Source organism: Alnus glutinosa, chromosome 5 (assembly GCF_958979055.1).
Source record: "Alnus glutinosa chromosome 5, dhAlnGlut1.1, whole genome shotgun sequence".
In the NCBI taxonomy this organism is placed as follows: Eukaryota; Viridiplantae; Streptophyta; class Magnoliopsida; order Fagales; family Betulaceae; genus Alnus; species Alnus glutinosa.
The window spans coordinates 28,314,481-28,457,937 of record NC_084890.1 but is presented as its reverse complement, the minus strand read 5'-3'; the positions used below and the strand labels follow the sequence as shown (position 1 = coordinate 28,457,937).

Genomic DNA, 143,457 nt, shown 5'->3' with positions numbered 1-143,457 from the left:
GAAGAAAGTATTGCAAAAGCCCGACCTCTCGGGTAGGTTGGTAAATTGGGCCGTGGAACTCAGAGAATTTGACCTAGAATTCTATCCGAGAACCACCATCAAGGCTCAAGTTCTGGCAGACTTTATTGCGAAATTCAGCAATCTCCCCGAAAGTCAAGAAACGCCTGAAAAAGAAGCGTGGATAGCGTATGTCGATGGGTCATCCATGAAGTCCTGGAGCGGAGCCAGGGTAGCCTTGATAACACCGGATAAGGAAGAAATTGTAGTGGCATTGAAGTTAGACTTTCCGACCACAAACAATGAGGCAAAGTACGAAGCAGTAATAGCAGGTCTCAGCCTAGCAAAACATCTCGGGGCAAAAAACCTCAAAGTCCGGAGCGACTCACAGGTGGTTGTCGGCCACATCCAGGGTGGATCTGAGGCCAAATGAGAAAAAATGATAAAATACCTTGCCAAGGTTTTGGGTTTCTAGGTCCGATTCAAATGAGTGGTGGTCACACAGATCCCAAGAACCGAAAACGAATGAGCCGATGCACTAGCTCGGCTAGGGTCGGCAACGGATGAAAAGATTTCGGCCTCAAAACACCGGGTAATCATTCTGGACAAGCCTTCTGTGGATGACCCTGGATCGGTGATGCAGATCGATGATGCCTACGAAATTCCCGAATGGGCAAGGAATGTGGTTGAATATTTGAAGAACGGGCAACTGTTGAATGATAAAAAGAAGCTCGAAAAATCCAGATGCAGTCAGCACAGTATACTCTCGTTGGTGAAATTCTATATCGTCGAGGCTATACACCCACTCCTGAAATGCCTCTCAACGACGGAGGCCGAGTATGTATTGAAGGAAATTCATGAGGGAGTCTACAGCTGTCACTCGGGAGGTAGAATGTTAGCACACAAGGCTGTACGAGCTGGCTACTATTGGCCAATAATGAATCAAGAATCAATGGAGATGGTCCGAAGATGTGACAAGTGCCAAAGGTTTGCAAAGTTACAAACAAACCCCCGAGTAGAACTCAGCTCGGTTTCTTCACCATGGCCGTTTGCCCAATAGGGGGTTGACATTGTAGGGTCCATGCCCAAAGGAAAAGGGAATTGTAGATTTCTAGTGGTCGCAGTAGATTACTTCACCAAATAGGCAGAAGCGGGGCCTTTAATGACTATCACGACCGGGGCAATCAAAAATTTCCTCTGGAAGGCGATCATATGTAGATTCGGGATACCTTACGCCTTAGTAACTGACAATGAGGGGATTCAAACCATTCCAGGAGTGGTGCGCCAAGCTCAAAAACCGACATTTTTTCTCGTCGGTATATCACCCTCAGTCAAATGGGCAGGTCGAAGCAAAAAACAAAACTCTAGTGAAGATATTAAAGAAAAAACTCCCAAAGCGTAAGGGAGGATGGGTAGAATATCTACCGGAAGTCATGTGGTCGTACCAAACAACAACCAGCTCGGCAACTTCCGAAACTCCCTACTCACTAACATTCAGAGTTGAAGCAGTGATACCAGTTGAAATAGGTTCCCCAAGTTTTCGCATTCAGCATTATAATCCCGGATTCAACAGCGAAGGATTAAAGCTACACCTTGATCTTCTGGAAGAAAAACGAGAAGAAGCGAGAGTTAGAACTTCTGCTTATAAAGAAAAAGCAACTCGGTATTACAACAAAGGAATAAAGCCCCGATCGTTCAATACTGATGATTAGGTGCTTTGGAGGATAACTTCGGCAGCTAAAGACCCCACAGAAGGGAAACTGGGGCCAGTCTGGGAAGGACCATTCCGAGTTATTAGAAGCAACCCAAAAAGAGCATACCATCTTGAAGATACAAACGGGAAGAAGCTGCAAAGACCATGGAATGCCGAGCATCTCCGGAAATATTATATGTAATTTGCTTGTTTTTAAACTTTATTGTTTATCAATAAATGCAGATTCAGACAGCATATTAAATTCCAAGACAACATTCGCAAATTATATGACTCGAATCACGTTCGAATCATGCCAAAGGGATTCGAGCTAAGACTTGAATCACGTTGAGGGTATTCAGGTCAGAAAAAATTATGTGACTCGAATCACATTGAGGGCATTCAAGTCGGAAAAAATTATATGACTCGAATCACTTTGAGGGGATTCGAGCCGAGACTTGAATCACGTTGAGGGGATTCAAGTCGGAAAAAATTATGACTCGAATCACACCGAGGGGATTCGACTCGGAAAATGTTATACACTTAGCCAATTTCAGCAAAGTATAAAATTTGGCTAAGAGTAAAAACTGGGCGGTACTACTACCATAACAAAGCATCAAAAATACAAACACAAGATACCTTTTTTAAACAAAATTCTTTCCATAAAGACACCGAGCGTTATCGCAAAAGTTTACATAAAACTACGGATGTCAATACAGAGGTTTGCAAAAGCACCGAAACTAAAGGCATGCCAAAGCTAAAAAAAAAAAATCTAAGGCTTCTTGGTATTCGGTTCTCCAGAATCTTGATCTGCAGAAGCCTGAACATCAACAACCTCGGTCGGAGCGCTTCACTCTGCCGGTTGAGTAACCCCATCAACAGCTCAGCATATTCATCAACCCAATCTGGGACGTCAAGAATCAAATCTCGACCTATTCCCCTTAACTATAAAATAGCTTGTTCAGGAACATCCATAAAGTCGGTATAGTTCAACTCGGCAAAATTTGGGAAAGGCGTCGAAAGGTTAAGTGCAAATTCCTAGAGTGAATTAAAACCCCAGCTAAATCTATTAACCCAAGTTTGATCCCGAACCTTGGTAAATGCCAGGATCTGAATATGAAATCGATCGGCCTTCGCTTTGTAGTGAGCAGCCTTCGATTTATAGTGCTTGGATTTCTTCCGAAGCTCATGGAACTCGGACTTAGCTTTTTGTAAATCGGCCTGAGATGCTTGTAAGCCCAATTCAACTTCCTACAACTTCTCCTCCGCAGCTTACTGAGCTTCCTCGGCAACTCGCCGAGCTTCTTCGGTGACTCTCTTTTGTGCTGTTGTTGCACTCAGATCAGCCCGCAACACGGTATTGCTGCATGATGTAGCCGAATACCTTGCCTCGACACTATCAGTGTGAGTCTTAAGCGCAAACATCTCGCGGGTTCTCACATCTAGCTCAATAGCTAATCCTCAGCTGGTTTCCTTGGCCGCGTCTCGCCTAAGCTCAGCATCAGCAATCGACTCATCGTATTTGGCCAATTCTAACTCTCGCTCGGCGAGAAGCTTATTCAGTCTGGCCACCTCCAATTCCAGGGACTGTCAGCGAGCCAACTCGAGCTCAAGCTCAGAAACCCGCTGTTGAAGTCTAGCCACAACCGGAACCTGGTCTCGGTGGAAATCCCTGTGCTGGTCGAACAAAGCAAGGGTCCACCAATTGCTATCGAGCAAAAACAAGACTTTTTTTAAAAAAAATAAAAAGATATCAAAAGAAACTCACCATTGTCTACAGTCGGACCAAGGAAGCGATCATGTCCTCGATTGGAATGCAACCGGCGGAACTTCGCCCTAAGTAGTCGGCCAGGGTCAGGGCCCGAACCGCGTCCATGATTGGCCCGGTCAAACGCTCTTCCAGTAAGGCCTCGTCATATTCGTACTGCTCGGTCCTAAACCCAATAGAATCATAAGTAGATCCTAAAGTCGGCTTGGTCCCTTCGATCCTAAGTTCGACAGAGGGCTTGCTGCAACTCGACTCCACCTCCTGTGCCGCAGGGCAAACTGAGGGCCAGTTGCTCGGCCCGACAGCCGCACTATCTGCCTCGACTTAGAGGGATGCCACATCATCACCAACCTCAGCGGTCACTTCTGGCAGTGCTATTTGCTGGGTCCCGACCCCAGCATCAACTCGTGTCGTCGGTGACTCGAGTAGGTCCAAATTAGTTGTTAGGGGAGTAGTCTGAACAACTTTGTCCCTGACCACGGGCGAAAGAGTCCCGTCCTAGCCCGCGGCTCGCATACCGAGCACATCTTCGTCGCGAAGCACTGGAACTCCGCCTGATGCCGAGTGTGGAGGCGTTGCCCTCTTCTCAGCATTCTGAAGGGAATTCTCGCCGGAAAACTCAAAGGTTTTTTACAAAACAGTGAATGGTGAAAAGTAAAAATGAGGAATGGGGGTTTATATAGTCCTTCATCAGGAAGCTGAAAAGAAGTTCATTGAATGCGCCGAGTTAAAAAGTTTTGTAACCGTCGAGTGTACAACTGGCCTTGAAAGACAAGCCAAACGCCCGTCTCAGCGCGTGAACAGCTTCCACGACCAAAAGGCTAACAAGCGTGACTACGCTCGACATAAAAACCCGAATCAACCTAGTAATGTCCCGCCGCACAAGAATACGAACCGACCTGAAAACAAATTCCGAATCTCATCATGGCCAAAGTCATTATTTCAGACGCTTCCGTTTCCAAAGGGCGCTTAAATTCAAAAAAAAAAAAAATTGAATTTCAAAATTTCCCGGTGTTTTCTAGAAAAGCAAGCCAGCATGTTTCACATTCAAACCCGGCAGAATCGCGCAAGGAAATTCCTTTCACCGAAACTAATTCATGCAAAAGGAATTGGGGGGTAACTGTTGGGAAATAATCCTAATTCTGCCTAATGGGCCAGAATCTCGGCCCATTAGGACCAATGGCAAATTGCCGAAACTATCATGCCCAGAGTCGGTATTTTGCCGACTCTACGTATAAATCAAGGACGGTTAAAAACCGATCTTATGGCGACCATGAAGGAAATCCGACGATCCACACAATAGCTATTATTACAGAAGGTGCCCCCACGATCTAGAGACAGTTGAGAACCGACTCCGCAATGATCATAGAGCACGAACCACGACTCCACGATTTTAAGCCAGTTAAAGACCGGCTGGGCAATGATCGTGGAGCACATACCTCAATCCCACGATCCGAGTAGTCGACAAGAGCTCCGGATCTGACACGTGGTCCAATGGAAAAGCTGGACCGCTCTCAACATTCCATATATAAATACCTCACAACTAGACAGGTATTTTTTAGATTGTTCATTGTGAACAAGAGTGATATACACTTGAGATAGTACTAACAAAAGCATCGGAGTGGGATTGTCGGGCTCCCCCGACGCAGCTCTTTCTTTTGCAGGATAGTGGAGACGCTGTCTTTCAGTTCAGCAACTATCATACCAAAATCTGTTCTAACAATTTTCTCCTAAGTTTTCTAGGAAAACTGGGTTTTGGTGGAAAACTGGGGGAATCTAATCTCCCAACCCTAATTTTCAGATGACCTAATGATGTCTAATGGGCCAACTCCATTTATTTATAGGGTGAGAGTACATGGCTTCCTTAAGTGCTTACATAATTGGTCCAGCCCAGTATGGACCCAAAAAAAAAAAGGGACTATGCTAGTCGACCCAACAAGAGTAAATACAACAACTATAGCACAGTTGGGACTAAACCGGTAGGCTTAAGCTTCTGGATTGTGTAGTGTCTCTGTAACACCCTGATCCCATATTGGGAAGAGATAAATAACTCACATAGAGTGAGTGATTTATAAGAGATAGATGAGTGTTAAGTCTCACATTGCCTAGTTACTAGCTGAAACTGAGCTTTATAAGTGATTCTAGGAAAAGCTCCAAATTGACTAGTCCTTTTGGGGTGATAGCGCAGATCTGGTTAGCGCTTTTCCTTGGGTCGTTACAAATGGTATAAGCGCCACTTAGTAACGCCAGGTCATGTGGTACTGGAGCACTGCATGACGTGATCTTGACGGGGACGTCAAGAGTTTAAGGGAGGGAGTTTGTAACACCCCGATCCCATATTGGCAAGAGATAAATAACTCACATAGAGTGAGTGATTTATAAGAAATAGATGAGTGCTAAGTCCCACATTGCCTAGTTACTAGGTAAAACTGGGCTTTATAAGTGATTCTAGGGAAAACTCCAAATTGACTAGACCTTTTGGGGTGATAGTGCAGATGTAGCTAGTGCTTTTCCTTGGGTCGTTACAGTCTCTATATCCTATGTTATGGGATCACAAAAGGACCTCCCAAAGGTATCAGTCTCCCTAATACCTCGTATCCAAAGACAGAAAGAAGTTAACGAATGGTTAATTTGCTAGCTTTTGAAAGTGTGTGAGGATCGATTGTCACATTTTATTTTACACAAACAATCCAAGCCATTTTGTTTTGCCGTCACAATTTTAGAGATAAAATAAATAATCGCATCCTCAACATTTAATTTGGTTAAGTATGGTTTAATTGGTATAATTGACTATGGTGATTGGTACAAGTATTTACATGTACAGTTTTTGAACTTTTCAAATTTTCGGTGAAGGCTACACGTTCAAGTGAGACATCGAATGCTCGATGACGAATGTTTGAATGGGATGTCAGACGTTCGAGTGGGATATCGAATGCTCGATAACGAATGCTCGAGTTGGATCTCGAAGGATTGAATGGGACGTCAAACATTCGAGTGGTATGCAAAACGTTCGACTGTTGGATCCAAAATGTTCAATGAGTGTTTGAAAGTTTTTCTAAAAGACCTTGGATAACTCAACCCTATTGCACGACCATGATTCCTCACAATGAAGTTCTGCATGCATGTAACAAACCCAATGAAGAAATGTAATAATAACATAAATATCCCTGATATTGTCGAAATCTCTAAGCAAGTAGGACCCAAAGGGATGCCAATTTCTTATGTAGAGTGATATGTGTCGTCATCTTATTATTGTTGACGTGACACTTAACGGAATCCGTCAAATGTTTTAACGGAATTTTACTTCATTGACTAAATTGTGTTTTTGGAATAACCCATCGACCTTTGAGTTCACTTCGATACGAGAGGGAGCGGTTTGTGATTTTGGCCAACCACAAGGATTTATTTTGCATTTATCCTTTTGTTTTATATTGGCGAAATTCTTCTTTCCTTGTGCAAGTTGGAAAAAAAAAGTCTTAAAAATTTGTAAGTTTTTATCGCGAAAAGAGAGAAAAATAACTTTTAAAATATACTACGTACATAAATTAAAATAAATATTATTTAATTAATATTTAAGTACAATACAAATGTATTACTTACATTTTTTGCCTTAAGTCGGCCATGTTCTTAACAATAGTCATTCATTTTTTTTAATGGAATAGTCATTTCACATACCAATTCATGGTGCTCGATGCATGTGTGTGTGAGATAGGGGATTGCAGATGCTAGTGGATTAATTGAGACAAAGCTCAAAGGACAGAAATTGCTTTCAAACTTCCTCCAACCCAATCTCTAAATATATCATGTGTGTCTTAGCATTTCAAACACGATTTTTTTTTTTTTTTTAACTAGAGGCAATTTTCAGCGTTTATTTTTCCCCAACAAAAATTTCTAGAGAATTTTTCGCTCATGCACCATAAACATAAAAGCTCATTTGGAATATAAACACTTCTTGCAAATTAGTCAGATTATTAATTTGTATGGAAAATTTGGTTTATGAAATATATATAACAAGTATAGAAACAATAGAAACAAAGCTTAATTAATTAGCGACTAGATTACTATAAAAAATGGTGTACACAAGTACAAAGTACATCATACAATTGATGTATAGCAAAAATAAAATTACATAAAAACATCTAGCTTCTTCTATGTTTGTCTCACAACAAACATGTTGCAATAGTTTTATTATTAATTATTACAATTAATTTGAGGAAATTTGTTGACTGAGAGTTTATTGAGAGAGGGTTCTCAAGAGTTATGTGGAGACACAGGAGGGGCCCCTGTTGGCGTAATCCTACCGTTGTGTTGAGGAGGCGGAGGACCGGAACCACCACCGCTTCGCAACCCATGATACACATCCGATTCCTCTTGTTTTACGTTGAGATCAAGCTTCTGGTTGAAGGAAACTTCTTCTTTCCCATGTGTAGGAAAAGCAACAGCAACTACCATAATTACCACAAGCCCTACCAAAACCAAATTTTTACGCATTATGTAATCCATCTTATTATTCAATTTTCTATCTAATTTTCTCATTTCATGATGATGACCCTTTAAATGGAAACCAGATATCCCTATTTGAGGAATGATTTGAATTTCATTGGCTCTCATGCTCCTTCGACATTGTCAACTAACTATCTACTCTCCTTCATTTCAGGAATCACTTGACTTTCCTTTTTTCCCTTTTTTTTTAAAAAAAAAAATAATAATTATAATTATATTTTAAAGGTGGAGTCATGAATCCCTAGGTCAATTTTTTGAGGTCTGCTTTTCGAATGATTTTTTTTTTTTTTAAAGGTCATAGTAAGGGTATTTTAAAAATATTTTGGTCAAATTTGGTTTTTCCATTCTTTCTAACGCCCAACCCTAACAGAATGGCTTTTAGTCACAAAACGGTATTTTAGGTATCCAAGTATCATACCTAAGTTTTTTTTTTTTTTAAAAAAAATAATTTAAAAAAAAAAACGAAGTTCTGGTGGCTTAAGTGTATTTAACTCATATATATATAAAACAAATTGACAAAAAAGTCGTCGTGTTGAACCTTTGGTATATATATAGGGTTTAGTTTAGGATTTTTTTAAAAAATTATTTTTAAGTTGGCATATAGAATAAACATATAGAATTCATCGAAAACACTAGGGCTTTGAAAATCTAAATTAGGCCTAATAAATTTTATGAATCTTTTAAAATTAGGCCTAATAGCGGCCAAAACACTAAAATATGACCATTACCTGATATGCCGATAGCAGTTAATAACTGCAATAGCCGTGTGGATAGCGGTTAGTAATCGCATGATTCTGATACAGTTACCTAAAAGTGATAACTGGATCTGCATGCACATGTACAACCCTAATGTAATTCCCCAACATTTAATTTGCGTTAAGTATGCTTTAATGGGTATAATTGAGTATGATGATTGTTACAAGTAAATACATGTAGAGTTTTTGAAATTGATTTTCTGTGAAGGACAAACAACATTCGAGTGAGACATCGAATGCATGATATGACGAATGTTTGAATGGGATGTCAAAAGTTCGAGTGTGATGCAAAGCGTTCGACTGGGACTTCTTCACATGATTATGAATTTTGAAAGCCTCAATAGGCACTAAATTCTATATTTATTAAGATCGACACGAGTCATCATATTATTGGCACTGATGTAGCACTTAACGGAATCAGTCAAATGTTTTAAATGGAATTTTATTTCATGAGCTAAATTGTTTTTTTGCCATACCCAATGGACCTCTTAGTTCACTTCAAATGGAGAGGGAGCAGTTTGTGATTTATGCCAACCACAATGATTGATTTTTCATTTATCCCTTGATTTTATATAGGTGAAATCTTTCTTTCCTTACGCAAGTTTGAAAGAAGAAAAAAAAATGATTATAAAGATTTAATAATTAGTAAATTTTCATCCCAAAAAGAGAGAAAAATAACTTTTAAATAAAAAAATATACTACATAAATTAAAATAAATATTATTTAATTAATATTCAAATATAATAAAAATGTATCACTTACATCACTTCCCTTAACTCGGCCATGTTCTTAACAATAGTTATTCATTTACTTAATGAAATAGCTATTTCGCATATCAATTCATAGTGCCGGATGCGTGCAAAATGTGAGATAGGGGATTGCATGTCCTAGCGGATTAATTAAGACAAAGCTCAACGGACAGAAATTTCTTCCAAACTTCCTCCAATCCAGTATCTAAAAATATCATCTGCACCTTAGCATGTCTCACTTGCTTTTTAAATATCATTAATAAAAAAAAAAAAAAAATGTGGTACTCACATACATAAAGAACACGTAACACTTTTAAAAACTAGGTTAAATTAGAGGAACTTTTGTCCAACCTCAGCACATTCCTCTTATTTTTTCTCAAATAATTTCAGCTTCGTACACGAAACTCGTGTGGTCAAAGTGATTCATCTCTGGATGTGAGTCCAGAAATTACGCATGGGTGTGGAATTAGTAGGTGTGAAACTCAAAAAACTTTGGCCATAAAAATAATAAAATAAAAACCTCACGTTGACTATACACCTACCAGTGTAAATGAATTGAGTTGGACATTGAAAAGACGTAAGCAACATGAGTAGTTAATATAGCACAGTTGGGTCTAAACCCATAGTATTAAGCTTCTGGGTTGTGTAGTGTCTCTATATCCTATATTATGGGATCACAAAAAAAACCTCCCAAAGTTATCAGTCTCCCTAATCCCTCATATCCAAAGACAGAAAAAATTTAACGAATGGCTAATTGCTAGCTTTTGAAAGTATGTGAGGATCGATCATCACGTTTTATTTCACACAAACAATCTAAGCCATTTTGTTTCACCGTTACAATTTTAGAGATAAAATAAATAACCGCATCCGCAACATTTAATTTGGTTAAGTATGGTTTAATTGGTATAATTTAGTATGATGATTGTTACAAGTATTTACAGGTACAGTTTTTGAACTTTTCATATTTTCGGTGAAGGTTGAATGTTTGAATGCTCGATGATGAATGTTTAATTGGGATATCAAACGTTTGTGTGGGACATCGAATGCTCGATAACAAACGTTCGAGTTGGATCTCGAATGATTGAATAGGACGTTAAACGTTCGAGTGGTATGCGAAACGTTCGACGTTTGATCCAAAATGTTCAATGAGTGTCTGGATGTGTTTCTAAAAGACCCTGGACAACTCACCCAATCACCCCTATTGCACGACCATGATTCCTCACAATGAAGTTCTACATGTAACAAACCCAATGACAAAATATAATCATAACAAATATGCCCGAAATTGTCGAAATCTCTAAGGAAATCAAACCCAAAGAGATGGCTACCCAAGCGGCAACCACCCATTTCATTTTCTTCTACGGAAATCAACCGCCAAAGAGATGGCTACCCAACCAGATATCCCTATTTAAGGAATGATTTGAATTTCATTGGTTCTCATGCTCCTTCGATATTGTCAAGTAACTAGCTACTCTCCTTCCTTTCAGGAATCACTTGACTTTCCTTTTTTTTATATTTTTAAGAATAAGTCTATTTTTAATGGTGGGGCCATGAACATCTAAGACGATTTCGTAAGGTAATTAGCTTTTCGAATGATTTTTTCTTTTTTAAGGTCAAAGTGAGGGTATTTTAGAAATATTTTAGTCCAATTTGATTTTTTCACCCATTCTAAAGGCAACCCTAATAGTGTGGCTTTTTTTTTACACAAAATGATATTTTATGCATCCAAGTGTCACACCTGTCATATTTTGTTGTTGTTGTTGTTGTTTTTTTTTTTTTTTTTTTGAATCAAATCAAACTATAGATTTCATCTAAAACACTAGGGCTTAAAAAATACTAAATTAGGCCCAAAAAATTTTCAGAGTCATTTAAAATTGGGCCTAATAGATGCCAAAAAACTAAAATAGGCCCATCACTTGATATCAATTCGTAGTGCTCGATGCATGTATGTGTGAGATAGGGGATTGCACATCTTAGTGGATTAATTGAGACAAAGCTCAAAAGACATAAATATCTTCGAAACTTCTTCCAATCCAATATCTAAAAATATCATGTGTACCTTAGCATGTCTCACATGCTTTTTAAATATCATTACTAAAAAAAAAAATGTGGTACTCACATATATAAAGAACACATAACACTTTTAAAAACTAGGTAAAATTATAGGAATTTTTGTCCGAGCTAAGGACCTTCCTCTTATTTTTTTTCCTAAATAATTTCAGCCTCCACTACAAAAAACTTGTTTTTTAATCACATGCAGTTAGCCACGTGCATAAGGGTCATCCACGTGGCTAACTGCTAGCCACGTGCAATTAGCTACGTAGGTTCCACGTGGTTAATCCGGTTGTTGCTAAATGTACATTTAGCAACGTGGCCTTTTATATATGTGACTATTTAGCCACGTGACTTTTAGCCACGTACCATCCTCAAGTGGCTAAATGTATTTTTATTTTTATTTTTATTTTTTAAAAAAAAAAAAAAAAAAAAAGTGGAAAATTATATATTTTTAGCCACCTATTCCTAACCCACGTCGCCAAAATCAGTATTTTTTTTTCTTTCTAATATTGTATACGATATTCGGAGAAAGGGCCGGTGTATCCGGCGAGATCTGGAGAAAGGGCCGGTGTATCCGATGAGATCCGCGCCAGATCTTCGTCCAACTCGTCGTCGACAACGTCGTCGAGATCCGGCGAGAATACCCATGCCACCGATCAACGAAAATACCCACTCCAAAAATACCTATTTGGCCGAGAATGAGCAAAAAACACCAAAACAAACCAACTACTCCGGCGACTAACAAAAAGGACCAAAAAAAAGTAACAAAAAGACCAAAAATCACCATCAAAAGGACCTATAAACCACTGGCCTCTTCTCCATCACCAACGACGAAAACGAGCTTCTCCGGGTGTTGGCTATCGAGTCGTGCTTTTAGGTGGGGGTGAGTCATCGTCTGTTGAGAAAAAAAAATACAAAGTGAGAAATTTTTTTGATGAAAAATGGGGAGAGACAAAAGAGTTGGAAAAAAGAAGAAAATGGCGAGAGACAAGAGAGTTGAAAAAAATAAGAAAAAAAGAAGAAAATGAGGAGAGACGAGAGATAGAGAGATTTCTAAAAAAAATTTAAGAAGCCAGATCTGTCGCCAAAAAAAGGCAACAGATCTGGCTTTTAAAAAGAAATGAAAAAAAAAAATTAAAAATTTGAAATCAAAGACAAATTTAAAACAAACAAGAGGCGCGGGACCCTTCCCCTCAAAACATGCAAATGGCGACGTGGTCATAAAGCACATTGCTAAAATTTTAAATTTTAAAAATATTTTTTTAAAAAAATTATTTCTTGAAAAAAATTAAAAAAAAAAAGAGAGAATATTTTAGCCATGTAGTTTATGTGACACGTGTCAAGCAATCCCGAGAAGAAAGAAAAAACCCGAAAGGAGGAAAAACGGACCGAGACGAAAAAAGCAACGGAGCCTACGAAGTATTACCAATTTTCTATAGATGAGTGGACTCCTTTGAACTCTCCCAATAACGAAGTATTGATGGAAATCAAGAGGGACCCGCAGTACGAGAAGCCTTATCCCCTTCACAATAAATATGTGAAAGAAGAAAATAGAAACAAATTCTGCGCGTTTCATGATGCTTGAGGCCATGTCACCGAGGAGTGCAGAAATCTCAGAATCCTGATCGAGAAGTTCATCAAAAACGGAAAACTACTCTGTTTCATAGAAGACAACCAGGGCCAGCCTCTGCAGAATCAAGAGTCTTGGGGGCATCATGACCAAGAGCCGAGACACAGAGACCGCTCCCCTCAGAAGCACCAAGAAGATCGTCGAGACAGAAGAAGGGAGGAACCCAGTCGGGAGGAACCTCGACAAAACAGAAGCAGAAGCAAAATCAAAAGGGCATGAGGTCATGACCCACGGAATGAATCGGTCATCACCGACATCCGAACCATATTCGGAGGCTTTGGCAGAGGAGGAGAAACGAGCGAGGATAGGAAGGCCTACGCTCTGTACCAGAAGCATCAGGAGATTATGACCATCGAAAGACCCCGCAAATCCCACCGGAGGGAGTCCATGGTGGTGGGGTTTTCAGATGAAGACTATGCGAGAGTCTCACTTCCTCATACCGACACAATCGTGGTCACGCTGCAGGTAGCTAACCACCGAATCCACCAAATGTTCGTCGATAACGGAAGCTTGGCTGATATCCAATATTGGTCGGCCTTTCAAAACATAGAGATTAACCCGGAAAAGGTGATCCCGGCTACCTACCCTTTGGTGGGGTTTGCCGGGGAGCAAGTCGAGCTGGTCGAGTCTATTGAACTCCTTGTAACTACCGGGGATTATCCAACCACAAAAACTATCATGGTTAAGTTTTTGTTGATCGTTTGACCCTCGGCCTACAATGCGATCCTTGGAAGAATAGCCCCCAACGATCTGAAGGCGATCACTTCCACTTCACATTTGAAGATCAAATTCCTGACCGAGAGAGGGGTTGGGGAAGTAAGGGGAGAACAGGGCGTGGCACCCCAGTGCTACAACATAACGATGAAAGGAGCCCCTTCACGGGGTAATTGCAGGGAGAAAGGCGAGCAATAGCAATTACAGTCGAGAGAACCAACCGAGGAGACGGAAGAATTTGAAGTAAGGGGTAAAGAGAGAAGAGTTAGGGTCGGATCTCTGTTATCTCCGGAGATCAAAGAATCCTTGGTAGCTTTCCTTCGAAGTAATACTAACGTGTTTGCTTGGTGTCATGACGATATGCAAGGAATTGATCCTTCTGTAATTTCGCACAGGCTAAATGTCGACCTAAACTACCGACCCCTCAAGCAAAAAAGAAGAAACTTTGCTCCAGAAAGAAACCAAGCCATACACGAAGAAGTGGAAAGACTATTGAAAGCCGATTTTATCCGAGAGGTGGACTACCCTCAATGGCTGGCCAATGTTGTCTTGGTGAAAGTCAAGCGGGAAATGGAGAATGTGCGTGAATTTCACCGACCTCAACAGGGCATGCCCAAAAGATAGTTTCCCTTTCCCCCGGATGGATGTCCTAATAAACTCCACCTCGGGGCATGAGCTCCTAAATTTTATGGATGCCTTCTCGGTAGGGGTGGGTAAAATCAGTCCGTACTCGCAAAACCAACCCGGTCCGCACCGACCCGCCCCACGAGAAACGGATATAAGCCACACTTTCTAAAATCACGGATCCTGATTCATGGAATTCATTATTTTTGGGGTGGGTTGCGGTATTAATATTTTGCCCACCCGCAGACCCGCCCCGCCCCGCGTCCCTCTTCACTCTTACCGTATGATTTTGAGATTTCCCCCAAAAATACCCTAACTCCCTAAAGCGTCCAGCTGCGTCCTTTGCGTCAAGCGTGATTCTTTCCAATTCTGACCTCTAAGAAGAAACCCTCATCACATCAGACGGTCTTCAGAGTGGCGCATCCCATGATTTAGGGTGAATCACTGATTCTTTCCAATTCTAGCCATATAATTTAGGGTTTGAAATCAAATGGGTTCTTCAACTTCTTCACTCTTTAAAACTGGGACCGTCGGCCATGCCCATCACTCATCTTCCACACAAATTGTGCATCGACTCCTCTACGCTAAAGAAATATTCACTCTTCAACTTCCACTGCCGATCGTTGGTAATATAGGTACTTCAATCTCTCTCTCTCTCTCTCAAAAACGTTGTTTGTGATATTTAGATGCTTGTTGTATATTTGGAGAAATACTAAAGCAAGCTGAAGGATTATTGATGATTTTGAATTTCTGAAAATAATTCTTTTATATTTTCAGTTGATTTCGCGCCAATTCAACCTCGATCTTTCAGTCTCAGAGGCTCAAGTTCAATGGGTAACAGAATCTGATCTTGAATTCTTGATGTGCTTTTTTATTTTAATCCGTGTATATTTTGTTTCAATTAAGGTTCAAACTGTCTTCAATAGCAAATTAGCAATAAGTTCATCAACTAGATTGTTTTAGTGTGAAAACCATGGTTATCAAAGGATTTTAAGTACTGGGTCCATCCATAACCAAAATTATAGCCATCGAGATGATGTGGGTGAAAAAGGAGTATGTTTATTAACACCCAATAGGCCAATAGAGAGAATTAACACGCTCAGTAATTACTCCACAACTTTTAGAGTTTAACCCCCCTTTATCATCGTAAATTGCTGAAGGAGTATGTTTATGATAAACCCAGAATTTTCTGTTTGTGGGTGTTTTCTCTGCTATGTGCTCTCTCAGCTGCTAATCTGCTATTATATTTACATTCAAGGAATTTAGAGTATTTCTTTTGGTGACTGGTCTTATGCAATGATTTTAACTTTTAGAGTTTAACTCCCCCTCTATCATCGTAAATTGTATAAGAAGAGCCCCAGCATAAGCTAAAGAACCAATTTAGGATTCACAGAACAATAGCTAACAGAGGATGGCAAAAGTCAGGTTGGCAGGTTGCAGTAACCATTAATCAACCTAGCTTGGGAAATGAATGCAGGACAAATGGCAATAGTAGAGAATTGTTTTCTTTTCTTGAAAAGTAAGCTTCTAATTTCCCCAGTAATAGCAACAACAGTATCTTAAGTTTTAATTTTAGATTAAGATTCATCCAAAGTTTCTCATTCACAACTAAAATATGAATGTGATTTTCAAATGTTATTGTCTGTAGTTTTCAGAAATATATTCAATGGATAATCGATAACGTTGATTTTTTCCATCATGTTTAGGTCTGTTAAACAATGTGTTGAGTGTATTTTTGCATCAATTTTTGTTATGAATCCTTATGTGAATCTTTAACATGTTGAATCTGTTTGAATTATGTGAATCCTAAATTTAATTGTATATATAATTTGTTAGTTGAGTTATATGCAAATTATATGGATTGTAATATTGTATATGTATTTGTTATGAATATTTTATATATATATAAAGTTCAATATTTTATAAATTGTTGATGAATTTTTTTTTTTTAAAAAAAAAAAAAAAAAACAAAAAAAAAAAAAAACTAATTGTAGATTCATGGCTGGTAATGCAAATAGTGGTGCTAAGAATATTGGTTCTATTGCTGGTGCTTCGGCTTCACCTAGTCCTATTCCTAGTCTTTTAGATAGCACTATGCTTCCCATTAATACTGAGAATGTTGAATGTGTTGGTGATGTTGGTACTCAGAATCCTAATCGAGTTGAAGCTCTCCCACCAAAACCTAAAACAAATGTGCAAAAATCAATTGTATGGGAATATTTTACCAAGGTAGAGGGGGGTGATCCCGAAGATCCTAAATCAAAATGCAAGTATTGTAGCAAATTGTTTAGTTGTCACCCCAGAAGGCTAGGCACTTCATCCATGTTATCACATATCAGAAATAGTTGCAAGAAATATCCTGGTAGGTTTGGCAAGTTAGATAAGTCACAATCAATGCTTAGTTTTGATGCTAAGAAGGAAGGACAAGTAGGAGAAGGATCTGTTGGCAATCTTGTCATTGCAAAATATAATGTTCAAAAAATAAGGGAGGCATTGGCTAAAATGGTAATTGTCGATGAGTTGCCTTTTAAATTTGTGGAGGGTGAAGGGTTTCACGATTTCATGAAGACGGTTGAGTTTAGATTTAAAATTCTATCCCGTTACACTGTGATGAAGGATTGTATGAAGATCTTTATATCTGAGAAGGAAAAGCTTAGGGCAATATTTTTGACAACTGGTGCACAGGTTTGTCTTACCACTGATACGTGGACTTCAGTTCAAAATCTTAATTATATGTGTGTCACTTGCCACTTTATTGATAGTGATTGGAATTTACATAAAAGAATTATAAATTTCTCTTTAATTCCTAATCACAAAGGAGAGACTATTGGGAAAAAAAAAATAGAGTCTTATATGCTTGAGTGGGGTATTAGTAGCATTTTTACTGTCACGGTTGATAATGCTAATGTGAATGGTACTACTATTGAGTATTTGAAGAGGAGAAGTAGAGATAAGGTGGGCGCCATATTGGATAATGAGTTTATGCATATGAGGTGTTGTGCCCACATACTAAATCTTATTGTGACTAATGGTTTAAAAGAGGTTAGTGACTCTATTATGAAGGTTCGAAATGCGGTGAAATATGTGAAATCTTCACCTTCAAGATTTGATAAATTTAAGGCTTGTATGGAGACAGAAAAAATTCAATTTAATGGTTTGTTGTGTCTTGATGTTCCAACTAGATGGAACTCCACATATAAGATGTTAGAAGCCGCTGAAAAATGTCAAAATGCTCTACATCTAATGGAAGAAGAAGATGGATACTTTGTTTCTACATTGTTTGAGGGAGGGCAAGGGAGAAGAGGTTTGGGACCTCCTATTTTTGAGGATTGAGAGAATGTTAGGGTTTTTGTCAAGTTTTAAAACTTTTTTATGATGTGACCATGCAACTTTCGGGTTCTTTGTATGTGACATCTAATATGTACTTCCAAGAGATTTGTGGCATCCAAGCACATTTACAGGCTTTTAGTAAGAGTAGGGATCATGTATTAAGTGCCATGGCGGAGAAAATGAAGATGAAGTACAATAAGTATTGGGGAGATCTTGATAAGGTTAATTTGATGTTGTTTGTTGCAGTTGTTCTTGATCCACGCACCAAATTGGATTCATTAGATTATTGGTTCAAAGAAGTTCTCAGTGTTGAGCAAGCAACTCGAATGATTACAAAATTGAGGTGCCACTTGGACAAATTATATGATCACTATGACAACAATGGTGGGAGTTCCTCTAGGGTTCATAATGGTCGTGATTCGTCAACCACAATAGATGAAAGTGAGAGTAGTGACAATTCATTTCACTTCATGAGTAAGTTTCAAAAGTACCGGGCTTCTAAAAGTGATGTAGAAAGTAAATCGGAACTAGATCGGTATTTGATGGAGGATGTAAAGAAAATGAATGTTAATTTTGATATTTTGAATTGGTGGAAGGTGTACTCAACCAAATTTCCAGTACTTGCCCAAATATCATGGAATGTTTTAGCAATTCCCATTACAACGGTTGCTTCAGAGTCGGCTTTTAGCACTGGAGGGCATGTTTTAGATCCTTTTCGAAGTTCGTTGGCTCCAACAACAGTTAAAGCCTTGATATGTTCACAGAATTGGTTAAGGTCAAAACACATAAGCGATGGCAATGGTTATGATTCAGAGATAATTGATGATGCTAAAAGTTATAGGCTCGAATCAGGTAAGCTTTCTATTATTTAAATATTCACTTACTCTATTTATCAAATTTGAATTATGATTGTAAATCTTTTTTTCTTTTTTTTTAGTTCTCCTTTGTAGATATAACTTTGAAGAACATCAGCATTTTGCTTGAAGATGATTAGTTGAAGATGCTACCATGCGGGGTTTCTTGTTTTTTGTTGCTGCATTGCTAGTTTAGAGCATTTGGCTATTGATAGGATTGTTGATTTTTTTTTTTTTTTTTTTTTTTGTGTTCATTGATTCTACTGAATTACGGATTCTATTCTTTTGTTAGGACTTTTAATTTTTGTTGGACTAACCGACTAAGTTTTTGTTCTTTTTTGTTGGAACTTTAAATTTGTTGGACTAAGTTTTTGTTCTTTTTTGTTGGAACTTTAAATTTGTTGGTCAAAGTTTCTAATTTTTTTGTTGGAACTTTTAGTTTTTGTTGCCTTGTTGGACCAAGTTTATGTTTTTTTTTTTTTGTTGAACTTTTAATTCTGCTTAGCTATTGATTTAAATTTGTTCTAATTCTTGATGGCAGGATCTTCTTGATGGCAGGATGATCCTGCAATGAACTACTATATATATATATATATATATTACTTGTGTGAATTCTCAGAATGCCCCCTTCAATTTATATTTTATTCATAAAAAAAAAATGATTGTATCAGAGTTTTTAATTTACTTGTTTGATTGCTAAAGTGCTAAGGAAGTAAGGAGCCTGCAGATTCACGGGCTAGTGGATCACATTTAGGCCTTTAAGGTGATAAAATAGAAAGATTCCAAATATCACACAGCCCACCTAGTTTTGGGCTCAGAATTTTTTTTTTTTTTTTTAAAAAAAAAACAAACAAGATGCATAATACTTGAACCCGCATAACCCGTCCCCCATCTGTGCTACTCGTGGCTCATCGGATTGGCCATTCACTACACGGGTTGCGGATCCCGATTTTCAAACCCGTTCACTACGAGGCGGGTTGTAAAAAACATGTAAATCCGGCCCAATCTGGCCCGCGCCCACCCCTACTTCTCGGGGTATAACCAGATCCACATGAGCGAGCTCAATGAAGAGAAAACTTCCTTCATCACTGACCGAGGGTTATATTGCTACAATATGATGCCTTTCGGTTTGAAGAATGCCGGTGCAACCTACCAAAGGGTAGTCAACAGAATGTTCAGGGACCAAATCGGGAGGAATGTAGAAGTATATGTGGATGACATGCTGGTGAAGAGCCGGAAAGAGATCAGCCATCTGGCTGATCTTGAAAAAACTTTTAACACACTAAGGAGATATCATATGAAGTTAAACCCGGCAAAATGTGCCTTCGGCGTCTCATCAGGAAAATTCCTGGGGTTTATGGTCTCGAGTAGAGGAATCGAGGCAAATCCAGAAAAAATCCGAGCTGTGCTGGAAATGCAAGCTCCCCGTACAACAAAACAACTGCAGCAATTGACCGGGAGGATTGCAGCCTTAAACCGGTTCATCTCCCGATCAACGAATAAATGTTTGCCCTTCTTCAAGATACTTCGGAAGACGTTTGTTTGGAGCAACGAGTGCGAAGAGGCTTTTGGCCAGTTTAAAGAATACCTAGCCAACCCACCACTCCTAAGCTCACCAGAAGAAGGGGAAATTCTCTTCCTATAACTAGCAACGTCGCCATCAGTTGTGAGCTTGGTCTTAGTCCAAGAAGAATCCGGATTGCAAAACCTGTATATTTCACCAGCAGGACGCTACACGGAGCCGAAGGAAGGTATCCCCGGATTGAGAATTTAGTCTTCGCCTTCATCACTTCAGCTCAAAGGTTGAGACCATATACTTCCAAGCACATGCTATAAGGGTGCTCACAGAATATCTTTTGAAGAAAGTATTGCAAAAGCCCGACCTCTCGGGTAGGTTGGTAAATTGGGCCGTGGAACTCAGAGAATTTGACCTAGAATTCTATCCGAGAACCACCATCAAGGCTCAAGTTCTGGCAGACTTTATTGCGAAATTCAGCAATCTCCCCGAAAGTCAAGAAACGCCTGAAAAAGAAGCGTGGATAGCGTATGTCGATGGGTCATCCATGAAGTCCTGGAGCGGAGCCAGGGTAGCCTTGATAACACCGGATAAGGAAGAAATTGTAGTGGCATTGAAGTTAGACTTTCCGACCACAAACAATGAGGCAAAGTACGAAGCAGTAATAGCAGGTCTCAGCCTAGCAAAACATCTCGGGGCAAAAAACCTCAAAGTCCGGAGCGACTCACAGGTGGTTGTCGGCCACATCCAGGGTGGATCTGAGGCCAAATGAGAAAAAATGATAAAATACCTTGCCAAGGTTTTGGGTTTCTAGGTCCGATTCAAATGAGTGGTGGTCACACAGATCCCAAGAACCGAAAACGAATGAGCCGATGCACTAGCTCGGCTAGGGTCGGCAACGGATGAAAAGATTTCGGCCTCAAAACACCGGGTAATCATTCTGGACAAGCCTTCTGTGGATGACCCTGGATCGGTGATGCAGATCGATGATGCCTACGAAATTCCCGAATGGGCAAGGAATGTGGTTGAATATTTGAAGAACGGGCAACTGTTGAATGATAAAAAGAAGCTCGAAAAATCCAGATGCAGTCAGCACAGTATACTCTCGTTGGTGAAATTCTATATCGTCGAGGCTATACACCCACTCCTGAAATGCCTCTCAACGACGGAGGCCGAGTATGTATTGAAGGAAATTCATGAGGGAGTCTACAGCTGTCACTCGGGAGGTAGAATGTTAGCACACAAGGCTGTACGAGCTGGCTACTATTGGCCAATAATGAATCAAGAATCAATGGAGATGGTCCGAAGATGTGACAAGTGCCAAAGGTTTGCAAAGTTACAAACAAACCCCCGAGTAGAACTCAGCTCGGTTTCTTCACCATGGCCGTTTGCCCAATAGGGGGTTGACATTGTAGGGTCCATGCCCAAAGGAAAAGGGAATTGTAGATTTCTAGTGGTCGCAGTAGATTACTTCACCAAATAGGCAGAAGCGGGGCCTTTAATGACTATCACGACCGGGGCAATCAAAAATTTCCTCTGGAAGGCGATCATATGTAGATTCGAGATACCTTACGCCTTAGTAACTGACAATGAGGGGATTCAAACCATTCCAGGAGTGGTGCGCCAAGCTCAAAAACCGACATTTTTTCTCGTCGGTATATCACCCTCAGTCAAATGGGCAGGTCGAAGCAAAAAACAAAACTCTAGTGAAGATATTAAAGAAAAAACTCCCAAAGCGTAAGGGAGGATGGGTAGAATATCTACCGGAAGTCATGTGGTCGTACCAAACAACAACCAGCTCGGCAACTTCCGAAACTCCCTACTCACTAACATTCGGAGTTGAAGCAGTGATACCAGTTGAAATAGGTTCCCCAAGTTTTCGCATTCAGCATTATAATCCCGGATTCAACAGCGAAGGATTAAAGCTACACCTTGATCTTCTGGAAGAAAAACGAGAAGAAGCGAGAGTTAGAACTTCTGCTTATAAAGAAAAAGCAACTCGGTATTACAACAAAGGAATAAAGCCCCGATCGTTCAATACTGATGATTAGGTGCTTTGGAGGATAACTTCGGCAGCTAAAGACCCCACAGAAGGGAAACTGGGGCCAGTCTGGGAAGGACCATTCCGAGTTATTAGAAGCAACCCAAAAAGAGCATACCATCTTGAAGATACAAACGGGAAGAAGCTGCAAAGACCATGGAATGCCGAGCATCTCCGGAAATATTATATGTAATTTGCTTGTTTTTAAACTTTATTGTTTATCAATAAATGCAGATTCAGACAGCATATTAAATTCCAAGACAACATTCGCAAATTATATGACTCGAATCACGTTCGAATCATGCCAAAGGGATTCGAGCTAAGACTTGAATCACGTTGAGGGTATTCAGGTCAGAAAAAATTATGTGACTCGAATCACATTGAGGGCATTCAAGTCGGAAAAAATTATATGACTCGAATCACTTTGAGGGGATTCGAGCCGAGACTTGAATCACGTTGAGGGGATTCAAGTCGGAAAAAATTATGACTCGAATCACACCGAGGGGATTCGACTCGGAAAATGTTATACACTTAGCCAATTTCAGCAAAGTATAAAATTTGGCTAAGTGTAAAAACTGGGCGGTACTACTACCATAACAAAGCATCAAAAATACAAACACAAGATACCTTTTTTAAACAAAATTCTTTCCATAAAGACACCGAGCGTTATCGCAAAAGTTTACATAAAACTACGGATGTCAATACAGAGGTTTGCAAAAGCACCGAAACTAAAGGCATGCCAAAGCTAAAAAAAAAAAATCTAAGGCTTCTTGGTATTCGGTTCTCCAGAATCTTGATCTGTAGAAGCCTGAACATCAACAACCTCGGTCGGAGCGCTTCACTCTGTCGGTTGAGTAACCCCATCAACAGCTCAGCATATTCATCAACCCAATCTGGGACGTCAAGAATCAAATCTCGACCTATTCCCCTTAACTATAAAATAGCTTGTTCAGGAACATCCATAAAGTCGGTATAGTTCAACTCGGCAAAATTTGGGAAAGGCGTCGAAAGGTTAAGTGCAAATTCCTAGAGTGAATTAAAACCCCAGCTAAATCTATTAACCCAAGTTTGATCCCGAACCTTGGTAAATGCCAGGATCTGAATATGAAATCGATCGGCCTTCGCTTTGTAGTGAGCAGCCTTCGATTTATAGTGCTTGGATTTCTTCCGAAGCTCATGGAACTCGGACTTAGCTTTTTGTAAATCGGCCTGAGATGCTTGTAAGCCCAATTCAACTTCCTACAACTTCTCCTCCGCAGCTTACTGAGCTTCCTCGGCAACTCGCCGAGCTTCTTCGGTGACTCTCTTTTGTGCTGTTGTTGCACTCAGATCAGCCCGCAACACGGTATTGCTGCATGATGTAGCCGAATACCTTGCCTCGACACTATCAGTGTGAGTCTTAAGCGCAAACATCTCGCGGGTTCTCACATCTAGCTCAATAGCTAATCCTCAGCTGGTTTCCTTGGCCGCGTCTCGCCTAAGCTCAGCATCAGCAATCGACTCATCGTATTTGGCCAATTCTAACTCTCGCTCGGCGAGAAGCTTATTCAGTCTGGCCACCTCCAATTCCAGGGACTGTCAGCGAGCCAACTCGAGCTTAAGCTCAGAAACCCGCTGTTGAAGTCTAGCCACAACCGGAACCTGGTCTCGGTGGAAATCCCTATGCTGGTCGAACAAAGCAAGGGTCCACCAATTGCTATCGAGCAAAAACAAGACTTTTTTTAAAAAAAATAAAAAGATATCAAAAGAAACTCACCATTGTCTACAGTCGGACCAAGGAAGCGATCATGTCCTCGATTGGAATGCAACCGGCGGAACTTCGCCCTAAGTAGTCGGCCAGGGTCAGGGCCCGAACCGCGTCCATGATTGGCCCGGTCAAACGCTCTTCCAGTAAGGCCTCGTCATATTCGTACTGCTCGGTCCTAAACCCAATAGAATCATAAGTAGATCCTAAAGTCGGCTTGGTCCCTTCGATCCTAAGTTCGACAGAGGGCTTGCTGCAACTCGACTCCACCTCCTGTGCCGCAGGGCAAACTGAGGGCCAGTTGCTCGGCCCGACAGCCGCACTATCTGCCTCGACTTAGAGGGATGCCACATCATCACCAACCTCAGCGGTCACTTCTGGCAGTGCTATTTGCTGGGTCCCGACCCCAGCATCAACTCGTGTCGTCGGTGACTCGAGTAGGTCCAAATTAGTTGTTAGGGGAGTAGTCTGAACAACTTTGTCCCTGACCACGGGCGAAAGAGTCCCGTCCTAGCCCGCGGCTCGCATACCGAGCACATCTTCGTCGCGAAGCACTGGAACTCCGCCTGATGCCGAGTGTGGAGGCGTTGCCCTCTTCTCAGCATTCTGAAGGGAATTCTCGCCGGAAAACTCAAAGGTTTTTTACAAAACAGTGAATGGTGAAAAGTAAAAATGAGGAATGGGGGTTTATATAGTCCTTCATCAGGAAGCTGAAAAGAAGTTCATTGAATGCGCCGAGTTAAAAAGTTTTGTAACCGTCGAGTGTACAACTGGCCTTGAAAGACAAGCCAAACGCCCGTCTCAGCGCGTGAACAGCTTCCACGACCAAAAGGCTAACAAGCGTGACTACGCTCGACATAAAAACCCGAATCAACCTAGTAATGTCCCGCCGCACAAGAATACGAACCGACCTGAAAACAAATTCCGAATCTCATCATGGCCAAAGTCATTATTTCAGACGCTTCCGTTTCCAAAGGGCGCTTAAATTCAAAAAAAAAAAATTGAATTTCAAAATTTCCCGGTGTTTTCTAGAAAAGCAAGCCAGCATGTTTCACATTCAAACCCGGCAGAATCGCGCAAGGAAATTCCTTTCACCGAAACTAATTCATGCAAAAGGAATTGGGGGGTAACTGTTGGGAAATAATCCTAATTCTGCCTAATGGGCCAGAATCTCGGCCCATTAGGACCAATGGCAAATTGCCGAAACTATCATGCCCAGAGTCGGTATTTTGCCGACTCTACGTATAAATCAAGGACGGTTAAAAACCGATCTTATGGCGACCATGAAGGAAATCCGACGATCCACACAATAGCTATTATTACAGAAGGTGCCCCCACGATCTAGAGACAGTTGAGAACCGACTCCGCAATGATCATAGAGCACGAACCACGACTCCACGATTTTAAGCCAGTTAAAGACCGGCTGGGCAATGATCGTGGAGCACATACCTCAATCCCACGATCCGAGTAGTCGACAAGAGCTCCGGATCTGACACGTGGTCCAATGGAAAAGCTGGACCGCTCTCAACATTCCATATATAAATACCTCACAACTAGACAGGTATTTTTTAGATTGTTCATTGTGAACAAGAGTGATATACACTTGAGAAAGTACTAACAAAAGCATCGGAGTGGGATTGTCGGGCTCCCCCGACGCAGCTCTTTCTTTTGCAGGATAGTGGAGACGCTATCTTTCAGTTCAGCAACTATCATACCAGAATCTGTTCTAACAATTTTCTCCTAAGTTTTCTAGGAAAACTGGGTTTTGGTGGAAAACTGGGGGCCTCTTCCAAATTTGTCTCGTTTCATTCATGGGTTTTTGTGATTACACTCTGTTTAGCCTTTCTAGATTTGGGTTTTCATTAACGTGTGATTGTCAGTTTGAGCATTTATACTTCACTTTCCTCACCCATTGATTCTTTTACTTTATTATTTAGATTTTTTGCACTAAAGCAGTAATCTTTAGGACCTATTTTTTTTTTCTCAAATTCCCCTTTCGTTTTCTTCCCTACTTGAGAATTTGGGAAAAAGTCACCCACCATTACAAATCATAGTGAGTGAAGAATCAGAGAAGGAAATGTAACGCCATGAGTTTTTCAATAGGATCCTCAAAAGATTCTTAACACCCAGTCATGGCTTCTGATACAACAACTTCAATTTACTGGCTGAACTGGAGGGTGTTGCTCTGTTCCGTATGGGTCTGGATTTCCATGATTTCCGCACTCTTTCTGATATGGAAATATGAAGGTTTCTACAAACTCAGTGCCGGAGAAACCCAGCAACAAGAAGAAGCAGGAGCTTTATATGAGGATGAAACTTGGCGGCCATCTTGTCCCTAAAGTGTCCCAATCAAGTATCCCATGACATGGAGCTCCAGTTTTACGTACATGCTTTCTTTGGGTTGGAGTTGGATGTGTTTGTTGGAAGTGTTTTGGTTCATACTTGTTTGAAATTTGGGTTGATGGAAGAGGCATTGGAGGTGTTTGAGGGATGGGAAAGTTTTTGGGGAAGAGGAGGGCGGTGGAACTCATGGACGCCTTCACCTCCTCCATCTTCACATTTTTCGGCAGCCTGGCCCATGGGGACGCGGCGAGCGCATGCCACCCCCTCCCCCCAACCCCCTTTTCTTTTTTTAATTTATCTTTTTAATAAAATTTAAAAAAAAAAAAAAAAAAAAACAAATTATTTTAAGAATACGTGACAAAAAGACTGACATTACACAAACGGAAGTCAAAAGATTAGATGGAAAACTCATGGAGGGACCTCCTTTAAATTCGCAAAAAACATGAGCGTATTTTGACAAAAAAAAAAAAAGAAAGAAAAAAAGGGTGGTGTGTTTATTTAAAAAGCCGTTCCGACTCAGAGATTTATTATATATATATATATATTTACTAGAGATAATTTTCACCGTTTATTTTTGCCGAAAAAAATTTCCAAGGGAATTTTTCACTTATGCGCCATAAACATAAAAGCTTATTTGGAATATAATTAAAGACCGTTTGCAAGTTAGTCAGATTAAATTTGTATGGAAATTTTACTTTAGGAAATATATTAACACCACCAGTATAGATTAAACAAAGCTTAATTAATTAATGACTAGATTACTATAAAAAAAAAAAAAAAAAAAATGGTGTGCACAAGTACAAAGTACATCGTACAATTGATGTATAGCAAAAATAAAAATACAGAAAAACATCTTCTTCTTCGTTTGTCTCACGACAAACATGTTCCAATAGTTTTATTATTAATTATTGTAATTAATTCGAGGAAATTTGTTGGATGCGAGATTATTGATAGAGGGTTCTCAAGAGTTATGTGGAGACCTAGGAGGGGTCCCCACTGACGTAATCTTACCATTGTGTTTAGGAGGTGGAGGACCGGAAGCATCACTACTTCGCAAACCATGATGCACATCCGATTTCTCTTACTTTACGTTGAGATCAGGCTTCTGGTTGAAGGAAACTTCTTCTTTCCCATGTATAGGAAAAGCAACAGCTACTACAATTAGCACAAGTTCTACCAAAACCAATTTTTGACGCACTATATAATTCATCTTATTATTTAATTTTCTAACAGCCAACCTTAACAGAGTGGCTTTTTTTTACGCAAATTGGTATTTTATGTATCCAAGTGTCACACCTATCAGATTTTGTGATTTTTTGTTATTTGCAAAAAGCTCCCAGAACATATAACAATCCCCAACGTGTTCGGATAAATGTTGAGTCGTTGTGAGTGAGGAAATGGCACTTTTGGCTGTTTTGGCTCTCAAGATACGGTTTCGCAAAAACTTTGTAGTTCATAGAGGCGAGTTCACTCATCCTAGGCAAGTTTTGAGGGAGGCACATGTAAGAAATTACATATGTGTCCCTCAGACACATTTAATTTGTTGTAACTGTTGAAATTTAAATAATTATTATAACGGTAATTATTTAATTTATTGTAACAGCTGGAATTTAAATAATTATCATAACAGTAATTATTTAATATAAAGATTGAATATGATTTATTCCACATTAAGTTATATCAAATCAAAACGGTTTTTTATATTAATATTTCTGATTTATTCTCCTTGATGGGAGGAGAATAATCAGCTATCCAATTAATAACGAGGGTCCCTAGCCTACCTATATAAAGAGTCATGTGTATCCATCTATTGGCACACTCATAGGCATACGCCAGAAGAACTCTCTAAATTTTTTTGTCTTTTTCAGAATTCTTGGTGTTGCAGAAAATTTTCTCGTTCTTCGTCTCGCTTGAACAAAGATATGGCTGGAGATATTTATAATTCTGCTGCTTATTTAATTTAATAGCATTTTATTTATATATATTATGCTTACATGTGGTATCAGAGCCAACCTCTATGCCAATTTATTCAGCTTTTAGTTTTGGGCAATTCTTTGTTGGTTGAATTGTATAAATTTTTTGTGCATAAACTTACCCCTGTTTTGTTCATCTCACGTATTGTTTTTACTATTTTACATGTGTCTAAATTGTTTAAGAAAAACATGAACACTGTAAAGCATGAAAGCTACACCATTTTGTGCACAGAAACCCAGCTTGTTTTGTCTTGAAATTATCTAGATAATTACATGTTGTAAAGCCTGTTTAGTAAAATAGCACTAAAGAAATGATGTTCACGCACATATTCTGGAAACCCTGGAGAATTACTATTCGGATCCACTGCCGTGAAACCTCCGCTGACCACTGACCACCGCCCGATCTCACCATCACCACCAGCATACAAAAGCCGCCGGTATACAGAAGGCGCCGTCCGTCCAAGGAGTGGTTGTTTCCAGCAGCCTTTCTCCGTCACCAGGATCGGTGGCCCTCACTAGTTGTTTTCAGTGCCAACGGCGACCCCTCTAGGTCACTGTTGCTGCTAAGCAGCGACCCATCAAGGCGGCAGCAAAACGACGGCCGGCGTCCGGTAAAAAAAAAAAACTGAGGAGAAGAAGATCGGGCAATGCAGAGAAAAATACGGGTCGGGTTTGGTCACTGGGTAGGGTTTCGACCCATTAAGTTTTCTGTGTCTGGTTTTCGGGTTGGGTCTTAAAGTTTTCGGTTTTTTGGGCTACTGGGTATGGGTTTATTTCAACCCAAACCCAAACCAGTTTTATAAATAAAAAAATTAATAATAATAAAAAAAAATTAAAAAAAAAAAAAGAAAAAGAAAAAGAAAAACTGGATCATTAAGGGGGCTGACCCAAAAGCCCAAGTGGCCCATCCAGATTAAAAAAAAAAAAAAAAAAAAAATTGGGCTCATGTGGTGTGGGGTTTAGAACTTGGGCTCTCTAAAAGGTTTAAGACTACTAGGACCATTGGGTCATAAGATTTATTATGTCTTCATATTACAATTTCATTTCTCTTATTTTTACATTACTCAGTATTAAAATTATTGTTTCTTTAATACTTGAACATAGGAATATATTTAATTGTTTAATTTATATTGTTTAATTATAAATTGCTTGATGCCTAGACTTAAGAATAATTAACAATATCATATATGCTGGCGTGTTTACAGTAATATCAAAGAATGCAATGTCTAGAAAAGTTCTAGCTATGAAAGTCTTGAGATTTAAGTGTGTCTATTGTGACCCCCCTCACTTTCATGGGAACTCACCTGGTTGCACCTTGAAAAATGTTGTTTACCTCATTTAGGTATTGGTTTGTTATATTCTTGAGACTATTTTTGGGCATTTATACAGTTAATAAATGTTAATGAAGTCGTAATTATTATAATATTTTTAGGAAAGCCACAGCATCCCAATTTTAAAATAATAATTACATCAGGGTTATACACATGAACTTCATAAAGAAAAATTAATATCGATTATGTAATTAATTCATAAATTTAATTGCTTATCCCCACAAGGAAGCTTTTATTTTTATGACTTAGTTAGAATAAGATAACAAATTTAATATTAAAAATAAAATTTCTCTTAGGCCCACAAGTACGGAGAATTTCATTTATTAATGTTTAAATTTATTAGTCTTATTAATAAAGGGTAAATTTTATGCTTGATGCAATCTTTACCCACAGGTAGGTTGAAATTTACTATTTACTATTAAATTAGCATTGGTTAATTTAAACTAAAGTTAAAATTCATAGCATTAAAATTTTTTCCTTGATTATTGCAGCTATTTCTACTACTGCTATTCTAGAAAGTACTGTTCCAATGCTTAATGGAAACAATTTTTCTGAGTGGAAAGAAAATTTACTTTTCTATTTGGGGTGTTTAGAACTTGATTTGGCGCTCCGTGTGGACGAACCACCTGCCCTCACGGATATTAGTTCGCCATTAAAAGTTACGAAGCATGAGAGGTGAGAGCGATCTAATCGCCTAAGTCTCATGTTTATGAAGTCTCACGTAACTAAGGGCATTAGGGGTTCTATCCCTGAATGCAATAAGGCAACAAAGTTCATGCAGGCCATTGAGGAACAATTTGTAAGTTTCGATAAGGCATTGGCAAGCACCCTAATGAAGAAACTCTCAAGTAAAAACTTTGATAGATCCAGAAGTGTGCGAGAGCACATTATGGAAATGAGGGACATGGCAGCTCAACTGAAGTCCCTAGAGGTTGATATTTCCGAGTCCTTCTTAGTTCATTTCATCTTAAACTCACTCCCGACTGAGTATACTCTTTTTAAGATATCCTATAACACACATAAAGATAAATGGTCAGTGAATGAACTTCTGACCATGTGTATTCAGGAGGAAGAAAGGCTAAAGCATGAGAAACCACAAAGTTTTCACTTTGTGGCTACTCATGATAAGGGAAAGAGTAAAAGAGGCAAAAGTGTCCTGCATCTCAAGAAAGATAACAAGTTGTCAATCAAGAAAAATGACAATAAAGATACTTGTTTCTTTTGCAAGAAAGGGGGGCATATGAAGAAGGATTGCCCAAAGTACAAAAGATGGCTTAAAAAGAAAGGTAATATCATATCTCTAGTATGTCATGAATCTTTTTTTGTTGAGGCTCCTTGTAATACATGGTGGATTGATTCTGGTTCTACAATCCATATTGTTAATACAATGTAGGGTTTTCTCATCACAAGGAAACCGGCAAGCAATGAGCAATGGGTCTATTCCGGAAATAAGTTGTTTTCTCGTGTAGAAGCGGTTGGGACCTTTAGATTGATTTTAAAAACTGGTTATATTTTAGATTTGAAAAATGTATTTTTTATTCCATGCTTCTCTAGAAACTTAATTTCGATTTCTAAACTGGATGTTATTGGTTTTAGTTTTTGGTTTATAAACTCTACCTTTAGTATTTTTAAAGGTGAAAATTGTATTGGTGGTAGAACCAAAATTGATAGTTTATTCAAAATTGATCTAGATCCTAACTTTGAAAACAATCATTTATCATTGCATTCTAGTGTTGGCACAAAGAGGAGCCTTGTGAATGAAAACTCCGCTTTGTTATGACACAGGAGATTGTGACATATCTCCATAGAGAGAATCAAAAGATTAGTAAGTGATGGAGTCTTAAAAACTCTTGATTTTACTAATTTTGGTACTTGTGTGAATTGCATAAAGGAAAAACAAACCAACAAGACCACTAAAGGTGCCAAAAGGAGTTTTGAGATTCTTGAAATCATACATACAGATATATATGGACCTTTTCCTACTCCCTGCCTAAATGGTCAAAGATATTTTATATCTTTTATTGATGACCATACACGGTATATGTATCTCTACTTTCTAAATGATAAGGCTGAAGCACTCAATGCTTTCAAGACCTATAAGGTAGAAGTAGAGAAACAAAAGGAAGAGAAAATCAAGATCGTAAGATCTGATAGAGGCAGAGAGTACTATGGAAGGTACACAGAAATGGGACAAATGATAGATCCATTTGAGCAATTTCTTGAAGAAGAAGGCATTGTTGCTCAATACACAATGTCTGGCACACCATAACAAAATGGTGTAGCAGAAAGAAGAAATTGCACACTTATGGACATGGTAAGGAGCATGCTCAGTAATTCTGAGTTACCTTTATTTCTATGGAATGAAGCCTTAAAAACTGTTGTGTATGTATTAAACCAGGTACCATCCAAGGCTGTCCCTAAGACACCTTTTGAATTATGGAATGGATGGAAACCAAGTTTAAATCACTTACACATATGGGGTTGTCCTGCTAAAGTGAGGATTTACAATCCAAATATAAAGAAGTTAGACCCAAGGACAACCAGCGGTCATTTTATCGACTATGCAGTCAACTCCAAAGGATTTAGATTTTATTGTCCTTCTAATAATACTAGAATTGTTGAGTCTATGAATACAAAATTCTTAGAGGATCTTGAACATAATGGGAGTACTTATCCTCAAAGGATTGAATTAGAGGAAGCACAAGAGTTGACTAATGCTCATTTATCTAAAGGACGTTTGATTATGCTTAAGGAAATCCAAACAGATTGCCTTGAACCACAATCAATTTCAGAGCAATCAACTCATGAGGAACAAGTTCATATTGAATCTACTCAAACCCCTCCAAATGAGGAGGAAGTAGGATTAAGAAGATCTTCTAGAATAATTAGACCAACAATCTCTAGTGATTATATTGTATACCTTCAAGAGTCCGATTTTGATGTTAGGCCTAAGGATGATCCAAATTCATTTTCACAAGCCATGAGTGGAGAACATTCAACATTATGGTTAAAAGCCATGAAGGAAGAAATGGAATCCATGGCTAAAAATCAAGTCTGGGATCTTGTTGACTTACCAAAGAATGCTGTAGTCATAGGCTGCAAATGGGTTTACAAAACCAAAAGGGATGCTTCTGATAATGTTGAACGATATAGAGCTAGACTTGTGGCCAAGGGTTTCACACAAAAGGAAGGCACTGATTATCATGAAACATTTTCTCCAATATCCAAGAAGGATTCATTTAGGATAATTATGGCATGAGTAGCTCATTTTGGTCTAGAGTTACATCAAATGGATGTAAAAATAGCTTTTCTGAATGGGGATCTTGAAGAAGAGGTTTACATGAAACAACCTGAAGGTTTTGATGATAACACTCAAAATGCTTGCAAACTAAATAAATCTATATATGAACTAAAACAAGACTCCCGTCAATGGTATATTAAATTTCACAAAGTTATTACCTCATTTGGTTTTATTGAGAACTTTGTTGACCAATGTATATACCTTAAGGTCAGTGGGAGTAAAGTCATATTTTTAGTCTTATATATAGATGATATTTTACTTGCAAGTAATGATTTAGGTTTTCTACATGAAACCAAACAGTTCCTTTCTCAAAATTTTGAAATGAAGGATTTGGTTAAAGCCTTGTATGTCATTGGCATAGAGATTCATAGAGACAGAAAACAAAGAATATTAAAACTGTCTCAAAAGGCCTACATTGAAAAGGTTTTGGAAAGATTCAGAATGAAGAACTGTTCGGCTTCTGTAGCACCTATTATTAAAGGAGACAAATTTAGTAACGATCAATGTCCCCGAAATGCATCGGAACAGGTGCAGATGAAGAACATTCCATATGCATCTGCAATTAGCAGTCTATTGTATGCACAAGTTTGCACTAGACCTGACATTGCAATGGCAGTTGGAATGTTGGGTCGATATCAAAGCAACCCAGGAATGAAACATTGGAAAGCTGCAAAGAAAGTCATGCGGTATTTGCAAGGAACCAAAGACTACGGTTTGACATTCAGACACACTAACCATTTGCAGGTGGTTAGGTATTCAGATTCAGATTTTGTTGGATGTGTAGATAGTAGAAAATCTACTTCAGAGTATATCTTTCTCTTGGCTGGAGGGGCTATATCCTGGAGAAGTAACAAGCAAACTATAGTTGCTACATCTACAATGGAAGCAGAATTTATTGCGTGCTATGAAACCACTACACAGGCACTATGGTTAAGAAATTTTATTGGTGGTCTCAAAATTGTCGATTCTATAACGAGACCAATCAAGATCTTTTGCGATAATCGTGCTGCCATATTCTTTTCTAAGAATAATAAAAGTGGAAGTAGAAGTAAGCATATCGACATCAAGTATCTTTGTGTGTGAGAGAACATCAAAAGAAATGAAGTGTTTATTGAGCATATCAGTACTGAATTGATGATTGCAGATCCTATGACTAAAGGTTTATCGGTAAAGCTGTTTAAAAGTCATGTGGAGCATATGGGACTCATTGATTCATTTTGTACCTAGTTCTTTCTAATTTGTCTATAGACATCAAGTTATTGTTAATAAAATTTGTGCACATTTGTTACATTATCCATGGGGATAAAATTAAAGTTAGACCCGAATAACTTATAGGAAGTTTATTCATAAAGTTTGATTGCCATATAGTACTCATTTAAGGAATAGGGGTGTGCAAAACCCGCCCGTACCCGCGAACCCGCCCGGCCCCGCACCAACCCTCACCGTCAATAACGGATATAAGACATTTTTAAAAAAGTGCGGATCCTAAATATGCCAACCCGTGATTTATGGGGCGGGTTGCGGTATTAAATTTTTTCCCACCCGCACACCCGCCCCGCCCCGCAATCCCTTTATACTCGTACCATCAAATTTTTCCCAAAAAAATTATAAGAGTCACGAATTGCCCAAGTTGTGTACCTTTGATTTCATTCAATAGAGTTTTGCACTATCCATTTCATCTCTATTCTTATTCCATTCTTATATATATTTCAATCTCTACATTTTCACATACACATACCCATTCAATTTACAATCATAGAAAAGAATAAAAAAGTTATTTATAGTTGGGTTTGTTGATAATTTTGGTTATTTCTTCTTGTTCTTGTTTGCTAGTGAGGTTGATTCAATTGGAATTTTCAAATTTTTAACTGGGTTAGCAAGTTTAGGAATTATTTTTTTGGTTTTCGGCCCCCAAAAAAAAGAAAGAAGAATACCCGAACCCGCATGAACCCGTCCCGATCCGCGCTACCCTAGGCCCAACGGGTTGACCATTCACTATGCGGGTTGCGGATCTCGATTTTCAAACCCGTTCACTACGGGGCGGGTTGTGAAAAACATGCAAATCCGGCCCAATCCGACCCGCGCCCACCCCTATTAAGGAATATTTTATATGTAATATATGGAAGGGACGACTTATTATATAAAGTTTTATCGCCATGATTCATGTGTAGTATTCCTTATGTGAATAGGAGGATTTCATGAATGGTTGAAATAAATAAAGTGATAATCATATTGAAGAATCGGACATCATAAGGAATTATATGTGTCATAAGGGCCAAGTGAGAGAATGTAAGAAATTACATATGTATCCCTCAGACACATTTAATTTGTTGTAACGGTTGAAATTTAAATAATTATCATAATGGTAATTATTTAATATAAAGATTGAATATGATTTATTCCACATTAAGTTATATGAAATCAAAACGGTTTTTTATATTAATATTTCTGATTTATTCTCCTTGGTGAGAGGAGAATAATCAACTATCTAACTAATAACGAGGGTCCCTAGCCTACCTATATAAAGAGCCATGTGTATCCATCTATTAACACACTCATAAGCATAGGCCAGAAGAACTCTCTAAATTTTTTTGTCTTTTTCAGAATTCTTGGTGTTGCAAAAAATTTCCTCGTTCTTCGTCTCGCTTAAACAAAGATATGGCTGGAGGTATTTATAATTCCGCTGCTTATTTAATTTAATAGCATTTTATTTATATATATTATGCTTACAGCACAAACATGCATTGAGGATTTCAAGCAAAGCTTTGAGACAAAGGAAGAAGTTTCCGCTCACATGTCTATCCCATTACCAGGTGCGTGGCTAGCTACGCCTTCTGGAATTGTGAAAGTGGATTGGGATGCAGCAGTGGATGCAAAGTGTAGCCGTATAGGTGTGGGAATCATTATACGGGACTGAATGGGACATGTACTAGCTGCTCGTAGCACCACACATTTTCTTCAAGCAAATCCTACCATGGCCGAAGAGTAGGAAACACTCCAAGCGGTGATTTTTAGTAAGGAAGCGAGTTTTTTGATATTCTCATGGAGGGTGATGCTCTATAAATTGTCAATGAGAGCAAAATGGAGTTGCAACATACGAGTAGGTATGGACATTTTGTGGAGGGCATTAGATCAACTCATGTCGTAAATTTGATTTGGTTGAAAGAAATTCTTCCTATCATTTATAATATTGTAACTAGAGAATTTGTTGTTCCTAATTTTATTATCCGAGTTTTATGTGGTCTTATTGTTAATTTCGGTTTTAATTCATGTCGAATTTATTAGCCATGTAAAAAATTGTTATCCCTCAATTTTTTATTTTTTTTTTCCTTTAGATGGTAAGAGTTGTTCAACCAATCGTAGCAGTGAAAATCGTATTCGGATGATTAAACAAGCATTGGATTAGTAGGTTCCATTAAGGATCCTATAATCATTTTGAAATTATTTATTATTTTAGTTAAACGGTAAAAGATTAATCTCAATATTCATCACTTTTGGATAATCATAATTTTTTCTTATTCCATTATATCTCATTAAATAATTTACTAAGAAGTTAAAATTTAAATTAGTTAATTGAAAATTTAAATTACGAAGAACTCCCACTAGCCATTTTCCATTTAACTTGTCTTTGCAAGGTCGTCGTGGTGCATCTTCAGCCGTCCGATCATTATCCGACGGCTTTGATCCGCCAACTGCACTCTTACTTTGCCCCCTTTCATCTTCATCTCTGTCCCTCCCTCTCTCTCTCAAAAAAAAAAAAAAAAAAAAACCCTAAAGCAAGAGTCTTTGTTGATATTTCTGGTCCTAATTGCACAGGCTCAGCCCATGGAATCAGAGTCTCCAGGTAAAGATGAAAATTCTTATTTCGAAAGCTCATCCAATTGGTCTGAATGAGCAATTTGTAGAGCTAAGCAAAGAAAACGTTGCTTTTTTGCGCAGTTTGTTTTGATGAGCTTGATGAAGTTATTGCTAAAGGATCGCTAGACTTTGAAGAATGGGCATCGCTTATTTCAGAGGTTGAGAAAACGTATCCTGTAAGTCGCATGCCCCGCTTCAGAATATTGTAAGATTATTCTATTCTGAGTTTTTTTTTTTGTTTTTAATTTCTTGTCAATTGTCCTATGTTAGAAAATTTTCAACTTTAGCCATATAAATGTATGTGTATGTATGAATTTTTGATTGAGAATGGTGCTCAAGGGAGTGAGCTTCTGCTTTCGGTATGCAAGAAAGTGAACAGAGATAGAGATAGGTCTATGTAATAACTTTTTTCTAATTTTGGTAGCTGAGCTAACTGGCATCTCAGAATTTAGATACTTTTGCATATTTGTTTTGGTTTGTGTTCAAAGGTGTTACTCAAACTCTTTGTTGAGTTTCTTCCCCTTGTAGAGGAAATCATAATGATCTACTCTGAATTGTACTTATTGCTGCTTGTATGATCATTTGCAACCTGTGTAACCTATACAGAATCCCGAGCTCATGTTGCAAAACGCATGGAAGAAGTGAAAAAACAACTTTTTTCCATTTACTTATTTATTTATTTTTTTGAAGTATCTCCGGGTTGGTTTCACACTAGAAGCAAGAAATTCAGATTGTAATATATGCTTCTGGAGAGGGAGGGCGGTTAGAGATCCCAGGAAGGAAATTCATGTACTTGTACCCCTCCTGAGATTGTTTTGCTTGAAAGGGGTGTATGGCCCTTGTAAATGTGGTGTTGATTTTGAATGTGGACCCAATTTGCTTAATGTTGATACACTGGCATGAAAGAACAATTGAATTTTCAAGAGAATGGAGCTTACCACTTATACAAGTGGATGGCTCTTCTTAGTTGTCTTCCATATTTTTTCTTTTGGAAATTCTTTGTTCATTAAATCTTAGAGGGTAGTTATTTTTGGGGGTCCTCTTACATATATATCAGGCGTATTTGAAGATGCTCTTCTGTTTTGATAAACTCAACTTGCTCATCAAAAAGAAAAAAAAAATAGAAGAAAAAAAAGTTGTACTTCATGCCATTCTTACGGTTGAAAATTTTGATAAATATAGATTCCTTCATTATGAATTGCATGTGTAGAAGATCTGACGAACTGGTGGACCATTTCCCGTTTCAAATATTCAGTAGCAAGTGAGATGTGGCAGTTGACTTTCACATTGTTCGCTGTGCATCAAGTGACGCCAAGGTCTCGAACAAAACTAATGGTTTGAGATATTTGGAGAATAGACACAAGATTCTTAGAACATTATATCTGTGCTTGATTGGAACTATGTGGATGGAGAGGAATAGCCAAGCTTTCGACAGAAATGACAATCCTATACATGCACAAGATCAAATTTGACTTTTCTTGGGACCCTTTTTAATTTTTCTGGAAGGGCATCTTTTTTTTCTATTTTATCTCCTGATTTGTTAAATTCTGTGTCTTTTGTCTGTTTACGCACCTTGAGGGGTAGAGTTCGTTTGCTCATCGCGTGCACTTGGACACTACTCTCCTAAAGATTTCCTTTTAGAGTTTATGATTTATAAAGAAATGTTTATTCAAATCTATTAGGATGACTTGGCTCTAGTGGGTACATTTTGATTAGTCTTTCAACTTTACTGCCATTGCTTCAGTTACTATTAATTATTGATTTTTGCTGCTCCTAGATTAGTTCTTATACCGACTGCAAATGAGATATTTTTTGCAACTACTGCAGGATGACATTCAAAAAATATGCTTAGTTTATGACTCCTTCTTGTCCGAGTTTCCCTTATGCCACAGATACTGGAGGAAGTACGCTGAGCATAAGACACGCTTATGCACTGTTGACAAGGTTGTTGAAATCTTTGAACGAGCTGTCCAATCGGCACCGTACTCTGTTGGTGTGTGGCTTGATTTCTGTAGCTTCAGTTTATCAGTTTTTGAGGATCCATCTGATATTCGTAGGTAATCTTAATAATCAGGAGACTTGAGTTAGCTTCCCCAAGAACTGCTAGCTGTATATACTGTGCGACATGCATTATTGATGCTCTTGGAGTTCTCAGTTATATGAATATAATCTAGGAAGCTGAACCGTGCTACTTCACTTTCCAACCAAGAAATTGGGAAGGAATTTAATTAATATGTTTCTTTCTAATCATTATTAAAGGGGGATTTTATTTTTTATTTTTTTATATTAAAACAAAGTTCACAATCGTTTTCGGTATCATCTGTCATCTCAACAATGCACCTTGAAGAGTGGTAGCTGCAGGTACCACTTGTGGCAGGATTAATTTGTGCATAGATAGACAAGTTCTTTGGGGTCTGAATAGTTTGAAAAAAAAAATATCTCTAAACAATACTTGATATATTTGTAGATATGTATTGAAGAGTGTATGAGGAAAAACTAAGAATAAACTTGAACCATTTTTCTTTTTTGAAATTGTATCACCCAGGTTTTTCAAGCTGTATGAATTCCATGTTTTATATATTGTTGCAATCAAAGAAGGTAGAAAGTAAGGGTCCGTTTGGTAAACGGCTAGAAAACTCTGTTCACTTCTGAAATGCTGAAAACTCTTCTCAAAACTGGTAAATCAAACGAGTTTCCAGATGTAGCCTCCAGCACTAACACATTTTTCAAAACAAACTAAAAAACTCTTCTCAAAAACCAAAACATTTCTCAAAAAAATAAAACTCGACATTTTTTTTAATAAAAATGGTACTCTGACCGCTATGTGGTGGCCACTGCACAATGGCCACACATTTGGCCACTGTGTGGTGGCCACCAACCAGTCCTGGCATCCTTGCGGTGGTTGCCGGAGCACCACCACAGTGGCCGCACCGCCACTCCAATGCTACAATTTTTGAAGATTTGTTTATTTTAAAAAATATTTCTCAATTTTTTAATTTTTACAAAACACTCAAAATTTTACCAAACCAATTTTCAATGTTTCTTAAATGTGGTCCCCACAAAATAAATTCTCAACTTTACCTTTTTCAAAATACTTCTCAAAAGTTTACCAAACAGACCCTAATATTCCTTACAAGAAAAAGAGAAATTTGAAGAAAATTTGGTCATTTGTGGGCTTTAAGAAAGAAGTCTCTTTGGATTTTCAAGCTTTCCTGTTAACATTTGGGTAACTCTAGGAAGTGAACATTGGTATGGATTGTTTGTTCCAAAATTTTCATTAGTCAAATAAACTCATTATCAAGAGACTAGACAGCATGTTGCAATTGCCACCCCTTTCTATGTATAATCTGGACAACCATTATTTAATTTTTTGGGTTGATATGCCATGTTATTTTTGTACTTATTGTTGGCCTGGCTGGATAGCAATGGTCTACTTTTAGTTTGGTTATCACCAATAATTTAAATCATGTTTGGGTTTTCTCTTGGTGAGTTTAGGGTAATGACCATTGCCAGTTCACTTGATGCTAACATTAAAGTAGTAATAAGACATCATTATATATAAGCTAATGTCTATGTAATCTTTTCTCCTGTTGTACAATGGTTTAAACAATATTTATTGATGAAGGCACAATATATAAGTTTGCTTCTTTGTTTATTGTGTGCTAGTATTTTTACTTTTAAAGTAATTGCATGTTTTGCAATTGAAATGTTATTCTCCTCATCATGCTGTACTTGTCAAGACATTGGATCCTCTTGATTAATGAGATGTATATAGCCATTCGAAGGAATGATGGTTTCCTCTTCTTCTTTGTTCTTTTTTGTCTACTAGATTGTTTCAAAGGGGCATGTCCTTTGTTGGAAAAGATTACTCGTGCCATACTTTGTGGGACAAATACATTCAATTTGAGTTTTCTCAACAGCAGTGGAGTTCATTAGCACACATTTACATGCAAGCTCTGCGATTCCCAACCAAAAAGCTGCATCACTATTATGATTGGTATATTCCTTGTTTTTCTTAATTTCTTTTGCCTAATTACTTAAGGTACCTCAAAGTGTATGGGGTATGAAAAGTGAAAAGGTTGTTATACAAACTGTTTAAAAGAATGTTCCTGATTACAAGTATGATTCTTATTTTTCATACTCTTATCACATTTTTTTATGAACAACTGAACAAACCAAATAAAATGATCCTTTTCATTTGCAGCAAACACGCTAAGGAATTTCCATGCACTAGCATTATGTACTCAGTTTTATTTTAAAAACTCTGCCATGATCAACCAAAGAGCTCAAAAGAAGCAGTAGTCCACCACTTCTTCCAGTTGACCTTAAGGCACCATTCTATCCTCATGGCACATTATTGACCATTATTCAAATAAATTGAAGGCCCAAAACAGGTTGTTGCAAATAAATCATATTACGATTAATCGTGATAAATGTCCCAGCTGTGAAATGGGCTGGTGGATACATTGCCAGTATGTCAAGATGGATTGTTTGATACTGCTAGCATGTTGTGCAAACTAAAGGATACATAGTGGATCCCTTATTACTTGTATCTTTCAATAGCAATATCTGCTTATCCAAAGAAAATGAAAAGTTCCAAATAATTAATTGAAATTATTAATTATGAGAAACTTTGGGATTCATAACTTTTTCTCATTTTGAACCACCATGTAATTTGGTTGGATAGATAGAGAGCAAAGGTACTATTAGCATAGAAAGTGAAGATGGCTATAGCTTATTATGTTAGTCAAGTAAATGAGTACATTACTGGATGTGATATAGGTTTATGTCTATATCTTTATTATTCAGTGAGTAGGTCAATAAATATGCTAGCCTTCGCTTATCCAAAAGAAAAAACCAAAAAGAAAAAAAAGAGACTGCATGCCTATTTGTCTATTCTATTTTTTTTTTCTACCTCTTCCCCATCATTTGACTATTCCAATGTGCGCATGAAGTAATTTAGTAATGTGTGATGACCACTAATGAGTAATGCTATACATCACCCCCCCCCCCCCCCCCCCCCAACCCCAATCCCCCAATGTATTCCTAGCAGTTGAATTTATCTCTAAATGGATACTCCTTTTATTGTGATTCCAGCCCAACATTTTACCATCATTTTTCTTCTGTTTGTTTGTCCATTTAAATTGTGTGCTTACCAGATATTAGTTCCATTTATCTTCAGTTTTAAGAAGTTGGTTGCCTTTTTGGAAAAGGAGATGGAATGCCAGAGCATTTCTTCTGTTGAAAAATTAGAAGCAGAGCCTGTGCTTGATAACAAAGTGCCAATATGTTTCAAGAATGATGAGATTTCTTCAATCGTAAAAGACCTGTTGGATCCATCTGCTGGATTTGCAAGATCTAAAGCACTGCAGAAATATCTCTCAGTGGGAGAATGGTTATACAAGGAAGCATGCCAGCTGGCCGACAAATTTTGCTGTTTTGAAGCTAATATTCGGAGGTCTTATTTCCATGTCAAGCCTCTAGATGCCAGCCAAATGGAGAATTGGCATCGCTATCTGGACTTTGTTGAGATGCAAGGAGATTTTGACTGGGTATCATTTTATATTATCAGTGTGCTTATCTGGACTACTAGACTCCCCTTCCTCTTTTTCTTAGGATGTCTAAAACCTTTTCTCTTATGCTGATAGGCTGTTAAACTTTATGAGAGGTGCTTGATTCCCTGTGCCAGTTATCCTGAATTCTGGATGCGTTATGTGAAATTCATGGAATCTAAGGGAGGAAGAGAAATAGCCAATCATGCTATGGACCGATCGACACTAATTTTTCTGAAGGTGTGTTCCTGATAAACATATTTATATTTTTCCATTGCACCAAATTTTATTAATTTCATTGTAATTCTGTCGTTTGGTTTTTGTTTAAATTATAAAGCTATTGCACCAACATTTCTTACTTGACAGCTGGTCTGACAAATTACGATTCCCCGTCCTTAAGTTACTGTCTTAATGTGCAGGTTTTGAGGAAACCATCCTACCTCAATATTTCAACTTTCCAATACCACCCTGTAATTTTAGATTGAAAACTTAAAAAGCAATCATATTTCTTGTCATAAATACAGTTGACAAAGACTGATGGTGGAAGTGTGGAAACTCTTCTTGTTTTTCGGGAAATGGACATATTTTGGGACAGTCATAAAAGAAAATGTGCTTTCATTTAGGGATGGAAGGAGTAGAAAACTGACATATGTCATTTCACCTTTTCTGTAATTAGGTTATGCAACATATCTTAACTTTTACTCTTCTTATGCTGTCAAAAAGCATACTTCAAAGTAGTTTAAAATGTGAACTTTATTAAAATTCTCTCAGTAGGTGTGCATGATAAAGATAAAAAAAAATAAAAATAAAAAATGAATTATTTATTATTGGTAAGTTACACATGCTCCCAGTAGGTCCTGAACTTACAGCGTCACCCTCCATCTCATTCTAAGGGGGAGGAACTACCTCTGAGCTAGAGCTCATTTGCCCCAAAAAAACAAAGAGAAATACAGGGAGAGGGAGAGCGAGGTATATACATGAAACAAGTAATAGTTTACACTTGTTTGTATTTTGTGATGTAAATTTCTGATAAAAGGTTTATTAGGAGTAAACATAATATGTTAATAACAAGAAATCCATAACTACTAACATCTAATGTTGTAGGAAATCTTTTGGAGTAATGCCCCATCTTTGCATAATGAAAAACTGAAACCCTTATGGCATGAATGGGAATTTGCTCGGGGGTTGAGAGTGTTAAGGATAGAATAGTCAACTCACATCCCATGCCAACAGCCGCATCTACCATCTCAAGTTCACTCATGGACAGCACACAAACCCTAGCAGCCGCCGCACAAACCCTAGATCAATCAACTGTGAATCAAGGCAATCTTCCCCAACAATCACACACTCGGATACTCTCTCCATATAAAACCTACAGCTAGCATTATTCTCTCGCAACTTTCCTATTGTACCTCAACGGCTATATTACCATATCTACCTTCCTAGAATAGAATAATTCTTACCTTATGTAAATGACAGTGTACACGGCATATATGTACTTGTAAATCCTTATAAATATACATCAATACAAAACCCTAAGTATCAAGTGCTTAAGGTCTTTTACCCTAGTTTTGTATTAGTTTACATGGTATCAGAGCCTACCAACAGCCAACGCTCATCCATGGCCACTGTCACTCCTCCTACCGCCGCCGCTCTTACTACTTCAGACCTCATGCCCAATGTCACTCAACTTGGAAGCATCAAATTAGAAGGTCCTAACTATCTCGGATGGGTTGCTCAATTTCAACCTATCTTGTGTGGTTACGAACTCCAAGGCCTACTGGATGGATCAGATCCATGCCCTCCTAAACTCATTGCCAATGCAACTGGTAATGGTGAAATTCCGAATCCAGCCTATGTTTCATGGCTGCGAAGAGATCAGCAATTGCTGAATCTTATTATCTGCTCTCTTGCTCCTCCATTGGTACCTTCGATGTACGGTTTAAAAACATCGCAGCTTGCCTGGAGCAGTTTGGCAACACGGTTTGCAGCACAATCAAAATCCAGAATTTCCCATCTCAAGCGCCAGTTACAACGCTTGCAGCAAGGTAACAAAACCTGCACTGAATACCTCAGCCAAGCCAAAACTTGGTCTGACGAACTTTCAACAGTGAGAAAACCCGTTGAAGATGATGATCTCATCTCCTATGTTATCAACAGTATTAATCCTACCTACAACTCTTTTGTTACTGCCTTTACTTTACGTGACCGTGAAACCACCTTTCATGACTTCCAATCTGAATTGTTGAGCCATGAAATTCTCCTTCAAAATCAGCAACAAAACCTTAACCCTGAAGCAGGATCCTTTGCCCTTCATGTCAACCGCTTTCGACCACCTCATCAACCCAACAATTTCCATAGTCCTCCCAACTTTCGTCCCAGCCCCAACAACTTCAGCAAACCAAAACCCTTCCCACGTCCCCCTGGTCAATTTCGCCAGTCAACCCCTCCTAATCCCTACTCCCCAAGACATCCAACTCCACCCTCACCCAATACTTCTTTTGGCAATCACCCCACCAATGGTGCTGCTCAACCCCCGCGTCAGTACTCTCCTTGCCAAATCTGTGGCAAAACCAGCCACCGTGCCCTAGACTTTTATCATCGCATGGACTACGCCTACCAAGGCCGTCACCCACCAATGCAACTTGCTACCATGACTGCTCAGACTAATGAAGAGTTCACTAATCAAGAATGGCTTGCTGACTCCAGTGCCAACACACATATCACAGCCGACTCATCTCTCCTCACTGAATCTCAACCGTTTGATGGCTCCGAAACTGTTGGCGTCGATAATGGCACAGGTTTGCTTATTCACAACACCGGTTCTTCCATTGTTCAATCCCCTAATTCTGCATCCTCTAAACTTCTCCTCTCACAAATTTTACATTGCCCGGCTGCTTCTGCAAACTTACTTTCTATTAATAAATTCTGTAAAGACAACAAATACTGGTTTGCTCTAACTGATATTGATTTTACTGTGAAGGATAATTTAACAGGGAAAATTCTGCTCCACGGACCCAGTGAAAATGGGTTGTACCCCATCCGGTTGCACCCTCACTCCTTGAATAAGGCATCCGGGCTCACTGCCCTCCTTGGTGTCAAAACCACTGACATGGTTTGGCATCAGCGACCGAGACACCCTTCTATCTCTATTTTACAGCATCTGTTTCGTCATCAGCACCTTTCTCTTCTTGGTTCAGTCAATCAGTCCACTGTGTGTGAATGTTGTCAACTTGGCAAGTCCAAACAACTTCCGTTTTCAGAGTCCATTAGAAGTTCCTCGAGTCCTTTAGAAGTAATCCACTCCGATGTATGGACCTCTCCGGTTCCATCACTGAGTGGGTGCAAATTTTATGTTTTGTTTATTGATGAATACAACCGGTTTACTTGGTTGTATCCTATTATGAATAAAAGTGAAGTTTTTCAGTGCTTTATTAAATTTAAATTACTTGTTGAAAATCTATTCTCTACTACTATTAAATACTTTCAAACTGATAATGGTGGAGAATATACCTCCACCACCTTCAAACAATTTTTGCACCAAAATGGCATTTTTCACCGACTCACATGCCCACACACCTCTCAGCAAAATGGTATTGCTGAGAGAAACATAGACACATAGTTGAAACCGGCTTGACCCTCCTTGCTCAATCCGGTTTACCCCCTAAATACTGGGTAGACTCCTTCCTTACCTCCATTTTTCTTATCAATCGTCTGCCCTCACCAGTCACAAACAACACTTCCCCTTTCTTCAAACTTTTCAATAAAGAACCTGACTACACAATGCTCCGTGCCTTTGGTTGCCTCTGTTATCCCCTGCTTCTTCCCTATGCTGCTCATAAGCTATCCTTCAGAAGCAAGCCCTGCATATTTATTGGCTATGGTGCCAACCAACGTGGCTACCGGTGTCTTGATCCTCACTCTCACAAAATATACCTTTCCCGCAATGTTGTCTTCGATGAAACCAAATTTCCAGCCAAAACACCATCTCTCTCTCACGGGTCCTGTAAAATCACTACAGCCCCCAATACTCCCGTCTTCTTCCAACCTGCTGCTCTTTTCCCCCTACCCTCTTCCCCACTTACGTCTCCTGTCTCCACCGCTCTCCCTACACCTACATCCTCACCTTCTGACCCTACAAACTACACTTCCACTCCACTGCCTCCCTCTGCATCTCCATCCCCAACATCCCATACATCTCTGCCTCTACCATCATCCCCCACCCCTGCCTATCTCCCCTCCCCTATCTTCCCTCCTCCTCTCCCTACCCACCTAGTAGCCCCTAGCAACCGTCCTATCACCCGATCCCAAACCGGATCCTCCAAACCTCGAACTTATCCTAACTTCACCACCTTTCATGCTATCAAACATCCCCTACTCACCTATACCTCTGTCGTCCTTCCACCCGAACCTTCCACATACCGTCAAGCTGCATCCCAACCTGAATGGGTTGCCGCTATGACTGCTGAATTCCAAGCACTCCTCTCCAACAACACTTGGTCTCTTTGTCCCCGCCCTTCCCACCAACATGTTGTCCGCAACAAATGGGTCTACAAGCTCAAACAGAAACCAGATAGCAGCATTGACCGTTACAAAGCCTGTCTCGTCGCCAAAGGCTTTGATCAACTCTCTGGAATTGACTACCATGACACCTTTAGCCCAGTCATAAAACCTCCCACCATTCGGTTACTCATTGCCTTAGCCGTTCAGTTTGATTGGAACATCACACAACTGAATGTCTCCAATGCCTTCCTTCACGGCTACCTTGATGAAGATGTTTATATGAAACAGCCTCAAGGGTTCTTAAACCCTCAGTTCCCCACTTATGTGTGCAAGTTGCATAAAGCTCTCTATGGGCTCAAACAAGCTCCCCGGGCTTGGTTCACCCGGCTCTCTACTTCTCTCTTAGAAATTGGATTTTCTAGTTCTCAAGTTGATCCTTCTCTTTTTACTTTCCTAGAATAGAATAATTCTTACCTTATGTAATGACAGTGTACACGGCATATATGTACTTGTAAATCCTTATAAATATACATCAATACAAAACCCTAAGTATCAAGTGCTTAAGGTCTTTTACCCTAGTTTTGTATTAGTTTACAGAGAGTGGTAGGCATCTCTGTAAGGGAGATGTATGTTCCGTTTGGGTGTTCGATTTTTGAAATCAGAATTGAATTCTTATTTCATTTGCGAATTTCTATGCAAAGAAAATGTGTTTGGATTATGAGTAGAATTTAAATTCTTTTTGAAATTGTGTTTGGGTGTTGGATTTTTAAGATTGAAAAGTAGTGTTTTTTAATGGTAGGATGATTGGAGATGATTGAAGGCATGAAAAGTGTATAATGATTGGTGTTATAAAAAGTAGTGTGGAATAATGATTGAAATAATAATTATTTATTATAAAAATATATTAAAAACTATTATTTAATTTATTATTTGTGTGTAGTGGGTGTACTGTGCAGACATGACGTGTGGGACCCACAAGAAATCAGGCAGTTTTTGAAAAATGACTGCATTTCGGGTTTTTTCCTGGGTTGAATCCGGGTTGGAAGGAAAAAACCTTAAGAGAACTTAAATTCTCTTTGGTTCCCAAACGAACCATTAAGAGTTTCAGTGTTTGAGTAGCATCCCAAACAGAATACATTCCACACTACTTTTGGTGAGCTAACCTTTTTACTGTCAATTCAATTATTATTTACTCCATCTGTCCTGAATTGTTTGTCCACCATAAGAAATCCAACTCATAGCATGACATCAATTTCTTTTTCTATTTGGTAATTAACATGTATACTGTTTGTAACACCCCGGTCCCATATTGGAATGAGATGAATAGTTCACATAGAGTGAATATTTTATAAGAGATGATCATGAGTGTTAAATCCCACATTACCTAGTTACTAAGTGAAACTGAGATTTATAATGGATTATAAGAAAGTTCTAAATTGACTAGTCATTTTTTGGTGATAGCGCAGAAATTGCTAGTTTTTTTTCTAAGTCATAACAAATGGTATTAGAGTCACCTAGTAACACCAAGTCATATGGTACTTGAGCACTTCATGGCGTGGCCCTGACAAAGACGTCGGGGGTTTAAAGTGGGGAGTTTGTAACACCCCGATCACATATTGAAAAGAGATAAATAACTCACATAGAATGAGTAGATTATAAGAGATGGCCATGAGTGTTAAGTCTCACATTGCTTAATTACTATGTGAAATTTGGCTTTATAATGGATTATAGAAAAGCTCTAAATTGACTAGTCTTTTGAGGTGATAGTACAGATGTGGCTAGCGTTTTTTTTCTGGGTCATTACACTATTGGTCACTCACCACCTCATACTTGATGGGTTGTATTAGCCCAAAATCAATTGGCTTAAGGGGACATCATGTACTGCACTATTTTTTAGATAGAAAGCCATTTGTTGTCAAGTACCCTTCCTAAAAACTCGAGAAAACTTCCAAAATTTCCATTTGACTCTAAAAGTCAAAGAAAGCAAAGAATATATTAAGATATTATCTCTTGAATTATACTATTTTAGGTTGTCCTAGATATTGTCCAGATTGGTCCTTTTGACTTTTCATACTAGACAATTCTTGGGATATCTTAAAATGGAAGAGTTAATATTGATTTGTGATGGAGCATTTGGAGAGAAAAAAAGGGCACCTCTTTCAAGATTGCGAGTCCAATGTGCACTGTTTAAAGCCCTCTTTTTTGAGATCTCTCTTAGATTGGGATGTAGTCTTTGTTCCAAATTCCTCTTCAATAGATCTTGTTAATTTTCTAGATTTTAGACGCCTTTAGGGTGGTTGTCTCTCTTGTATTCTTTTTGTGTATAAGAGCTATGCCTTTTTCTCTTAATAAATTATTAATCATGAAAAAAAATATTGATGGTGATGGAATTGGCTTCTCAACTAAAAGGTTTAAATTGGAAATTGTGACTGTCTTGTTCATCTGTAATAGTTAACAGGCAATTCAAGGCATGAACAAGTATGACAAGTTAAATCTTCTTTTGTGCAAGACGTCATAGAAGCTCTTTAATGATTTAGGTCACATGTGGTGTTCCTGTTTAGTGAAAAGTTCCATTGTACTTGGAAATATGTATACACGTCTTCTTTTGCTAAAAGTCATGCTTAGAAAGAAACTCTTTGGCTGTTTCAAGTCTTATAAAAATTAATATTTTAATATTTTTGTTTCCAGAGATCATAGTTTATAAGACATTCAACTGCTAATTAATGTTCTGGGACACAATCAAAATATGAGTGAATAATTTATGCTAGATGTGAACAAAATAGAAGTTATTAGTAGACAAAAACGAGTGCATTTTTGTACACAAGTGATTGGAGGACTGGTACTCTGTTTACATAATAGAATAAACAAGAAAGCAAGTGTTATATATTTGTTAGAGCTTTGTATGTTATATTTGTTGTATTTGTTTGAGATCTATCACAATGGACCTGCTCCTTTCACCACCTATGAGGTTATGTTTTGAAAGTCCCTGAAACAAAATAAGGCATACAGCTACACACGTTTGAAGTACAATCTTAAATGAGTGATGTTTTCCTTAATTAAATCTGTTAACTCGTTTCTCTAGTTAGCCATTTCCTTTTGTATACTCCCAGTGTACTAAGGGATACCTTACGCTTTTTATGAGATTGGCTTATTACATACAAGTGTTAACTTTTTTGCGTAACTTCTGCTGTAATTAAATTATTGACAAAGTATTTCTTTTTCTATTTATATTTTAATCAAAATTTAATTCCTCATTTGACTGATTGTGTGGTGTATGTGATCTTGGGTCCCATAGATGTGTTAAATTTTTTAGGTTTTCCTTACATATATATACAAATCAAATTACTAGAGATATTTTCCTAGTCCAGTCCTGGTGGGAAAATAACATTTTGAGTGAAATAACATTTTGCATTGAAATCATATATTGCACAATGTGAATATATATATATATATTAATGCTAATAAGAACCTGTTATTCTAGATGTATTTTGTCTTGGATACGCTTGAGCAAAACTTGAATGGCATTTTGCAGATTGACTTAATGTCATAATACTTGCTTGTTTTTTTACCACTCCACTTGTGATTTTCTTGATCTTTGGTTAGGTGTATCTCTTGTGTACTTTCTTTGTATCTGGGTTGTGCCTTTGCCCTTTTTAATGAATTTTCAATTACTTATCAAAAAAAAAAATTGCACTGTTCGAACTAACTACAAAACAAGATAATGAAACACTGAAACCTGCCTGATTGCTGGTTTTCATAGGATGCTTTGACTCGATTGCTTTATACATGACTGGAGATGTTTATGGCCCTCCTCATATGTTCGTTGCAGAGAGTGCCAGTGAACCATCTTTTTAATTCCAGGTTTAAGGAGCAAATAGGAGATGTGTTTGGGGCCCGTGCCTCTTTTCTGAAGTTTGAGGCAGTATCAGATTCTGACTTTGTGGAAAATGCTAAAATTAAAGCGAACATGGAAAAGCGTATGGTGTGTAATACACTCTTTTATCATTGAAGGAAAATTTTACTCAATATGCTGCCTTGATGTAGACTAATAAATTATGTGCTTTTGTATTCCAACACTGCCAGGGAAATTTTCAAGCAGCTTCTAATGTATATAAAGAAGCACTAGAAATGGCTGCTATGAAGAAAATGTTGCATTCTCTTCCCATTTTATATGTTCATTTTTCTCGACTTACATATACGGTAGGTGATTTATGCAAGACCAACTTTTTAACATTGAATCTTATCAATTAACATGTATAATTTTTCTAGTTTTAGTTTAATTTTATAAGTTTATATTTCTAGTTATCAAAAACTTTTTTATTGATTTCTCGGGGTGAATTGTTTGCCCAGCTTGTAATAATTTCTGTGTTTCCCCAGAATCAGTCTTTCTTCTTCCTCACAAAAAGATCATAGTCATACTCTCAGAACATTATATTTGTGACCGTGGTGTGCTTGTTTATGTTTGAGATAATGATACACTGAATATTGAGTTCTATTCAGTTGAATATTGAGTTAACAGTTTACTTGAAGAGGAGTAAATATGTAACTCCCAGCTTGATGTTTTAATGGAGTAACTTCTTTCTGTGTTGCGTTCTTTAATTTGCAAATATGTGCTTTTATTTTTTATTTATTGATTCTACATAAATAAGTGCTGATAGAGATGCGCTGATAAGCCTGATATTAGAAATGGACCATATGATCATTGATTTTCACTCTTTTTTTCTTTTTGGTTTACAGAGTACTGGTAGTGCAGATGCTGCCAGAGATATCTTAATAGACGGAATCAAACATGTGCCTCACTGCAAATTACTTCTAAAGGTTCTCATCTTTTTCCATCTAATCATATCATTGCTTCCCAAAATCAATAGACCTGTAGGAAATAATGACTAAATGTCAGCATCAAAGTATCTATCTGCCTAGTTTTCAATTTTTTTTATTACATATTTTTTAAATCTTGAAGTACAAAAGATTGACACAGTTTTTATCACCCTACAAAAGCTTGTGTAAGGGTGACAACCATTGCAGTGCCAAAACAATATTAAAAAGTTAGGTATTTCTTCTGATGCTTGATTGTTACTTTGCAGGAGCTGATAAATTTCACAATGATGCATGAAGGACCAAGGCACATAAATGTGGTAGAGTCTGTCATAGCTAATGCAATATCTCAAGGGCCAGGCATATCTCAAGGACTGGATGCGAAAGATGCGGAGGATATTTCAAGCTTATATTTAGAGGTCAAAATCTCTCTTTGAACTCGTATATGCTGCAGTGTCCTTTATTCTGTTCATGAGCAATTTAGTATGAAGTGGCAAAAATTTCTCTTTTCTTTTTCTTTTTTGGGGAGGAAGTGTGATATCTTCATGGTTTGTGAGTATGTATGTTTCTCTTCCCTGTGCCGTAGTTTAATGTGTTTCATTTGAACACCCTTTCTCATTCACGCCAAATGTTGATTGAGGACCCATTTATTCTTCACTTACCCTCCCAATCCCTAACTACAAAGAAAAAAGCATGCTAGCTTTACATCAGTCAGTAGGATTAGTTCATTACCTAATAGCTATCTTGAAATCGCTTCACGCTTCACTGCAGTTATTTCGCAGACACTTATGCAATGCTGTAAAATTGCCTAGTTACATGTATTCCTATTTAAAAAAAAAAAAAATCAAAATTCACCTGTTACAAATGTATTGTGGCAGCAGTTTGTTGACCTCTGTGGAACCATCCATGATTTAATGATGGCATGGAACCGGCACATAAGGTTGTTTCCACACTCTCTAAGGACAGCTTCTTCTAAGCACCCAGCTACAGGTACAAAAGCCTTGAAATTGGCCAAGGAAGTAAGAGAAGAAACTTTTGTTGCCAAGTCTCATCAGCCATCTGGAGATTCTAGTTCTAACCTCTTGATCCCGCTGCCTTTTCAAGACAATAAAATGTCACCATCTGAAAATCCTGATACCCAGGCTCCAACTAACATATCAGAAGAGAGATTGCCATCTTTAGAAAATAATGATAATCAGGCTCAGTCGGTTACCATTGACCAGCTTCAATCAGGTGAAGCTGATAACAGCTTAGGGGAAAGATTAGAACAGGAATCTCCAAAAGTTTCTGAATGGCCCCGAGGCAATACTCCCAAACCAAATATGCTATTAGTACAAGGAGAACAGCTATCTCCGAAAGTTCACCAGCAGCTCAAAAGAGATTCTCCTGAACCAAGTGTGTCATCTTTGGATTTAATACAAGTTAAACAGGCATCTCCAGAAGTTTCCAAGCAGCCTAGAGAAGATACTTACGAACAAAATGTTTCATCTGTAGACTTAGTTAGTCGTGTCGCTAATGGAACTGAATCTGTGCAAGCTTCACAAGAATACTTAAAAGAGTATGATGCTCAGCAACAGTATGAACATGACATGAAGTCACCTTCGTTGGAGAATCTCTCCTTGAACGCTCAGAATGATAGATCTCCAGACTCTGTTCCCTCTACATCTCACAAGCGGGAAGCTCCTGAAGAAACCTGTGTTTCAAATGGAAGCATGAGAGAGAGCAGCTGTAATGCTAGTCCAGATGCTTCCTTGTACAGCCAATTAGATACTCAAGCTTCTGCCACAACTGAAATTGAAGTGGTTAATTCCTCATCTTCAATGAGCCATCAAAATCTTATTCCAATGCAGGCACTCAGACAGCCACAGGTTGCTGCAAATATTGGTGGAAACTGGCGTCAAAAGAATAATTCTGATAGATTTCATAGAAATTCTAAATTTGGTTTTCGTGGCCAGCATTCACAACGAAAACCGCGTCAACAGCGGCAGGAGTCTCCTCAACAGTACTCACAGGCTGAAATGGATCCACAAATACCCCAAGGTTATTCTAGTCAGCCTTTTCCTTCTCTAAGTACACAAGTTCAGCAAAGCAGCGAAGCCCAAAATCAGTATCAAGCAGCAGCTGCTCAAACTAGCATACCAACGCATCATGCCTGGCCTACACAAAACTTGCAGCAACAGAGTTTTGCCACTGCATCTGAGTCTCAATTGCCAGCTCCACCTGCTTCTTCTCAGACATCTCAATATCCAATGCAAAGTAATGGGCAGTATGGGCATATGCAAAATAGCGAATATAATCAGATGTGGCAATATTACTACTACCAGCAACAGCAGTTTCTTCTACAACAACAACAGCTACAACTGCAACAGCAGCAGCAGCAACAGCCCCAGCAGCAACAGCCCCAGCAGCAGCAGTATCAGCAGCAACTGCAACAACATTACCATCAACATCCACCCTTTCAGCAGCAGCAACAGTTGCAACAGCTTCAGCAACAACTACAATACAATCAGCAGCAACAACAGCATCTATTTTACCTACAGCAGCAACAACAGCAGCCACTACAACAGCAACAGCAGCAGCCATTGCAGCAGCAACAGCAACAGCAGCCGCCACTGCAGGAGCAACAGCAAGAAGAACCAGAACAGAAGGAACACCAACGACTTAATACTCCATCAGAGATCCAAACATAGAATGTTAACTATCACCAACAATATGTTATTAGAAGTTGTATTGTTTGAACAATAACTGGGCCCAAAAAAAAAACAGAAGGTAATTCTTGGGAAAAATCAAATCATGCAACTGAAGGTAATTAACTAGACTTCTTCCTCGCAAAATTTATGCGTTTAGGGAGGTTATTGGATCCATCTCCTGCAAAGATCTTTACCCATTACAAATTTACAATGGGGACAGTACAGAAGCAGCCGAGTGAGATGCAGGTATTGCATATCTTAAATACGTTAGGCTCCTCTTAAGTACTCAATGTCAGATATAAGTATATATATCCCCACTAAGATCATAGTTATAGGGCTGTTTGGTGCATAATTGAGTTGGTCTTTGGTATTCTAAGGATGGGACTCCTGAGGACATTGTTTTCACAAGGCATTTCTGATTGCGTGAGATGTTCTTTTACTTTTTTGATGAATAATATTATGTTCTATTGTTCTTTGACTTGTTTAGTTAGCGGCATTATGCAATATAGAAAATATGGTTCTGAACTTTAGGTTTTGGCACCACTCCCAACTGGATTTGCGGTGGTTCACTTGGCCACCTTCCCATTCACTGGCACTGGCATCGGCATCAACCCAGCTGGGAGCTTCGAAGCTGCTGTCATCTACAAGGAGAAAGACTGGGATGACCAACTTAGTATATACCTTCCTTGACAACATAAGTAGCATTTATCGTCGTAGTTCTTGCATCGTTCTGGCATTGAATTATAGTCTCTCTTACATCGGTGCACCTATTGCAGCTTTCTAATGCCAATTCCTCTTGAGAGCGGGTGCTGCGAAAGCGCTTGGGTCATTCAAGAGCAACCACACTGTTTGATTAGCAGAAGATTTGATAAGACTAATAGTTGAAGAAGATTATTAATGGGGGATTGCTTATGCTTGCGTATAAGCATAAAAGTCTTGTGTATAAAAGTCTATTTGGCTCTCCTAATTTCTTTCACATGAGAGGGTTGTGGGGTATGAAATTGTAGATGGTTCTACCCACTTTGGTGGTTCTTTGTACCCGAGAATTTAAGCAACTGACTTTAAATAATCCCGAGTTAAATTTATTTTCACAACATTCAAATGGCTTGGAACTATTCCTCAAAACAAAGAACAGAATCAAAATATTAGGGATAACCTAAATTATTTTTTTTTGATAAGTAAAGATAACCTAAATTATTGTCAATGGAGTAGGCACAAATGACTGTTAGAGAGCTCAACATGATTTAAACTAAAAGTATCACCCCACAGGGATGTCTATAAACTGGATACAATTCTTGGGAAAAATATAAGAAAACCCCCACAAAATGTGCACATGCTAAAAAAAGCTCACTACAAAACATAATCCAACATATGAAAATTTCAATCTCATTCATCTTCCTGGCTGCGCAACCTGGCAAGCTTGTTGGTCACAACAACATCAAGCTGGGCGGCTCTCTCCACAATCTCTTTTCTCTTCCTTGTGGACACATTGTGTGCAATCTCAGCACAGTAGGTCCTGAAAAGGCAAGAAAACACAAAAATAGGCACATAAGCATATTCTGCAAAATCTACAATGAACAAGTTATATAGTAGGGGCTGCTTTAACTTCACCTGTTGTGCATCATCAGCAGCTCAAGTTCCTTGGCGTTGTGCACAACAAATTTCTTGAAACCATTAGGAAGATAATGGCGGGTCTTCTTGTCTGTACCATAACCAATGTTGGGCATCAATGTGCATCCCTTGAACTTCCTTCTTACACGAGAGTCAATACCCTTTGGCCTGCGCCAGTTTGTCTGCCATAGTTGGAATCAATCAAAATCATCAATACAAGGAAGTTTCAAACAAAAGTACTAATGCAGAAAAGTTTCCACTAATATTTTAGGAAAAATGTAAACAGGGATTTAGTAACAGTGAGCCATTGAGATATAATGCCCACTGTGTCGCAAGTCCTGTAAGAGGTTTTATCTATGCCCTTGAAACGAAATGACCAGTTACAAGAACATGTCTGGACATTAGATACCACCGGGCAAAAATGACTATCTTCTTACAAGACAAAAACAAAAAACTAGAACAGAAAACAAGAAACACAATAAAACAAAACAAAGCCTAAACTCGATTTTACAACCGCAACCTCAGCCGAAAGATGGTGATATTTTAGATGATAATCATAGAAAACTCAGAAAAGATAAACAGGTTGCATCATTGGTTGCAGGACAAGATCCTCAAGCAGAAATTGAAATCTATAGTAGAAAATTAACATGATAAAAAAACTAACAAATATTTACTTAGAGAAATACAAGAATCTAAATTTGCAACGAGATCAGATGGTAGTGCATGTTTGAATTCATCACAGAACTGCAGTAATGATGGTTAGATATCCTCACGTCACGTTGCATATATTATTAAGATTTTTACTACTCAGAGAAAAAAAAATAAAAAAATAATAGGGGATAAGTACACATAACTCAATGAGATCAGATAAAAGGTTGATCACAATTTCGCACTCATGGGCGCAAGTAAGACTGGATGTGAAAACGTAAATTCATTTCGTATACTTTTAATAAAGCCAAATGAAACATTAAATAAAAACTCATTAAAAAAAAAAAAAAAAAAAGGAACTGCCAAATTAGAGTCAATCTATCTCATAGGAATGGAGATTTGGAAAATTTTAAGCGAAAAAAAAAATTGAAAAAGAAAAGGGGGCTGAGCATAAAATAAAAAATCATTTCCCGTGCCAAAAATTGGGCGCAATAGAAAAAGAGATACAGCATCTCAAGTACCAAAAAAATCACTAAAGGGGATCAGATAGTCGATCTTCGTTTCACCATATTGCATAGCAAGTGAGACTGGGTGTCAAATCGTATCATCAAATCCCCCATTATATGCAACTGAAAGGTAAAATCTTTAAAAAAAAAAACATAAATTGAATGAAAATGTTAACGAAAGTCTGGAATCAGATAATGTGTCAATCACCATCTTGCATCATGAGATGCAAATAAGACTGGGGCGACAAAAAACTATCATCATTTCCACTACAAAAACAGTTACAGGACAAACTGAGAAACACAAGAAATAAGGGCAAAAGAAACGAAACCCACAAAACCCAGCTCAGTATCAAATCTATAGCCCGTTGGTGTATAAGGCTTTGTAGAAAATATTTTGTCCTCTAAATCGCTATCGTATGACACCAAAATTGAAAGGTACTATCAATCCTTTTATTATTTGCTATCTGATGTCCTTCATTGAAGACCACCATGGCAGTGGATGAGTCATTGGCCATCCACAACCTTTACTGGGTAACAAACCTAGCCCATAATCGTGCGTGTGCAATATTATGAGTGGAACAGATACAAAGACAGACGAGCAAATCTGATCTGGGTGTTCGCGTATATACCTTGACAGAGATCTTGCGGTCGCTCTGTGGGCGTTTGAACTGCTTAACCCGCTTCTTCACGATCTTCTTCGTCAGCAACGGCACCGCCATTTTCGCTTACCTTCTAAGAAAATTTTCACACAAAAAGCAAGTTCTTGTTAGCTCAGAAAAGAACAAATCGAAAACGATCAGAAAACCTAAACAAAAAATCAAATCTTGGAAAGAGATCAGAGAGAGAGGCTCACAAGAATTAGGGTTGGCTTTAGAGCCGCCGAGTATACCAATAGTAAGGTTCGGTCGAGTTTATATAGGCGAGGGGTTAACAGATTAGGGTTTTTGGCGTAAGAGGTCTGTTTGGGAATGAGGATAGCCGTCGATTCTTCACGATCTAGATCTGTTTGGGAATGCGGGAAGCGGGTCTATTTATTACTGCAAAAAAAAAAAAAAAAAAACCAAAACAAAATCAAAAAATCTCACTTGAAATCAACTAAGGATTCGTTTGGCATTGCAATTTTGTAGATAAAAAGTGTAATTTTAAATCAATTCACAAAAAATAAATCTTTTGGTATTGTGTTTTAAAAAAATTAAAATTAAAATTTGAAAACACAAAAAATTTGTTTTTTCAAATCGCATATAAGAGAGTATTTTTTTTAAAACGTACAATTTTAAAAACTAAACTGCGATTTTAAAGGCCAAGCTGCAATTTTGCATAACGCTTAACTGCATTTTTAAAAATCACATTTTTCAAATTACACATTTTAAAATAGCGTTTTTCAAATCCCACATTCTAAATTAATAAAGGATTGGGACTGTGAACCATGCTTATGATAACCACTTATCAAATTAAGATATGATCTTTTGTCATCTCATGACACAACTTTTAACCACCTTACTCATGTGGCAAGGTGGTCAGGTCCCCTAACTAACTTCAAGGTTTTTTTCTAAAAATAAAAAATAAAAGTTGTAACGTAGGCAATGGTGGTCAAGAGTTGTGTCTTGGAGTAACAATGTATCATATGTCTAAAATAAAATAAAATAAAAGTATATATTATTGATTATAAACAATAGTGAAATCATCAAAATGATCAACCAATTTGGGACTCATACAATATGCCCTTGCCCGTGAATACTCGAAAATCATAAGTTCAAATGCCAAGAAATATTTAAAAGTGATTTGTTATTCCTACATTATATTACCTTACATCAATCATACACCAAAACACATTAGATGTGGGACCCACATGCATGGATCTCACACTGTTATGAGCCTACTTTGTATAAAAACGTACTTAATAAAATAAGCAATAAACTGACACTTCGAGGGGTCAAGCCTCCTGTTCTTTTCTTTGGAATTTCTGATAATCTATTCACGGTACTGGCTTAGCTTAAATACAGGTTGAAACATAACTGAATTCCCCCCACTATCCTAGATAACTGTTGATGTGCATAACCACCCAGCCCACTACAAGCCTACTATTGTGCACAGCTAATCCTTTACACACGTTGTGAACTAACGAATGTTGGGGATTTACACGTTGCTGTTTTTAGAGAATAGAATTACAATAATTAAAACACTAAAATATAAACATAACAGGTGGCAAGTGGCCTCCAACTGTCTAACACTTTACCCACCCTTCACTCCAGCTTCACATACGTGTTTAGTGATAAACTATGCTGACCCTCTTCTGAATTCTCTAGACATTGAGGCGACCAGCGCATAACACGGCTTCTCTGTTAGAAGACCTTGCCCACAAGGTCAGGAAAAGAATTGCGAAGCTCCTCCAAGTCCTCCCAGGTAGCGTCTTGCTCAATAGTCCCCTTCCATTGAACAAGAGCCTCAGCTCCAGCCCTGTTCCCCTTTTTCTTCAATCGGCGAGCTAATATGACTTCAGGCTCAGGAGCAAGTGTGCCTTTGGACGTGAGAATAGGGAGTTCTGGTAGTGGTGTGATTCGTTCGCCCAGCTTCTTCTTTAGGAGAGACACATGAATAACAGGATAGATTTGGGAACCGGATGGCAAATCCAACTTGTAGGCAACACTCCCGATTTTCTGAATTACTTGAAAAGGCCCGTAGTACCTTGGCGACAATTTGAGATTCCAGCGAAGGTTGGCTGACATCTGGCTGTAGGGTCGCAGGCGGAGAAATACCCAGTCTCCTACGGCAAACTCTCGAAAGGTTCGCCTTTGATCAGCAAAGTGTTTCATCCGGTTCTGGGCATCTTGGAGATTCTCTCGAAGAAGCTTCAAAATAAACTCTCTGCTCTTCAATTCGTTCTCCACCGCCTGCACCTTGGTTGTTCCGGGCTCAAATGGCATCAAACGAGGTGCCGGGTAGCCATACACTGCTTCAAATGAACTTAATTTGGTTGATGTGTGCACAGAGGTGTTGTATGCCCATTTAGCCAAGGAAATCCACAGCATCCAGTCCCGAGGCCTGTCACTTGAAAAGCTCCTTAAGTACCCTTCCAGCCCCTTGTTCATGATCTCCGTCTGGCCGTCGGTCTGGGGGTGGTATGCTGAACTCATCAGTAAGTCTGTACTGGTAGCTCGGAATAGCTCCTTCCAAAAGTGGCTTGTGAACACCGGATCGCAGTTACTGACTATGGAGTTGGGTAACCTGTGTAATTTGAAGATATGATCAACAAAGAGCTTGGCTACAGAGCTGGCGGTATAGGGATGGCTCAAGGGTATGAAATGAGCGTATTTGCTCAGCCTGTCAACCACCACCAAAACTTCATCCTTCCCCTGTGAAACTGGTAAGCCTTCAATGAAATTCAGACTAACCTCTGTCCAATTTTGTTTTGGGATTGGTAAAGGCTGTAGCAACCCTGCAGGATGGGTGTTCTCGGTTTTATTGCGTTGGCAAACATCGCATTCTCGGATGAATCACCGGACCCCTTGCCTCATTCCAGGCCAATAGAACTCTTTTTTAAGCCTTGAATAAGTTTTCTAAGCCCCCAAATGTCCTGCTAATGGGCTACGATGGAATTGTTGTAGGACCTGCTGTTGGAATTCCTTCAATTCGCCCAAGTGAAGTCTACCCTTGTAGAAGAGGAGTCCATTGTGGAATTGGTACTGCACTGAATCAAGGTCCCCCTGCTGGAACTACTGGATCAGCTGTTGGAGCTGTTGATCTTGGGCATAGCTGCTGATAAGCTCTTGGGTCCAGGTAGGTTGTAGAGTACTGATGGCTTGATTGCTCATTTCTTCTGCTTCCATGCTGGTGGATTCGTCTGCTTCCATGCCTTTTGAGTCATGTTTACTACCTGCTGTTTGAGAATCATTGGAATTAGTTTTTGGCCAGTCCCTTTTGGACAGTGCATCGGCAACCCTGTTTTCCCTTCCCTTCTTATATTCCACCGTAAAATCAAAGCCTAGGAGCTTGGAAACCCACTTCTGCTGAGCTGGGGTGCCGATCCTTTGCTCCAACAAGTACTTGAGAGCTTGTTGATCAGTTCGCACCTTGAAATTGTGGCCCAATAGGAAGTGCCTCCATTTTCTGACAGCCATCACTAGGGCCAATAATTTCTTTTCGTAGGTGGATAGATTCAGACTCTTACCCTTTAAGCCTTGGCTGAGATAAGCCAATGGTTGTCCTGTTTGCATTAAGACTGCCCCAATCCCTTCCCCTGATGCATCGCATTCTATGACAAAAGGGTTGGAGAAGTTAGGTAAACCCAAAACCGGGGGAGTTGCCATAACTTCTTTGAGTAAGGTGAAGGCCTGTTTTGCTCGATCATTCCACTTGAAGGAGTCTTTCCTTAAGAGGTTGGTCAGTGGTGCTGCTATGCCTCCATACCCTTGAACAAATTTTCTGTAGTACCCCGTTAGCCCTAAAAATCCTCTCAAGGCTTTTATGTTTCGGGAAACCGGCCAATTGAGCATAGCCTCAATTTTTGTTGGATCAGCCTTCACTCTTTCTTCTGAGATCACATGGCCTAGGTATTCTATCTCTTGACATGCAAAGTGGCATTTGGATGGCTTAGCATACAGCTGGTGTTGTTGGAGTAAACCTAGGACAGCCTTTAAATGTTTTAAATGATCTTGTAGGCTCTTACTATAAATCAGGATGTCATCAAAAAATACTAGGACACATTTTCTCAAATAAGGCTTGAATATGTCATTCATGAGACCTTGGAATGTGGATAGGGCATTAGTTAATCCAAAGGGCATTACCAGGAATTCGTAATGCCCTTCATGAGTCCTAAACGCAGTTTTTGGGACATCTTCTGCATGCATCCTAATTTGATGATAGCCCGACCTGAGGTCTAGCTTAGAAAATATTACCGACCCGTGTAACTCATCCAAAAGTTCATCAATATTGGGGATAGGATACTTATCTTTAATGGTATTTTTGTTGAGAGCCCGGTAGTCTACACATAACCTCCAATTACCATCGGCCTTCCTTACTAGCAAAACTGGAGAGGAGTATGGACTCCAGCTTGGCCTTATGATCCCTGTGGACAACATGTCTTTCACCAACTTCTTGATCTCTTCCTTTTGGTAATTAGGATATCGGTAGGGCCTTACACAAGTAGGTTGCGCCCCTTCGGTTAGTGGAATCTTGTGGTCAAAGCTTCTTGGGATTGGCAGCCCAGAAGGTTCCTGAAAAATGACATTAAACTCCTCCAGCAACTCGGTTATGGCTGGATGTTGCAGCCTTTTTGGTTTGGTTGCTTCTGTACCTATGAGTTGTAGCTAGATTCCTTTGTACTCACCCCCTGTTTTCTTTGGGAACTCCTCCTTAGCTTCTAAGCTAGTTGCAGCTCGGATTAATCCTTACAACATGACCTCTCGTGTTTGGTGTGTGAACTTCATGGTAAGTTTGATGAAATCCCATAAGATAGGTCCTAATGTACTTAACCAATCCACCCCTAGGACCATATCACAGCCCCCTAAAGTTAGGAGATGAAGATTAGCTTGAAAAACATACCCCTGTAAGTTGAATGCTACTGCCACACAGCAGCCCGGACATGGGATAGTTTCCCCATTTGCCACTGTAACTGTCAGCTTGTTCCTTTCCTCTGCTGGGAGCTTCATCTTTTTGGCCAAATTCTGATCCACAAAGCTATGGGTGCTACCGGTGTCTATGAGGATCACCACTTGTTGTTCTCCTATCTTTCCCCTCACCCGCATGGTTCTGGGTGCTACTGCTCCTGCCAAGGCATGTAAGGAGATGCTGAGCAGCTCGGCTTCTTGGTTTTCAGCTTCGATTTCTTCTTCCTGCACTACTTCTTCCACCCTTATTTCTTCGGGTCCCTCAAGCTCTACACCTTCCAGCAAGAAAAGCTTTGGCCGATTGCATCTATGGCCCGGCTGAAACTTATCATCACAGTTATAGCCCGAGCCCTTCTCCCTCCTTTCCTGCATTTGGGCTAGGGTCAATCGCTTGATGGGAATGCTGGATCTTTGGTTGGGATTGGGTACATATGGAGTGTTGGTGTTACGGTTTTCAGGTTGTGGTGTGGCTGTAATTCGAGGTGGGTTATGGTTTGATGCTAGCTTGGTATACCCCTGTGAACTGGTTCCCCAAGTTGGGTATTTGTGGCCCCTACTCCTTAATCTGACCTCCTCTTCCTGCAACCTAGCTAACCCAAAAGCAGTAGTTAAATCTTTGGGTTTGAGCATAGTGACAGTGATCCTTATCTCCTCCTTCAATCCACTCAAAAAGGTGCTAACCTTAAACTCTTCAGTCAAACCTGAAATTTTGTTGGAAAGAATTTCGAATTGGGTTTGATAATCCTCTACTGCTGATGACTGTTTAAGCTTAGTAAAAGCTCCTACAGGATCATCAAAAGCTGAGGGGGCAAACCTAGTTTTTAGGGCACTTACAAAATCCTCCCATCCTCCTATATAGCCTGAATCCATCAACCAATGGTACTAAGTGAGAGCTCGCCCTTCCATGTGGAATGCTGCCAGGAATACTTTCTGATTTTCTGGTATTTGGTTATAGGAGTGGAACTGTTGGGCTTTAAGGACCCAATTTATAGGTTCGGAGCCATCAAACTTAGGAAAATCTAGCTTAATAGGTCGGGTATGAATTCCTCCTTCGGTTTCAGTATGGCCACCTGATCTACCTCCATTCATCCCACTATTCTCCCCACTCTTTTCTCCATTGTTCTCCCCCTTTTCCCCACTTTTCTCTCCACTGTTCTCCCCCCTAAGATCCCCTTGATCCTTGTTGGCCTGGTTCTGGTTTTGACTAAGAGAAGCAAAACTACTAGCTAGGGAACTTACTTTGTCCGTCAAGATCTTCAGCATCTCTGTGTGTTGCTGAAAGGTGGTCTTGTTGGCTGCTGTTTCTTCTTTGTTGACAGCTACTGCATCTTAAAGTTGAGCAAATCGAGTTCCTTCCGCCATGGTCGCAGAAACGCGGCTCTGATACCACTTGTTATAAGCCTACTTTGTATAAAAACGTACTTAATAAAATAAGCAATAAACTGACACTTCGACGGGTCAAGCCTTCTGTTCTTTTCTTTGGAATCTCTGATAATCTATTCACGGTACTGGCTTAGCTTAAATACAGGTTGAAAAATAACTGAATTCCCCCCACTATCCTAGATAATTGCTGATGTGCATAACCACCAAGCCCACTACAAGCCTACTATTGTGCACAGCTAATCCTTTACACACGTTGTGAACTAACGCATGTTGGGGATTTACAAGTTGCTGTTTTTAGGGAATAGAATTACAATAATTAAACACTAAAATATAAACATAATAGGTGGCAAGTGGCCTCCAACTATTTAACACTTTACCCACCCTTCACTCCAGCTTCGCACACGTGTTTAGTGATAAACTATGCTGACCCTCTTCTGAATTCTCTAGACATTGAGGCGACCAACGCATAACACACACCTTATGTGTCTTGGTGTAGGATTGATGTATGGTAATGTGACGTAGAAAAATTATTTCCCTATTTAAAAAATGCATACTCATCAACCCAAAAGAAAATGAATATGTCAAATTCACTCAATGTCTCTCATAAAAACTAATAATAATAATAATCCATAATTAGAGTGGGTTATTTATAATTTAGGCTAATCACATGGACTGCTTTTATGTTTTATATTTATATTTTTTTTATTGTAATGGACACGTGTTAGCTTCCTATTAGATGTGACGTGGCTGACCAACAGAATCTGTTAACTTGGTGGATAGAAAACGTGTTCAGGGACTGATTTGTAATTATAGTTTATCACAATGACCATCAATGAACCTTTTGAATCACAGTGAGTGATTTGTAATTTAAACCAACCCTAGAGACTGATGATGTAATTATCCCTATTTTTTTTAAGAGTAATGTTATACACGCTCTCATTTTTCTATACTCATTTTCATACTTTTTTAAGTCGCCTTGAAAATCACTATTGAGTTTTGAATAGTCTTTATTTCACTAATGATTTTAAAAACCACCTAATAAAGTATAAAAATGGGTGTGACTGCATGGATGAAACAAGAGTGGAAGAGAGACAGGAACAGACGAGTGAATGGGTTTCGTCTATTTTTCTTGGTTGATTCGGTGTTTTCATCTAAATTTGTTATGATGTAATAAGCTAATGTGGCATAATGTTATTGGAGGGTACAAAAAATCTAGTTTATGCCATGTCCTTATATAAGTTATTCTTTATTTCTTATTCAAATAATTTTGTTCTCACAAACCCAAATAGATTAAAAAAAAAATGATAAGTAGGGTGCATCATACAAGAACCAAAGTGCTAGCAATTTGCGTTGACGTGTTAAATTTAGGTTTTGTTAAGACATAGATATAAGACTATAAGTCAATGATAATTCAACCTATTTAATCAAACAAATTAGACCCCTCAACCCTCAGCCACAATTTTGTGTTAAGTTCGTATCAAATTCATAAATTGTGTAAAAAAATTGTCAGCCATAAGATCTACTGCATTCAAATGGCTATCTATTTTCATTACCAGTAAATTATCCTAAACATAATCTGATTATGCCGTACCACTAGAAGTTGATTTAATTTAGGACTAAATACGTTTGACCCCCTTGTGGTTTAACGTCTTTATTTTTTGCCCCTTGTGGTTCATTTCATATCGTAGATGATACCTCGTTTCTGGCTAAAGACGAAGATAGTACTCCCGTCCAATTTTCATCCAAAAATTGACAAAAGTCCACGTCAATACCTCTCAGGTGTTGACAGGTGTCCTATACATTAAAAAAAAAATTAAAAAACTAATTAAAAGAGGGGAGGGGGGGGGGGGGGCTCGAGACACCCAATGGTCGATTTGGGGGTGGCTTGGCCCAAAGAGTGGTTCGGTCACCCCCAAAGAGAAAATAGGGGTGGCCGAAACCACTCCCAGCCACCCCCATTTGGCTTGGGGTGGGTTCAACCATCCTAAACTGGCCAATCTGGGGGTGGCCGAATCACTCTCGTGGCCCTTGATGATGGTTTGGCCACCCCCACAAGGTCAAAGAGCCAAAAAATTAAAAAAATTAAGAAATTAAAAAAAAAAAAAAAAAAAAAAAAAAAAAAAAAAGGTTTAGGGGGGTTAGCCCATAGGAGTGGCTCAAGACTTTTGGGAGTGGTTTCGATTACTCCCATTTTTTATTTGGGGGTGGTTCTTTGGGGTCATGGGATGGTTCAGCCACCTACAAACCAACCATGAAGGTGGCTGAGGCTAAAATGAAGTTAGCCGACCACCTCCATTTTGCCCAAAGCCACCCCCTTCTATTTTTTCTTTTTTCTTTTTTTAATGCTTTTTTTTTTTTTTTTAAGTTTTATTATTTTTCAATTTTTTTTAATGCATAGGACATAGTCACACATGTCAACACCTCTACGTGAACTTCCGTCAATTTTTGGACAGAAGTACCATCCCCGTTTTTCACCATAACCAAAGTACCGTATGTGATACAAAATAAACCATAGAAGGCAAAAAATAAAGTCGTTAAACCACATGGGGCAAAACCGTATTTATCCCTTTAATTTATTTTCAATGTTGGGGATTCTGTATAATAACATTCCTTGATAAAAACACTGAACATCAGTAAGGCCTATATGTCAACACAAACAAGATAAAAAATGGCAATGATATATAGTAGCTTTGTATTTGTTCTCTTGTTATTGGGAGTGATAATTTTGTAAAATTAATTGATCAATATATTACTCTGTGATCTCCATTACACAAACCTTATCAAAAGAACAGGCATTTAGGGAACTGTAAATCGTAGAACAAAGCTCGTATGAGTTGGGGGATGAGGGGATAATATCAACCCACTCTTTGTCAACCTTCTCAACATGTGAATTTGGCTTTTGGATTGCAAAGAACTGGAGCTTCTCGATCCATCTCGTTAACTTCTTCATAAAGTCCATCGAGAATATCAAGTCGAAACTTCCCTCAAAATCTTCTGCATCTTTTGATATTTTGATCCCGAGATCTGCTTCACGCGAATTAACAAAGCCAAGAAGAAGTGGGTTCATGCCAATGTATCTTTGGCTGGTGCTGCATACCTGCAAGAACATATAAAGCACAACTTAGATGTATGAAGAGATTCCAAGAGCCGAACGAGAATGAATACCACACAGAAGAGTCAAGACCAGGCTCCCTAATGGAATGTTTAAACGATCCATTCCGGATCGACCGAATTGGTACGGAAGTTGCAACATGGGAAAACCACGGAAAACAAAACTTATTTGAATAACCCAGTGCTGTTCTAATCTAAGACACTCGACCAGGAGCTTCTACGCGGATTAGACACCCACCTAGCCTACCTTTCACCTTGTGTCATTATAGGGAGAGACAACCATATAAATGGTGTATATTCTTTTCAAGAAACAGATTTTGTTCTCTTCATGTAAATATGAAACAGAAAGATAACACACAAATATTAGAAGGGTAAATTAGAACAACATTTTTTTTCAAGGACAGAAATTTCCTACAAACTGGTTTGTAGTAAATTTCTTACAACCCACATACAAAAAGACGTGTCCTTTAAACATGTGAGAATCACATATTTTTTTATTAATACTATTAAAAAAGCATGTAAGAAGCACATGCTATTTAAATAACATGTGTTTTTCACATGCCAAGGGACACATGTAAATCTTATATGTGGGTTGTATGAAATTTCCTACAAACCGATTTATAGAAAATTTCTGTCCTTTTTTCAAATAAGCATCAGTTTCACTAGCATATGATCCCAGAGGAAAGTTTGAAAATATAGCGAGGTTGAGGTTGAAATGACCCCATGATAGACACACTGATTTAACAGGGTTAGATACAATCATTTGGGCGTCTGCATGTGTCCTTCCTTTTACATACCATCCATAGGTAAATGTTTTCCATGGTTAACATGCATTCACTTGTCAATGTTTATTGGCTTAAAAGAATCAATGAAAAGCATACATGACTAGCAATATAAATCCCTAGACTTTCTGAAAGCCAAAAGCAGAGTTAGAGACATATGCAACTCTTTTTACAAGTCCAAATTATTTGTGTGTTTTCAGCGACTAGGGGAAAAAGGAAATGAAATTTTTTGTTAAAAAAATAAATAATAAAAAAGGTTGCTCCACAAAAAGTAAACTGTATAAAATTGGTCCAAAGTCTCTCAAGTATAATCCCCAAGAGACCTTAACAACTGGCTAGGCTAGCACCTTCAACATGTAAATATTAAATTGTGCCACAACACAATCTGAACAGTAAAATGAATATCTAACCTCAATGTACTCCACACCAATTTCGCTAAGATTATCTGGAATGTTGTGCAATGAAAGCAAGCTAATAACTCCACCAGAACCAACAGGTGATTGGAGTATTTCCCATGGAGATTTCATCAAAATCTTATGCCTGTTCTGTTCTTCCAGCGAACTGCTAACAACTGGCAGCTTCTCTTCTTCCAGAAACCAGACCTATGAGAGGATTAGAACGTATAAAGCCAAGTAAGCAGCATACAGAAGACAAGTAATCACAAATTTTAGTTGAAATGATATCAATTGGGACTTCTTAGAAGACAACAAAACACATTCCTATATGCAAGTTAAGTAGAAAGCTATATCCCTTTTTTTTTTTCCCACAAAATACAAACATTTACCCTCTTTAAAATTCTAGCACAAATTGCACATATCAAAGGGGGTCAGAGGACCCTCAAGACTCTATGGCACACAATTAGATTGAACCATGCACACCATGGTTGTGCAAGGCCATTCCACAAAAGGTTGTAAAAGCTGTTTTTTAAAAACAGTTTGAATTTGACTCTAGTTTTGAGAAGCTGAAACATAGGAATGCTTAAAAGGTTATAATCTTGCATATTTATCTAATTTACGCTGTTAAGCATTGACTCTCCATGGTATCCTCAATAACAGACCTGATAAAGACAACAATGGAAACTACTCGTACAGTACCATGACTTTAAAACATTCAATTTTCCTAAACCAAAAAAAAAAAAAAAAAAAAGAAAAGAAAAGAAAGAAAGATACTCTGAAATGAGTTCACTCATTGAGCAGCACATCTCAAACTATAAAGAGGCATTCTTCGTGTGTACTGCAAATGCTGACCTTTTGGGATTCAAAGCCAAAGTAATCATTATCGGAGAACAGCTTTCTTAATGATTGGATTCCAAGAGCTGAGGAAACCAAAATCAAGGGTACAGATGCATGGTCTTCTATCTGCAATGGACATTGTTCATCAGATTAAGTTGAAAAAATAATCTCTAAACGAGACTACACAAAAATTTAAAGAGTCCAAATTAAAATGCTTATCTTAGTGGAGAGCTAATGATACTTAAGTAGCTTTCTGCCTAAGAAATTGGAGCATGTTTAGGCTAAAAGTAATCAAAAACTTACGTACGCGTCTTATGAAGAGCTTGATCTTGAGATCATTCTAACAGCCAGAGAAAGAGTAACTAAGTTGCCAGGGGGAGGGGGGGGAGGGGGGCAAATTGCTCAAATTCTAATATTTGTACAAGAATTTGGTTTTATTTACCGATTAGCCCATTTGAAATAGCTTTGGTGCCCCAAAAGTTTTGGCATGCATTACTTTAAGTTTAAGAGCTCCATCAGTTGGGTCCCCAACAATTACTTCCTAGATCCATCTTAATAACAATGCCCCTATTCTTTAGCGGATATTGTGGAAAATGAACCTCTTCAAAGCTGATGTTTCAATAAGGAAACATATAAGGTCAAGATTTGAAACTGGAGTACAAAAGCAAACAATCTTGATACACATAATAACAAAACATCCCCTTCACATGCAATTAGTAACACAATAGACAGGACATGACGTGATCATAATAAATCAATAGCAAATACTACAATGAGAGAGAACATATAACAGATAGATTCTACATCAAAGAACATACAAGTTATAGATTTGTAAAATTTAATAGAAAATGATACAAATGAAAAACTAAAAATGAGTACCGTACCACCTTTACAAAACTCTGATCATCAAAAAGCAATTTCTGGAGGGAAGATGGTGATGTCTCATAGCTTTCAGAGTCGACAAGATCAGAGTCATAGCCCCCTCCTTGCTTCTCACTTTCCTCCACAAATAAAACAATGGCCAATTTCCCTTTAGACATGAGATGGACTCCCTTTTCTCGAAAAGTCGAATTTGCGCCCAGCTTTTCCTTACTTGCACTTGAAGTGAGGCATTCTTCTGATATTTTCAGAGTACTTTTTGGCTTCGCTTCTGCGGCTTCAAACAACTCAGTTACAGTCCATCTGATTCAAGAAGTCAGGTGAAAGTAACAGGTTCAACACTTCTGGTAGAGTAAACAAAGGGAAACAGCTTTGGTACTACAAATTGTAATGAACTAGCAAAAATATGTTTTCAATATATATATATATATATATTGAACACACAAACAACTGAATCACCATGTGTATAAAAAGAGATAAAATCCTAAATAGTATCAGATTTTTTATTTTTCTGAGCCTAAATAGTATCAGATATAAAGAAAAAATTTACACCCTTTCCAGCTCCCTACATAAATCCAATGATCTAGAAACAAAATTTTTTTAGTGCATATTAACTTCACCTCTTAGCGGGTACATCAATATTCTGCAATGCCTGTTGAAGCAACTTGGAATTCACACCAACAATCTGATCAGCAAGCAAGCTCGTTTGGGCTTTCTCCCCAAATCTAAACCCATGAAATACATGTTGTTGCCCCATTTCACATAGTTTCTTTTTTGCTGCTATGAGGCGCTTCTGAAACTTTTTCCTTTCTTTCCATTCCTGAAATGTATCAAAAAAATGAATGACCTTGACTCTACAGAAACCAATATATGCAACCAAATCTGGGAAAAAAAAGAACAATCTACATTGGATAATGAACTATAGTGACCTCCACTGAAATTTTTTTAGAAGGCATATGTATAGTTCACTACAATGACAATAACATTTCAGTTTCAAAAAAGCGTCACTCTACTCAAGTCTCAAAAAGTACAATGTTTCATCCGATTCACCCACATTTTCTTCATATTCTACCCGCAATCCCATATTAAAGACCAAAACAAATTAAAATATGATTAAAGGGATTAATTATAAATTGTATATTTTTAGGTGTGTAATTATACAACACAAGTATCAAATATGCAATTTACATGAGATGAAACATTTGTATTCATATTTTCCATGTCTGTACCATAAATTATTAATTTCAGCTCTAGATCTACTTGCAAGGAAAGACATGTAAAGAGGGAAAACCCAACTAATCAAAACCAAATATTCAAGCTGCATTGGAATGGAACTAGGTCCCAATTTAGAACACTTCCAACTGCTTTATTCTAAAAGAGAATCAGCACTCATTGCCGGGAAGGAGCTTAGATAATATGAAAGTAAACTAGTAAAATTTTCTTCTACACAAGCCAATTAGAAAAGGAGAGAGGAAGTAATGTCCAAGCACATATGACACAAACAAAAACCAGTTTCAGTTCCAACATCCAAAGAAACACACAATTCACCTAGAACCACCCACAGCATCGTAGGAGTTCCCTTTCGTAATCAAGCTATGAGAGGAACTTTCAAGCCACGGAAGACAAGTACACAATAATTGCCCTCCCTCAAACACATCTGTTATAAAGCAAGTTCACTGACCTTGCAGATAAATATCGTTCAGGTAACTAGCACCTAGATAAAGAGGAGCAAGCAATTAAGGAAATAATATGACCCAAAAGAATATGTAGATCATTGATAGTGGAAATGAAAACGTATATATATGCATAGGAGCATCCAACATACAGTTAGAAAAGCCAAAGTTTCAATTTGACCCTCAAGTCTACCCCCCCACCCCCCCCCCCCCCCCCCCCCCCCCCCCCCAACACAAAAAAAAAAAAAAAAAAAAAAAAATCCAGTAAAACACATAACTTGGACATAATGCATGAATGCATTTAATCTTTGGAGAAAGTTGATATTACTTAAAAACTTTAATTAATCAGTAGTAGAAGTTAAAATGAGTATGCCTCACAAGTTGTCGCCTTTCTTTCTTGGATCTGTCATCAAAGCGTAAATTTAACTCAAGGAGTCCCTGTGGGGGTGTAATCTGCATTTCTCTTCTATTCTCATCAACATCTGGAACAATTGCTTCAACAAATGGAATATACACAAGGTGCTCAGATGCTACTGTTTCTGTTGTCCTTGGCTTTCCAGTTTTATCCAGCATATTTACAGATGAATCAAGTTTGACATGTAAAATATCACTTGCCCCACTGTTGTAAATGTTAACAACAGTTCCCACAAATTCACCAGTTTCCTGAAAGGAGAAGCACAATTGATGCCTTCAAAATATCAAAGCTTGAGTCCCAAAAGACAACAAAAATAAAAGGCAAAATTCATTTTAAAAAAAAAAAGAAAGAAAGAAGAGAAAAATAACAAACAAATATGAAAAAAACCACAGCAGTAGAAAACTAAACATGATAACAAGCACATCTATTGTGTGTGTCCGTGTACACACATACACATATATATAAACAACGTATATCATCCTTGAAGAAAATCACATCTCGTCATTTGTACCATAAACCAAACACAATGTCAAAGTCCAACTTATGTAGTGAAGAAATTTTTATTTGTACCAACTCTTCTGAAACAGACAGACCTTTAGACTACAAATAAAACGTTTGTTAAAAAGAACACATGGAATTGACCTGTATAAAATCATAATAAGCACAAACCTTAAGAACAACTCTCATGCCAATAAGGTCACGAGTATAAAATTCGCCTTCATCCAACTCTGGCCTATCTTCTTCCCTCACAAGAAAAGTTGACCCCACAAGCTGCTTAGCCTGAACACATTTCAAAAAATCACAACAACAGGTATGCATGTTAATATGATAAATGGGCTACATGAATACCGTGAGTATCTCCATAACACTGCCAAAAATGTTACGTTCATAACAAGAAGAGCAAGAATCTTGGAAAGAATAAAATGGCCAACCCTGAGCATTTGGGATAGGCTTCATTGAGTCACGTTGAGTTTGAGTTACAATAAGACAAGGTAACTTCAAAATCTTAAAGGGTCTTCCTTTTTTCTCTAGAAGCTTGTATAGCACAGTGCACATTTACACCATCCAATTTGAAGTCGCACTTACCTTCTACAAAAATATTTTGATGAACGGCTCAAATGTGTTAATTTGCAGTCAGAAAGCAAGGGCTTTGGTTATTATTGCTTACCTTTTCGATAGTGTGGCTCAACTTAAAAGACAAAGATAAGCTCCTGATTTGAAAAAGATCAATCTTTCTGTCAACATATACTAATAATCACCTTCCATTTGATGTAGCTGTTAGTTATTAACACATCATAATTTTTTTTTATATATATAATTTTTTAATTAAAGCAAACGAGTTTCAACAGTGTTGATGAAGAAATGTCCTGAGGGAAGACTAAGAATAAAGCTCAACAATCTAACGTATACATGTTGGTTTTTTGCCAGAAGAAGGCTCAAACTTGTATGCCTTCCTCCTTCCTAAACAGATAACAAAATTTCTTCAAGAGACCTCCACAAACAAGGTCACCAAATACCTTCTATACATATTCAATGGAATCAGAAGCAAACGTACTAAGACGAGTAAAAGAGACAAAACAAAACAAAACAAACAACAAACAAATGTTATAGTAAACCTCACCTGGTCCTCTGTGTCAATTCCTCTGAATCTAAGAATCCAGCTCTTCTGACCAGGGTGTCCTCTTCCCTCTACCAATTCAACTTCTTGAACTATTTCTTGACCCAAAACTCGTTGCTTCAACCATCTTCTCCCAGGCTAAGATTAAAACAATGATTATTCATAACATAATGCACAATACTCAAGAACAAGCGGCCATATCTAAGAAGTCTTCTGGAAAAATATTGTTTGTTTTACCTTAGAAAACCGCAATTCAGGAAAATCGGTGCTGGGTTTCACACGAATCTCTCCTTGAAGTCCATGAACATTATATATGTACCCAATTTCAACAAACCCTGATCCAGTCTTAGAGGTTTCATAAGCCTCTTGAGTAGCTGAAGCATCAAAACAAACAATAAAATATACCCTTTATATGACTGAATACAAAAGGATATCAAACGTCAGGGAATTAGAAAGTGTTGATCTGAAAAAAGTTATTGTAACCGAAGTGGAATTGTTAACGATAACTTAATTGCACCAGAATTACATTTAGAAAAGAAAAGAATAGCTTCTCCTGACCCATTAATGCGCTGATATTTCCATAAACATGCATGTGTACGTAAAATGAATATGTTCTATAACCAATTCCTCATTTTAACTTTATCTCGAGAATTCAGGTGCTCGAGTGAAGTAAACCTCACTTCAAACTCACACTCCCAAAACCGTACACTTCTTCTCTATAGTTTACACAGCCATGCAGTGAGCAAAAACCCAAAAAAAAAAAAAAAAAATCCACTTTTATTTACAAGAAAGATCTTTTGAGTCTCAGAATCAGGACCTAAAAATGCCACAAAACTAACACAGTTACACAAAGTAGACCAAAGAATCCAAATCAATCAGAAAGTACAGCCCTGAACAATCTCGCTGATATGCTAAAACTTTTTGTACTTCATGTTGAATAAACAAACTTCTAATCATAGAAATCCACGATATAGATAACAGTCCAAAAAAGATTCTTACATGATATAAAACCATGAAGAATTATAACACAGCACTACCTGTTCAACAAACTCAAGCCAGAGCCAATTCACAAACAACCACACATGCCATCACACAAAAGACTAATTATTCCAATTAAAGACATAAAACAAAACTATAAAAAACAAAAACAAAACAAAATATGTATCAAATTTCTATAAATTCCTAATCAAGCTCCCTACTTTCACTCACTTCCTGAGTTTCCAAGCAACAAAACTGAAAAATTAAACAAACCCACTACCCAAAAGACCAAACAAACCAAAAAGAATTATAATTTACCAGTGCTGTGCGGAGTAGGGAGGGCAAGCCTGAAACTTTGCAGAGAGTTCCAGGGCCAATGAACAGAGTGGGAGGCTATGGCCGTCCGGGTGGTTCGGTTTCGAAACGGAGCTCCGAGCAGCTGACGGGTCGGAAGAGTGGTGGGTAACGAAGGAAGCGAGTTTGAAGAACAGAGAGGTGAAGCTCTCTGCATCCTTTTTGCTTGGCCACTGCGATTCAGTGGTTCACTGCAGAGCAAAATGACTGCAGAATTGCAGTCTTGGGTAATGGCTGTTTCGATCCTAAAGCCCAACGTGCTTTTACTTCATAGAGGACTAGATTTTTTTTCTTTCGGATTGAAATTAGGAGACTTCGAAAATATTTTTATTTATATCCACTCTTCTGCCCAAGATAATAATATATTTCATGGAAGAGGGAGAAGCGGGATCATGGCAAAGGCCTAACAGGCCCGGCCCAAAAGGCCCATGGGTCAGGGAGGAATTTGTTCTTGGCCAGGGATTTGAGCCCACCAAAGGGACGTGCTTCTCCGGTTCTTTCATTCTTTTAAAGGGAAATGATAAATAGGGAACAACCATCCGTTCCTTGTCCATCTTTTAATAATAAAATAATATATTATATAAACAGAAAATGAATAAAAAAAATATAATATATTATTTTATTATGAAAAGATGGACAAGGGCGGATGGTTGTCCCCTGTCTATCATTTTCCTTTTTTAAATTACTATCGGATACGCGAGGACAATTATGGTTCTTTAACTTCTTTTGGCCGTTGAAATTTTGAAATTAGAATTAAATTTTTATTTTGTTTGCTGATTTTGAGGCAAAAAAATATGTTTGAATGATGAGTATAATTTATATTCTTTTTTGAATTTGTGTTTGAGTGTTGGATTTTTAAGATTGAAAAATATTGTTTTGTAATGATAGAAAATGATTTGAGGTTTGAAAAGTTATGTATAATTATTAGTATTGTGAAAAGTAGTGTGAAATAATAATTGTTTATTATAAAAAAAATATTATTTGATTTAAATAATTATTTAAAAGTGAGATCCACGCGTTTTTTAAATTCTTTTGGAGACTTTTTTCTCACGCGTGGGTCCCGAATATGTGCCAGCCGTTTTTCTCCTGAATTGGCTTTGAATTTGGGCATGAATTAGGGTTGAGTACGAGTTGAAACCGGATGGGCAAGTTTTGGAAAAACCCAAGTAGAATCCTAATCCTATTCGATTCCCAAACACATTATAATATCTCATACATTATCACACGTATCTAATGGTAATTTTGAAAAGTAGGAAAATAGGAGAAAAACAGATAAAGATGTATTGTACATCTCTTTCTCATTTCTCCTAAGTAATCCGAGCCCATTGAAAGAGTGCACGTGTCAGATCACCCTATTAAATGGCTTATTAGGTCCAGAATTATAGAAAAGGCAAGCGATCAGAGGAATGAGATTCTCTCTCAATTTTAAATAAAATAAATATTATTTATTTTCTATTGTCAAAATTTAAAATTAGTGCATCTAACAATGTACACTATGTTAATATCTTCACGTCTTTTAAAAAAAATTAAATAATGTGATATTATCTACACCATTATAAACTTATATGCACTAATTTTAAATCTTAATCATTAAATGAATATTTGACCCATTTGGAAACTCCCATCCACTCATCTTTATAAAAGTCAATTTCAAAACATTTTATTTTTTTATATCACATCAATCACTTTTTTTTTATATCACATCGATTACTTTTTAACAATTTTTTTCTTTTTCTTTTTTCTTAAAAGAAATCAAATTTTATTTTTACTTTATATCACATCAATTATTTTTTATTATTATTAAAAAAAAAAAAAAAAACTACAAAGGGTTTACCACACAAGGCGGAAGCTAGTACTATCTATTTCATTTGAAATTAATACAATCCTCGACCGGGATCACGTCATCAAACCACAAAAGGAAGGTAACTAATCTTACTGAGGCAAGGCAAACAGCTGGTCTTCCTGGAAAGGGCTCGCTCACAAAAGGAATAGGGCGCGGCCGGCGGTGATAAGAAAACAAAAGGGTGGAATCCGATGAACAATCCCCTGGCCGACGACACTTGCTTTACTCATATACTTTAACAGCTCTGCTTTCATTGTTATTCACGTCTGTATTTTTTTTATTTTTTATTTTTTAAAAAAAAAATTGATTGTAAAATAGTGGCTGCCTATCCTTAATGGTTAGGGTCCTTGTCCCTTTAACTCAAGGGTGAGGCCATGTTGAGATTGACTTCACACAAAGTAATCACATCTGCCTTAAATGTCATTCAAACCACCTCAATGTTCCACTTGATTATATATATATATATAACTCTGAATGCAGAATCCGATTCAAAAACGTTTATTATCTAGTTTATATATGGAGAACCTAAAAATCTTTCTTTTGTCTTTTGATATAGGGTGCGTTTGAGATTGCGATTTCGTAGACAAAGAGAGAGATTTTAAATTAAATCGCATAAAATGAATCGTTTGAGAATTGAGTTTCTAAAAAATTGCGATTTGAAAACGCAGAAAACTGCTTTTTCAAATTACATGCAAGTTAGTATTTTTTTGAAAACGCATAATTTTAAAGGCTAACTTGCGATTTTAAAGGTCAAACTGTTATTTTACCAAACGCTTAACTGCGTTTTTAACAATCACTTTTCTAATCATACATTTTAAAATCGTTATTTTAAAATCGTACTTTTTAAAATCACAAATCCAAACGAACTCATAGTTAAATGATAAAATTAATTAATTATATATATAATTGGGTTGGCGTGTCGGGTTCGGGTCAACCCACTTGACTCGCCAACCTGATTAGGTCAACCCGAACCGGACACGATTATTAATTAGGTTGAAACCCGTAACTCGAACACGACACGGCTAACTTGCCGAGTTGCCCGACCTGACCCGATTAAACAAGCTGGTCATGTTAACTCGACACGACTTGAATTTTTTTAAAGACTATGGGCTTATTTGGCAAAGACATGTACAGAACAGAGTAGTTAGTTGTTAATTTTGAAATTAGTAAAAAGTGATGATGTGATATAAAGTAAAAATAATTTGTATAGAAAAGTGAAAAAGTTTTGTATTGTAGCGAATTTTTTTATTTGAATAGTAATAAAAAATTATTGATATGATATAAAAAGTGAAAAAAGTTGGAATGTTTTGATGTTGATTAGTATTTGAAAATATGAAAAAGTGGGAAAAAAAAGGGGGGGGGTGGGGATGAACAGTAGTCAGCACTACTGTGTTCTGTACCGTAGCTTGGTAAACAAGGCTTATGACACTTTTACTATTCTGATTTTTTTTATAAATAAATAAATAATAAGTAAACGAGTTGAACCCGCCCTGCAGTTGTTGGTGGGTGACCCGATTACTAAATGTGTTGTAAACGAGTCAACCTGTCAACTCGCCAACTTATTTAGCCTATACCCTAACATTGCAATTTCGTGTCGTGTTTATATTAGATTCGTAGGTCCAACCCAAATTGCCCATCCTAATATATATATGTGTGTGTGTCTCTTTTTGGGATTCAAATTCTACTAAGATTTTATCTGATTTTATCTCAAGTTTCTAAATCATCAAAGCATAATTTCCAAAAACAAGTTCTTTTCGTATTCACAATTTTGTATATAATACAAAATAATAAAATATAATAAAAAACAATCGTACCCCCAAATGAGCCGATTATTACTTATAGAAGACAAAGGAAAGTGGGTGACAGACGCGTGGCATTGTTGGGAATCAACGGTCGATATTTGTGAGCAGTAAAGGACCGAGATACAGCAGTCACAAAAGGCAAGAGAATAATGCTTGAGAACAAAAGTATCCTTCCAACTTCCCAAGTACGTAATAGACCGAGTGATGACGTCAGCAATAGCCACGAGTGACCTCATGACCCACACTACTTTGATAAATATATATATATATTTATATTTTTTTTTAATGCACATTAAATAAACCTAACAATTTTTTATTAGAATATTCAATTCGATGCAAATTTAATACAAAATTAATAAATTAGGTTAAATATTTGACCTGTTTAATTAAGATGTTGTCCCGTTGTAATTTTCTTTGATGATTCCCCTCAATTGAATTTGTCTTGTTGCATTTGCTTGCATTAAGTTATTGAGTCGGGTTTTGTTAATCTATATAATTTTATAATCATATATCGACATGATTCGAATCTAACACATAATATTTAGGGATGACACAACTCGAACCTAATACACAAACAAGAATTGCCGACGTTCCTCAAGCCCAAAAAAGTAAAAATAAAAACAAAAAGGCGAGGGACACACTATCTTTTTAATCTTCTGAATTTGTCTTTATGTATAGAGAAACTAATGACAGTTTTATGTTGTATTCTCTAATATAATATATATGTATATTATACGTCTCGGTTCTCTTATCATATTTGATTTGATGATCTCTTCTACGTTTATGTTTAGAGGATGGTATTATTAAGGGGGAAAATCATATTGGATAATTATAGAATTAATATATTTTTTTTCTTCCTTTTTTGCATAAATACTAAAGATTGGATAATTATATGTCATCAATGGATATGAGTAGTTCTCTAGTCACCGGACTAAATATCTAAAGAAATATTAGGGTTTTTTCAATGAACATAGCGTGCTTTATCAAATATCACTCTACTTTCTTATATGCTACTTGGGGCAGAGCTACATGGTAGGTGTCATTATTTTACTTTTTCAAATTGTTTATTTATCAATTTTGCCTCTTAAATTCGAAATGTTAGCTCCGCCCCTATGTGTTATTACTAGCTAAATGCATAGAATGGATTAATCTAATCGTAGGTAACATGGGGCATGAATGCATTTTCTTTGGCAATTTTGATAAGGTTCACTTTTTTTCTTTTTTCTCTCTCTTTTTATATAGAAGAGAAAGATAAAGCTATAAAACACATATTCTTTAAACACACCAATTTCCCATCCTCCTATTGTTACTGCATCTATCTTATTAGGCTGACGTAACAATGTTCATCAGCTCTTAAATTAGCTAGTATTAAAAAAAAAATAAGGATATTGTTACGTCAGCCAAGCGAGATAGGGTGGGATAATGTATGGCATTGGTGTGATTTCTATCAATTTTTATTACAAGTCCCTTACAAATTGATGTGGTAGTCCGTGTGACGCTTATTACATCATCCAGTAAAATATAGATTGTCACAGGGTAGTCTATATGACACTTATAACTTTTACAAGCTGACGTGATAGTTTACGTGACACTTACAACGTTAGTCACTAAATTGTAAATTGCCACATTACAATATATATATATATAGTTACATTCAAATTCCAACTATATATTTTCCCAATATCCTAAAGGGTAATCGAGCTTCCAAGTATACAATGAGAAAACCTCTATGCTTTAAGGTTGAGCCAAGAATCAAGAGACACAATGAGAAAAATAAATTTAAGTTTACTTCTCCATATAATTCCTTTTAAGGAAAGATTTCTTAGGAATAATAAACGTGAGCCGGTCTCCAATATATATATATATATATATCTAGCATATATCTTATTATACTTATGTGGTAAGGTGTAGTTACATTTATTATTAAAAATAAAAAATAAAAAAATCCAATAACTACCGAATCCTACTACCACATCAACGTAATGGAATATTAGTGTGGTATATAGCATTATTCATATATAATATACAATAAATACTATATACCACATTTTTATTCAATTTTATTAATGTTACACCGCCAAACAACCTTTGATTTTTTTTTATTTTATTTTTTATTTTTTAATAATGGTTGATCGACTATAACTCATCAAGAAAATGAAATAAAAGTACGGTATATAACATTCCTCGTAATATAATAATATACATAAAGATCACATTTTTTTGGTAAAAAAAAATTGAAACACGACAACTTTTATTATAATATCCTTACAAACTGACGTTAAAGTCCATAATTAGTACAATAATAAAAGAAGTGTATAGTTAACAAATTAGTCGCCCATTAATTAAATTGTATTTCATCTATTATGGAAATGTTATAAAAAAAAAAAATTATAGTGCCTATAAAAGTAGCCCTAACAATTAATAAATTAATAAATCAAAGTAATGACTCCAATACGTAAATTAGAAAATATTTTAAATTTAAGGAAATTAGATTGGTGAAATATTTTTAAGATTAAGATGGTGTGAAAGCTGAGTAAGAAGGTCTATTGAATAAAGTGTAAACCAATGGATGACACATGGAATATTCTCGGTATAAATAAAAAGCTTCCATTCATTTTTAAGTAATTATTTAATTCATGTTACTTTATGCCGGGCCAACAACCACCACCCATTTCGGCATTTCCTCATCTCTCCCAACAAAAATAAAAATAAATAAATAAATAAAAACATTTATACCTTATACTATTTTTGTTGCTGATACGCCAACAAGAATTATAGCATTCATCATTCATGACATCATTGGCAACATATTCTATTTATAAACAAGCAGCAGAGAGTCTTATTAATACAATTCATATATATATATATATATATATATATATATATATATATATATATATTTATTTATTTAAAAAAAAAATTAAAAAATTAAAAAATTAAAAAATTAAAAAATTAAAAAATTAAAGACTTACTTCAAAAACCCACTCATGACTTACACATCAGGAGCACAACAGCCCCTCACATGGGGTGGGTTCTAGTGTATGGAGCGCACCCCATGTGAGGGGCTGTTGTGCCCCTGTTGTGCCCATGATGTGTAAATAACATTTTCCTTTTTCATATATATATATATATATATATATATATGTGAAGAACTAGGCCTCGTTTGGTTTGTGGAATGTCTATTCCATTAGGAAAAGGAATAACTATTCCTGGGAATAGATGAAGGTGGAATGGAATAACTATTCCTATTCTTTTGTTTGGTTGTAACGGTGGAATAGAACATTGCATATGTATTCTTTTGTTTGGTATAGTGCAATACATTGGTGAATGGAATTATATTATAATCAAATTTCCTAAAACACCCTTATAATAAAAATAGAATTTATATTCTTAAGGACATTTTTTTTCTTTATTTTAGAAACATAAACAATCATACTATGACATTTTTTTTTTTGTTTTTTTTGTTTTTTTTTTAATTTCATAGAGTTCATGGCTTTTTTTTTTTTTTCATATACAATTATGCTACAAAATGATTTGTAAGGAAAAAAAAAACACACACACACACACACATATAATCATCATATCACCATCATAAAAAAATAAAAAGAAAAAAAAATAGATCATCTGCAAAGCCTTTTTTATTTTATTCTTTTTTATTTGTTTTCCAGCAACAAACATTCATTCTTTGCTTATAAAGTAAAATGATTTATAAGAAAAAAAAAAAAAAACATAATCATCATAAAAAAATAAATCATCTGCAAAGCCCTTTTTATTTTATTATTTTTTATTTATTTTTCAGCAACAAACATTCGTTCTTTGCTTACAAAGTTTTTCTCAAACCTCCGTCAGGCAATTGGAATCCTCCCGATATTAAGAGGTACTCGTTTTGCTACGTCTAAGTGCATTCTGTAGGCTAAATCATAGGAGAAAAAAAAAAAAAAAAAAGAAAAAAAAGAAAGAAAAGTTTAACCCACAACAAATTAAGTTGGGTTGAGAAACAGAGAGAGGGGGATGAGAATATAATTGCAGAGATGGAGAGAGATACTGATGGTGCATTTGAGTAATAAATTTTTGAAATCAGAATTAAATTCTTATTCTGTTTGCGAATTTTGAGATTTGACTTTTTAGAATAAAAAAAAATTGAATAAAATATGATTTGTTTATAAAAAGTTGAATAAAATATGATTTGTTTTTGAAAAAGTTGAATAAAATATGATTTATTTTTGAAAAAAGTAGAATCAGAATTATATTTTATTTTCAAAATTTCGTATCCAAATACACCATGAGTTGAGAAACAGAGAGAGAGAGAGGGATAAAAGACTTGGATGTTGAGAGGGTTGGGGTTTTTGGGCAAAAGACGAATTTTATTTATTCCTACAGGAAAGGAATAGGTATTCCACTCCTTTTTGAGTGGAATACCTATTCCTCTTCGTAAGGGAATAGCTATTCCATGGGAATAACTATTCCCTTAAATAATATACAACCAAACAAAGGAATAGCTATTCAATAGGAATAGTTATTCCTTTCCATGGGTCTAATCCGCAAACCAAACGAGGCCCTAGTGTAACATTTTGTTCACAAAGGAAAATAGTAAGGCTCGTTTAGGTGTGCGATTTTTTGAAAAATACGAATATCGAGAAAATTTATTTTTTTGAAATTATATTTGGATAGTTTTAAAAACCTGAAACAAAATTAGAAAAAGTTGAATAAAATCTTAGTAAAATTTAGTATTTGAAAAACAATATTTATAAAATGTCTTGTCGGTATTTGAAAAACAATAAAACAATATTTGACCATTACAAATTAAGGAATTTGTAATGGAAATGGAATGGAAAGAGGAATAAATGGAAGAACAATGAGAGTTTACTGAAATTTGGCAATTCGAAGAATCAAAACCTCCATATTCTATATATACAACCAATTGAATACTCTTTCTTTCTTTGTTTCTCCTACCTAATAGACTACCAAACTCCCGCCCACGAAATAACAGAAAAACTACTCATACATCCAATTAGTAAAACGACATCGTTATTCACTTAGCTACAAAAGAAACGCAAGATAAAGCTACATAAGATGCATACTAGACTACCACGTGTACTGCCAGATGTCATTATACTCTGGCTCTTTATTTATTAATAGCCATGTGTCGACATCCCTACTGAGCTCCTTACAGAAAATGGGCGAAAACTTGTCGGAACTTGTTAGTGGAGAACACTCCTATGCTCGAATCAACAAATGAATTGCATAATGCTTTAAAAGGAGAGCTAGGATTTTTTAAACCGAGTAAATGAGTATTTAAGCACTTGGAACGATAATATGACATTTCCTTATATAAAAGCCCGGATTGAATTTAAGATGGATTGAAATCATGGCGTAATTATCTCACTACTACAATTCCTACATTCTTTCAGTAGAAATTCTTGTCTTTATTTAAGCAAACACATCTTTCTCCCATCATTTTCTTATTTTTATTTTCCGAGGTGTCATTGTTAATCTACACTTATATCAATTTTAATTAAAATGAAAAAAAAATAATAATAAATTGACTATACCGCATCAGCAAAAAATAATAATAAAAAAAAGACAAAAAAGAAGAAGCATTTCTTGTTCCTCTAAGTTGATCTTCATCACTTGGTTTGGAGCTCGTTCAATTTGACCCTTTCTCAGGCTTGTAGTCCAGTTTTCTCATCATAATATATATATATATATATATATATATATATATGATTTTAGAATATGATTTTATTTTAGGTTGTTGAATAATTAAGGATTGAAGAAAGCGCATGAAGTCAGGCATGCTTGTATGAGCGGACTTGGTTGCCCAATGGAGAATTTGTCCTATGTGGCAATGTGGGTGTCTTGTCGTGCAATGTTCTTCAAAGTGCTATAATTAATAATTAAAGAAATAGTTTTTATTTTTTATTTTTTTATTTTCCAAGTAATCCAAAGTGCAATCATAAACAGGGTAATTGCAGCCTTTTAAATCTTTCACATCTCTTGTTTTTGCTGACGTGGCCTAATATTATCCTCCTTTATCTCTTTCCAAAACCCATTAATGTCCCTCTTTTTTGGTCAGAATTACCATAATCCCATGAACCAAAGGCATATTCACCAGATGCAATTAAGTCAATGCCCAGGGTCACCTTCCAGGTAAGGATTTATCCAAATCCAATTTTTTTCTTATTATTATTATTATTATTATTTTATTATTCAATAATTAAAATTTTGTTGTTTTTGGACACCAAAAGCAATTTAAATAGAGTTGAATCACCCACCATTCTCTTCTCAGAAACCAAACTCTCTCTCTCTCTCTCTCTCTCTCTCTCAATCATTCTCTGCTTCTTTTCACTCCTCTCGTCCAATCATCGTCAGGCTCTTTATTTCTCTCACAAACAAACCCATTGGGCTAGAGAGAGAAACAAGCGCAAGTACTAGCAAAAGACTTGCATTCCTCTCTCTCTGATCGTGAAGAGTTTTTTTTTTTGTTCTTCTTCTTTTTCTTTGAGACAATCTATCTCCTCTGTAAGGCTCTAGGGTTGGCTGGGTCGGTACCTCTTTGAGGTAATTACTCTTTCTCTCTTTTGGGTCAATGCGAAATTTTTGTTGCTGTGAATTTGTTTCGTGGGATTGATCGAATTGGTTTGGAAAGTGCGTTTCTTGTTTTAAATTCGATGTTTTTGTTTTTTGGGTTCCGGAAGTACTTGCTGGGATGGTAGATTTTGCTCAGATTTTTTAGAATCTGCTTTTTTATTTGTTTTGGATTTTGCTTTACCTTGTTGGTCGAATGGAAGGTTGGGTTTTTGTTGTTGGGTCTGTTTGGTAGTTTTGATCACTTACTTTGCTATAACAGTTATTTGCGAAACTGTGAACTTCGGTGGTTACCTTACAACTATTTGGTGTGTGCGTGTGCTTGTTACACATACATGCCACACACTCAAGACATATTTGTTTTATGTTTTATGGTTGTTTTTTTTATTGTGTATATATATATTTTGGGGGGGTGAAGTATTTGCTATCTATGTGTTAGTGTTGGCTGAATGTATCTGGGGTACACATGGCTGTAATCATCTGGTACTGTTAGAGTCTTTTTAGATTTCATACATAGCCACTTGTAAATGACTATAAAATTCCATTACCAAACCCTGAACTGGAAACCTCTATGGATGTAAAGCTTCAATTTGATGCATTGTCGATATTTGGAGTAGCGTGCTTATGTGCAATTCGGTTGTATGGAAATATTGTGCGGAACTGAATTTGGTGGGTTCTTGGTGCCAATTCTATTTCTTGGTTACTTTAAATAAGAGCTGGAGTTTTACTTTTTTTGTTACACACCCTGATAAGTGAAGTTAATTCCATGGCAGAAACAATAAAATCGAGTGTTTCAGAGCTGGAATCCTGAAACTAGTTTGAGGCGCGTCATCCTCACACAAACTTAAGCAATTCACATTGTTGGGCTTTGTAGAAGAGTTTTTTGAAAGTTATGCTTGAATGTAATTATATTTTATATAAAAGTGGCATTCCTTTGTCGTGTTTGGGGTTTTTTAAGATAGAGAACTATTGTGTTTTTCTTGTAATTTCTGTATCGCTAGATTGGTTTTCTTGCACTTGTAGTTCTAGGATTTTGTTATTAGGGTTTAGAATGCGCAATGGCCCTTTTTATTGAGATAGTAGCACGAATAACAGATGCTTAAAATAATTTTAAGTATTCAGTTGAAAAAAAGAAACCTGGAATTTGGCACGCTGGAGTATATTAATTTATGAGTGAATATGTGGTCTTTGTGGTAGTTTTATTATTTTTAATTTCTGTTTGGTCTTTGGAGTTTTATATGAGCCCTGACATTAATATGGATTTGTTAATTTATTCTTTCTACTCAGTTGCACCTTAAAATTTCCATAGCCTTCATACTTGCCGAGTTTTCTGCATCTCCAAGTGTGCTGCTATTAATCATGGTGGTTGAGTACACCAAGAGTTCATCATGTGTGGCGGCTTCTTGTACTAGCTTTGCTTTGCATTTCCCAAAGGATCTGAGATCTTGTCTTCCTAGCTAGTCTCAGCAATAGTTTAATTATTAGCTTTTTAAGTTCTGAGTATCATTTATTTATTTAGTTAATTGCAGAAGTTGACACTCAGTTAACTTTGCTCATTGTGTTTTAAGCAGAAAGGTGATGCAATGAAGCAGTTTTCAAACCATTTCTCTTCAGGTAACTTTCTAAAATTGTTTGTTATGTTATGCGGAGAGTAGATCAAGTACAATATCTGATGGACAAGTCTTGTGAACTATTTGTGATAGGTCCTACAAAGATTCCACCAATAAATATTCCTAGGGAGGCAGGAAGTGGTGCATGGGGGACTTTATCTGGATCTGATGCTTACTATGCCTCAAGTGATGCTACCCTTTTCTCAAGTTCATTGCCTGTTCTTCCTCATGAAAAATGTAGGTGTTGGTGATTTCTTATAGTATGCGGTTTCATTATGTGAATTCTTACTTGATTTTTCCAACATGCAGTGAACTTGAATGAAACAGAACATGGTTGTCACCCTGTGGATTATGCCCCTTCTGGCTTAAAGAAACTTGACCTAGATGTGGAGGGTAATGATTCACTTGAAGATCTTGAAACTCATGCAATTGGAAGCTTGCTTCCTGATGATGAGGAGGAGCTTTTAGCTGGCATAATGGATGATTTTGACCTAAGTGGGTTGCCTGGTTCACTGGAGGACTTGGGAGAGTATGATTTCTTTGGTAGTGGAGGAGGTATGGAGTTGGAAACTGATCCACAGGAGAGCTTGAGCATGGGTATGTCAAAGATAAATTTATCTGATGGTGTTGTTGGGAATGGTATACCTCACTTTGCTATTCCAAATGGCGTGGGAGCTGTTGCTGGAGAGCACCCATATGGTGAACATCCTTCCAGAACATTATTTGTTCGGAATATTAATAGTAATGTTGAGGATTCAGAACTAAGAGCTCTCTTTGAGGTAATTAGGGTGATCTCCTCTTCGTATTACTTGTAGTATCTGTTTTTGTTTTATCATGATTTGAGACAGTTTCTTTCCTCTGATTTAGAACTGTTAATTCATAGTTGGATATGCTTAATGAATAAAATTTGATGTTTCACATGCTCATCCAAAAAAGAACTTGATCTTGCACCTGAAACTTTGTTGATTTCATTAGTGGGTCGATTTTCCATGATTTCATTGCTTGAAGCCTTTTTGATGGATTTCTTGTGGTGTCTATAGTTCTTAGGTTTGAACTATTTTCAGCATGAGCTGCTAATCATCTCCCCTGCCCCTCCATCTCCCCCCAACTAGAAAAACATAATAGTAAGGAAATGAAATAAAAATACAGAATGTGTTTTGCCATTCAATAGATTTAATGAGCCTTTTTCATGTCTCTTCATTCCTAGTGATATAATTGTTCATTCACTCTGCCTATATCTCTGTTTTACATGGTTTTGCTGCAATTTTGTCCAAGTGCAAGATGCACATCCTGATTTTGAAATACTAAGGACTTGGGTAGGGTGTTGAGTGCAGAAATTGATTAACTGTTAGAATTGCACTTCGTTTTTTTTTTTTTCAAAAAACTTTCTACCATCTTGAAGTCTCTAGGTTCTCATGCCCTTATGTCTTGCGTTGACATGGGTATATAGTGAAGGGTTTGGGTAACATAAAATGGGGGCCATAAGTCATTATTTGTTAGTTTTCCTGCTCTATCACACATGGCCATCAATTTCACTGCTAACTTCCCTTTATCGGGTTTGTGGGTCCTCATCTACCTCTTATATCAACCATGCATGGCATGCTTTTGCAAAGTATTTGGCTGTATTTACCTTGTTCGACATGGCATATTTGCAGTTGTGCAACACCCAGTGTTTGTTTTGCCTCATTTGGGAAGTCATTTCCATGGAATTCAGCATGATCAGATGCGTTACATGTGAAACATAGGGAAAAAAAAAGCATAATTACTAAACTCTGATTAATCTGACTCAAACTATGATTTTTCAACTTCGATTGTTATTTCTGCCGAAAGAAATTTAACATTGGTTGATCAAAGTATGTTTTCCTTCATTACTTGCTAGCATTTAAATTTATAAGCAGTTTCCTAAATTGTTGGGCCTTGTTACTCAACTTACGACCTCTAATGTTGGGTGCAGCACTGGTTAGTTAGGTCTGAGTTTCGATTCAGGATATTGTTATTCTTCTTTAGCTGAGTGCTAATACTTCTGTGCCTTTGCTATATAAATTATGGTACTAAATCAAGTTATTTTTATTTCGTTCTTATTATTGTTTTTGTAGCAATACGGCGATATCAGAACTCTGTATACTGCATGTAAACATAGGGGTTTTGTGATGATATCTTATTATGATATTCGTGCTGCTCGAACTGCCATGCGTGCATTACAAAACAAGCCACTGCGACGGAGGAAACTTGACATTCACTTCTCAATTCCAAAGGTTTTAATACCTTTCCAAGTCCTAATTCTACTTATTTGTTGATATGATTTTGATCATCATATCATTCATTGTTTTGTTGCATCACACCAGGATAATCCATCAGACAAGGATATTAATCAAGGAACTTTGGTAGTTTTTAATTTGGATCCATCAGTTTCAAATGAAGATCTCCGTCAAATATTTGGGGCTTATGGCGAGGTCAAAGAGGTGATAGGTTTACATTTTCAGATTGTTGTTTTCCTCATTTTCATTCAGGCATTTCTTCTGCATTTATGGTTAACCTCTGTGCAATTTGGTACTTAATGTACAAAGCAGATAAGGGAAACACCACACAAGAGGCATCATAAGTTTATTGAATTTTACGATGTTAGAGCCGCAGAAGCAGCACTTAAGTCATTAAATAGAAGTGACATAGCTGGTAAACGCATAAAGCTTGAACCTAGCCGTCCTGGTGGAGCTCGTCGAAAGTGCGTTTTCTAATATGCTTGATTTTCACATTTTGAATGTTATAACCTGTCGAAAGTAGTGATTTTCATATAAGAGTCATTTTTCTTTACTTTCTAGAAAGCAGTTCCCCGCTTCGTTTTCTGTAACAATTGTCTAGCACTAATTGGGTGCAAAAAATAATTGCTCTTTTTTGGGAATCAAACTCTGGTAGTTGAGGTCACCCATCAAACTCTACATTCAAGTTGCAGCTGCTCTGTTTGGACGGAATAACTTATACACAATATTCGGGTTTTTGTTTCTTGTCTTTGCACATAGTGAGATTTCATTTCTTGGATACATTGAACATCCCTCTAAAAAGAGACGAGTAAACAGTTAAGATGTGGAAACTGTTGGAAGTAAGAACTATTGTTGTCATGGGAGTGCAGTAATCTCTTTTGTATTAACTCTTGGTGTTTCCTGCCAAGTATCATTGGCATTGTTTTCATCGGGTACTTGGATTATTAAACTCAGATCATCCTGATTGCTAATGTTTTATTTTTGAAGAATCTTTTCCCTTTAATTTTCTTGCTTTATTATTAGTGAAATATGCAGATGATTGATGTTATCATTTGTTGTATTTTTAGCTTGATGTTGCAACTGAATCAAGAGCTTGAACAAGATGAATCTCGGAGTTTTCGGCATCAAGTGGGTTCACCAATTGCCAACTCTCCCCCTGGTAGGTCCTTTGTGATACTTTTTTTAGATCAGAGTAGTCTTGTGCATATGCAGTTTGAGTTAGTGATTTCTCGATCCTGTTTCTTTTTTTTAACTGCTATTTCCCTGACAAGCTGAGGTTGAAGCAATGTTCATGACAGGTAACTGGGCACAGTTTAATGGCTCTATTGAACATAATTCTATGCCACCTATTAGTAAATCCCCTGGTTATAGTACCATGAGCCCAACAACTGGCAATCATTTGCCTGGATTGGCTTCAATTCTGCATCCTCAACTATCAAACTCTGTAAAGATTGCTCCTATTGGCAAGGACCTAGGAAGGGGTAGCCATGCGGACCACCTATTTAACAGTACAAGTTCAGCCTACGGAGCTCCCTTGCAACAGTCGCATTCATTCCCAGAGCCCAAGTTGGGCCAGTACAATCAAGCAATATCCTCATTTGGCACTTCAAATTCAAATGGATCTGGCGTGGAAACATTATCTGGGCAGCAGTTTCTTTGGGGAAGTCCAAATCCATACTCAGAGCACACCAATTCTTCAGCTTGGCCAAGACCATCTGTGGGACATCCATATACATCTAATGGCAAGGGCCATGCCTTTCCCTACTCTGGCTTGCACGGCACTTTGCTTGGCTCATCCCATCCACATAACCATCATCATGTTGGATCCGCTCCATCTGGTGTTCCTCTTGACAGGCACTTTGGTTTCTTTGTGGAGTCACCAGAAACTTCATTTATGAGTCCTGTTGCTTATGGAGGCATGGGTTTGGGCCCTAATGATGGAAATTTTATGGCAAATATGGGTGCTCGTGCTGCAATTAACCCTGGCATTAGTATACCAGGGAGTATATCTGAAAATGGTTCATCAAATTTCAGGATGCGGTCCTCGCCCAGGCTTAGCCCTGTGTTTTTAGGTAATGGCCCATACCCGGGACTGTCACCGACCAGTATGGAGGGTTTGACTGAGCGTGGGCGGAGCAGAAGGGTTGAAAACCAAGTTGATAGCAAGAAACAGTTTCAGCTTGACTTAGATAAGATTAAAAGTGGGGAAGATACTCGAACAACTTTAATGATAAAAAATATCCCAAATAAGTAAGACTTACCTCTTATGATTTGTCATCTGTAATTGACAGCTGTATATTTACATTACTGGATGCCTAGTCATAATGACTTTTGTATTGTTATTGACCTACAGATACACCTCGAAAATGTTGCTAGCTGCTATTGATGAAAACCACAGGGGTACTTATGATTTCCTCTATCTGCCGATTGATTTCAAGGTAATTATATTTGGCGTTCTGAAGAAGTTTTAAAAATACTTTTTAGTTTATATTCTGAAGTGTAGTCATCAATTCTTCTTCAATTGGAACTGATTGGCATTCCTTTTTGTTGGTGCAGAATAAATGCAATGTGGGCTATGCATTTATCAATATGCTGTCTCCTTCTCACATTATTCCATTCTATGAGGTTTTATATTTTATGCTCTTTTTAAGGGTTTTGGGATCAGTTCCTTCCTTGGGTTCTCTCTTTATCAAGGCCTCCTCCCATTTCTTTTACCTCTAAATATTTGTTTTGGTGTACCAACTGATGTTGTCTTTGCTTGCTATTAACTAATAAGGGCTTCCCAGTGAATGAAGTACTGATAGACAAATGGTAGATCTCTTTAATGTTTCTAATTTTATGCAGGCATTTAATGGGAAGAAGTGGGAGAAGTTTAATAGTGAGAAGGTTGCTTCCTTGGCATATGCTCGAATCCAGGGAAAGGCAGCCCTTGTCACTCATTTCCAGAATTCAAGCTTGATGAATGAAGATAAGCGCTGCCGCCCGATCCTCTTTCACTCAGAGGGTTCAGAGGCTGGTGATCAGGTAATAAAAGTAATAACTGCATAAAAGGCAATTGGATTGTGCTTAATTATAGTGATATCAGTCTTGACTCATGGAACTCTTTTAAGTTTCTAAAATTTGTAGCTTGCTGGAATTTCCTTGATATATCTTTCTTTCAAGTCTCTACTCAAGTGATATGACTAATTGATAATCCTCAGTAAATCAATTTCAATAAGCACCGGCAGTGTGCTCTAATTGGTCGAGGTAGATAATGGCTTTTGCTGATCATTTATTCAAATGTTTCTATGTAGATCATTCTGGAACATCTTCCCTCCAACAGTCTGAACATCCAGGCCCTCAAGCCAAACGATCTGTACTCGGTTGAGTATTCAGGAAGCCCAACAAAGGATGGCTCTTGTGAGAGGCCAGAGAATTGTTAACAGTGTCCGATGCAGATCGTGCTCTGCCCAAACTGATGGTGGCCGCGAATGCTAACTTTTGCGTATATAATCAAAGTGTATATATTTTTAGGAACGAACGAATCCCGTAGACGAAAAAGAGAAAAAAAAAAAAGAAAAAAAAAAGAGGCATGGAAATTTTGTATCGTAGTACTTCCCTAATTTTGCTAGAAAGCAATGGAAGAAGCTGCAGAAGCATTTTGGTGATGTGCAATAGCTTGATGATGTATGAGGAAGGAGCAAAGGTGAAGTACGAGTGAACTTGAATTATGGCAAATGTGCCTGATTTCGCCTCGTTTTTGCTCGTCATTTGGGGTTGGATAACTTGTTAATCTGCTGCATATATGATGTTTATATGGGTAAGAAAGTGTTGACAGTTTTTTGAGGGTTGGCGATTTAACATGGGCCACAAAATTGTATAGTGGGGAGAAAAACAGAGAATTCTTTTTTTTGGGAGTTTCAATCTTGTGTATTTGGTATTCCTGAAATGGAAACTAGCATGTATCTTTAACATGACATTGTACAGTCTGTTGCTGCTATAATTCATGCTTGCCTTTTCCTACAGCGTTCAAAAATAAACAGAAGCGTTGCCTGGGTACAGAGCCACATTACTGACTCAACTGTGTAAAGAAATGTGTTGAAGAAGAAACCCTCCAACTGATCTTATATGGGTTTTATTTATTTATTTATTATTATTTTTTTGGATTTTGGTTCTACGAGATTTTTGTTTATGCTGTCTGAAACACGGGCAAGGATCCCTTACAATTTCAAAGAAATTCGATATTCTCAAATTTCGTTGAAATCAAGCTGTTTTTTTACGTCGAAAAGACGTGAAAAATGCTATGTATTAAAAGATATCGCATGTTAACAATGAAACCGAAAAAAAAAAAATTCACTCCAAAAGATTTTTTCTTACACTTTGTCGTATAAAAGCTTTGAGTAAAAAATGGTCTTTCGATTTAGTAAAAAAGAAGCGTCTTTTCAAAAGTAAAGAAAAAACCTTTTGGAATGATTTTATTTTTTTATTTTCATTATTAACATGTAATATCTTTAATATGTAACATTTTTCACGTCATTTCAATGTAAAAAACGACTCAATTTCAAATAAATTTTTAGAATCTCAAATTTCTTTAAAATTGTAGGAAATCCTGATCCCTGAAACACAATGTTCTTCCACATAGTTACTACTTTCCATACCTACGTTGGTTCCCGAAACAATTACATCAAGAGTGTAACTTTTATGTAACTGTAAATTTAATGGGAGATTGCTTCTCGCCTCCCCAAAACTATTACTCAATTTAAATTTCAAAAGATGCAATGAACCCCACCAATCTACCAAGCCTTTTCATTTGAACTCCTTTAGGGTTCTTTCTTAAATCCCACAAAAAATAGTTCATGTGCAATGTACGCGACCCAAAATGACAATAATACCCATTCAGATAAAGTCAACCTATGCTTGTGGTTGTTGAGTAATTAGTCTCCCAATTTACAATCACTGGAACAAATTCTTTTTATTTTATCATCGTGTAATTTTTGAATATTGATATTGTTCTTTGCTTTCTTCCCCAGAGGACAGTTGATATCATGATCTAAAGGTACCATTCACCACCCTCTGACAACGATTGCAACTGCTCAAAATGAATAGCCTGAAGACGATAACAAAAAGAAGCTTTGATGCTAAAAGACTTGCACAATTTGTGAAGATTACAACCAGATTCTTTAAAAGAAGGGCTGTATAGGCAAACAATTATATGCACCAGTAAAATCCAGAAACTTTAACAGACATTCATACTACACTCCTCGAATGATAAATCTGACACATTGCCACCTAAACATTTATTTAGACAGGAGAATATATATATATATTCACATAGTAACACTAAAATTTTACACATATTTGGCAGCATGTAATGAAGAAACAGTTAGAATGGCAAATGGATAAGCTCAGAAGTCAAAACCAATCACCTGGAAGGAGTAATTTTTGACAAACCATGAAGGGTCTTACCAGAATTTTCTTGACACAGATAGCCATAATTGAGGTGCCTGCGCAGATAATCTTCCCGACTCTTTTTAAGAGTGGTTCTGGAAAGTTGAGTCATCCTGCTTTTAACTGCCTGTTACCCTCTTTAACTTTCTTTGCTTGTTTAAGTTCAAGGTCAATGAGGAAAAAACATTCATTATGCTCTCTAACATAATGAACCTGACCATTCATCCTGTTGAGAAGTTTCCGAGAGAAGTTGAGACCTAAGCCTTCCTGTGTTGTCCACTGGTTTCCTCCCTCAAACATGTCTTGGATAAGAGAAGAAGGAAGGCCTTGACCAGGGTGAGTCATTCTACATGCACATAAAAATGAAATTTCAGTCTGCATGAATCTTATTTCTTTCATAGTGATTATGATAAAAACCGTAGGGAAACATGAGATGAAAAAGCACAGATACAAGGTTATCATTGCATAAAGCAGTCTAAAAGATAACATGGAAAAGCATGAAATGTAATGTTAGGAGTTTTGTCTATTGCTTTCCCGCTTGGAGCTAAATTGAGTATCATGTGCATGATGGATTATTCAGTTTGAAGCTTTGGTGAATAAAAAAGGCAATAAGGTTTAATAGAGAATCTCATTTTGAAGTTTTTAACAGGAACTAAAATATATCTGAAGATTGATGCATGAGAACTAGTTAACAATGTATATCCAATACCTGACTCCCCCCCCACCTCCAAAAAAAAAAAGAGACAAAAAGAGTCGAGCACATTTTCTCAATATCTTAAAAGCAGTCTTACTGTTTCTGCGAAGGTAGTCAATGAGGATTCATAACACTAAAGGGGACAAGCAAAATCAGAAAAATGAAACCATGACGTTACAGTCTGAAGCCAATCATAATTGGGAAAGGCAAAGGTAAAGGAGACACAACCTAATTTCTCAATGCAGACACAGCCTAACTTTTGGAGTAAATGGACTTACGAGATCTTACGTGTGAAGGATAGTTCTAGTAAATAAAGTAAGATAACAAAATTGAAAAGGAGTAGTTTTGGTGGAACTGGTGTAAGGTAAGTTATAAAAAGGGTGTTTTCTTGCATTTTTTTTTTTTTTTTTTTTTTTTTTTTTTTTTATAAGTAATGAAATGTATATAAAAAATGTCCGGTAATTTTGGCCCTCAATGACAGGTTTCCTTCAGTTACTGCACAACACTCTTGCTGCTTTGCTATTAGGCAAGAAACCCCTTTTTGACTTTCTTGGATTTCCTGCATTACTGTTGTGTTCTTACTTTTAAATGTAACAGAAACATTATGATTTTCCTATATGATTTGAAAGAATATCTGAATCTGTTTTTGCAATCCTCAGATATTGCATGGAGTTTCGCACAGGCACATTAAACTGAAAGACATTGAGGCCATGCTACCTCAATGAACTGAAAGGATGGGCAAACCAAAGGCTCCCAATTGACAATATGAATCATAAACTAGGTGAGGATTATTATCATCTGAGATGGTTATTATTCATAATAATAATAATAATAATAATAATAATAATAAATCATCTGAGATGGGTACATGAGTCACAAGACTTCTATTTTGACAATGACAAGATACAAATTGTTTTTGGCTAGACATATCTTGAATGTGAGGCCTAAACATGTAAGTGATGTCTCCATCCCTTTCTGTTCTTACAATGAAATATATTTAGAAATACATTTAAGTAATTTAAAATGGAGAAATTGGATTAAATGGATAATATGATGAGAGTTGCAACTCCTTAAAAGGTCATATAGTAACTCAACTCAACAAGTAGTTTATAATGCAATGAACCTAGCATCAAATGAAATGTTCATAAATGAACTTAGTTGTGGTTGGGGTACCTGAATTGTAAACGGATAAATTCATTGCCATCCTGTATAAGCTTCAGACCAGGTGAAATTTTGATCTGCACCCAGCCATCAGGAGAAGGTGCATGATGCACCACATTAAGCAAGAAATCTGCCAAAACCAGCTGAAGCCTAATTTTATCGCCATATAGGGATAGTGTTTTGATTTCTTCTGGAACCTCATGAAAAAGCTGTAACTTCCTTTCTCTCAGCAAGATCATGACTTGACTCACAATGGCATCCAAAACATTTCCCAAGAAAAACTCTTCCATGTTTAGCTGCGAGCTACTGCTGTAACCAGGATAAGATATTGGACAATTAAGAGTAATTGTTGCAGTGGTTCACCATCAGGGCAAACAATGACTAATGTGGGGTGTCTATTGAGTGGTTTCAAGGTGTGTGATTACTGTAATAATAGTTTGAGGAAAAAAATGATGAGATAACAACTATTTATAATCAAAGGAGGAAAGTATTTCTAAAGATAACAACACTAAGTAAAAGAAAAAAGAGAAGCAATTTACGTCATGAAAGAAATTAGTGTTAATGAAAAGACAAATCTCAACCATAAACGAACTAGGAATAAGGAAGAACAAATTTGGTTAGCTTTTCTTATGTTAAATATGTAGTCATATTTCTTAAGGCGTGGGAGCTTGAAATCTGGTCCAAAACAAAGGGGTCTGAAGAAGTACAATACTGATTTCAATTCCCTGATCCTCTCAACCAGGGTTCTTATTTTCTTGTCACCTTTTTTTACTTTTGGAGGAGAGGAGGGAGGGTTGATATATGAAACTCAACTGTATACAATTTCCTCAAATTCAAGTATGTATTCCTCTGACCTTAATTATCAGACATGTAGATGCTCTGAAATCAATGAAATTATGCATAAGGTGCTACCATCTCTTCTTTAACAATTATTAGAAACAATTTATTTGCTTTAGAACTTACGATGTAAAAATATGCATGTCATGGGCCTATAATGAGAAGACTTACCCTTCCTCTATACTTCTGAAATCCAAATCCTCGATGATTGTCTTGATCTGTCTTTCACATGCATCACTAGTGTCAAGAAATTGCTTCTGATGTTCTGAAACAGATGTATTTTCGAGGAGTCTGTGGGTAAAGCGAATACCATTTAGAGGATTTTTCATCTCTTGTCGTATGTAAGCCAACTCCAATTTTGAAAATCCTTCTCTATCCTCTTCCCTGCGCCCTTCTAAGGCCTGTTGCAGGTCAGGCACAATAATTTGTAAGAAGCAGAAACAGCCAACTACATTGCCACCTGCATCAGTCCTCTTGTTTGCTGTTAAGAATACCTCCACAAATTTTCCATTTTTATCAAAAAACCCAAAAGGGAACTTCTCGGTATCTTGACCACTAATTCCTCGATATAATAAAATCATGAACTTAGTTAGTGTATCTTGACCTTTCAGCCGACAGAAACCTCCAAAGATTTCCCCAGGAAGCATTTTACCCATGACTTCTTCTCTCCTACAACCAGTTAGCTTTTCCATGGCTGCATTCCATTCTGAGCAGCAGGCATTCTCATCGGAAGCAAATATGGGTGGAATCAATGGATTCAGACTTTGTATGATAGCCTTATAATCCCCTTGCAAGCGGATAAACTTATCCATAACAACTTTCTCACGTGTAATATCTTGACCGACAAAGCACACCCCAACAATATTGTTTTTGTAATCCCTACTTGTGCAGGTATTGGCCATAATGTAAACTATTGACTTTTGCTGATCAAGCCCAAAGTTTCTCAATCTTAACTCAATGTTTTTGTCCTCCTCACCTGGATGATATAGAAGTTGACAAAAAATTATACTATCAGAGAAAAGTAGTGAAAATTGAAGAAGAAAAATAAGCTGAAGGCTAGAGACTTATGGGCAATATAAAAAGAAAAACATGCAAGACTCCAATTTGCAAGGCACCCCTCATATCTTCACGAATATTTTGGTAGAATAACTGGTGACAGGTGACCTGAAGAACTTTTATTTTTGCAGTCATATAATTTAAACTCATGCTCCATGATACACACAAAAAAAGAAAAGAAAAAAGAAAAAAGAAAGAAAGAAGTTTCTTGTGTGCCCCAGATCATTCAATTGAACACAGATTAAAGATAGCGATGGTTTGTGAATGGCAACAAAGACAAATTCTCAACAATAAGAGTCATTTGGTTCTACTAACATGGCACTTAAAGCACTAATGAAAGTAAAAAATGAGTGTGAACTGAGGATTTGAGATAAGGCAAGATGGCCTGAGTTAATATAGAACGGTCAAATTGATTCATGCAACCACGCCATGTAATTAGGACAAACCAATATGGAGTTTAGTTAAATGATTTGGATTTTTCACGCAATGAGTGACAATATGTCATAGAACTCGCATCATCAGCAAGCTCTACGCACCATCAAAACATTACAAATGCAATGTAGTTTACTATGACATTTGATTCAGATGGTAAAACTCAAGCTCAATGACTGTCATTGTTCAATGACGTTAAAAAAGATTTACCGTGCAAAGCTCTGCGTAAAAGATATTCAACAGTTCCACGTGAGTCCTCATGAACAACTTTATTGACCAGGGACTTCCCCATGGCGTCACTAGCTTGTAGTCCTGTCAATTCAGCAATTTTTCCATTCCATCCATTGATGAGACCAGCTGAATCAACCCCAAAAATAGGAACTGTTGCTGACTCAATCAATCTAACCATTTCACATGCCACTGAACTGAGTTCATCCATCCCCTGCATCTCAGTATCATTCTGCTGAATGTTATTCAATGCCTTAGAACTGTTGTCCTCCATATCCTGAAATGAGTCTCTCATGATAAGTTGCAGAGAATGAAGGGCATTAATTTCTGAAACATCCCAAGGCATACTTCTACTTTTTGCTACTTCAAGAAAAGCTTTAAATGACGATCTAGGGTCCATTTTTTCACTATCATCTTTATTCTCTGGATGATGCTTAGCTCCTCCCCATTTTACTTCTTTTGCAGTGTGAGACCTGAACCAGAACAAGAAATCCTTTGACGTGATTCTTGCAGTAGCCATGCCACAAACTTCATCACCCAGTAAAGCAGCACCAGGGTAACCAGCATTGGCCAAACAGTCAGTACTCAGACCTGTGGAATCTCCATGATTAGTGAGCAGCCACTCCGCAATATCTTTCACCTGTGATTCAGTTGGAGTTACACCCAATGACCAACACTTCCCGCCATAATACAAAGCAGCCCCATCACACTTGACGAGATCCATGATACTAGGAGACTGAGTCACAATACCAAATGGGGCATCTCGAAGCAGCATGTCACATAGTAAGGTTTGTGTCCTGAGAATTTTCTTCTCCATCAATTGTGATGCCAATTGAAGCTCCATGTTTAGCTGAATTCCAAATGCCTGCATGAGGAACTCACAAGCATAGCGAAGAGGGAAAGGAACATAGCGGGAGGAAGTGTGGTGGCACACGACCAACCCCCAAAGCTTCGACAAGTCATTACCATTGATAACAACTGCCATCACCAATGAGGCAAGGGAGCCCATATTAGCCATATACTGCGTGTGGCAGCCATGAGGTGACCGAAGTGTTGAATTGACCAAACAAAGAGGCTGCTTCAGTTCTTCACTCTGAACGACCCTTACAGCATTTGCATGGCAATCACAAATCATCCGCACTCGATTCTGCTTGAATAAGAAGCGAGCAGCTTGAGGGATATCTGTAGCAGGATAATGTAAACCCAAGTAAGGTTCTAAGTCTGACCTTCTGATTTCAGATACAACTTCACCATGATCATCATCATGGAACTTATAAACCATAACCCTGTCATACCCAGTGAGCTTCTGAACATCCTCCACAACTGTATCACATAACACACCAATATCTCCCCCAGGCAGTGACTGCAGCCTAGATATTGCCCGAACAGCCAGTTTCTGCGACTGCACTGCCCCCGCAAGGGACAATGCAGGATCACCTGACGGTGCAGGCTCCAAATCAATCACAATTCCCACATCAATTCTATGCAGTATAGCGTAAAAAGGCTTCTGGATATTCCTTGAGTAGACCCAAACGGGGTTTAACAGTGAAATCTCTCTAGAAGAAGCAGCTTTTGCCAACGAAGCCCCCGAAGAAGGCCCAAACAAGGTTCTAGCATCCATCCCAATCAGACCCCTTAACTCTTTTGACTCAAATTGGCTCTCTAAACCCAACAATTGCAAGCAATTCTCACTAAAACCGATAATTCTAAAAGTGGGTTCCTCAATAGCAAGCATACAACCAAAGGGCTGAATCAGACCACCCCTTTGGATTCTAGACAGATATGCAGTTATTTGTTCTTCAGGCACAGATTGTGGAGCATGCAGTACTGATCTGGAGTAGTTAAAGGACTTACCAGACACAGCCGACTGCTCAAACTCAGCCATGAGCCCAGCGTCAGCATTGTACTGAACTATTGCTTTGTCTCTTTTGTCGCTGGTGTTGTTGTTGGGCCTCATGATGTTGCTTGCAGCTGAAGATGAGAAGGTTGTTGTGCCTCTTTCTCTGCTTCCCACCCCCATTTTGAAGGCTCTGGTTGATGGGTTTTTCTCAGAAACTCAGGTGGGCATAGGAGGATCGCAAGTAGCTGGATCTTTCTCATCTCTGTACTTGCTTCTTCTGTTGCTTTGATTCTTCTCCTTGTAGCTTCCACACGTCTCTTTCATTTTTTTGCCGCTTGGGTTATCTTCTAAACGCGCTATAGCTCATTGCTAATCAACCTCCGTACTCCTTTTTTATGAAGTACTTGTCTTTTTTCTTCTGATTAGAATAGTATTACCGCTCGCGCACACTCTCTTCCTCTCATTTTTCTCTGGGCCACTCCCTGTCTCTTTCTCTCATCTGTTTTCTCGGAATTCTTTCTTTGTTTCTATTTATTGTTTTAAATTTCTTTTTCTCGTTTGCAAAGGTTGTCCATGAGAGCCAAATGTGTCCACAACAAAAGCAATGGTTCAGAAAGAAAGAAAACAAAACAAAAAAATATCTGCAGAACAAAAAACTGTTGCTTGTCAGAGATTATTTCATTTTCTTTTTCCCTCAAGATTCATGTCAAAGAAATAATTAATTCATTTTTAGAAAAGTAATGTTTTTTTTTTTTTTTTTTTTTTTTTTATAATTTTTTTTTTTTTACACAGCTGATATTTTACTTTTCATGAATGTGCTATTTATATAGTTTGAAATGGAAAAATACTTAGAACACTAATGTGTTTATTATTTTTAACAAATGTAAGTTGTTAAGTTAAGAAGTCAAATTTTTGTTTAATCATTTTAACAATTATGAATTGTCAGGTTCTCGTGATAGAAGTTGTATAGTTTTTTAAACAAAAAAAAATAAATATATATATATATTTTAAAAGTGTTAGAAACTATAGTAAACAGAGATAGACCTATAGTGGGGCGGGTGAGAGCCATGACCCCCTCCGGTTGGAAAAAGATCCTCTCCAGTTCCAGTTCAACTGAATTGGAGAGAATCCAATTAGTTTTATTTGAGGCGTATAATTGTCTTTTTTACATTTTTATGGATAATTATACCCCTCAAATAACACTAACTGATCTTTTCGAATTGGCCAATTCATTTGAACTAGAGAGGATCAAAATACGCTCTAGCCTCCCCCACCATTTTTTTTGATTAGTCTGAAAATTTTTGGGATCCCTAATTAATATTTTTCTTTACTTTCAATTTTACAAAGAGTGTTATCCATTCCATTTTTCTAGTTGTCTCAATTAATTTCTTTATATTATGCTCCAACATAGCCTACACTGGTATATTTTGGGCTATAAGGACCTTTGCTAATTATATATATATATATATCTTCCCGGTACTTAAGAAAAGATAGACAACGTAGGTGTTTGGGCCATTTATCACTGGGATTGAGAAAGTTGTCCACTTGTCCTTATTCTTTTGACTGCTAGAACAAATGGTGAAGATATAGATGTATATATACTTTTCAAGTTTGAACAAAATTCTGGCAGTATACATAACTTGAACCCCAAGTTGCCTTTGGAAAAGAATCCATAAAAATTATGCACTTAATCTGCTGCTTACATACCTTGAGTATGTCAAATTAACAACTTCTACGTTTGTTAATTGTGAAGAGATTGAATATGATGGCACTGTGACTGTTACAATGCAATTGAACTCCATCTTACTGAACACTCAGCTCACTGACTAATCACATGAGCTACAAAGCTTCTTTTTGCAACCTCAACCGCTGCCATGTTAGTCGCCTCAGTTATCGACATCGCATTCGTGGATTGAATCATAGACCTCTAACAGATGGGTCCTCCTGCAAGAGTGAACACATAACTTGTGGTCAACTTCCTATCATTCAAATCCCATGCATAATCTGCATCTACATATCTCACAACTGACAAATCAATCTGTTGTTGGAGTGAACGAAGCGGAGCAGAACTCCAACAATTGGCCCATAGGGTGTAATGAAGTTTATGTTAGCCTGAGGACGAATAGGTTGCAAGGGTGCAGGTTGTAGATGTAGGCACATTACCGAACCACGTGAACATGTGTCTTGATTTTCTTTTGCTTTCTCTATTTTCGATTTCATATCATTCATCATTATTATGCACACTAATAACACCAAGCTTCAACATAAGACTAGTCCCGATAAAACTCGATTCTTCTTTTTTTTTTTTTTTTTTTTTTCTTTTTTTTTGATATAGGGTACTTGGTTTACCTATAGCAGAACAATATTTCTTGCTACTTGACTCACGCACAGTAGTAGCCTTCCGGGCGTAGAGGCCCAACCAAGATTCGTAGACTAATCCCTGACCTCGTTCCCAACGCTATTATAGGAATGGAACCTTTAAACACAGACTATGCTCAAGTGGCTGGCCTAAGAAAAACGTAGCACTTATCCTTATTCGAACTCGAAAAAGTCTAGTCTTTATCTTGTACTGTTATGGTATACATCAAGCTATACTTATCTTGTAATTATGAAAAATATAGTTTTTAACTTATATGGTATATTGATATTAGAGCCATCCCACAAACAAACGTCCATTTTTTTGCCACCTTCCCTCGATGCCCACCCCACCCAATTGTGAACTTTCTTGTCCTTTCTGCATCACCCCCTTATTTGATTCTCTTTTTGCCGCTTAATTTCTCTTGTAATACGAATATAAAGTTATGTATATAGTTGGTCACAAATACAAAATTTAAATGACTAATTAATTCTCCTTATAATTCTGATTAATGAAGCCTAGGAGCATTCCCAATGGCTTATGTATTTTTCAATCTAGAATAGCTAATCAAAATCTATTTTATCTAGTTTAGCTAATAAATTTTAAATACACTATACATCCGATTATCCATTCTTAACTCTATATTATTTTTTATTATTTTTAATTAATTTATTTCATTATAGTATTTTTTTTTTTTTTACATGAGTCCCGCTTCATAACTCCACTACTTTACACACTTTCTCTTAGATCTCCACTATAAAAGGAAGAAAAAAAAATGAAAAAACGTGGAGTGGTGGAGGGAAAAAGCAAAAAAGCAAAGCTAAAAAAGTGGAGATGAAGAATAAAAAAAAATAGATAAGTGAATAGTATAACTCTACTTGTAGAGTTTCACTATTTATGGAATTAAGAAAAATCTATTATAGAGTTGGAATACATAAGCTGATGGAGTCTCTTTTTAACACTTTTGTTATCTATTCTAGCTTAAAGTTGTAAATAGATAATCCATTGGGAGTGCTCTAACAATTGGAGCAATACACCATGAATGATTATAATTTTTTGTCCAAAACTAATTATATCTATATTTATTCTTAAACAATGATTTATGTCTAAAATAATACAGATTTTTTTGGACAAAAAATCTTTATTCTTCACTTATAACCTCTGATCTTTCATTATTTTTGAAAAAAAGTACTAAAACTTTAAAAAGTCTCAATTTAGGATATCTATCTTTCAATTTTTATTTTAATTTTTTTTTTAATTTTTTTCAATTTCAAGCATCCTTTAGAATTTTCCGTTAAATCCTATCAAAATATTCATCTTTTTTTTTTTTTAGGGGAAAAAAAATTACTAGGATTTAGGGGTTGGTCAAAATTTAACGGAATTTGCAAAAATACGCATGCCTGACTCTTTGAAAATTTTTATAATTTTTTTTTAAAAAAAATAGAAACAAGGGTATTTTTGATAGGATTTAATAAAAAATTCTAACAAAGGGTTGAAATTAAAAAAAAAAATAAAAAAAAAAATTGAAAGATGAATACCCTAAATTGACATATTTTAAAGTTTTTGTATCTTTTTTCAAAAGTGATGAAAGATCAGGAGTTATAAGTGAAGTTTTCCCTTTTATTCTTGATCACTATCAAATTAAAAATTATGAAAACTTCACTTAGAACCCTGGATCTTTCATCACTTTTGCAATTAAGTATTAAACTTTAAAAAGTGTCAATTTAGGGTATCCATCTCTCAAATTTTTTCTATTTCAACTCCGTTAGAATTTTTCTTTAAATCATATAAAAATTCTCAAAATACCCGTAATTTTTTTAGGAAAGAAAAAGAAAAAAAAATCAAGGATTTAAGTATTGGTCAGAATTTAATAGAATTTCTAAAAATACTCATACCTGAATCTTTGAAAAATTTTACAATTTTTTTAAAAGAATGAAAACAAAGGGTATGTCGATACCTACCCCTTGTTTTCATGTAAAATTAGAAGTAGACCACTCACACAAATATCGCAATAAGACTGATTTTTTATTTATTTTTTTGAGGATACAATAAGACTGATTTAATTTCAAAAGAAGGCTTCTCAACATAGCATCAAAAGTACAATTGTTTCTCTCTCCAAAGAGTCCACAACAGGAAAAGACTTGTTTTCCAATGGAGCAAATTTTTAGGGTAAAAAGCACATGCACCCCTTGTGGTTGAATGCAAGTTTATTGACATCCCTTAGGTTTCTAATTTTGATAATTTGGTGACATGTGTCCTATTTAAGTTGGTGTTACATTAACAAAATTTTTTAATTAAGTGGACATAATTTGACTGTATGAAGTAAATTATTTTTTTAACATACCTCAGGGACTTCTGAGCTTATTTTAATACCAAATAAAGCTAATTGTTAATTCGGACTACAATGACTAATTTTAGATTTATTCCAAATAGAAAAGTTTGGTTTCAAAAGTGTAGAGAGAACCTACGAACTTGAAAGATCAATGATTATAAGTGAAGAAAAAAGTTCGGTTCTTATATATCCACGCTACAATTTCAAAATTTTCCCACCACCAAATGCTCCAAAACTACCATTCTAATTTACCATCTCTTCTTTCTTCAATCAAACATTAAAAAACCTGAATATTATTATCAGTTGAGTAAATCAAACCATGCTTAATTTCATGTAGTAATATAAACATACTATCCATCACAGCGGTGTGACCTTTCCAACACCATTCTTTCCCAAGAATATTGCTTGAACCTGCTTAAAAAGAAAAAAAAAAAAATGAAAGCTGAACATCATAAATCCATAAAAGCTTCACTTAAATTACTAACTTCTCAATGTTCGAACAAATAACAATGAAATTAGCAGTCAATATTGTGCTAAATAAAAGCAAAGTTCCAAAAATAACTCTCACAACAATTAATCAAAAAAAATCAAATTAATGAATCTTTTCTCAGCAGCTACTCTTAATTCTGTTTGGCTTATTAAGGATGTCTTGGTTGAGTTTGAAAGCCTTTCGGGACTAAGGGCTAATCCGGCTAAGAGTAATATTTTTTGTGCTGGATTACTGATGTTGACAAGGGGAAGTTGTTGAATTTTCTGCAGATTAGTGAAGCCCATCTCCCGGGTGGCTAGGCCATGATCTTGTGGATATTCTGCAGCATGATATTTGGAGGCTAGGTGTTATGGAAGGGCTGGTAGCTAGCTTGGGTGGGTTATATAATTTGCAGGCTAATGAAGTCCATGCGTTGGCAGAGAAATGAGAAGCATTGGTGGTAGTGGAGTTGGATAAAATGTTAAATTTCTGTGGTGCTCACAAAAAATATGCAAATGATCGAAGCTCTTGATCTGATCGAGAGGCTGATAAAGAAAGATGTCAAGAAGTAGAGGTTCGTGATTGACATTGAAAAACTCCCTGAAATGAGATCGACATCCCATCCCGGCCATGAAGAAAAAACATGTTAAACTTTGAAATAAGCAGAGCAAGTGGGGTTGTGTCTACTTTCTCTGTTGGTGATTGGAAGTAGTAGTGTTTTTATTTTATGTAACCTTTATTAATTGCATGGAATTTCAGACAGTCGATCTTCTCATTGTCTTTATCAATCTTTTCAATGTTTTTGTACTTGCTCCAGCCTATATGTTACCTTCCTTTATTTTATTTTATTTTATTTTATTTTGTTTCGTTTACAGGAGATAATGGGCTTAATTTTTTATTTTTTATTTTTTTATTTTTTATTATTATTATTTGTAGGCATTTGAAAATGTTTAAGTGACAACAAAGTATTATGGGACTGGCATGTCTTATATTTGTGCAATTTGTTGACAACCACGAGGAGGGAAAAGCGGTTTAGACTATAGAATAGTACCGACTCTTTTCTCTTTTTTTTTTTTAAATTTTTTTTTTAAATACATCAAAGCATAAATATTAGTAAGAACAACAAAGAAGGATTGGACAAACTCATAAATAAACAAAAATTAAATACAAATGTATTAAATGAATGACGCAGTTTTATAGATCCTTGGCACGAGCAAAAAAAAAAAAAAGTGACCCCCGTTTAAGGTGGCTAGACAAAGCGCATGCAGGAGCATGCCGCATGATCGTCATGAGACTCTTCAACCCTACCCGAACCTCAGAATAAGGGGCGCAGATAGGGACATGACCCTCAAAATAGTGAAATAACCTTCAACCTTACCCAAACACTTGTTGGGAAACAACAACAGAAACAGAAAAACGTAGGAAAAAACAGAAATAAATCACTAAACCCAAAAAACAACAACACCAGCAGCGGAGACAGCGAGGATGCGGGGGAGCATGAATTCTACATGCAAACGTGTGAAGGCTAATTAGAGGCGTGTGAATTAGCGACAGGGACGTGGGGAGGCAACGATGGAGAGCGGAGATGCCAAAGATGACGGTGGTGAAGTGCGTTTGTAGGCAGAGTAGGGGGTGGAAGATAGATCCAAGTCAGAAAAATCTAAATGTAAAACCCAAAGCATATTCGACTGGAGGAGATGTCACTGCGGAGAATAAGCCTACAATTTTGAAATGATGAGAGATAGATCGCTAAAGATGATAAATAGAGCCTATAAAAGGCCAGAAGATCTAAAGAAAATTCGTGTGGTAACATTCCTAAAAGACACTCCCATGCCTATGAGATCAAATAATGTTAGAACGGCTTTTCCACCCAATCGACTATTTCACCTCCAAACAGCAATCACTGGATCAAGTAAAATGAGTAGCATCATTCGATTAGTAGTCAATTTAATAATTAAGATTGTGGTAGTCAAATTGCCCATTCTAGCCTTTCCTGTTTTTTGTAGGATACATTGCCTTAGAGGACTAGGGAAGACTAACAATTTTTACCATGACTGACGAACCTGACATGAATTCAATATAAAATTAGCATGTTAGGATTGAAAGCTCTAACCCGTTTAATTAAATGGATCGGAATAAGATTAACCTATATATTCTAATACCCATACATTGATACGACCCGAATTCAACATCACATTTAAGGCCAAACATTTGACATGACTCACAAACCCAATACAAAATTAGCGAATTAGAGTTGAGGAGTCTAATTCATTTAATTAAATAGATCAAGTTAAGTTTAACCTATACAATTTCATACTAATACCTCAACACGACCTCAACCCGGCTCATTCGCCATCCAGAGCTAGGTCTAGGAAGGGGATTGAAATTTAGAATTTCAATCAATTCGGATTAGCCTGTGAGCAAACAGCAGAATGGTCCTAACCAATTCCCACACTGTGGTTAACTAATTAACATTCTTGATGTCCTTTCTTTCGGTCTTCCCAGTGATGTAGCATCCCATAGGTTTCCATTCACTTGGGATTTCCTTAAGAACATCCGTGGCAGCGAAGCTTATGGAAACAAAATATATATGGGACTCAATCTGGCAACCTAGTTTCGAAATTAAAGCAAAATAGCTATAAACAAGACATCTTCATAAAATGCAAGAGGTAGCAACTAGATAACCAGAAAGAGTCCCACCATTAATTAGAACCTTTTCAAGTTTTAACATTTCCAACCGACTGAGTAGGGCAGAATGCTCTTTGTATATGTTAAGAAAAGTTAATGGTGCTTAAACATCCACTCAAGCCTGCCATAATCTTTCAACAGCATTTGGAAGTGCTGTTACATTATTAGCATATTGTGCAGCATCCTAGAAATGCTGCAATGGAAGCTCCACAAGTTCACTCATCTAGTATGTATGCTAGTCCAAATCAAGCTCATATAACTTGGTCAAACATAGACGATTAAATAAAGGACCAATTATACCAGAGGAAGAATCCATAATCTGGTTTTATAACGTTAAACACATACAGCAACATGTGCCAATAAATCCTGAAATTCATATCTAATCAAATACAGAAACGCAGGGTATACCTGAAATTCATGTCTCAGCAGCAGCAGGTTGGGTCATTCCCAACTTCACTAACAACTTGCTCAGGGTCTCTGCTGCGCATACCTGGTACTTAACTTTTCCAGAGGGCAAGAGGAAGACTTCAGCCAATTCTAGTTTATCTGAAGTAAGACTTGTGCTGTCCATTGTCTTACTGAGCACTTTCAGAGCAAGCTCAACTGCTTCTTCTCTTGTGATTTCATCCTTATAATCCTGCTTAAGCATTGACTGTGCTGCCTGGTTGTTTGCCCCAATCGCTGCAGCCTTCCAACCACCATAGTTTCCACTTGGGTCACTCATGTAAAGCTGGAAACCAAAGTTTTTGTCCCACCCTGCAAAAAGAAATGAAACACCAAATGGACGGAGCCCACCAAATTGTGTGTAACCTTGTTTGGTGTCACAGAGAGATTGGACAAGCTGTTCAACAGGCATTGGCTCTTGGTAAGCATATGTATAACGCTGGGCTTGGACTCTAGCCGTGTTGATAAGGATGTTGGCATCTGACATGATTCCAGCGACAGCACACGCTACATGGTCATCAATCTTATACATCTTTTCAGTTGATGTTGAGGTTTGGAGGAGTTTGGAAGTGACCTTCTTTTCACCAACCAAGACAACTCCATCCTTTGATAAAATCCCTATTGCACTTCCAGCATTTCCAATGGCCTCCATTGCATATTCAACTTGGTAGAGACGACCTTCTGGGGAGAATATCGTTGTCCGGCTATCATACCTTCGAGACATTTTATATCACACTGACACAAAGAGAAAATTAGTCAAAAGAGAACAATGTTGCAATTAAAAGAACGATAAATCTTAAGAATGGTACAAGGAAAAGAAAAAAGTGAGCATGTACAGAGCAGAAAGTATATTTTTTAGATTGGTAAGTAACACACGCACAGCTAGTGGAGTCCCTATCTCAAACTTGGAAAATCCAATGTCAAAATAAAATAATATCAGTCACTACAATGATGCTTTCTTGTTTTGTATGCACAAACCATTCAACATGTAGTTAGTAAAACTGTGTGATGCCACAATCTCAAAAACTGTTAAAATGATTCAATAAATTAACCTTCTTAACACAAAAAAGCAAGAACTAATAGATTATTACACATAGAAATTAGGAATTTTAAGCTGTAATATTACTATCCGCATGTGAATCAGTGATAGTTGAAGCATCACTGCATGTAGACTAAACTTTTTGGGGCTATAGAGAGTCGACTTCCCAAGAAACTATTGTTTAGCAAAAGATAAGTACAAAACAATCATGCTGCTGGTAGGTTAAATTTAGTGGTTTTGTAATAAAACTATCATCATTTATACTGTAAATTTTTTCAAGATGCTAATATAAACCCAAAAAAAGATGTAAAGTTTGTTAGGGAATTTATCCTATTTCCCAAGACCCGTGAGATGCGAAAAATAAGAAGACAGCAAAATTAAATCAATCACACACGACACCAAATTTAAGTGGTTTCCTCAATATAAGGTACGCCCACTGGTGAAAGCAACTTAGAGAAAATTCACTATCAAAAGGTGCAAGAGAGTAACATGGCGAGAAAACCGCTCAAATCTAAAGCCCCAATGCATCAAATTCTCACTTTTTACCCAAAACGAGAATAATAACAAAAGGGAAAAAACCTCTCTTTCTTTTGTTTCTCTTAGCTGCTTCTTTCTCTCAATTTTTGCATACCCCTATTTCACCTAAAGGCTAAACATGCCTTTATATAAGACCAAAAGTCGGTCAATACTCCTACACGTAGGACTCGGTGATTCAACATAAAACCAAATAGGACTTGTAAAGAGTCTGCTAACCAAAACCAAAGAAACATGTGGGGCCCACGATGAGGATGGAATCTAAGTCACCCATACCTTAACAATCTCCACCTTGACTTGAAACCTATCAAGTCTAACAATCGCCTCTCAATATGCCTCCGCCCATTGCCCTCAAGGGCAATCATAATCCACAAGTACCCTCTAGGACATAGTTTAGACATAACACCATGCTTCTCTACTAGTCCACTTGACCACATAGCTTTCTCTGATGACTATTTCTTATTGTAGACTCATTTGCACCATTTAGCTTTCTTTCTCTTGAGCAATCCAACTGACTCCCAAGCTTTACCTTTTTGTAGTAACTCCACCTCTTTCGGCATACCATCCTGAATAGAGTAAGTGGAAGTCGAAATTGGATCATGAACTAGAGAGGAGTCGGTTTATAAAAAAGAATGGGCGAAATTATCCAAAAAAGTGAAATGACAATTTTGCCTCTTTTTTTTAAGTGACCGACTCCTTTCCAGTTCAAATTCCGGTTCCGTGGACGTCTAGGCATCATGCTGAGTTTGGGTTTGGAATTAGATTTGTTGAGATTAGAACATGCATTATGTGGGGGTGTACAAGCGGTTATAACCGGCGGTTATTGGCTAAAACCGCTAACCGCCTAGCGGTTATTTTTATTTTACCAACCGCAACCGCCTGGGCGGAGGCGGTTATTTTTATAACCGCCTGTTAGTGGTTATAACCGGCGGTTTGAAACCGCTTTTGAAAACCGGTTTTGGGCCGGGTTAAAATCGGTTTTGGGCTATTTTTACACCAATTTTGGGCCAGATTTACACCTGTTTTGGGCCATTTTTTGTACAGAAGACTAGTTTTCAACAATCACATTCAGACAAGGCTGAAACTTATTTATATCAAGTTCAATCATCGGGAGCAACAATCTGGCAACCAACAAAAAGTCCACACACACAAGGACGACCGAATCAACTCAGTTAATCCCTCCCCCACTCCACCCCCACCACCACCACACACACAAATGACTAATATAACAACAGAAACACAAAATAAGTATGCTCCCTCATAAGTCAGAACTGAAGACTAGTTTTCAACGACCATATTCAGACAAGGCTGAAACTTATTTATATCAAGTTCAAACTAAAATTTGAATATGCTGAGCCTCTTTTACAATGGGAGTTGACATTTCTGAAACACCATTTCTAAACACTAACATAAGCCGAAAACCCATCAAGATAACAACTCTTATTTCCTCTAAAATATACACAAAAGAGAGAGCATAGCTGCGTAGATAATCAGAGACTAGAGAGAGGGATATACCCTGGTGTCGCTCGGTCGGACGGAAGGAGTCGACGGACGGACGAACGGTGTGGAGTCGACGGGCGACGACGGCTGAACTGTGAAATGAAGGCCGCGGGAACCGTGAAAGCCGTGAGTGAAGGACCGAACGTCCGAGAGAGACGAGAGGGCAGAGACGAGAGAGACGAGAGGGCAGAGACGAGAGGGCAGAGACGAGAGAGACGGCGTCGGCGACAACAAGAATGAAATGGGAATGGAAAATGGAAACCTAAACCTCGAAAATATGGTTTATATATATTACCAAAACGGCGTCGTTTTGGGCATTCAGCAATGCCCAAAACGACGCCCCTCTACTCAGGTCAGGTTTTTTTTTTTTTTTTTTTTTTAATATATATGCGGTTAGCGGTTATTTATAACCGCTTTTAAAACCCTATAACCGCTAACCGCCTCCGCTAGGCGGTTAGCGGTTATTTATAACCGCTTTTAAAAGCGGTTAGCGGTTATAAGCGGTTTTAAAGCGGTTATAACCGCCCCGTTTGAACACCCATAGTGCCCTATAACAAAACCCAAGGGACGCGTCTCAATCCCAACGAATTAAAACTTAGGGGTGGACCTACCTTATAAGTTGGGACGGTCTTTTGGCAATCCCAAAATTTCAGTCAATGATGACTTTTTAACCCCTATGTAACGCCCCGAATTTGAACCAGCAAATTCGTAAGCAGAAACCTCCGGTTCCCACGTGACGTTACTACATCAGAGATAACTGACGCAGCGGAATATAAATTTGTTTTCTTTAAAAAGATACATCAGAGTTTATTGAGTGATAAATGTAATTAAAGTATTACATTCCAAATTGATACAAGAAATCACTACAATCATCAACTACATTAACGAACAGTTCTAATTCTTGTAATGCTAACAAACTCCCATCCTTGAGCTTTATACACTTTCGTACCTGCAACATGGGCTATACCGCCCATATATAAATATATGGGTCAGTCAACTGCTTTCAATAATGATAAGATTACTGATTTAATTAAATGTATGCGATGCAACAATATGTAGTGCAACAATATGAGGACAATTATAAACACTTAAGCCAAGAATCCAATCCCGGAAATCCCTATTCTTTCTACGGGCTTTTAACTGAGGGTCTTTTTCTAAAGCCTCAGTCCTGGGTTGTCTATCCCTCTCAGAGTACCAAACCCACATACTAGGGTTGTCTATTCTCTCACAGGGCCTCAAATCCCACAAAACTCCATGGATGTCTATCTCTCTCAGAGCCTCAAACCCACCAACTGGGTTGTCTATCTCTCTCAGAGCTTCAAAACCGAGGATGTGTATCTTTCCTAAATCCATGGATGTCTATCTCTCTCAGAGCCTCAAACCCACCAACTGGGTTGTCTATCTCTCTCAGAGCTTCAAAACCGAGGATGTCTATCGCTCATAAATCTAAGAATGTCTATCCCTCAGAGCTTCAAACCCACCAACTGGGTTGTCTATCCCTCTCAGGGCTTCCTATCTGTCTCTATGCCTTAATATTAAAACATGTCATAATACAACCAATATGCTCCAAACAAGTTGCATACTATTAAATAAAGCAGATATCAAAACATTAAAGAAAGCTCTACGTGTATCACTCTGAGTGAGTAAGGAATACTCACAGTCTCTTTGTACAGTCTCTCAGTTCATCATCTGCATAATTATAAATACATATACACATAAAGTGTTAACATCATTACTCAGGAATATTACTTATTTTCACTTATCATAATATGTCTTAGTTTTAGTATTAATTTAATAACATCTAATCTCTTTTCCCTCAATACAATCACTTTTTAAAAAATATCAATTTAACATTGAATCTTAAATAAACATAACCTCCTTAATTCATCAAAACTCAATTAATTACCAACCTCTACGAATCCAGCAATTAACAGTACAAACATATACAAAAATCTCATAATTAATCATAACCGAATTTAATAGTCTGAAATAAGGAACCAAAGTCCGTCTATACTTATACATAAAATTAGAGAACCACTAAAATACACTGTTGGCAATTCACCAAAATAGAGGGAGAACCACTCTCGGTTAGCCAATAGTATACACGACCGCAACCTGTCAAAACACAAAACAATCATTTACTGACCAAAGAATATCTAAATAAAATTCTACTAATAATCTATCAATTCAAATCTCATAAATAAATACTCAATTTAAATATCATTAAAGCATTCACATATTTTCTATAACTTACTAAAACCCATAATTAATTTCTAAATCAAACAAACCACATCTCCATTTAAACATAAAACAAAGTCATAACACTATTCTCCTCAGCCACTTCACAACCCAAATACCCATAAAGTCCTCCTATCAAGCCTTAACCCACAACAGAGAACTCATAAACCGGCTAGCAAGGCCCAAACAGTGAACACATGGAATCAGTTCATAACTCAATACATAATCTAGTCCATTCTAAAATCAGTTTACCTAGGGATTGCACAGAGAAATCCGCCGGAAAAGTCGCCGGAAAGACACTGCCGGAAACAGGTCACTGCCGGGTTGGATTTCCGGGTTCGGGTCATGGGTTGACGGATCGGGTTGCTTCCGGGTCGCGAGTTGGGGGATCACTGCCGGGTCACTGGATCGTTTGGGTCTGATGGGTTCAGCTCACGGGTAGCAAGGCTGGTTCATCGGGTCACGGCCAGAACCGCCGGAATCGTCTCACCGGCCACCGGGAATTAGACCCATGAAGGATCGGGTCTTACGGGTCACGAGTCTTGGGTTGCTGAGGACCGGCCACGGCCTGCCGGGATGGGCTTCTGGGTCGGAGATCACCCATGGTTCGAGCCTCAGATCAACGGTCATGTGGGTTGCGGGTCTGGGTCGCACGCCGGAGGGTCGGGCTTGGCGAGTCTAGGCTGGATTGCTCACGGGGTTCGTCGGGTTTCTGCTAGGTTTGACGGGTTCCGGTTCTCCTCCCGCGGGTCACCCGGATCTCTCAATCTTAGCCCCTCTCTCCGGTCTCTCATCTCATCTCTCGAGCCACTCCATCTCTGCCCCCCTCTATCTCCGGTCTCTCACCTTCTTAGTCTCTTGCACACTAACGGTCTCGGGTAGAAGGAGAAAGAAGAAGGAACAAAAGATAGAAGAAGGAAGAAGGAAAAAGAAGGAATGGAGTGATTTCCCTCTCCTGCAGATTAACTAATATAGTCACAAAAATTCAGCCACCTAACCCTTGATGGCTTGTGCATCGATTGTTTGTTGTGGAAGGAGATTATTGCTTGACAGTCTGACCTGATGGTGACCTCTTCTTTATCAAGATAATATATCTTTAATGATTCCAAGGACTCCATTACCGCGAATATCTCAGCATCTATGGTCCCCTTTGGAACAGGGAACTTCCCACTTACGTAGGCACATACCTTTTCTTCTCCTTTGGACGCTCCTTTTGAGGTCCTCCACTTGCACACACCTCCCTATCCTTCCATGCATCCATCTGTCCTCACCTTCTCTTTTACTTGGCGTACTAGCTGGAAATCAGATTCCTTCCATCTTTTATCTCCGTGTGTGCCCAGCTTGTTGTAGAGTGGTCCCAATAATGTCCCGCAATTTTGAATGTAGCTCCTGGCATAATTGATAACGCCCAACCATGATCTTAACCCTTTCAAGGTCTGAAGATCTCAAATTAATTAAGGGGCAACTATTGCCTTTCCTCTCTCATTATATTTCTTCTTCTTCTTTCCTGCAAGTGTTATTATATATATATATATATATATATATATATATATATATATATATATATATATATATATATATATATATATATATATATATATTATAAAAAATGAAATGGCCTTTCCATTATTTTATTTGATAAAAATATGTTTTAAAAACTGGGGCGCTACACCCTAGATGGCTAGATGATTTAGCTTTCTATTTAACTACTCTTAGCATTTATGTAGGTTTGGACCCCATATAAAAAACATTGATTCTGCCCCTGTTGAAACTGGATTCAAGCCAAATCCATTGAGTTCTAATTTAGCGATCCATGTAATTTACTTGATTTACAGGCGAAAGTTGGGACACAGGTTATTTGACCCCATACCTAGAATCTCTAGGGCCAAATTTCACAAATGGAGCTAACTTTGCTATAAGTGGTTCAGCTGCTCTATCTGCGGTAGTGGTGTAAACCCGGAGGTAGTTCCCGGTTATTAGCCAAAACCGGGAACTGGCTCCAGGGTCCGCAGTTATTAAGAATTAGAAACAGGCTCCGGTAACTGACAAAAGTTTTTTGCTTACAATTGGAAAATGACAGCAGAAGGATGTATTCCAAGGTAAATGGAAGCTGCAGACCCAATATGAAACTTGCATTTCTAATGGAACTGCAATAAGAGAACATATTGTCACAAAATTTCTTTCAGGGTCTATTTTTTTTTACAAGTAATTGAGCTATAAATTGAAATGTAAGACGCCCCCGGGTACACAAGACTACCTAGCTAGTAGGACTCTAGGAGCAAAAAGAAACATAAATCATGGTAACTAATCACTAAAGGAGAAACAAAGTAGCTGTCCAAAGATACAGGGTACTGAAAAATGAAGTCTTAACCTCCTCCAAAGTTCTTTCACGGTCCTCAAAACTTCAAAGACATCAAAAGAGGTACGAAGGCACTATTATATACACAGTAGCACTGCTAATGAGTTTGTCATACAGTATCCACATAAAGCTACTTTTATATTTCTGGAAGTTATACTTGTAAAATTAGAAATTGTGGGTCTTTGTGGGTTTTCTAGGGTTTTTTTGTGGGCTAGCTGGGATGTTCCTCTGTATACTATCTGTGTACTTAGGGGCACCTTACGCTTTTTTAATAAAATTCTCTTACTTATCAAAAAAAAAAAAAATAGAATTGATGTAAATATGTTCTGAATATATAAATTTACTTGGTTGCATACTACTTACTCAACAAAATTAAGGATTCTAATGATAGAATTACGTAGATTGGACCACATCATGATTATCTTCACCAACATTGTATTACCAAATCCATACAATCTATGTTTTTTTCCCCCATTTACCTTTTTGGCAACAAAAATCTAGCTTCTTCTAGCATAGTCAAGAAGTGAAAAGTGCAAACGAACATAACATATTTAACCTATTTGGGGAGATAATCACCTGGGAAGTCTCCAAGGCATACCTTGATATAGCATGTTTGATACACCACTTTAACAAAAGTTAATATGGGTTTGTTGGTATTACTCGACGTGAAACTCCAACATAATCTCCCATCAAGATTCACGTAAAGTCATATAAATAACCTCGAAAAAGCTAAGTTCCCACAAATACACAACCTCTACGCTATAAAGGCACGCCTTTCATACTTAGTTATTTCAAACAAAACTTCACCAACTGCCTACTCAGACCCACTGAGATCTTCACATAAAACTTCCTACTGGGAAATCCTAAGGGTCAAAAAGAGAAAACAACGCTTGGTTGAAGGTAGTGATTCTCAAGAGATTTGGGTGATGGTATCTGTTAAATACTGATTCCACACAGGCCTTATAGCAACCCTTGAATTTTTCGGAGATCAATTAATCTACTTGCTTTTCCAATGAATCTGATTCTCTCTTGAATCTTATTAAGTTTGAACTTCCACACCCAAAAGCAAAGCACACCCATTTACAAACACAGCATGATTCAGGCATTGAGAGGAGAAAAAAGGAAAAAAGAGAACAAGATCAAAGCATCCATTGAGAGAGCAAAGCTAGGAAGGAAGAAGAAGAAAGACATACCTTGGAGGAGAAGCAGGGCAGAATTGTCGATTTGGGGATTGTGGGGAGGGCTATTTGTATTTCACAAGATATTGGGCCTATATTTATCAGGCCCAACAAAGTTTAAGTAGCCCAAGAAAGAGGCCCAGAAAGTATGAAATTGTGGATCTGGTGTCCCATAACAGGAAACAAGTAACACATGTCTTAATCCTAACACTTACAAAAAAAATGTCTTAATCCGTTAGTCTAATTTGATACGTATGTAATATGTATACATATACATACACATATATAAAGCAATACAGAAGGAAGAAACTATACTAATAGGTACAAAACTTAGGGCATCATTTTTGTATTACACGTGTCCTATAACTAGACACAAGGGACTCATGTCTTAATCCTAACAAGTCTAGTTTCAATTGAAATTAGATCTAAAATATATAATACAGAAGGAAAAAAAGATACTAATCGACACAAAAATTAGGACATCATTTTTGTATTTAACAACCATAGATACACTATATCAGGCATATAATTTTCAATAACGAATCACCGTTAGCAATGTTCTATCAAAGGCAGCATTTGTTTTTGGTTTTTTTTTTTTGGTTTTTTTTGGATTTTGTTTTAAAAAAAATTTAAAGGTTTTTTCTCCTATCCATGACCAACAAATCATTTTATGTTGGTTAGTTTGTGGATGGGTGCTTTACTTTTGGTTTTGGAAATTCATCCTTAACAAGATAGAAAGAGAGAGTTGTTTCTTTATAAAACTCAAGTAATAGAGCAATTCATCACGAGGAAACCATGCTTGAAAGCACTAGTGTCCGAAAGAGTATATTTATAGTTTAAATTGAAAAACAAAATTGTGTTACCTAAGTCAAGGAAGTTTATATTCAGATTAAATCAACAAGCAGAGATAGCTCAGTTGGGAGAGTGTTAGACTGAAGATCTGAAGGTCACATGTTCGATCCATGTTCACCGCAATTAGCTTTTCATCACTCATCAACAACATGTTTTGTGGATAATCAAACTAAACAACACGGACACGACATGTTAGGTCGAGCGACTAGTCGTCTTTCTATTCTTGAGCCCATATTCAGTTCTTTACTTTTGTTTTGTTCTTTTTATTAATTTATTTTATATCTTCACATTTGATGAAGTAAATACATAGATCTCTTGTAATACTCATTTGAAGGTGGCCAATTCCAACTGCAAATCAAATTCTAAAAATCTATTTCAGCTATCAGCATGTTTTTCCTTCAAATCTTCAATGGTAATCTTAAAAGATACGTGACACAGCATTACTAAAAGCTATGGATCTTATTTGGTTCAATTAAGTGGTGCATAATTCCACACAAGTGAATGTACATTTTCTCCTAACGCAAATAAGGATGATTGTGAACTCTCGCAATCAAGCTTGGGGGAAATATGATTAAGGGTACCAATGAAAGCCTCCTCCTCATATATCTATGAAGGTAAATTTTGATGTGGTGATTAGATCCAACTTTTATGTAGCTTCGATTAGGGGTGGGCACGGAAACAACAAAATTGTTACAGGGTTACCAAAATAGAAGGAAAAAAGAAAAAAATTTCTTCCCACAAAAGAACACACTATAACATACACAAGAAATAGGTAAAATGAAACTAGAATAGAACTCTGACCACAAATACAAAGATCTTCACTAAGAATACCAAGCTTAGTTCCCTCTCTCTCTCTCTCTCTCTCTCTCTCTCTCTATGAGGGGTAGCATGTGAGTGCAGGGGTAGCACTTGAGGGTATTTGTGGAGGAGAAGAACCAAAATTTTGTTTCAACTAGGAGTGAGCTTTTATGGGCAGCATCTCGGGGATGGTATGGGCTATCTTGACTATTGCTATGTGGACTCGAAGTCCTTTTAATTCCTATCTGAGGTTAGTGGCGGGGTTCAGTTGGCCGAAAGGAGTAGACACTTGTTTTGGGCGGTTATCTTAGGATGGTCCAGCTTGGTTTGGCTGATGCAAGCAATGGAAAGGCTATCCAAGGGAGAAGAAGATAACAGTAAGTGGAGAACTTTCCGACTGGGTTGCACTATCTATGTGGTGCTGCGTAGAAAGAATAAGCATGGCCAGTTCATTGAACTGTCAGAATATGGTGGAGGAGGACGACGTAGTTACGTGGTGATTCCGAAAGGGAGCGATAGGAAGGGTTGGTTGAATGTTTGGGTGCAACTTCAAAAGTTGAGCACCTATCATGCAAAGCACCAAGCCGACAGAACAGCTGCTGGAAGGAAAATTGATGCAGCACTGAAAGTAGCACCGAAAGCTATAGGTCTAGGTTGGGAAGGTCAGTCCTATGCGGTGGTGCTAGGAGGAAAGACGCCGTCCAGAGTAGGCGTTCCAGTTGAAAGCATGGGGCAGTAGGGACATTTGGACGGGGCCAGAAAAGGAAGTCCCTTTGCTTGAGGCCGACGATCACGCAGAAGAAATGGAAGTTATGTTTTCAAATCGGTCAGTCGTTTCTATTATGGGAAACTGTTTGAAACACAATATTGACGAGGCAAAAAATATGGAGGAATTGAAGTCTTTCCTTCGTCATTTCAAGGCAGAAGTTGAGAGTTGGTTGAGCCTTTTGGAGTTGGGCTGTGTGAATGCAAATGCGAATTCAAGTGGGTTAGAAGATAGGGGGCAGGGAAATAAGGCCCATGTTGAACGATTAAAACTCAAGGACCTTATGACCAACGACAAGCGTGAAGGTGAGCTCACGTGTGTTTACTCTAGGCCCTCTCCACGTAAGGTGACAACACAGTGGCAGCAAATGACTAGGCAACCGCTGGCGCCAACTCTTCAGCTGGATAGGGTGGTCCTGATAGAGCAAGCTGTTATTTCACCTGGAAGTATGAAGGTTAGGCTTGCTGGCAGGGTGTTATTGGCAGGGTTATGTTCCAAGGGTTTGCCAGAAATGTGCACTGAAACAGAGCAAGTGCCCCCGCAACCTCTGGCGCTCTCCAACCGGATAGGGCGGTGTTGACAGAGCAGGATGTTCCTTCACTTGGCGTGGGAAGGTCGAGCTTGCTAGCAGGGTGCAAGTGGCAGGGTCGAGTTCCCCGGTTTTGCCGGAAAGATGCACTGGTACAGGGATTGAGCAGGTCGAGGAGAGGAAAAAGGAAAGAGGAAGATTGTGTGGTGGAGGAGCTCGAAATGGAGGAACCTAGCTGTGAAGGGGATCTATCTACTGGTCTTGAGGTTAAAAACGGAGAGCCGGGATTGCTCAGTTTAGGCACAGGGGAGGAAGTGAGCCGCGTGGTTGTGGAAAAAGTTATAGGAGAGCCGAGGATCACTGGAGGTGTTACCGAAGAACCTAATGGGGAGAATGAAGGTATTTATCCCAAAATCTCAAACCCGGTGATCCAGCTTGAGCCCAGTTAGAGGGTTGAACTTAATTTGGGAGGGAGGAAGGGAGTTGGATGCATATGGGGGGGGGGGAGGAATTTTCTTATACATGCAATCCTAGAGAGCCGGAGGACTCAAAGGAGCTGTCCTCTGTCGTTGTCCGATCTGAATTCAGTTTTGAAATTGTAGATGGTGGAGTAAGCGATGATTTGGAGGGCATTGGCCCCATTTCGGTTATGCCTTTGGTAGTTGAGATGGACAAAGACTCAAGTTCAAGTGTGTCTCCTAGATGGGTGATGGAGAGGGTGAAAGGTTACTTCAAAGGAGTGTCATGTGACCAATATAAATATAAATTGTTGGCATTGTTTGAACTAATTGAAGTCAGGCGAGTCTAATCCTTGGTTGATTCTTTGGCTATGGTTACCACAGTTTTAGGAGTGAAAGGCCAAAGGGACTTGACGTGTATTAATGAAGCTCAAAATACTATCTTGAAATGTAAGGGGGATAAATGAGTTGGATAAAAGATTATGTATTAAAGGGCTCATTAGAGATTGGAAGGTTGATTTGGTGTGTTTGGTGGGGATAAAAATGGAAGTCATTACTAGAGCAATGGTTCAAAGTTTGTGGGGTTGCCAACATGTGGATTGGTGTTATATGGGGGCTAGTGGGGTGTCAGGTAGAATTCTGATTATGTGAGATATGAGGGTTGTGGAGAAGGTGGATGAATGTGTGGGACGGTATACCTTAGCTATTTCATTGCGTAACGCTGATGACAATTTTATGTGGGCGTTTGGGGGTGTGTATGGGCCTAATGATGATGGGGAGAGGATGGTGTTGTGGAATGAGATGGCTGGATTGATGAGTTGGTGGGATAGGCCGTGGCGCTTTGGGGGAGACTTTAATGTGGTGCGGTTTCTGAGTGAGCGATCAGGTGCATGTGGTTTTTCTGTGGCTATGGAAGACTTTTCAGAGTTCATACATGGGCAGAGTTTGGTAGATATTCCTCTTCATGGAGGGCAGTTTACTTGGTTCAATAACCAAGTATGGTCTAAAATTGATAGGTTTTTGCTTTCTCTGAAGTGGGAAGAACATTACCTTGATATATCACAACGACGATTGCCTAGACTTTTATCGGACCATTTCCCTTTGCTGTTGGATTGTGGAACACATGTGGCTTAAATCCGATGGTTTTGTGGAATAAGTGCAACATTGGTGGGAGTCATATGATTTCCAAGGTCTGCCAAGTTATGTGCTGGCAAATAAGTTAAAAGCTTTAAAGGCGAATTTGAAGAAATGGAATGCGAAGGTCTTCGGTGATGTGGGAAAGAAGAAGAAGGAATTATTGGAAGGTATTAAAGAGTTGGAGTGTATTGAGGAGTCTTGGGGCTAGTGGAGGAGGAGCAGGTACGGAAGTCAGACATGATCAAGGAGCTGGAAAAAACACTCCTGTTTAAGGAGGTTAATTGGAGGCAAAAGTCTCGGGCTTTGTGGCTAAAGGAAGAGGATAATAACACTAAATTCTTTCATAGGGTGGCAAATTCACATCGGGGGTACAATCATGTGGGAGCTCTGAGGATTAATGGAGCTAGGTCTACTAATTTGGTGGAGATTAAGGATCACATTGTAAATTATTATGACACTTTGTATATCGAGCAGAGTTCGTGGCGGCCTAGGTTGGATGGGATTCTTTCTCTTCCATTGATGCAGATGAGTGTCTCTGGTTGGAACGTGTCTTTGAGGAGCAGGAGGTATAGGAGGTGGTGCGGGAGATGAACGGGGGATAAGGCTTTGGGTCCAGATGGCTTTTCTATGGCTTTCTTTCAGAAATGTTGGGGGGGGGGGGGGGGGGTTCTCAAACAAGATATTATGGCGGTTTTTTCAAAATTTCATAATAGCTGCCAGTTTGAGAGCAGTTTGAATGTAACTTTTGTTTCCTTAATTCCTAAGAAGGCAGACGCGGTGGAGGTTAAGGACTTTAGGCCTATCAGTTTGGTGGGAGGGGTTTACAAAATGATTTATAAGGTCCTTGCTAACAGGCTCAAATCAATGTTGGAAAAAATAATTTCGAGCTCTCATAATGCCTTTGTTGGTGGTCGGCATATCTTGGATTCAGTTCTTATAGCCAACGAATACCTGGATAGCCAAATATGGTCGAGGGAGGTTGGGTTATTATGCAAGCTGGATTTGGAAAAAGCATATGATCACGTGAACTGAGATTTCTTACTCTACATGCTTTAGAGGTGTGGGTTTGGGGAGAGGTGGAGGAAATGGATTAAATTTTGCATTTCTACTGTAAAATTTTCCATTTTGCTTAATGGCTCGCCAACAGGTTTCTTTTAGAGCTCATAGGGGATTAGGCAAGGTGATCCTCTTTCTCCTTTGCTGTTTGTGGTGGTTATGAAAGCGCTTAGTAGGATGTTGAATGCGTTTATGCTCCAAGGCTCGTTGTCAGGTTTCTCGATGGGCATCATGGATAATAAAGTTTTAGTGGTGAATCATTTGTTGTTTGCTGATGATACCTAAATTTTTTGTGGAGCTCAGGCTGGGCATGTTCAAAATTTGAGGTGTACATTTTTATGTTTTGAAGCGGTGTCAGGGTTGAGGATCAATTTAGGCAAATCCGAATTGGTCCCTATTGGCGAGATGGTTGATGTGGAGTCTTCGGCATACATTTTGGGTTGTAGAATTGGGTCTCTGCCGATGACACATTTGGGTATGCCATTGGGGGTGTCTTTTAAATCTCTTTCTATTTTGAATGGGGTTATTGAGAAGGTGGAGAGAAAGTTGACTAATTGGAAGAAGCTTTATTTATCCAAGGGTAGTAGGGTAACGTTGATTCATAGTTATAGCATTCATACTTATTATTTATCTCTATTCCCTATTCCTGTGAGTGTAGCCAAGAAACTGGAGCGGCTTTAAAGGAAGTTTCTGTGTAGTGGTACGGGGGATGAGACTAAATTTCATTTGGTCAACTGGCATTGGGTTTGTTCTCCAATCAAGGCTGGTGGATTGGGAGTTCGTAATGTTATTAATTTTAATTAAGCCTTATTGAGGAAGTGAATGTGGAGGTTTTCTCAGGAATGCGATGCTTTGTGGATATCAGTGATTGATGTGAAGTATGAGAGTGTAAGGGGAGGTTGGAGTTTATTACCGGTGATGGGGTCTTATGGTGTGAGTGTTTGGAAGTTTATTCGAAGGGGGTGGGATAATGTAGCAAAATACTTGCGTTTCGAGGTAGGTGAGGGGTCTCATATTCGCTTTTGACATGATTTATGGTGTGGGGACAGGCCTCTCAAGCTTTGCTATCTAGCTTTGTACTCTATGGCTCGTTCTCCAGATACTTGGGTGGTGGATAATTTGTCTGTGGTAGGAGGCGTGGCTCAATAGAATGTTCTGTTTACGCGCTATGCTCAGGATTGGGAGGTAGAGATGGTGATGTCCTTCTTTGAACAGTTATACTCTATTCGGATTCGGCATGGGGAGGTTGATAGGGTGGTGTGGAATCTTTCTAAGATGAGGAATTTTGAAGTGAAGACTTTCTATAAAGCTTAAGTTTGTTACAATGCGGCTTATTTTCCTTGAAAGGGTATTTGGCGTGTTAAAGCTCCAAAGCGGGTAGCATTTTTTGTTTGGATAGCGGATTTAGGAAAGATTTAAAACATGACAATTTACGTAGGCGTGGTATTATGGTGGTAGAGTGGTGTGTTATGTGTAAGAAGCATCAGGAATCTGTTGATCACCTTATTTTTCATTGTGACGTGACTCGGATTGTTTGGAGTTCTTTTTATTGCTTGTTCAGGGTGGAGTGTGTTATGCGTAGTAGTTTTTTGGATTTATTGAGTGGTTGTGACACTTTGCTGGGTCGTGGTCCTGTTAACCGTATTTGAAAGCAGGTTCCTTTATGTGTTTTGTGGTCTGAGAGAAATTCTAGGCTTTTTAAGGATGTGGAGGTACCGGTTGTGGCTCTTTGTAGAAATGTGATTAATATGTTATATTTGTGGGTGTCGGCGCATAAGTCCAAGTAGTATATCGTTTGCTGATTTTTTACTTTTCTATTCATTTATTTCCTCTAATTAGGGACACTCTTGTATACTTCCTGTGTACTAGGGTTGTACTCCTATGCACTTTTTATTTAATTTTTACTTATAAAAAAAAATACAAAGATCTTCACCAAAAAATAAATACCCTTCCAAAAATTCCATTCTTCTCTAAAAGCTCAATCAAACCCTAAGATTCAAAAAAGCACATGCACGAAAAAAAAAGAAAAAAAAAGAAAAGAAAAAAGCGTTATCACCGATTGAAACATCAGAAAGCCAATTGATAAATCAGAAAGCAACCAAACAAACCCTAATTTCGACGCCTTAGAACGAGAACAAGAGTGAGAGCTTCAGAGGGAATTGAAGAAGATGAGGAGGAAGAGCTGCTGCGGGGTGAAGAGAAGCGTAGAAGAACGAGGGTTTGGCAAAAACCAAACCATCTCCGCACTTCTGCTACCTAAAAGCAGGGTTCCTGCGGGTCGATTCGGGAAGGTACTACGGGTCGGGTTAGGGAGTTCAACCCACCCATTTGAAAGGGGGTTGCAATACACGCGCTGAAGAAGGACGTGGACCACAAGAGCTTCCCTCCTTTCCTATCTTTCCGCGAACCTGCACGTGTCATTGCTTCACGTTGAGCTGGCTCCCCATTCACGTGGCGTATTCCCACTGGCCCAGACCAGTCCCTTAGTATCCCATCTCAGCCGTCCGTGTGATCCAACACAAGCCGACATCACCACTGTATGACCGTTCGTGGAAGTTAAAGACTTCGCAAAGAGAGAGAGAGAAAGAGAGAGAGACTCTCTTCTCTGCAGGTACGCGTATTTTCTTCTTTTCATTTCACAGTTTATTGTAGATTTTCTTGCTTTTTTCCTTTTGGTTTCAGCTAATTAAAGATTTATTTACTGTTGGCGGAATCTTTTTTGTTGCTGATTCTGTTTTTTCAATGTTGTTTTTGCTGTGTGGAATGGTGGTTTCACTGTATAACTGTCATTTGAGCTTCGTCTCTCTAGGGTTTAAGTTCATGGCTTGGTTTTAATTATGGGTTTTGCTTTCTTTCTTTCAATTTGTTTTGGTTTTCTCTGCTTGAAATTCTTCTACTTTGACTGACTTTGGCGTTGTAAATCACTGGTTGACTTTGATTTCCGTTTGCTATTACTTGAAAATTTTGGTGTTTTTGGACATGGGTTCTACGATTCTTGCTTTGCAGTAAGTTGATATGCTGTTTCTACTTTAATTTTAATTTTTAATTTTTTAAATTTAAAATTTCCCAATTTTCATTTAGTCGGATTTTACAATTAAAAAGCACAATTTTTAGTTTTTTTTTTTTTTTTAAAAAAAATTATTTATTTATTGGTTTTTCTTATAAGCAGAGTTGATGCAGCGGTTATTCGGTTACTCATAAATAATATTGCATCTTATTTGCACCTTTCAATTTTTTATTTTTTGAAAGTCCTTTCAATTTTAATATATACCGACGAATCTTATTATCTTTTTTGATAAGTAAATCTTATTATCTGCAATCCGGCCACGTAGTCGAGTGCAAATTGATGAGTCAATTGACAAAGAATTCTGAAATTGAAGGCTTTTTGAATACATTTTGGGTTTTCTCTTTTGAATTAGGTGATTTGAATAATTTTTATCCTTTGAGGAACAATCATCCGTATTACAAAAAAAAAAAGAGAGTCACATTAGTAAAAAATAACTAATTTAGGATGCACAGCAACACACATTTAGTGGAGTTGGTATTGGTGACCAGGGTGGTGATGGTCTTGGAAAAGGCAATTATGGCCTTGATGGTGGAGGTGGGTGGTGATGCTATGGCTTGAATGCATGATGTTTGACTCTGAAAATATGTTAATTGAAAGGTTACTCTAAATGCTTAAGGTTAAAGAGTAAAGAGAAAAGTGTTATTTATTAATCTATTTATTATTCCCTTAGAAAGTAGCATACATTCACTCCTACTTTTTTTTTTTTTGTGGCTAATATACATGAAGAGGGAAATGTGATTTCATTTGGTTTCCACCCATGAGGGAGTATTTAGCAAACTTTTCCCCAAAAGGGTGTCATCTACTGCATGGATGGAAACCTTGGAACACATTCTTACAATAGACAATCAAGTAAAAGGGGAACCAATGATTAGCAATTGATGTTATGCGTAGATGGGATGGAGAGATGGTTCATCACTTGCTATTACATTATCTGGTAGCTTGGTGCTTTTGGACATTTGTCTTCTCCATCTTTGTGGGGTGTAGTGAATCATGCCAAACTCAGTTATAGAGATTTTTGCAACTTGAAGAGGCATTATTGGAAGTGGAGATTTGTTGTGCTTAGAGAGTAGCACCCCCTTTTCCCAATTTTTGAAGGACATGGAATCAATTTTTGGCATGCTAAAGATGGACTCCTGAGGGCACCGATTTTATTACGCATTCTGGCTGGCTAACGTGTTCTTTGACTTGGCTAGTGTTGGTTTTGGGTATGATGATTGTGGTGATTAATTTAAGCTTCGAGGGATAAATTTTATCGATGCTTTGCCTTGCTTCCTTTGCTTACTTCGTGAATAATCTCATGTAAATTATTTTTCTGCAAGTTAATTTGCTTATATATTGGTGACTGAAGTTCTTAGAACTGATTCTTTTAACATATTTTTGAATGCTTATATATTGTATCACATAATTCTGATTGAAACGCTGATTCTTTAACTGATTCTTTTAATGCATTTCCATTGTTTCTACTGGTTGCTTCACATCTGTCTTTTTTTTTTTTGTTCTTGACTTGTCTCTATCTTTATCATTTTCATGATACAGTCTCTGGTGCTGGTTTGATTGTTTAGAGGGTGTTGTTTCCCACTGATGTTCCCAAATCAAGGTTGCAGTACATATCCAAAGTACAGATCAAATGCCCTCATTAAAAATGAAGACCAAACTGAGCATGGGCTGTTTCAAAGAAAAAAATGGTCTTCATGTATGTCAAAAGTCAAGTACAATTTCCAAAAAATCATGCTCATATGTCAGGATTTCTGAACACACAGCAGATTTTGACACATGTATTCATGAATGTCAGGATGGTAAGCAACTACTCTAAGAAAGGCCAATGTTCTCAAATAAGCTGTTATGCATTTAATATCAAGGTTTTTCAAGTTCTTTCACACTGCCTTTCTGTTTTAGATATTTGGTGTAGGTCCAGTTTGAACCATATGATAAACTACTAAAGTCCATTCATTGATTCACAGAGTGTGAACCATGTATCACATGGCTCAGGAGATTGTTTGAAAGTTTCATTTTGAAGCCTAACATGTATCTTTGTCATAGTGTTATTAGAGTTGCATATTTTTATTTTACACCAACATAAAATAAAATATAGCACAATGTTAGTGTCTCTTATTGTTTGAAGATCGTAGTTCTAACGCTTATTTTTTTAGTTTATAAGATTTTACCTTTATTTATCTATTCAAAACTCATAAAGTTTCCGCATAATTGGTCTGCTTTGAATTTAAAAGAGATAAATATGAATGCTGTTATGCTTCAAACACAACTTAAAGAAAGACTTGTTTAGAAGGATAAAAGAGCTCACAAAGCACTAAAAGTTATTAAAGGCAAAAAAATGTGGCTTTGAAATGTCCCCTTAGTTTCCACTATATTATAATCCTTTTCTTTGCAAATATATTTGTCTATCATTTTGAAGAAAAGAAGTGAATTTACTTTTTGAATAAGTTGTAGACTGATTATAATTGACTTTGTGATGTGTTTGTGTTTCTTTTTGTATCAGTCCAATCCGATTATACAAACAATGAGTAGTATCATTTACATGTGTTATGGGCTGATTTATTTCGTAGTTTTGTAACTAGAGATGCTTATTTAAGTTCATCTGAAGTTCTTATTTTAAATGCTCCTTATCTTTCTTATAGTTTCTTCGAGCGCACAAGTGTCCATAAAGAACATCGAAAGTGATGGAGCCATTGACCATGAAGAATTTCTGGAAGAAGAAAATTCTCAGTTTCAGAACCAGCCATCATTTTTTGTTGATTCTGCAACTATTGGGAGAATGGTAAAGTGTTAATTTCAATTGACCAGAATGTATTTCTGCAGTTTGTCACTTAGGATCCCCTGACAGTAGTTGCTTATCAAAAAAACAAAAAAAAAAAAGGATTCCCTGACACTAGTTACTGAATCTGCTTGAGATAAATTAATCATTTTCTACTAGAATTTTACTTTGTTTTTGGCCCATTTTTAAACATTGGCATGGAGTTGATGCATTGGAGTGTGTAAGGTGTATGTGGATTCATAAGTGTCTCTCTTTGCTATCTGTTAGTAGATCAGTTTGTGACATCATTTTATTTGATATTTATATGTTTGTGTGTGTCTTATGAATACCGTATTTTTTATTTTATTCTTTCTTCTTCTAATTAACGGTTTGTCTATTCAATAAAGATTCCTTTAATCATAATTCCAGTTTCTCTTATTTTCTTTTCTGATATATAATATTTCTATTTTTTTTTAATGCGGAGGTGATTTAAGCACAAGATTAAGGTTCTTCTTTGTCAATTTTTTTTTAAATATATATATATACACACCACGTGTTGCTGACGTGGAAATCCGTCGGTTTTGGACAAAAAAATGGATGGAGGTACCATTTCCGTCTTTTCCCAAAGGCACAGGTACCATCTGTGATAAAAATGAAAGTATAGGGGACAAAAAATAAAGATTTAAAACTACAGGAGGCAAAAGGGTATTTAACCCCAAAAACTATTCATTTTCTTAATAGAATAGCCATTCCGTGTACCAAATGTAACCATAGTCATGAATATTCTCCTCAATGTCCTTCTATCATGATCTTATTTTGTCTTGTATTCTTCTTTGTCTATTCATGTGGTAATGTAACAACAGTGGTTTGGTAATTTGCAGGAATCTACCCACAATTCAAACCTAGAGACGATTTTCTCTCCTGCTTTGGATCCCATTGCCAACCATACTGAACCAAAAGCTGATGATGATGCAGGTATGACCTGCAATTTTGTTGGTTGAACACTTTTTATTTTTATTTTTTATAAGATGCATTTCATTAAAAGTGCAGAAGGACACAACCCTAATAGGCAGGAAGTATGCAAGTAAAAACCCCTTTAATGAGAAGTTGAACACTTAATATTGATCTAGTATGTTTCCCATCCTCCGTAAGTGGGATGGTCGTGACATTCTCATAAGTTTTCTGGTGAAACCCCTACCAGAATTGAACAATAGTTTCTTTTCACTTGACACTGATATTTGTTTATTTTACAACTAATAATAATAATAATATAATATACCATGGATGTATTACTGAAAGTAGGACATTAAAAAAAGAAAAAGAAACTAGCAGATGCGAATGTTCTTTTGATTGACAATATTACCATATCCGCTTCATGCACGTGGACCAAGTTCTACAAATTTCTTTTCTCCGTATGTTTATTCTCCTCAATGCAAGAGAATTCTTTCTTGATGAATGTGACCATATAAAATTTGATTCTTCAAAAATGTTTTGGATTGATGGGGGGGATATGGCACGTGTTTTTGCAGCTTCTCAAAATCCCGACTTTATAAAATGAATTATTGTTTTTCACTACTTTTCACTGCTAGAACAAATAGTAAAGATATATTTTTCAAGTTTAAACAAAATTCTGGCAGTATACATGCTCTGTTTGGAGCATGAACCCCAAGTTGCCTTTGGAAAAGTAATCATAAAAATTGTGCATTTCATCTGCTGTTTACATATCTTGAATATGTCAAATTAGCAACATCTACATTTTTTTTGTGAAGAGATTGAATCTGATCAACCTTTTTCTTAATATTCTTTAGGGAACAACAAAGATCCTGACATGCCAGGGTTGGGAGCTAGTGAGAGTGACTATAACAGAAGCTCATCTGACTACCAAAGTTGTGATGTTTCAGATTTCTACGTCTCTGATATGATTGTTGCTAGCTTACCCTACAATGGAACTGCATTTGATGATGATCATAGTGAGGCAAATTGTTTTCTTGATTATAAATGTGCTGAGCCTAGTTTGTTGTTTGATGTGGCCGAGCAATATATGATGCTACCCTTCCTCGAGGACACTGTTAAAACCAGCGATATTAACCATGCTAAATCATGTGAAGAAGCCATGTTGGGTTCCGATGATACTAGCTTGTACCTAGCTATTGACCAAATGAGATCCTGCAACCAGGAATTTGATGCTAACTATGATGCAGATCAGGGAGAGTGCTTTGATCCACAGGTGTTCATAAAAAATTTACCGGAACTCTCAGATGTGGTAGCAAACTTTCAGCCCACTATATTGCCAGAGGAAACTCAAAACAGGAAACGTGTAACACTAGTACTTGATTTGGATGGTATGGAAATTGAATCATTCATATCTGTCCCATTATCCTTATGTTATCCTGCTTTCGTTTAGCGTGATATCTCAATATTTCCAGTGCATATGCTATGAACTTTGATTAATTTGGGATCTATTGTTCCAATTCATATGCTAGTACTGACACCATCTTGTCAACATCATTTAGTATGATCAAATATTTCTTAAATTAATAGGATTAGTACTTAATGAAACTCATTTATACAATTGTTATAGGATTCCTCCTATAGATGGTCATTTTTTTTTGATAAGTAAAATTTTATTGAAATGAAAGCGTAAGGCGCCCCTACATTCCTATAGATGGTCATTTGTGGTTATTAAAAAGATGAGAACTAAAATTTAAAAGCTAATGAAAGTGAACATAATGAACAGTTGGTCCTAGATTTGGCTTTGAGGATCTAACTGAAGTCACCCGTCTCAGCTACGCTATTTGGGATGGTATCCATTGTTGACCATCATGCTTTGGTGGCTCAAGTTTCAGATGCAGTGTACATGTCACTTTGTCTACGAGGAAACATCAGAAAGCTCTCAAGATGACACTGTTGTGTGAACTGTGTTTATTCAAGTGACTTTGCATTTATTTCCAACATAAATTTAGTTGACTGTTCGGCCTAATAAGTTGAAAACCTCTGAGTTCATGTAGAATTTGAGAGTTGATTAGGAAAATATTGTAGAAAGCAGGCATAAAGTTATGAATTATTTATATGTCTAGATGTTTATATGTATGCGTATGTATATATGATTTTGGAAAAATTTGGAATGTATTGAGAATTGTTTTTGAATGTTTAATTTTTTTTTTCCTGGTTAAAGATTAACAAAGTGCTTTTGGGAACCATTATAGGATAAATATTTAAAAAAGTTCTTGATATTATGAAAGAGTTATGCTAAGAGACTTGTATAATCTGGGCCTCTGTTGTGACACACACCTTAATTTATGATTCAACTTGGGATCTGAGAGTAGTTCTTACTTTAATATTTGTTTAGCGTAGTGTTTTTTGATAAATATTTGACACTGTAGTGCAGTTACAGTGTCATTTCTTTTTAAGTGATTTTTATTGATGCTTGGCCAACCTGCTTTCTTATATGCAGAAACACTTGTCCACTCTACATTAGAACACCGCGAAGATGCAGACTTCACCTTCACTGTTTTCTTCAACATGAAAGAGCACACTGTATATGTAAAACAAAGGCCTTATCTTCATAAGTTCTTGGAGAGAGTTGCGGAGATGTTTGAAGTTGTTATTTTTACTGCAAGCCAAAGCATTTACGCAGAACAACTTCTTGATATACTGGATCCAGATGGGAAGCTTATATCTCGCCGAGTTTACCGTGAATCGTGCATTTTTGCAGATGGCAGTTACACTAAAGATTTGATAGTTTTAGGTGTTGATCTTGCAAAAGTTGCCATAATTGATAATTCTCCTCAGGTACATCACCTGCCCATTTTGTCAAAATAATTTGACCCTTGGCTACCTCCCCTTTTTTGTTAAATTTCTTGCTTTCTGTTGTTGAAGTTTTGTTTTTGAGGCGTTGAGCTCTTTCCCAGTATGCTTTGTTGTTTAGGTTGATGGGACTTGTGATGTCAAATTATATTGGGATACCAACTTAGATTTAGTTGGACAGTGCGAATTTCGGTTTGATGGAAATGCTTATATTTAGGCAGGAAATTCATACTAGAGTTTAGTAACATATCAGGTTAAAATGTAGGAAGGCAAAGATTTCTGGGCTAGCCAGCTTAGGCAAAGGTTAGATTGCTCTAAAAGGAAGATAGAGAAACTGAATAAGGTCTTGAATGTGCTTAATATTGACATGAGAAACCAGCGTCTATATTATCTGCTTAGTATTCCATGAGAACATAGTGTCTATATTATCCAAAATGAAAAGGTTGGCAGAAAGTGGAAAAAACAAAAAGAAAAGAAGTTGTCTCTATCAGATGGACGCTTGATTGTTTAAGCCTCATTCTTGTTTTGATAATTTCAGGTTTTCCGGTTGCAAGTCAATAATGGGATTCCTATAAAGAGTTGGTTTGATGATCCATCGGACTCTGCACTAGTTTCTTTACTTCCCTTCTTAGAGACCCTGGTTGATGCTGATGATGTCCGTACGATCATTGCCAAGAGATTCGGTAACAAGGAATAAGAGCCTTTTTTTTTCCTCATTAGCTTGAATATAGCAGCTTCTTGTCCATCCTGTCTATTTTAAAGCAAAAATTGGCTTCTAGTTTAGGTGCTCAATACCATTTCCAAATTAGCTATACGATCCACTATTGCTTGTCTAATTGTTGGTTCAGCTCTTAGTGCTTCTCCCTTCCTTTTCTCATCTCAGCTGACAACTCTATGGAGTGCTTGGTCTAATTTTGTTGAAAGGTAGTATAGAGATTTTCACTTATATATTTAAAATGTACAGTTCAAGTTGCTATTTTATTCGTAAGGAGGTGTATATGAATTGTTATCATATTATGAAATGTAATTCTTGCAGACTACTGCTTTCTTTCCTATCTTATGACCTGGTTATAGTTTCTTTTTGCTCTTTATGCTTCCATCTTTTCCGAAGAGAGACAGGCAAACTATGTGTATTCTTGTAGTAAGAAGTTGAAACTTGGGCCTTTGAAATCTCTAGCAATGATGTTATCCTTTCTACTTGCCTCATTGCTTCTGTGATATTGTTTGAGGTTTTTCATAAATTCATTGTTCATATTCACAAATGATTAGGAAGTACATTTGGTAAGATTACAATCTTTTCCTTCACTGACACATGAAATGTACAGTGGATACGAAATAAAATGCTCAAAGCATAAATTCTCTGAGAATAGCTGGTAGCTGGTAGTAATCACAATGAAATTTCTTTCAGAAGCTAGTTATCAAAAAAAGAATATCCCAGAAAATTGAGCGCTAAGATCAGAATAATTGGGGCTATTTCAAATATCCATTTGACAATTGCATGGTTACCTGTCGGGAAAATATTATAGAAGCTAAAATTCGAAACATAAACAATAGCAATTAGAAAGTACAAAAGACGAGCAAAGCCCAGTATAAATACAAATGAGAGTCCAAGATATAGAAGGACCGTGTCTTCATGATTCATGACCAATAAAATTTCTTTCCACGCATGTGAAAAGGGAAGTTTTGCTTCCATATAGTTTGGTGACATTATATTTTTGAATGACCCAGAATCTACTCTTCCATAGCTTTTGTTGGGATTCAGGTCCACCATGTTGGGATGGGTGTTGTAAACCTCATTTATTTTTTACCAGCTTTTCTAGGGTTCCCCCTTCTCTGTGCTTCTGCAATAAATTCTTACTTATCCCAGGAAAAATAAAAAAAATAAGAAAAACCTTTGATTGTTTTGAAGACCTGTTAGGTGTTGATACCTTTTTTTTTTTTTTTTTTTTTTTTTTTTTTTTTTTTTAACCTTTGAAGCTACTGTTCTTGTTCAACAGTATCTTCTCTTTTCTGTTCTCTCTGCATGAATTTGATTTTTGATTTTCTTGTTATTGAAATGTACTCTGTTATGTTATGATTTCCAATCCTATATTTAAAACTGTTCTTAGCTTTTTGTCTGAATTGCATCCCTTACTAGGATTACTCCAGTCCTCTCTAGCTTGCAGTTGGACATATGTTTTCACATAGGATATAAGTGCAGAGTGATTTTGAATTAGTTGCATAGCTGGAGAGTTGGGAGGTAGAGTGCAAATAGAGGGATTTTATGGGCAAATTAGGCTGGTTGTAACCAGAGTAATATACACTCTTTTAACCCGTTTCTGTGTCTTCTACATAAGTAGCGAGTTGGTGATTCTGTGTGCTAATTCCTTGATAATACACATATAACAATATGTAGACACATCAGGACTGCTCTTAGATAACATAATAGAGATTTGAGGATATATTTTGTTTCAGTAATTAAATTGAATACACGGAGTTGGAATAAAGGTTCAGTTGAGTTAATTAGATTGAAAAGATTAAACTAGGCAAATGGGTTAGAGATAGAGAGGAAACTGTTTCTTATTAAGAAGGTATGGGTTTGATATGCATTATGCTAGTAGAGATTAAATTTATGCTCCCCTGTTCAGAGCTTAACTGACTGACCTAGTGTTCTCAACAAGTAATTTTTACCTTGTTATTGAAAATCCTCATGTGGCTGCCTATGGTGGATTATAGGTTTCTACTCTTGGATCATGTGAAAGTACTGCTATGAATTTGAATTAGAAACTTATGAGATGATACATGGGCAAATGGATGATAGGGGTAGTGATATAGATGTGAATCTATGTTTGAGTTGAGGATCAAGAATTATATGGATGGGAGCAGCTCCTGAGTTAACGAATCCGTTGAGAGACCATTGAGCAGATTGTGAAGGGAAAAATGGTCCAAACTGCACATCTACTACACTGAAGAATTATTGGAGAGACAAAGATGATGAGTTATGGGTGTATAATTTAGCTGATTATCGCCTGCTTGTCATGATCTTCTGCCTGAATCTAATAATCTATTACACTTTCACAATTTTGTATACCCTTTTCTGCAGGTCATTGGAAGACTAATAGAATATCTGCTAATGGGAAAAATAGTAGGTACGTGGAGTTCTATTGCTACTTACCTTTATAACAAGTTTGTAGGTATAGGTATGTAACATATAATGCATTTTTCTGATCTTTTTTGTTGTTGTTGTTGCTTTGAATATCTGAAGCAACATTGAGAAAGTTACCTGTGTAATCTCATTTGGAGATAATCAGATTGTTACCATTTATTACAACTTTTGTATACTTTTATTTTCTTGTTTCGGACTACTAACCAATGGCTTTCTATGTAATATAACTAATAGAGTATCCAGCTAGTAGTGTTTTTATCTTCAAACACTTAGTGGAGCTAATAACATTGATTTGATCATTTTTAATAGATGCTTTGTTGACTTGATGCTGCCATTGCTTGTACAATTCAGATAGTGGGTTTCCCCTTTGAAATTGTACAAGTTAGTGAGTTTTGTGTATGTATATGTGCTTATTGGATGAAATTATGTAGGGGTAAATAACCTTTAGTTTCATCGATTCCTCTCTTTCATGCATGATTACCATTTGCATTAATCAAGTTTTTACCCGGTTAATCTAAATGGCAATGACATTTCAACCTGTCATTAATGCAAAGCTGATTTTTGGTGTGATTTAATAACATTAAAATGCAAGAAAGTAGAACCAATTTCTATGGATAAACCTCAATCTTCTCCTCCTCACTCTTCCCTCTTCATATTTGTGGGGGGTGGGTATTGGTCCATCCAAGAATACATGAACACATTCTACCGGCAGCAGTGAGTAGTAGTAGAAGGGGACTATTTTGATATGAAATCGATGTTTACGGGGCAGGAAATAAATTTGATTTTGACGTATTACTGCAATTAGATTGCCTTCTTTATACTGAAAGAATTCTTCGAAACCAATAATTACCATTTACACTATCTAGGAATATGACAGGCGCTCGTGTAGGGGTGAAAATGTGATTACGATTAGCGGCGATTTAAAGTTAGAATCACACTGCGCTTTTAAAATTTGGACATTTTAGGCCTAATTTTGGGTGTTGGGCCTTTATTGGATCTCTTTTTTGGGCGAATGTAGGGTGTCATTTAAAATTTTATATAAAACGATGTCGTTGCGGTTTAGGGTAGTTAGTATGCAGATGTTAAACGCAGCCTTTTCACCCCTAATCGGAAGAAGAGTATAGTTAGATTTGAAAAGTGATATTAATACTGTGTAATATTAAAAGCAATATAAATTGTTTAAGATTGTAATATTAAAAGCAACCTTCAGCGGCTCATTTGAGATTGCGGTTTGAACCCACTACCCATCCAAGTGAGGTTGGCAGGAAAGAGAGAATCAATAATACTGTGTCTTGCTCACTTGGCCCGACCAAAGGGGCTATTAAAACCAGTCCTTGGAGCTCTAGTCACATTGTCTTTTAATTTTTACTGAGACCCTGATGCAGATAGCCATATAATTTGCTGAGATATGTTATATATATAAATTAATTATTAGATATGTAGGATTTACATGTGAGTCTTTGTAGATCTTACAGATTTAATGGTTAATTTAGATAAGAGACGTATGAAAAATATACAAGAGATATATAATAAAAAAAAAAAAAAAAAAATTCATTTATCTAATTTACTGGCACTTTTGGGTGTCGGAATTGGTATTTTTTGTTTTGTTTTGTTTTGGTAGTGAATATAGCACCAATTGGTATAAGACCTAAAGCAAATGGAGTTGCATTTTATTTTGTTAGCTTAGTGAGGTTTGTTGAAGAAGAGTGTTGAGTAAGTTAAAAAAAAAAAAATTGAGTCCAATATGAGTTACTAATATATCATGGTTACGCTCAAACTTATAGGCATTTTAAAAAAAAAAAAAATTAACTATTGGATATGTAGGATCTCATATAAGAAAACTGATCCAGTGGTTAATTTGAAAAAGGGTTGTATAAGAGCTGTAAACGTATCGTATCTCATTTTCTCTCGATCCGAATTAAATAGAGAGATAAGACGTTTACAATTTCTGTACAATTCCAACAACTTTTTTTTAAAAAATAAAAATAAATAAATAAATCATTAGATATGTAAGATCCAAATGTAGAAAATAGATATAATAAATAGTTTGAAAAAAAGAAAAAAGAAAAAAAGTTGTTAGAGTTGTAAAGATACAAAGCTAACTCTTAAGAGAAGAGAGAGAAACTCTCCCTTCTCTCTAGAAGGCAATTTTTGCTCATCAACTCCCCTCCCCTTCTGCTGGTGTGTCCTCCATGGGAGGAAAACTTCATGCTTCTCTCCCATTCGTTTCATCTTCTTCATCTCCCTCCCCCCATCCCTCCAACCACCCAACTACCCCATAACCCAATAAATCTAAGAGTTCTCTCTCAGATCTTCGAGCCGGCTTCGCACTGGATCCTTACCCATCGAACCAGCTTTGTACCGGATCCTCCCCCTTTTCCTGTTTTTTCTTGGCTTTCCTCTAACCAGTAGATTGTTTTGGTCCTATCCCCCTCCATCCACCATGTTATTTGTATTTTTAGGATTGGTGCTTTGAATTGGTTCTTTGAATTTAGATCTATTCAACTCCATCATCTTTTACAAAACATGCTCTTCAGCAATGGGTGCTCTGGCGTCTCTAGTGTCTGCCGGTAGTCTTCTCTACCTCCACCACCGCCTGGATGTCGACACATGCGTCCCACACGCCAGAGAGCTCTTCGACTCAACCGGAGCGTGGAACTCACGCCTACTTTCTTTGCCACCTTTCACTTCAACCCCCAGTGGTCCTAGAAATTTTCGGTGCTTCCCGTTGTTGAGAGGTCGTCCTTTGGCGGCGCGTGGCTCTCATGCGCCTTTAGGGATGGCTCCCATTCCACCTGATCAACTGCTGCTGTTTGTGTTTTTGTTTTATTGTATTTTTGGGCTTATTTGTTGTATCATTCTCCCCATGTTCACACATGTAATGGTGTTTGTAATGGTGTTTGGATCCTTGTGGCTCAATACACTTTTCAAATCACCTTCATTGGTGATCTCGGCTTTGTGGCATCCGTGCCTCGAGCTATTGGGTTCACATCTTCGAAAGCATTGCTCCCGCGTACTTTCTTTCTTAGGTTTCATTTTGGGTTGCCCTGCCCTTATTGTGTTTTTTCTATCTTGTTGTAATTTGTTTCTCATGTATCTAAAAAAAAAATATTGCACTAATGAATGTTATATATTATACCAATATTTTATAACTATCTCATTATGTTGACGTGACAGTGTTAATCTATCTATAAATTAGCTCTTGTTAAAAAATATTCAACAGTAAATTAACACAGTCATATCAAATTGTAAAAATAATAAAATATTGATGTGGAGTATAAAATTATCTTGTTCACATATCATAAGTCAAGAGTTTGAAACTCCACTTTTCGTACAATTATCCTCTTAAAAGACCACTTCCAGGAACATATCTTGATAATTGCATGTACTAATGTACTGTGCACATGTAACAAAGAAAAAAAAAGAAAAAAAAAAAAGTTAGAAATTAGGGAAAACTTACAAATTTTTTATCAGTTTTGTAATCATATCCTTAAATTTTAAAAAGTGTCAATAAAATGTCCCTTATACTCCTAACATCTTTATAAAATTACAAAAATATATTGACTTAATAATTAAAAATTAAAAAGAAGAAGAAAAAGAAAAAAAGAACTCAAGTATGATCCATCGAGGGTTACTTATGATAGACTTCAAGTATAAATAGGTGATATTCTTCAACTGTGAGTAAGTAATAGGCTTCAACTGTAGTTAGCTAGGTCATAATCTTCGATTGTGACTAACCGATTGACTTCAACTGTAATTTGATTCTTGGACTTTACAATATATTTGAACATTTTTTTTTTGAACTAGGGCTAATCCAAAATTGGATAAATATGTTTGCATAATGATAGTGTAGGGGTGAAACTCGGGACACTTTGGTCACAAAAATTAAATAAATAAATAAATAAATAGATAAATAAAAAAAAGACCTCCTATCCTCCGCTTATATTTTTCCCAAAATACCCCTACTTTAGTCGTTATAAAAGGGCGCCAACCCCATTTCATTTTTCCCATTGCTCATATTCTCTTCCTCAAGAAAACCAGCAAAAACAAACAGTAAAGCTTTCGCTATGGAACTCCAATTATATCTCCATCTTCTTTCTTTTCACATTTAGTTTCTGGGTAATCTTCTTCTGGGTGTTTTTCAGGTCTCTTTGGATTTATGAACTTCATTTTCTTTTTACAGGATCGTCCATGGCAAGTGAGGATCCCACTCACGGTCTATCAGTACCGGAAGAAGATGGAACTGTAAGCCAAGATCATGCTGCGCCTCTTGTTCTTGCTGATTTGATGCGCCAACTTGAAGAGGGATTTTTTACGGTACTCACTGAAGGGGTCAAGAATGAAGAAAATCAAACGATCTTGAATGAAAGATCAGTGGGTTGTTATGAGGAAAAAAGTGAAGCCGCCGAGAGTGGAGTTTCGACGGCAGGAAGTGATCAGGGGTTCAAGAATGAAGATTGTAAGTTGAATGAAGCATTTACTTTTATTGATGATCATACTGTGGAGCAGGGTGAGGATGAGGTTTCTTTGGTGGAGAATGAAATTCAATCGTGGAGAATTGCAACTGAAGATTCTGTGGAGCGCGGTACTGGGTCCGCGCGTGAAGAAGAAGAAAATTTTGTTAGTGAGAACGAAAAGGAGGATGGGGATGAGGTTCAGGGGAGAATTCTGGATGATTTGGTAAAGCAGTTTCTCTGTAAAGAAGAACAAGTTTGTAATGAGAATGAGAAGGACGATGAGGATTCTCGGCACCGGGAAATTCTGCTTTCTCTTGCGAATTGGCAAGGCTGTAAAGAAAAAACAGGTGATAATGTGGTTTCTTTGGCGAAGGCCGAAAGGTTCAAGAAGCAAGAAGTGGAGGAGATCAGGGAAACACAGAAAGTTGATTATCAGAAGAAGTGTAGAGTTGCTAAGGAAGACCCCAATGATCTTGTTCAGCGGAGAATTATGGATTCTTTGGTAGATTGGTTTCTCTGTGAAGAAGAAAAAGTTTATAATGAGAGTGAGGAGGATTCTCTCCACCGGAGAATTCTGCTTTCTGCTGCTAATCGGCAAGGTTGTAAAGAGAAAAAACTTGATAATGAGAATAAGGAAGAAATTAAGGGAAATTCAGATTATTCTATTGAGATGGGTACTGAGGAGGAGGAGGAGGGTCAGGTTTCTGTTGAGATGGGTACTGAAGATGGAACTATAAGCCAAGATCATGCTGCGCCTCCTGTTCTTGCTGATTTGATGGGCCAGCTTGAAGAGGGATTTTTTACGGTACTCACTGAAGGGGTCAAGAATGAAGAAAATCAAACGATCTTGAATGAAAGATCCGTGGGTTGTTATGAGGAAAAAAGTGAAGCCGCTGAGAGTGGAGTTTCGACGGCAGGAAGTGATCAGGGGTTCAAGAATGAAGATTGTAAGTTGAATGAAGCACTTCCTTTTATTGGTGATCATATTGTGGAGCAGGTTGAGGATGAGGTTTCTTTGGTGGAGAATGAAATTCAATCGCGGAGAATCGCAACTGAAGATTCTGTGGAGCGCGGTACTGGGTCCGCGCGTGAAGAAGAAGAAAATTTTGTCAATGAGAATGAAAAGGAGGATGGGGATGAGGTTCAGGGGAGAATTCTGGATGATTTGGTAAAGCAGTTTCTCTGTAAAGAAGAACAAGTTTGTAATGAGAATGAGGAGGACGATGAGGATTCCCGGCACCGGGAAATTCTGCTTTCTCTTGCAAATTGGCAAGGCTGTAAAGAAAAAACAGGTGATAATGTGGTTTCTTTGGCGAAGGCCAAAAGGTTCAAGAAGGAAGAAGTGGAGGAGATTAGGGAAACACAGAAAGTTGATTATCAGAAGAAGTGTAGAGTTGCTAAGGAAGACCCCAATGATCTTGTTCAGCGGAGAATTATGGATTCTTTGGTAGATTGGTTTCTCTGTGAAGAAGAAAAAGTGTATAATGAGAGTGAGGGGGATTCTCTCCACCGGAGAATTCTGCTTTCTACTGCTAATCGGCAAGGCTGTAAAGAGAAAAAACTTGATAATGAGAATAAGGAAGAAATGAAGGGAAATTCAGATTATTCTGTTGAGATGGGTACTGAGGAGGAGGAGGAGGAGGAGAATCAGGTTTCACTGCAGCGGAGAATTCCAGATTCTATTGTAAATAGGCATGGATGTGAAGAAGAGCATGTTGATAATGAGACTGTGGATTCTTTGGCGGAGGCGGAAAGGTTGAAGAAGGAAGAAGTGAAGGAGATGAGGGAAATACGGAACAATGAGATGGATGTTGAAGAGGTTACAGAGGATGCATCAATGTCGAACCAAATTAGCAGAGAACTCGGTGAAATAGAATCTGCTCTTGAGAATGAAAATCGTGCCATGGATCTTCTGAGGATCAGAGCTGCCAGACAACTTGACATGTTAGCGTGGATGGCGGAAACAGAGGGACAACATGAATCCAACTCGAAAGAAGGTGTGGAACCGCAAAAATCAAGAGAGCCGGAGGTTGCAGAGAGTCAGCAGGAGAATGAAGTGAAGGAGACGATTAACTGCTGCTTTTGCTCTTAAGATGATGATGGCAGAGCTACTGTGCATCTCTGGGGCTTCATGTTTCTGCTTTGTTTGGTTAGTTTGTTCTTTAGTTTTTGAGATTTTACATAGATAGATACAGAATTTCACAAGGACCAACTTTCAATATCTGTTGTCTAGCTTTTTCTTTTTGTAAGTACATGTTGTTTAGCTTTGAAGAATAATCAATAGTATTGATAATCTGGTGTTGTAATTGATTGTGGTTCTTGCCTGTACTTGTGTAGTTGATGTTCATGTGATGCCTTCCTACATCTTTTGGTTTCACAAATTCTAAATCCCCATCTGGAAAGCAAATTTGAATTTTGCACTCATTACCTTTTTTTTCCTTTTCATGGTTGATGGTGGTTGAGTTACTAAGGAGACATATCTTACTTTTTCTTAGGGTTGTCAATTTTTTACACAGTTTGCGAATTCGACATGAACCCAACTCGAAATTAAAGGGTGAGGAATGAGTAGTTTAATCCGTTTAATTTAA

At 37.4% G+C, this 143,457-nt stretch overlaps 7 protein-coding genes, 1 long non-coding RNA gene and 5 other non-coding genes across 26 annotated transcripts; 4 read left to right on the top strand and 9 right to left on the bottom strand.

Annotated features, from left to right (window-relative positions):
- Positions 1-36,558: 36,558 nt before the first annotated feature.
- Positions 36,559-54,492, top strand: LOC133869668 (pre-mRNA-processing factor 39-2). 8 transcript variants are annotated; one of them, XM_062306726.1, is made up of 11 exons: positions 36,559-36,762; positions 36,858-36,981; positions 38,669-38,833; positions 40,606-40,773; positions 41,959-42,328; positions 42,425-42,568; positions 50,661-50,813; positions 50,915-51,031; positions 51,569-51,649; positions 51,916-52,065; positions 52,528-54,492. In XM_062306726.1, the coding sequence occupies exons 1-11, from the start codon at positions 36,744-36,746 to the stop codon at positions 54,334-54,336; spliced, it is 3,300 nt and encodes a 1,099-aa protein (XP_062162710.1). In that variant the 5' UTR covers positions 36,559-36,743; the 3' UTR covers positions 54,337-54,492. The 8 variants fall into 8 exon arrangements, with proteins under 8 accessions (XP_062162710.1, XP_062162709.1, XP_062162711.1 ...); XM_062306725.1 differs by having other exon boundaries at positions 36,560-36,762; positions 36,858-36,952; positions 38,604-38,833; XM_062306730.1 differs by having other exon boundaries at positions 36,561-36,762; positions 36,858-36,952.
- Positions 54,493-55,555: 1,063 nt separating this feature from the next.
- On the bottom strand, positions 55,556-58,095 carry LOC133869670 (large ribosomal subunit protein eL32z-like). Its single transcript, XM_062306733.1, has 4 exons — positions 57,955-58,095; positions 57,731-57,833; positions 55,948-56,129; positions 55,556-55,852 (listed from the first exon to the last, which is right to left on the bottom strand). Exons 2-4 carry the CDS (start codon positions 57,818-57,820, stop codon positions 55,723-55,725), a joined length of 402 nt encoding a protein of 133 aa, XP_062162717.1. The 5' UTR covers positions 57,821-57,833; positions 57,955-58,095; the 3' UTR covers positions 55,556-55,722.
- LOC133869975 (small nucleolar RNA Z196/R39/R59 family) lies at positions 56,462-56,547 on the bottom strand. Its single transcript, XR_009900599.1, has one exon. It is a non-coding gene; the product is annotated as a small nucleolar RNA Z196/R39/R59 family (small nucleolar RNA).
- On the bottom strand, positions 56,651-56,727 carry LOC133869974 (small nucleolar RNA Z195/SNORD33/SNORD32 family). Its single transcript, XR_009900598.1, has one exon. It is a non-coding gene; the product is annotated as a small nucleolar RNA Z195/SNORD33/SNORD32 family (small nucleolar RNA).
- Positions 57,135-57,210, bottom strand: LOC133870009 (small nucleolar RNA U31b). Its single transcript, XR_009900629.1, has one exon. It is a non-coding gene; the product is annotated as a small nucleolar RNA U31b (small nucleolar RNA).
- LOC133870008 (small nucleolar RNA U31b) lies at positions 57,287-57,367 on the bottom strand. The gene has a single exon (XR_009900628.1). It is a non-coding gene; the product is annotated as a small nucleolar RNA U31b (small nucleolar RNA).
- An 8,657-nt stretch (positions 58,096-66,752) lies between the features above and the next one.
- On the bottom strand, positions 66,753-75,289 carry LOC133869209 (uncharacterized). The gene is made up of 10 exons (XM_062306167.1): positions 75,097-75,289; positions 74,038-74,174; positions 73,804-73,938; positions 72,852-72,962; positions 72,146-72,430; positions 70,715-70,914; positions 70,103-70,397; positions 69,231-69,341; positions 68,394-68,585; positions 66,753-67,187 (listed from the first exon to the last, which is right to left on the bottom strand). Exons 1-10 carry the CDS (start codon positions 75,287-75,289, stop codon positions 66,840-66,842), a joined length of 2,007 nt encoding a protein of 668 aa, XP_062162151.1. The 3' UTR covers positions 66,753-66,839.
- A 9,790-nt stretch (positions 75,290-85,079) lies between these two features.
- Positions 85,080-93,378, top strand: LOC133867902 (protein MEI2-like 5). Of its 4 annotated transcripts, XM_062304671.1 has the most exons (14): positions 85,080-85,338; positions 86,139-86,188; positions 86,937-86,979; positions 87,069-87,212; positions 87,285-87,754; positions 89,072-89,230; positions 89,321-89,437; positions 89,546-89,697; positions 90,301-90,392; positions 90,517-91,483; positions 91,587-91,671; positions 91,790-91,858; positions 92,078-92,257; positions 92,527-93,378. In XM_062304671.1, exons 3-14 carry the CDS (start codon positions 86,949-86,951, stop codon positions 92,653-92,655), a joined length of 2,595 nt encoding a protein of 864 aa, XP_062160655.1. In that variant the 5' UTR covers positions 85,080-85,338; positions 86,139-86,188; positions 86,937-86,948; the 3' UTR covers positions 92,656-93,378. The 4 variants fall into 4 exon arrangements, with proteins under 4 accessions (XP_062160655.1, XP_062160654.1, XP_062160656.1 ...); XM_062304670.1 differs by lacking the exon at positions 86,139-86,188; XM_062304672.1 differs by lacking the exon at positions 86,139-86,188 and having other exon boundaries at positions 86,934-86,979.
- A 950-nt stretch (positions 93,379-94,328) lies between these two features.
- On the bottom strand, positions 94,329-101,421 carry LOC133868032 (phytochrome E). 2 transcript variants are annotated; one of them, XM_062304828.1, is made up of 4 exons: positions 99,051-101,421; positions 97,524-98,328; positions 96,528-96,824; positions 94,329-95,006 (listed from the first exon to the last, which is right to left on the bottom strand). In XM_062304828.1, the coding sequence occupies exons 1-4, from the start codon at positions 101,086-101,088 to the stop codon at positions 94,769-94,771; spliced, it is 3,378 nt and encodes a 1,125-aa protein (XP_062160812.1). In that variant the 5' UTR covers positions 101,089-101,421; the 3' UTR covers positions 94,329-94,768. The 2 variants fall into 2 exon arrangements, with proteins under 2 accessions (XP_062160812.1, XP_062160813.1); XM_062304829.1 differs by having other exon boundaries at positions 96,528-96,821; positions 99,051-101,420.
- Positions 101,422-109,013: 7,592 nt separating this feature from the next.
- Positions 109,014-112,524, bottom strand: LOC133868543 (proteasome subunit alpha type-4). The gene is made up of 2 exons (XM_062305467.1): positions 112,286-112,524; positions 109,014-109,932 (listed from the first exon to the last, which is right to left on the bottom strand). The coding sequence occupies exon 2, from the start codon at positions 109,919-109,921 to the stop codon at positions 109,169-109,171; it is 753 nt and encodes a 250-aa protein (XP_062161451.1). The 5' UTR covers positions 109,922-109,932; positions 112,286-112,524; the 3' UTR covers positions 109,014-109,168.
- Positions 112,525-114,227: 1,703 nt separating this feature from the next.
- Positions 114,228-115,545, bottom strand: LOC133869708 (uncharacterized). The gene is made up of 2 exons (XR_009900504.1): positions 114,761-115,545; positions 114,228-114,385 (listed from the first exon to the last, which is right to left on the bottom strand). It is a non-coding gene; the product is annotated as an uncharacterized LOC133869708 (long non-coding RNA).
- A 3,401-nt stretch (positions 115,546-118,946) lies between these two features.
- TRNAF-GAA (transfer RNA phenylalanine (anticodon GAA)) lies at positions 118,947-119,019 on the top strand. Its single transcript has one exon. It is a non-coding gene; the product is annotated as a tRNA-Phe (tRNA).
- Positions 119,020-125,935: 6,916 nt separating this feature from the next.
- On the top strand, positions 125,936-136,489 carry LOC133868579 (uncharacterized). Of its 3 annotated transcripts, none has more exons than XM_062305508.1 (8): positions 125,936-126,252; positions 128,245-128,504; positions 129,345-129,484; positions 130,342-130,435; positions 131,269-131,802; positions 132,915-133,252; positions 133,806-133,950; positions 136,350-136,489. In XM_062305508.1, exons 2-8 carry the CDS (start codon positions 128,336-128,338, stop codon positions 136,427-136,429), a joined length of 1,500 nt encoding a protein of 499 aa, XP_062161492.1. In that variant the 5' UTR covers positions 125,936-126,252; positions 128,245-128,335; the 3' UTR covers positions 136,430-136,489. The 3 variants fall into 3 exon arrangements, with proteins under 3 accessions (XP_062161492.1, XP_062161494.1, XP_062161495.1); XM_062305510.1 differs by lacking the exon at positions 136,350-136,489 and adding an exon at positions 135,983-136,326 and having other exon boundaries at positions 125,943-126,252; XM_062305511.1 differs by lacking the exon at positions 136,350-136,489 and adding an exon at positions 136,068-136,325 and having other exon boundaries at positions 125,943-126,252.
- The last annotated feature ends 6,968 nt before the right edge of the window (positions 136,490-143,457 follow it).

What these genes read in the sequence shown, in the direction of transcription:
- LOC133869668 (XM_062306725.1), top strand. An exon ending in AGGTTGAGAAAACGTATCCT is followed by an intron (nt 36,953 to 38,603) that starts GTAAGTCGCATG and finishes CAACTACTGCAG; the next exon opens with GATGACATTCAAAAAATATG. An exon ending in GATCCATCTGATATTCGTAG is followed by an intron (nt 38,834 to 40,605) that starts GTAATCTTAATA and finishes TTTGTCTACTAG; the next exon opens with ATTGTTTCAAAGGGGCATGT.
- LOC133869670 (XM_062306733.1), bottom strand. Translation starts at nt 57,820, where the DNA reads ATGGCGGTGCCGTTGCTGACGAAGAAGATCGTGAAGAAGCGGGTTAAG. An exon ending in ACCGCAAGATCTCTGTCAAG is followed by an intron (nt 56,130 to 57,730) that starts GTATATACGCGA and finishes CAACTATGGCAG; the next exon opens with ACAAACTGGCGCAGGCCAAA. An exon ending in CTGCTGATGATGCACAACAG is followed by an intron (nt 55,853 to 55,947) that starts GTGAAGTTAAAG and finishes TTGCCTTTTCAG; the next exon opens with GACCTACTGTGCTGAGATTG.
- LOC133869209 (XM_062306167.1), bottom strand. Translation starts at nt 75,289, where the DNA reads ATGCAGAGAGCTTCACCTCTCTGTTCTTCAAACTCGCTTCCTTCGTTA. An exon ending in ATGATCAGAGTTTTGTAAAG is followed by an intron (nt 69,342 to 70,102) that starts GTGGTACGGTAC and finishes TGTCCATTGCAG; the next exon opens with ATAGAAGACCATGCATCTGT. An exon ending in TTGGTGTGGAGTACATTGAG is followed by an intron (nt 67,188 to 68,393) that starts GTTAGATATTCA and finishes ATGTTCTTGCAG; the next exon opens with GTATGCAGCACCAGCCAAAG.
- LOC133867902 (XM_062304670.1), top strand. Translation starts at nt 86,949, where the DNA reads ATGAAGCAGTTTTCAAACCATTTCTCTTCAG. An exon ending in TGTTCTTCCTCATGAAAAAT is followed by an intron (nt 87,213 to 87,284) that starts GTAGGTGTTGGT and finishes TCCAACATGCAG; the next exon opens with TGAACTTGAATGAAACAGAA. An exon ending in ATAAAAAATATCCCAAATAA is followed by an intron (nt 91,484 to 91,586) that starts GTAAGACTTACC and finishes ATTGACCTACAG; the next exon opens with ATACACCTCGAAAATGTTGC.
- LOC133868032 (XM_062304828.1), bottom strand. Translation starts at nt 101,088, where the DNA reads ATGGGGGTGGGAAGCAGAGAAAGAGGCACAACAACCTTCTCATCTTCA. An exon ending in TTCAGAAGTATAGAGGAAGG is followed by an intron (nt 96,825 to 97,523) that starts GTAAGTCTTCTC and finishes TCCTGGTTACAG; the next exon opens with CAGTAGCTCGCAGCTAAACA. An exon ending in TTTATCCGTTTACAATTCAG is followed by an intron (nt 95,007 to 96,527) that starts GTACCCCAACCA and finishes ATGTGCATGTAG; the next exon opens with AATGACTCACCCTGGTCAAG.
- LOC133868543 (XM_062305467.1), bottom strand. Translation starts at nt 109,921, where the DNA reads ATGTCTCGAAGGTATGATAGCCGGACAACGATATTCTCCCCAGAAGGT.
- LOC133868579 (XM_062305508.1), top strand. Translation starts at nt 128,336, where the DNA reads ATGCCCTCATTAAAAATGAAGACCAAACTGAGCATGGGCTGTTTCAAA. An exon ending in CTGCAACTATTGGGAGAATG is followed by an intron (nt 129,485 to 130,341) that starts GTAAAGTGTTAA and finishes GGTAATTTGCAG; the next exon opens with GAATCTACCCACAATTCAAA. An exon ending in TAATTGATAATTCTCCTCAG is followed by an intron (nt 133,253 to 133,805) that starts GTACATCACCTG and finishes TGATAATTTCAG; the next exon opens with GTTTTCCGGTTGCAAGTCAA.